Source organism: Phoenix dactylifera, chromosome 18 (assembly GCF_009389715.1).
Source record: "Phoenix dactylifera cultivar Barhee BC4 chromosome 18, palm_55x_up_171113_PBpolish2nd_filt_p, whole genome shotgun sequence".
In the NCBI taxonomy this organism is placed as follows: domain Eukaryota; kingdom Viridiplantae; phylum Streptophyta; class Magnoliopsida; order Arecales; family Arecaceae; genus Phoenix; species Phoenix dactylifera.
The window spans coordinates 2259717-2399991 of NC_052409.1; the positions used below are offsets into that span (position 1 = coordinate 2259717).

Below are 140275 nucleotides of genomic sequence, written 5' to 3' on the forward strand. Positions count from 1 at the left end.
TGGAGGTAAGGATGAACGCTACTTAGGTGTGGCTAGAATCTCTAGCCTTTGGGATTGTGATTGGAATTTTAGGATTTGAGTTCAAGGTAAGCCAAATGAAGATGCTGTTTGAAGTCAATTTAATTTGATCAATTAGGTAGAGTAATCGGGTGCCAAGTTCGAAAAATTCTATATAATTTGATTAATAAGTACCTCTAACTAGACTCCAAGCTTGCATGTGACTCCGTGATATAGCATATATTTATTCATATGGGCTTGGCAATTACGACCTCATCAATGCCTCGCTAATGGGAAGCCACTACGGGCGGTGTCAAGTTAAAAATGTAAGTAACGAGCATGTCTTCTTATGTGAGGGCTATAAAGTTTAGGATAGTAACATAAGACTAACAATCTTCTTAAACTATGAGTGAAATATATAGACATTAAAATATATACATAGATGTAATATAAAAATGGACACACATGTAAAAAATTTTTAAAAAAATATATTATTACGAAAGTTAAGGTTAATTTTGACTATTCATCTAGCAAAGACTAGAATACAATATTGGTGGCCTGCGTTAGTCTTCAGCGAAGTTCCACTAGAGGTGACTTTTTAAATTCTAAATGTTAAAGCATTAAAAAAAAAAATGTTTGCATCAACCTGTTTATTTTCCTATCATTGGACATGGTTATGTTGAGTGCCATGAAATTTGTACTTTTTGGACTTATATCACCTGGCTGATGCTACAAGCAATCATGCTGTCAGACAAACATTGAACCTAACAAGTTGTCCCTGTGAGAGAGTAGCCTAGGGGGATCTGAAACCCCACCCATTTTGATTTTTCAACCTTAGGGGTAAGGATCTAGCAGTTATGTTTTACCAATTGATCCATTCTCATACTCCTCGTCCAAAAAAAAACTAGCTAAAAAATACTATTTAAATTATTTATTTTTTCATAAATACTTAAAATCGGTCCAGCATATAGCTAATGTAAGACTAAATACATATCCGCATAGATATTCACACATTTTTCTAATTAGTTTTAAGCCCTGACATCTTTATCAAGCTAATAATTTAAATTTATGCAAATTTAATCACAAGTATCATAAATTCAATAACAAACACTACGATCTATACTGTAACATCTTCTAGTCCATATGAGCCATGGGCCAAATCTGTCCTAATACTATTCATAACAATCTAAAATATTACTAAAACAACTAGCCAGAAGATATTATTTCTTAATCTTGTATAAGCATCTAAGATCTATTCAATACAGAGCTGATGTGGGATTAGATTTATGCCGGTGCATGATTCTCATACCCTATTTGATGCATCAGTTCTTACTTTTTTTATTATATTATTTGATCGTGTGGTGCCTCAAAACACCTGCCGTGCGGTTCGAAAAAGATAAAATGCATGCTGTTCAATTTTGGAATCGCATCCACGGTAGATTGTGACTCCCTCTTCTTCTTCTTTTTTTTTGCTAAGGAATTGTGACTCCATTCCGTTGGTGAATTATGTCATTGCTTGACAAGATCCTGGAGACATGGTCCTAGCAAACAATGCGCCGCTGTTTCTGTCACGAGGCATATCCGCGGAATGGAACATATATGTATAGCTACTAATCAAATTATATTATGTTAAAATAATAATAGTAACTTTTTGATTTTTAAAAATCTATTTAACCAAGAACTAAATAAATCATCTTTATAATCAGTTGTTCTGAAGCACGTAAGTCACTAATTATTATTATTCAATTCAAAAGAAATATTCAAATCAAACTAGTCTAACTTAAATATCTTTAGAAGATTTAGTGCGCTTTCTTAAGTCTCGAGCAATTATGATTCGGATCTGAAAAATAGAGAAAAAGGATAATGAGTTACAGTAGCTTAGTATGCAACATAACATAATAAAGTAGGATCTAAGCATGCCAAATAAATAAATAGCATGATGTCGGCTGAAAATAAATCAAATTTTGAATCATACATATATCTCTTTTGAAATTTATTATTATTTTTATAAATTGATGCTATATCCAACATCAGACTATGGTCATGTAAACCAGTGGCATGGGTCAGATAATATATACAGGATGCACAAATTGCCAGATAATGGATAGTACTATTCTAATTACTTATGGCTCAGTGTCGAAACTATTTTCTTAAATTATAAGTCCACAGGGACAACAAATAATCTGTATTGACGGGGCTAGATCATAGCTGTGCTTAGAATATATACATATAAAATAAATTTCATTGCCCAGTCATATTTTTCAAATTTTATAATATAACACATAATATATTTTAAAATAATTACTATCATAACGATAGCATGTCCCACCCGTTTAACAGATATCATAATCAAAATTAATAAACTAATTATTATTTTATCAAAAAATTTGGAAAAACATTTTGAAGCATTAGGTTACTTACTCTTTTTCCTTCAAAATCCCACTTCAGTCGAGCCAGGTTTGTCTACTTTAATATTATTAAAATATAATTAATTTTTATCGTCATTTTAAAAGCCAAGCAAAGTCAAAAATTAAAATACTATTACGGACATAGCCTCATGCTTAAATTAAATCAGTCAGGTAGCAGTGTCGGACTATTTGAGACGGTCTAAATAAGGTAAACTAAACTGATCAAGATAAGCTATGATTTAGATGGCTCAATAAAGATTAATGGTAACCAAATTTTTGGGGTACCTGCTAAGGCCGGGGTGTTGGGTCGATATGCCACCTGAGTATCAAGATGGTGTAGGGTCTCCACCCTGTGTCAATTTAAATCTGAACAAAAAGAGTTATAGCTTTAAACTACAATCCCTGAGTCTTGCTTAAAGAGAAAAAGAGATACATGATCTAAGGTAAGTTAAGCTTTTGGACCTGATCCACTTTGTTTCTGTTCTGATCCACTTGGTTTAGGTCCAATCAGGGGCTTAGCCTATTCGGTCCGGTTTGACCAATATAGAAAAAGAGAGATTTGGCCAGAGTTACTTAGGGCTTTGGGTTTTGTATGTCGATACATGGATCAATCAATATATTCGGGAAAAAATAGAAGAAATAAAAAGAAGAAGAAGAACAGAGAGGGAAGATGAGGAAAAGAGGCTAGGAGGCAAGTGATGTCACTAGCCAGCCAAGGCATTGTGTTGGATCGAAAATTAGGGCACTGTGTTGGATCAAAAATTAGGGCTCGACTTAGGGAAGATTGAAGGAGGAAGGGGAAAGGAGCTCACTAGAGTGCTGCAAAGGTGGTGGATCTCGGCAACGATAGCGATTTCGATGTTTTTGTGGCGGTGACACTCGGAACAGGCAAAAGAAGAAACAAGGCAGTCAGGGAAACTAGATAGAGGAGGAAGAAATTTCAGCCACGGTGCTTGGCTGAGGTGGCAAACCGGTCACCAGAGAAGAAGGAGGAGAGGAGGTGTTCGGTGGTGGATCAATCGTAGAGGATGAGGGAGATTTAAAGTATTTTAGATGGGGGGTAGCTTGATGTTGTTGCACCCGCCTACTATTCTAGTGGCAATTGTGCGCCACCCAATGGCCAGCGGCCTTTCGAATGCCCCCCACAGAAGCCATACCGGCTATGGCTCTGTGTGGTTCTTCCCAACGGCGAGCGATTGGGTGAGAGATCGTGATCCTTTATTTATTTATTATTATTATTTTTAAGTCCTGAACTGAAATTGGGTGGTTCTCGCATGTTCAATTGCCGGATTTATTTTTTTTAGAATGAAAAGATGTGGCTTATCAAAAAGAAAAAAGAAAAAAGAAACGATGTGATGGAAATATAATGGTCAGTGTCACAAGAAATGCCCGGCCATGGCCCAGTGTTGCGTCATGGGGGCTGCAACATTCTCCCACCACCCGGCGTCCTTTCCCTGAAGTGTGGGTCAGTGCTCATTCGAAGTAAAAATTATCTCCAGAGTCATCTGGAGAGAGGGAGAGGCGCGCACCACGGGCCTTTGTTCCTTATGGAAGCTGGAGCATGGGAAAGGGGGATTCCACGGAGATGATTAGAGCCACAGCACCAAAGTGACATGGCCAGCCAAAAACATGATGATATACCGGTGACAGTGAGGAGTGAGAACCTTTTTGGAAGCATGCATGTTATCCCCCATAGAAAAGATGGCAGCTTTAGCCCAAGGGACTATTAATGTTCGTAGACCTCCATTTACGTGGCTTTTGTAGCCAGCAGAGACAAAGAGTCTTTGTTCTTTTTATATTTCATAAAATTAAATACCCAAATCACTGTGGTAATTCTATTAATATAAGTGAGGTAAGCAAGCACCCTTGCACCTAATTGTATTTGGTGATGTCGATAGCTAATCCTTCGGCCTATTTTCATATTTTGGTGGAGATTATTTGATCCAGTTTTGATTTGTATTCAATCTGCGGTTTTTGTTGGGCTGGATCAATAGAGTAATTGGTTGGCGTGGACCGAGCCTTAGTTCTAGCTGTTGGGCCTGGCTTTATGGGAGTACTGACAGTGAGCAATATCATCTAGAGATTGTAGAATAAAAAGAATTGCAATATTAAGATAACAAGATCCCCATGTTAATTCCTTACATCTTCTTAAGAAAATTTGATCTTACTTTCTTCTCAATCGACGGGCATAAGAAAGAGGCAAGATTTCTACAAGATTCATTAACTTCTACTTATTTCTCTTGATGTATTACAATTTGAGGAAGCATTGCCAAAATTGTCGTAGGAGAGGTGGTATAGGGGCTAAGTATCTAAGGCTCTGTGGTTACGCGGAAGGTGATATTTTCATGGTAGAGGGAAACGGATGTTAACATTCATAAAAATAAAAAGAGAATACTAAGTTAATGGAGAGAGGGGACTCCAATGGTAAGCCTTGAATGGCATTGATGCCTTCTTTCTCTATGACTTCTCTTTATGAAGAGGAGGCATGTATAGAATGAGGACTATAGATGAGTTAGCAGAAAGTTACTTAGGCTCATTCAAGAGATGAAATTAGAAGCAGGAGGGATGTAGGGATTACCATAGAATCTTGAAAAGTGAAAGGAAACAAAAGTATCTCGAGTAGACTCATTTTCTAATATCCAATTAATATAACATGAATTATGCTTGATCCAACTGAGTTTTAGGATGGGCTTAAATAGGAGTAGTGGATCAGGTTGTCTGAGGGTTATATTTTGATTAAGTAGAACTTAGGTTAGTTAGGCATTGGTTGTGAGAAAGGATGTATAAAACCAACTTCTCCAAACTAGGGACTAATCTTTATGATTGTATGCTATAAAAAGCTGCAAACACTACCGTCCAGAGACTTTTTGAGCACCGTCCAGATGCTACGTAAAGCCTAGAACCTTCTAAACTAAACTATTTTATACAGTACTGAAAAACTTTTCAATTGTGTAACCTCAGTTCCCTTGTAATTCCCCACTTCTTATGTAAATTGCTTTGTTTCTCTTAATAAAAAACTTGTGGAAGCCTGAGGCTTCTTCCATTTCCATCGGAAAGAAAAAACTGAACAGCATTCTACTCTAACAACTTTAGGAGGTTTATATTGTTGGAGTCTTAACTTTTTAAAAAAAAATAATTTAAAAAATAAATATACCAGCTTTATCTCCTAAATTTTTTATAGTTAAACTTTTTTAAAATCTTTGTCTTTTTCTTCATATTTTTTTTCCAGAAGAGTTACGACTCTTCTAAAAAGAACATTGGTTCTGATTTTCGTAGGGATATGATATTTCTAAAACATCACATCTTGCGGCATCACCGGGTAGATCTATAAATAGGCTCTAGGTTCAGTATTTTGGATAACTCAATCCACATTACTATTTTTCTGCTTTCTCAGATCACTTGCAGCATCATCGGACAGATTCTATAAATAGGTTTTGGGTTCAGTATTTTGAATAACTCAATCCATATTACTACTTCTCTGCTTTCTCAGATAAAATAAAGAATTCTTCTCTCCTTTTTCTTTTGCTCTTCTTCCAATTTTTTTTCAAGTTGTTCTTTTTATCTAGACATCTGAATGAGTCGGTCGGATCAAGCCTTCCCAACGATCTTGCTTTTCAGAAAAAGATCGAGCTGAACCGATCGGTTGTTGTACCTTGAGAACGAGATCACCGTAAACTTGCACATAGAGGGCGAATCATATTTTTATGGCAGTGTAAATCATACGCCTCAAAACAAGCAAATTCTTTTCAGCCTTTTGATTTTTTTCATAGATTATTTATTTATAATACCTTTATAAAATAAAAATATAGCAGTTTTTAGGCAAAATATTTTCAATATATATTTCAAAAAAAAATCAGTTTTGATATCCTCATTATTGGAAGGCTTTTGTAACTATCCAACTTTTTGCAAGGCGCACTCGTATATGCTATATGTTGTTGATGCAAGAATATAATAAAATTTTGATTATATGCTCATCTGCTTATGAAAGTGGGCTGCATTATTAGGTGCAAAGATGCAGAAAAAGTGATGAGAATCATTTTTTTCTTCGGTAAGAAAGTGATGAGAATCTTTTAACTAAAGGAAAAAGTCTCGATTCTATCGTTAGAAGTCCAAGCTTCCTTCTTTAACCCTCATGGATAAGGCTTGGAAGTGGTATATATAGTATAGGTACATGTACTTGAGATTGGATGAATATATTTAATCTCCCTGAAAGAAATAACAGTCATTTTAGTGTCTTCCTCTTGAGAATATATTTGGCTTATGTCATCCACTCAATGGATGACAGAAGCCAACAAACCCAGGTCCTGTCAGCTAGAACTCTGCCCACACAAACTACACAGCTGAAAACCACAGGACTTCGATTTCACTTTAAGGTCAAACAAACTCCATGCATGAACAAGCCTTGTCTAGTATCAATCTCTCATCTTTATTTTATCACATACACATACAAAAGTTGCTACCAACCTAGGTAAATCCAGGGTTCTTAAGGTCTAGCTTGTTCCTCTTCCTCTCTGTCAACCTTATTATATAGAATGAGAGGCAGAAATATGTAAGAGAATGAGGTGGTGGGGCTTATTTCAATCTCGACCAGCCATTTTTATACCTATAAAGTTTCCATTTTATTTTTTAAACTACTAGAAGTTGGCATCCCTCGCAAAAAAAACTCAACTGTCATTGACTTTTGGCATTCTCCTTTCCCTAGGCCAACTTCCTGGACTCAAGGAAGTTCTTGTGCTTGCTCTCGCAGGAGGACATGTAGTCGAGGAAGGCAGCGAAGTTGGTGTCCTTGTATAGCCTTGGGTTATTCTGGTTGACAAGCTCGGGTGAAGGGCTGACCATTCTGTCGGGTGGGAGGCTGTGGAGGGATGCGACCGACATCCGAGACTTTGAGGAGTTGACAAGCACCCGATGCAGCACGCTCTTGTACCTTCCATTGCTGAATATCTGAATCAATAAAGATTTAAATATAACCATTTACTTCGAAGGCGGAAGGTCTAAAGAACAAGAATTGGAAAAAGAAATAAGCCATGTTTTGAGAAACTAAAGAAACAGCTCAAGTTGAAGGGGAGAGTACCTAACAAATAGCTATTTGGCCCCATGCCTATAAAGTTTATACCGAATGAGCCATTCAATATGGTACCTCGTCACAGTGAAATTCTTAATTAGACCAAGTCCTTCGCTGAGCTGGTAGACCAGTCCATCCACAAAGCGACATGGCCTCCGGCTCCTTTTTCTTTTCTTTTTCTTTGTTGTCCGTGTTTGACCGTGTCGCTTTGTGGTTGGATTGATCCACCATTTTAGAGGTGGACCTCTCTAGGAGAGGAGAGGAATAAGGGAATATAGTTTATAAAATTCAAACAGATAACAAACCTAGTCGAGACACCGCTAGCCTCCCCTGATCACAAGAATAGGCTCCCTAACGTCCCTCAAATTTCTATGGTAGTATGTACATCAGATTATAAATATACAACCTCCTAGAATTCCAATAATTATGTCATGCCTAATGGAAATTTGAAAGGTTATGACAGTGACTATATTAACTTCTTATCTTGGTTGAAAGAACCAAAATTTTATAGGTATCGGCTTTTTTTTTCCGCTTCTTCTCAAGGAGCCTATCACTCAGATAATTTATTTCATGTGAAAGCAACATGAAATTAAAAAGTTTATAATGCATATCTGACCTACTACAGTATCCTGAAATAATTTTGCTTAAAAACCATAAAAAAAGAAAATTTAATCAATTGCCGACCTCCAAGTGATCGCCAATGTTCACGACAATGGAGTTGGGGACCGGGTCCACGGCGACCCATTCCCGCTTACATTGGACCTGGAGGCCCTCCACGTCATCTTGGAGGAGGAGAGTGAGGAAGCCATAGTCGGAATGGGGCGGCATTCCGAGTGTAAGATTGGGCTCCGGGCAGGCTGGATAGCAGTTTACGATCATTAGATGCGATCCATCGTCGTTGAATTCCCGGAGAATCCCGGTGTCTGCACCCAACGTTTCAAGGATGGCCCCCATGAGGACTAAGAACAGGGATTTGGTTTGCATGGCATACGACGTGGCCTCCTCCCTGCAAGGAAAAGGACAATAAAAGGATTAGCTATTAGAGTTCGAATAGAGATTAATTAATTAATTGGGCGTCCTATATACGTTCACTGCCATAGCTAGGCACACAGATATTGGTAGCCCACAAGCCTAATCCTGACGCGGGTGAAAGCATTTGGTGCAGCATCTTTATGGCTGCAGTTTCTACCCACAGAAGTGTTGCTTTCGAGATCTCTGTACCCGGATGAATGAATGAGTTCGGAGTGCAGGATGTCTTGTTTTAGAATATTTGTCGTGATATTGGACATTAATTAATATCGAACATCTTCCAACCGAACCATACAAAAATATATTTGTGTGTTACTGTGAAAGAGAGAGAGAAAAAGATGATGTTGGTTGGCACGTACGCCATCACTAAAGTTGATAGATATTCCACGCAGTTAGGACTTTAGGAAGGGAGTAGAGATAAGTTAAGCCCTCAGGCCTCACCTCAAGTCGCTTGGAGAGGAGGGCCAGTATGGAAGAACACTGTCCAAGGGGTGGCAGTTTAGCTTCAAAAAGTCCCTCCAACAGAACACATCATCCGTGTTCTGGTTGAAGCTGGTCCCATACCTCACCGGACTCCTTATGTCGGTAGACATGTACTTCACCCTCTCCTCGAAAGGCAGCTCGAAGAACCTCCTCCCAACATCAATCATTCTTCGTGTAGCATTGCAAGGAATATTGTGGTTCACAACCTACTCATATGTATACAAAACCGGGATCATCACGGAGTAATACAAATCATTCCCTAAAACGTTCTTAAAGGAAGAAAACGGACGCATTCAACTACCTGAAAGAAGCCATACAGCTTGCAAGCTTCCTCCAGGGACTCCAGAACTTGGGACCGGTCGGATGTATGCAAGCGGGCGAGATCGATGACCGGCAGCTTAAGGTTAAGATGAGAGGTGGTTTTTTGTTCTCCCATCACTTGGGGCCGTTCGGGGACCGCCAAGATGTATTTGTTAGGGACTCTTGTGATGCCACTCTCGCAAAGGTGTCTTACTCCCTTCATGTACTTGCTCTCTATTGGCCCCTTTTCCCTCTTACCTTCCATCACTAGGTCCATTACCATTTCCTTGGGATAGAAAAAGAGAAGGAAACAAGCGAGGGATGTGACAAAGAAACAACTTTGCCTACTAAAGAGAGAGATAGAGAGAGGAAATGATGTGGGTGAGGAGATGGCATGGGCAGGGAGTGGAGAAGGGGTGAGGTATATATAGGTAGAGGAGAGAAGAGAACTATTAGAAAACCGGACGAGGATTCTGGGAATGCAGCAGACGGTTTCCCCGGGTGTCGTAAATCCGTTGACCAGTATATATATTTTTTTATTTGGGTGATTATTGTCCAGTATTTTGGTCAGACCACGAGACCCCCTCCAAGCGATGACTTCGAAAATATTTATTACCAGGCTTAGCGGGGGCAGAAGATCTGCTGTTGAATACGAAACAGCTTTCTGTACTTTGATTTGATCCTGTGGTCGACACGTCATCTTTCTGCCAGATAGTGATAGATTCGGTGATATGGGTCGAAATACTCTGCATGGAATACGGTCCGTTGGGGAACTTTTAGCGGCTTTTTTTTTCTTTCTTTCTTTTTTCTTAAGGCTCTAATACTCATGCAAGTTTGTTCCTAGATCCAAGGTTCTTACGTAGGACGTAGGTAGAAGCAAGTTGACTTCGCTACTTGTTTTTAACAAAAGGAATTATTCACGTTGGTTATGTTTTATTCCTCCCGAGTGCTTGAATTGGATGGAGAATAGACCTAGGAATAATTCAGCCACCGCCGCAATGCTCGTCGGTAAATGAAGAAAAAAAATATATGGGTAACAGTAGAAGGATCCATCGTCAATTCAACTTTTCTTTTTTAAATATTTTTTGAAGAATAGCATAACTATTAATATATTGAATGGTTGAACTTGTGCCCCTTTCCCCCTCAAGCCTGTAGACGTGTCATGGATTCCATCCGCATCTGATCAAACTTCTGGGTAAGTTAGATGCTAGATTTGAAATTAACAGGTTAGCTATAACCTAAGCTCAGACTTCATTTGTTCATTAGTTGTTTTGACCTGATAATTTCTTCTCATACTGTAGAGCAAATTTAGACTAGATACCCATTTGCCCATCTTTGTTGGGCATTCCACCGTGCCAATCTTTCAAGACCATTTTAATATATATATATATATATATATATATATATATATATATATATATATATATATATATATATATATATATAGGTTTTGCTATATTCTTGGACTAGCTTAGAGCTATTTTTATCAATCAAAAGTCCGAACACATTTATAGTCTCAAGATATTTTGAAGATCTAGCTAGATATGGCAATTAACTAATTAACTTCCTCCTTGTCACATATATGCATGGTGAATGTTAATAATCAGATATGACATTGCCTGCTTGGACTTTTTTTGCTATGGAATTGACTTCCTAATTAATTCAAATCATACTCCTAAACTATATCGTATCCAAGTCGATGTCTAGATATAGTGAAAGCGGAGCCAACTCAAGAGAACGGATTCCAATAAAACCTCTTCATTTAAACGAGCTTAATTCAGATCTAAAGCCTAGAAACTCAAAGCTGGTTGGGTCATGTTCTTGGTCAAGCTCATCCAGATTTCAAGCCAACTCATTAGTCCTACTCCAATAACATTAGTTGGAATTAGCGAGAGCACGGACCACCTCTTAATCCAGGATATTGGGATGATGACGAGGGATGGGATGGCCTTCCAGGCCAAGCATGTATTTGATAGACCAATGGGGTGGCCGACTGGGTGGCTGTCTATGCGGCTCGCCACTTAGGATATACTCTATGGTCAAGAGAGGGGGAGCTGCCACGGGCGCTCTGTGAGCTTGTATTTTTTGATTTTATTGGGTGTATTCGTACACGCATTGTATAATGAACCCGCCAAAAAAAAAGAAAAAAAAAAAAAAAAGAAGAGGAGAGGGGAGAAAGGGAGGGAAGCTAGCTAGACAACCCAATCATGCTTCTGGATGCTAGCTAGCAAATAGATAATTAACTACTGGTTAGGTATGCAGATCTTCGCAAATTTTGAAGGGTTTGAACAACAAATTAATCCCTAAAAAAGCCTATATGTTTAGGATAATGACCCTCCTCTTCAACCAAGGCACTTATACCTTTGTGTGCCTGCAGCAACTAGCTTTGGTCTGCCACAACTGGCTCCCAAAAGTTTTCAAGGCACAGTGTCTGCAGCTCCCCCACCACCTCCTTCAAAGAAATTTAAGCCATGGTGTCCTCTTCCAACGGCCCATCGATCCTACTAGCCCACAGCGAATTAAGTAAAGAAGAACGGTCTCCACCGTCATGCAAGGTGATATCGGATCTTTGGGTACAAGAAGCCTATATACCTCAAAGATATGGGCATCAAGGAATTGTCACACTTTCACATCAGTGTTACTCTAGTGGAACAAAATCACTAGCTTTCATTATTTACCAAATTTTGTTGTCTGGCTTTTGCTTCGCAATCACAACGGACTTGGCCTTCTTTTTAACTATGATCTAGTGAGAGATACGGTGGGAGATGCGCCATATCGACGTAGCATTTTGTTGAGGGTGGTGAGGTGGTGGACCCCATGGATGTGGTGATCTTTTGGCATCTTTGAGCTAGGCTTGGGTGCAGTTACTGCTCGGTTTCTCTGGATTTGGCATTTTGGTGTGGTTATGGGAGATGAAATGAGGAACAGAACTTGGTCATGACATAGATTGGATCCCATCCTTTGAGATCGGTGGTTTTGGCTTCGAGGGATTTAGCGGGTTCTAAAGATAGCTCGTATTCCAGACCAATCGACAAGGATATTCCGTGACACTTGTCCTCTGTCCGTTCACCGGATTTATCCCACATTTGTCCTCTGTCCGACGCTATGTTGGTTCTTGAAGCGGACAAATAAGCTGGATTTTTGAAGATCATCATGCAACGAATGAGTGCAATGATAGACCATTTTAATGATATGTATGGTGCTATGCCATGATTTAATTATCAAACTCTATTAGATTCCACTTATACATGTCTTAAGATATTTAGATGATGATCTAGTGCATAGTTTTTAATTTAGCTATCGTGCACGCGTGCACGTCTTGCCGGAAAATTGCAAAAAAAAACATACACGTTAACAAACTAGTACAATTGATATGATCTATATTTGCAACTTACTAGATGCATGGATAGAAAATGACAAATTATATTATACATTGGATTTTTCTTAGTGTGGATCATTGTTAACGGTATGAGCTTTCAGTTCAGATGATCAGTTATTAATTTTGAATCGTCAAATATATTTTATCAAATATTTCACATTTAGCATACATTCTCTTGATTTGTACTTGTCAGTCTTGCATTTAGATTGCAATCTTTTATTGAAAGGAACAAAATAAGAGGATACAAAATAAAAACTTGATATCTTGAATTAAGAACTGAGGTGGTTATTCACCGCTGCTCAAGTTTAAATATGAGATCTTTTAGTTGTAAAGGAAGATACCAATCATTTGAGCTAGCAACTGTACGTTGTCCAAAAAATTCAACTATCCACCTCTTACCGAGTACAGTCGGCAATACATCTTAGAGAGAGATTTCAGGGTCAACCTAAAAGTTGCCATTCAATTTTCTATTTTTTTTCTTTATCTTCTCACATTTTTCCATTTTTTCAAAACATTGGCTTTCTACTAACCAAAAAAATCCTCAAACTTTTCATCCCTCAAATTTCAAAATTTTGATTTTAAATTTTAAAAATTAAAATACAGGCGCTTACGTTTTCCACTTTCTTTTGATAATTTACTTCTAAGCTAGAGACATTACTTCACATTGAAACTTTTGACTAGTGGTGACAAAAATTACTGATACTAGCCATTGCCATTTATTTGTTTAAATCAAATGTTCATGTATCTCTCTCCAGTCTCCGTAGCTATTTAGCATATCATTATCAAGTAACATGGTGAAATCTTCAAAGAGTGGTAGTTAAAAAAAGAGTTCATCACCATCCCTCATTGCATTTAGGACATCTTGGTGGAAGTACCTTGTCCCGAAAAACATTCGTCCCATGTTTAAGAAGCTCGCTGCCACTGTCATTTGATCATGTTGGAAAGAAAGGAATGCTTGTAGATGAGTGGACCAGTTATAGCTTTAATTATTCATCCCTGCTTATGGCTTTGTAGGCAAAGCATGTGTATAGAGATGCCAACGAGATTGCGAATTGGATGGTCTCATATGTAGCCAAATATTCTGAGGATATTTTTTGAGTGGAAGAGAGGAAGCTCCGGGACATATTATTTTTTGACCTTTTTGGCTATATCTCTATCTGTAGTATATGATACATCCATTTTAGCCAAAAAAAAAAAAAAAATCCTGCTCCACAATCACCATCAGCTACCATGTTTGTCCAAGTCATGGTGTGAAGAGTCCCCACCCTGCTGTAACTGTCTTTAATACGTTCTTGATGTGTTAGTTAGCTCTTGCTCTCTTATAGGACTCCTTTGTAAAATTTGCAGTCAGCTCTTGCTCTCTTACTGATGCACCGTTGGTTAATTATCCTGTCAAGGTGCAGTGGATCTATGATTAATTATCACAAATCCTTTGTGGTTTTCTGATGACCAACTTAACATCAGCTTTGAAGATATTTTAGAATATTTTATTTTTGGACTTTTTTGATGCATTCACGTCAGAATGATGTAAATTGTTGGTCCGTAAAAAAAAATGTTTTGTCTTTTTTTTTTTTGATGAAGTAAAACAATGTCTTGTCAAGACAAGTACAATGAACTTTTCAATAGTGATGGGCTTAAGACGCAATCCATAGCCTCAATGTCAAGCCTATGCATGGGCACGGGCTTGTCTTGTTGCTAGCTAAAAGACCTTGTGAACCGTGTCGTTTTGCTGAGAGAGGTGGGTTCTGGCTCCTTTGAAGTATTCCATGAAAAGACTGGAGTCAATACATCACGGGGCTGGGGCTGGGGCTGGTGAACAGTACCCTCCGTGGGATTCCTTTGTCCTTTGCTCCTCATTCGTTGCATGGTTAGTTCCTCTCTCTCATAGACTTTCGGTGCCACTCTCCCTTGGAAGAATCCGTCTTAATTTAATGCTAGAATCCTTTCCGTGGAACTTGGTGTTTTGATGGATTTTCTTGATGGTTCGTGGTGTATCTTTCACACGAAGGAATGATTCATTGGATCGCATAATAGCCACTGTAGGACTTATGCAGGCACATGAAAATGGGAGTTTGAAGTACTTAAGATATGTGTGAGATATGATCCAACAATTGATGTCGGTAAAGTCCGATCATTCTATCGCAAAACATAAAACCCTAATCCTTTTCCGACAAATTTCAAAGTCCCTCTCTCTTTCTCACTTGCTCATTTGTCTCAAAATCTTGGTCAATGGAACTGATAAGCAACTGTTAACCAAGCTGGTCGGCACGTCTCTGTTAAAGCCCTTGAAAAAGACTGAAATTTAAATTTTAGGTATTACTATAAAAATTAGAAAAATCAGCACAACTGTATAAGCACGGGTCGGTTGAAGCCCAACATTACTATCAGTCCACAAATCCAAAATCCATCAAATCATGAGAAAAATAACAGAAATAGTAATCAGCGACATGATCAGTCGTACATATATTAAAGCATACAATATAGATCAGCGATCATTCCACCTAGGCTTAGGCTCAAATTTGTGACAGATGGACTTGGAGGTACGCATTCCACCAGAAATGTTTCGCTCTAGATTGGGAATTAAAACACTTGTTGCTTTGAGTATCGAACACGAAGCTTTGATGTAACAGCTAGAGCGACGAGGTAACCGTCCCCTGCCGACATGATCGTGCAAATGCCCGGTCAGGCAATTGCTCAAACAAGTGGCGTGCGAGTTGGGGTAGCAAGGCGCGTACGACGGTCGCGGACAAAAGGAGGAGAAGCAAAGTCAACAAGTCGGTCGGATCCATCTCGATATGCGCTCCTTTGGACGTTGAGCTCGGGTCGGTTGGATTTGGAGAGATGCAGAAGAAGTTTGTTTCACGCGCTTACTCCATGCGTAGATTGCAGGCACGCGCTGGATTGACGATGTGCCCCCCTTTCCGGGTCAGCAACCTACAACGACAGGGTGGACTTCGGACCAGGAAATCCCAGACATATGGTTAATTGATGGACAAGTGCTAAATAATTCCATTTCAAGTAGATAAGAATCCAGTGTAGAAGAAGACCAACATCTAACAGACAAACTTGTGTTCGAATAGCAAAAATCCTCTCGTATCATGGCCGGCAAATCCATTCAAGCTGTGTTCCTTCTAGTTATGCAATTCACCTCTATCTTTGCTATGGTACGATGGGGATTCATCTTATTTCCATTTCCAGAAGTAGGAAAAAATACATATATATTTCTAGAATGGCGGCAACGATGGTGCACCGATGATGTAATGATGGCAGCCATGACGGTGCGGCAAAGGTGGTGGGAGGGGCAATACATGGTAGTAGTATTTGATGGCCATGGTAGTGACAGCAGTAGTAACGATGATGACCATAATATGGTAGTGATAGCCATCCTAATGGTGATAGAGATGGTATATGTGAGGACCGTGCATACGTGTGTTGAGTCCTATATTGATTATTTATTGGATAGATCTTGGATATTTATATAACATCAACGAATCTAAATAATATATTTCGATTAGCTATTTTAAATAGGGTTTTGAATTAAACAAATGGTATCAGAACGGATCCGATCCATAACATGTGTGGAATATGGGATACTGTAGCACGAATCTAGTGGAGATGACCATAGGCCGATTGCGGTGTTTGTGATTAGATTTGAACCCTTAGCCTGACGAGGACTAAGAAACCCAAAAAAAACCTTCCGGCTAGCTTTTTTAGGCGAGGTCCTGAGTTGTGACAATATTGATGGTAGTGATAGATAAAGAACTGAATTTTTTGCTTTTAAAAATGATGATTTTTAACTTCATGATGGATATAACTTTTCAAAAATCAAAAATCAAAAAATAATAACAATAGCACCAAATATTTTTGATTTAGTTTTTATGATTTATTTAAAAATAAAAAAATATTAAATAGATTTTTACTTTTTATTTTTAAAAATAAAAAACTTATCTTTTTACCGTCATCATTCACATCACCTTCACCATATCTCCCCAACCACCATTGTTATCATCACAATTGCCATCTTCTTTCATTATCATTATCGTTGCCATTGTTATCGCTGTCATCTCTATCATAACCACTCACACCATCTTCATTATTATATTGCGGTTATCATGATCTGTGGCTACCATCTATGCCCCACTACCATATAACCATTATCAATATTAGTTTATTGTCAATGCTCCAACGCTATCTTCGTCGATGCCATCACACTTTTGTTGCTATGGTATTATTATCTTCATCACTGTCGTTGACGCCCCCACTACCATTATTGCCTCCAACATTCTTATTTATTTACGCCGGTACTACCTCGACCATCATCGTCGTATTTATATCTTGAAAAATATAATAATATATTAAAATATATTTATATTTTAGCATTTTTAAATAAAAGGAGATAACATTTTTATTTTATTCCTCAAAAATAGGAAAAAACTCGTCAATTGATTCAGACCAGTAACGGATCGATCAAAGCAGCAACGAGGATCCGCCGCATTCAACGGCTAGAATCAACCGCATCTCGAGTCAGGAGCCAACGGATCAAGATCTCAGTCCCTCACCACACGTGTGAACATTCCTCTGGTTCCGTATGAAGACCCCCACAGCTCAACCTTTTTTCGTTACTACTGAGTGGCCAGCAGATCCAACGGCTCCCAGATAAGACGGCAAGAACCGGGCGTTGCGTGATGAACCTGAAAGGCCACGTGGCACTATCCAGCCCCTCAGTGGGGCTTCAATAAATTAACCGGTGGAGGCGCCCGCGCGGGGCAACGTCTAAAACTTCTTTCCGCTTCTCGAATCCAGTAGAGCCCTCTTATCCTCTTCTCCTCCGCCGCCTCCTCCCCCTCCCTTCGGAGAAGAGATCGGCGCGAGCGCAGAAGCCGGATCTTTGAGTCCGGTTTAGTTTTCTTGCGTTTTTTTTGCTCTTTTCCCTCTTTTCCCTACTCCTCTTCTTGAGTTTGTTCCTCGGCTTCAGCGGATTGGGGCTTCTTGGAGCTCTCCGAGAGCTCGAATGGGATCGGATCGGAGAAGCTTCGGGTCCCGTCTCGTATCAGGTTCTTGTAAGCTTTTCTTGGTGTTCGATTCTTGACCTATTGTCATCTCATTTCAAGCATCCGTTCTCGTGGGAAATTTTCCTGTTTATTTTTCTTTCTTTTCTCGTTTTCTCTTATCATTAATTTCTAGTTGGAGTTTGCAAAATGAAACTTCTGTGCGATTAAATGATGCATCGGTATCAGGTTCTTTGATCTTTTTCTTTTTTTATTTTTTTGGTCGTCGATTCTTGATCTAGTGTGATTTTCTTCGTGGAATCTGTTCTGTTGGTATATTTTCTTGTTTCCCCTTTCTTTCTTGTTTCGAGTTATCGTTAATTTCTTGTTAATTTCTTGTCGGAGTCCGCAATTAAATTCCGTGCGATCGCGTGCTGCACTGTTTTCAGATTCGTTGTTTTTTTTTTTTTTTTTTGCCTGTCAATTCTTGGCATTCAGTTTTCTTCTTTCAAGGAACCATTTTCTTGGCATTTTTCTTTTTCTTTCTTTTTCCTTGTTCCTTTGTTGCCTTGTTTTATCGTAATTTTGGCTATAGTTTTCGCAATTAAAATTTTGTGTGATTATATGCTGCATTAATGTTTTAGCTATGATGGGGATTCGTTGTTAAATACTTGTGGAATTTAGAAATGTGGGATGGATGATGGTTCTTGGAGGATTGAATAAATTTTATGGAGTTTTGATTTGTTATTTCGTCTTGTAGTTTCTTGAAGCATGTGAGTTGATTTAACTGCTTTCGGTAAAGATGATAGTGTTTTCTGATTATTTTTTTTTAAAGAAGAGAAATTTCTTGCATAATGTGTTTCTTGAACATTGTGCTGCTGAATTCTCAATGAAATTTAGTTATTTGTCATCCATGATTTGTTTGGTAGATTGAGCGAAGATAATATTGTCAAATAAATGATCCTCTCAACTTGTCCATGCAAAGATGAGATTATTTTTTTCTGGATGCACCTGTTTGTCTGTTATATGTCTTAAATCAGTTGCAAGATGACTTGATTGCAAGATCTTCTGGTAAGATGCTCTCACGCCCCAACTTGGAGTGGGGCACGTGATAGACGGCCTAACCACATAGGACATGCAAGACCTGCCTTTTGATACACGTCATTCCAACTCAGGCTGTAGTAAAAATAAATAATCTTATTTATTTATTCATTATAATAGTCCACAATCACTAATAATCAAATATATCAAATTATTCAAGAAACACTAATCAAATGCTTTCTAACCCTAAGATCCTCACTGCTCGGTCCTGAACCCCATCTATTCGATTGTATCTAAAAGAAAATAGAAGAGAGGTAATAAGTTTTACAGCCCAATAAGTTACAAAAACCTCTAGTTAGATCAAGTATTCTATAGTTTTGTAGTTTCATGATTTTTCATATAACCGTCGATCAGAGCTGATCACGGGCCTTCTGGCCCGCCCAGCTCGGCCCAAAATTTTTCGGGCTTGGGCATTAAAAAAAGGCCCATGGGTCGGGCCTGGGCAAGAAAAGCGGCCCGACCAAAAAAATCGGGTCGGGCCTGGTCAGGCCATTCTGGCCCATTTTTAGATTCCAAACAAAGAAAAAATCGGGCCTGTCGGGTTGGGCTAGACGGGCCTAGAACCAGATTTATAAAGTCGGGTCGGGCCTGGACAAAAATTTAAGCCCGACAGTCGTGCCGGGCCGGGCCGGGCCTGGGCATAGCCATCGGGCCTAATTTCTGCTGTAGAGCCCGGCAGAGCCCGGCCCGGCCCGGGTTTTGATCAGCTCTATTGTTGATATCCCAATCACCTAATTCATTCAAATGGAAACTGTTGCTGTTGATATATTTATGCTGAGGAGTCCCGGCACTGCCATCGCTATCGATTTCTCTTCGGGGCTGCCAATGAACATACCAATCACCCAATTCATTCAAAACATGCCAATGAACATATTAAGTCTATCCACATATATTAGAAGATATATAACATATTTGGCTAAAATAACTTTTCAAATCAACCATAGATGGACCATCCTCTCTCACTCTCCTAGTCTCAACGACTATGGCCACGGTTGGCTCGTGGCAAGCCCTGAAGAGACTAGATCTTGACTACAACATATCGTCTGTCGGTCATGCGCCAGTGATCGTCCTATTGTAGAGGCCAGAAACGAAACTAGCTCTAAAATTGCACGAAAAATATGCTTCCATCGGCATGTGCCAACGATCAGCTCCGACTGACTAGGCTCAAAAGAAAACTAGCTCATGAGTACAACACGCCATCAGCTAGCATGAGGTAGTGATCGCCCCACTGGAGATCCGGAAGAAGACTAGATCTTAAACCCATGTGATCATAGCTGAACTAGAGAGTGACAAAATCAAAATATAATGATACCAACACATTTATCAATGAAATAAAATGCAGGTTATGTCCAAGTAAAATAAAATATACTCGATTCAATCATCTTCATGCAGCATGCATATTATGCTTAATTTAAACAGAATATAATAGCAATAGAATAATTTTCAAATAATGCAGGTCAGATCGTGTGCATGATTGATCACCAGAGGTAGAGTTAACTTACTGTCTAAATTTAATCCGATTCAAAATCGTTCTAATCACAACTTCCGACATGCGGTCCAATCTTCTTTAGACCCGATGCTCCTCTAGAGTTGAAGGCTTTAATCAAAATAATTTTATCGTTAGCCTTCAATTTAGAGAAAGACAGAGATTAAAGCAAGGAGAGAGAAATTGGGTTTGGGTCTGAGCCTAATCACGGGCCTGGTTCAGGTGGTCCTGGTTGACCATTAAGAAAAAGTCAGATCAGGAAATGATTTTGTTTTGAAAAAAAATAAATGATGGAAAATAGGAAGAAATGAAATAAAAAATAGAAGAAGATGATGATGAAACAGAGAGAAGGAAGAGAGGAAAGAGAAGAAGGATAAAGAAGGAATAGAGGAGATCAGGGAAGGGTGGTGGCATTCAAATCGACTTTGAAATGCAAGAGCAAGAATGCCATGAGGGAGCCCTATCTCAGAAATGCAAGGACAGATCCCACTTTCTTTAATCGAGTGTCATGGGTGGTCAATGGCCAGCTGGCGGCGGCGACAACTGGCGGAAATGGATCGTGAACAACCAAAAACAAACAATGGAAGAGAAGAGGGGTAGCACCTCTAGCTGCCTTGATGGCAGCCCATTTTCTAATTGTATTTTATTTCATTGATAAATGTGTTGATATCATTATATTTTGATTTTCTCACTCTCTAGTCCGGCTTTGATCATGCAGGTTCAGGATCTAGTCTCCTTCCGGGCCTCCAGTCGGGTGATCACTAGCGCATGCTGGCGATGGCGTGTTGTACTCATGAGCTAGTTTTCTTCTAATCCTAGCTAGTCGGAGCTGATTGCTGGTACATGCCGATGGAAGCATATTTTTTGTGCGATTTTAGAGCTAGTTTCGTTTTGGGCCTCTAGTAGGGCGATCACTGGCGCATGACTGACAGACGGCATGTTGTAGTCAAGATCTAGTCTTTTTTGGAACTTGCCTCGGGCCAATCATGGCCATAGTCGTGGAGACTAGGAGAGTGAGAGAGGATTGTCCATCTATGGTTGATTTGAAAAGTTATTTTAGCCAAATACGTTATATATCTTCAAATATATGTGGATAGACTTAATATGTTCATTGGCATGTTTTGAAATTTGAAAAATCATGAAACTACAAAATTTATATTTCTTGCATAGAATACTTGATCTAACTAGAGGCTTTGGTAACTTATTGAGCTGTGAAACTCATTACCTCTCTTCTATTTTCATTTAGATACAATCGAGTAGACGGGGTTTGGGACCGAGCAGTGAGGATCTTAGAGTTAGAAAATATTTGGTTAGTGTTAATTTGATATATTTTATTATTAGTGATTGTGGACTATTGTATTGAATAAATAAATTAGATTATTTATTTTTACTACAACCTGAGTTGAAATGATATGTGTATGAATTCAAAAGGCAGGCCTTGCATCTCTTGTGGGATTAACCATAAGGATGTGTGGCAGTCTATCACGTGCTCGGCTCGGGCCATCCAGTCGGAGTGTGACAGATAAAGATGTGGGGAATTTTCTCTGAATTATCCAGCTTGTTGTGATAGGCAGATAGTTCTATAGTGTGTTCTTTGCATTATCTTTGATATGATTCCTGGTTGTTCTTTCAACTTGATGTGTATGAATGAATTGGTTAGACTCGAGGCATTTATTCACTTTGCCTACATGGATTCTGGCTAATCTGTGATACAAAATGATTGGGGATTTTTTTTTTTTCGGAGGATCAACAAAGGAAACAAGTAGCTTTCTTTTAATAGTATTAAATATAATGATTTACATAGATGTACAAGGATTTACAAATTGAGATGAAGAGAAAGTAAGAGTTACATATTTAAGTGGATGGAGTACAATAGAGAGGGGATAAGAGTGTATGTATTTTCTTATTGTTATCAATATCCTCGAGAGAACAAAGGTTGCCTCATAGCTTGAATGTCTGGAGAGTTTTACATAAAACCATTCTGACTGAAGATATCTTCCTCAGAAAAATTCTTAGAGCTTCTCTCAAACCAAGCAGAGGGCAATGATTTATTGATCCCATGTTGTTCTGAAAGATGCATGATTTTTCTTTTGTGTTTCTCCAAGAAATCTATACATCCTTAAAGTTAGAAGCATGGTATGCTGTACCGGTCGGTACTGATCGGTACCGAGCGTACCGTATCCGTACCGATGGGTACCGGTATCGGTACGCCAATATCGGTACGCCTGACGTACCGCATACCATACTGTACCGACACTCGGTACGCCTATACTAGTGCGGCACCGGTACGGGGTTCGGTACCGGTACGGTGAACCTTGGTTAGAAGGCATTGTTGAATTTTAAGGTAAAGCTTTAAAGCAAACAAAATACTCTTTGTGAAAGGGTATTTAATGAAAGATGGGAAACAATCTCTATGCTTGCTCAACATTAGAGGCAACTCGAACTTACCTCCCATCCTTTTTTTGCAGCAATTCCCTCTATACGAAGTCTGTTCTTTAATGCCAACCATAGAAAAATTTTATCTTTCTGATGTGTTGGAACTTTCCAAATAACTTTGTAGAAAGCAGAAAGAACACCACCGGGATTAATGAATTTGTAGAAGGTGAATAGAGAAGACACTATTTTTTGTTAGCTTCCACAGTGGTTCATCTGCATCTCTAGAGGGTCTGATATAAGAAAGAAAATCCAACAAAAGTTTCAATTGATTAGATTCATTAAGTGAGGGGATTTGAAACTTTATTGAGTACCCATTCCAGTAAGATGCAACCATAGTGTTTCTTTTAGCAGCTTTGATATACAGTTCTGCAAAGAGGGATGCCAATGGATTGGAATGAATCCATGAATCTTTCGAAAAACAAATGCTATTACCTTTCCTTGGCTTAAAAGGTGTGCAGATCCAAAAGGCACCATCATCTCTATTGATATCTTTCTAAGCAGGTGAAAGAGATATTAGACACCCTTTCTTTTACCAAAAAAAAGAGATATTAGAGATTAGAGATTTTCTAGTGCACATACCTAATCTCCTTCTAGTATCTTTGAATCAATACATGAAGAATAATCATTAGAAGTTAATGCCTCAATTCTATTATTGACAATATATATATATATATATATATATATATAAAATTGTGCAAATCTAGTTTTTTCTCCTTCTATAGTGAACCCATTCTGTAAAGGTTCTGGCCATGGATTCTAAAAACATACGGGCTTGTCTTGGTATTAATTTCACTATCGATTTTGGCACCTATCCAAAAACCCTGATACTTTCTGAACTTTGAATCTCTCTTTCCATTGCTATTATCCAAAAAAAGTGTTAAAAAAAGTAGGAGTCTTTTTGAGGACCGGTAGGCAAATTCTTCTCTACAATATAAAGTAAAAATAGGTCTGTATGTCCTATGCGATTTACGTGTATGCTCTGGTAATCCAAAATTTAATGGCTCTTTAAATACTCCTACAAAAAAAATATTGTGAGATTTTTTTCCATGTAATGTATCATCAACGAAAAAAATCATTAAAAAAAAGGCTTAACATAAAAATAACCTACCTGTATTTGTATGCAATGTTTTAGTGAGCTTTTGTGAAGGAAAAGATTGTTGATCGGTTGAGGTCGGAAAAAATACTGAATTTGAGCTATATTTTTTTCAGATAGAAGTAAATTTTAGTGTCAACCATACCCATAAAAATAAATTAACTAAATATTTATTTTTTTGAACAAAATCTATTTCTTTGTCCATTATGATGCAACATTTTCTTCAGAAAAAATGGTATTGATATCTATTCCTGAAGTATTTTCGATATCAAATAATTCTTGTTCGTTGTTATTTACTGAGTCCGGAATAGGATTATTATTTACATTTCCTTTGAAAATATATATACAGATTTCTGTTCTGTAACCATATTGGTTGAACGTCTCTTTTTTTCCTAATCTCTCAGCTATTCATTCAATGATGATAGTCACTTTCGCTATACTATTTTGTCTATTGCTTCTATTGGATCCATCCTATTTTTATGGAAAAAAAATCACATTAAAAGAAAGCAAGGAATTTTTTTTTAACGTATATCCAGATTTTAGTATAGAGGCTAATATTTCATCTTTTTTTACATTAAGTAGATCAAAATATTTTACAAAGTATTTACATATATATACATAATATGTTTTTTCCTACCTCTAGTAAAAAGAAAAAACAAACAACACCATAGCATGTAGGTGGAGGATTCGTGATATTATAGGTGAGGCTGGGAGAACTGGAGCATCCAAAAAGATCAGTAAAACATGTCTACACCAAGCTTTTTCCTATGGTGGTCTTGCCTTCAGGATTTAGCATTTTTTATATTTGCTAGTCTCCTATAGTTCATCAAACTCGGTCATTAAATTTTTGTGTCTTCAAAGTAAAACTTTATGATCCCATTTCAGACTGGTAAGCTACATTTCGAGATTTGTCTGATTATTATAAATCGTTTGCTACAAAAATATGTAATATTTTTTATTTTTAAAATTAAAATCCTCAATCTCGAATCCAAACTTTTCTTTCAATTTTTCAATGACTAGTAGTGTAGCATCTTCTTCAGATTCATGTTGGTCAGCAACTGTAACGTCCCTATGCCCCAATAACTTCAGAAACATCATCTCACTCTCCTAAAACAATGTCCACAAAAGATCTAAAGAATACACCATTGCTTCGATGCCGTAAATTGGTGAAGGTAGAGCTAACCTATGAACAGTCTCATCAAGATACTATATTGTGTCTTTATACAAAAAAATAAAACGATAATCCAAGCGGCACAGGGAAGAAATTTGATTATTGTTTTTTCAAATAAACTATATGCATATAGATGCAAAATAAATGCATAGCAAGGGTGTTTTTTAATGCTAGGAAGAGAGCCAGCTGAAGCAATGTACTCTAAAACCATGGAAGAACGAAGCTAAAATTTCAAGAAAAATTACCCTTTTACGCTAAAAAAAAATAAAGCTTTACCCTCATTACAACGTGCACCATGAAAGAAGCACAATTTTTTTTTTCCTTATAACATTTTTCAGCATAAGTTCGTACGCCGGAAAAAATGTATGGTCATCCAAATAAAAGGAAAAGCTGTCCATCAATTTAAATCCCATGAGAGCAGGCCCATAAAAAAAAAAAGAGGTCCGGCTAAAAATAATATGCGCCCACTAAGCATGAGAACAAGCACAGAGAAAAAGTATGTGGTTTGCCCGCATTAAAAAAAAAATGTACTCCTATGTTACATATGAGAGCAAGCGCATAAAAAAAAAAAAGTGGTTTGTCCGTTGGCCTTGTTTGCCACTCATTCTTGCCGTCTCCGGTCCTCCTCGTCGGCACTCGGCCGAAGAGAGTGACGAGGAAATCAAGGAGGTGGCGTCGCCGGCATGATGGCAGATGGCATCTCTTCTCCTTCTTGATTGACAGTCTAGCCCTCCGTCCTCGCTGGAGGTGAACTTTCGTTCCGCCTTTACTCTTTAGGGTGCTCAGCGTTTTGTTCTCTTTGTTAGGCAACTTGGGTTACTTGGGTAATAGATAACATGGGTAATGGGTTATTTATTTTTGTTATTATATACTCGATCAACCAAAAGATTTTCACTTTTAATTTATTCTGAATCTCTAATTCAATATATTGGTTTTGGTTTTTTTTCTCTGTTTTGTTTTGTAGCGGGAAGAAAAATTATGGAGGCTGGGGTTTATTTAATTATTTTTTACACATATCCAGCTTTTTTGTTGTTTCCCCTAAATGTTTTCAAAGTATGCTGGGCCAACTGAATGGTATTGGCTTCCTAGAAAAAAGAAAAACAACGGTATGGATTGTTGGACTCTTATCAAGTGCAGAAATGACTTCTTTTGGAGATTATATGTGATGCTTATTAAATAAACATGAAAGCATAAAACCATATTAGATGGATTTTTCTTTTTTTCTTTTCATCCCACTCTACAGCCTAATCTGAATAAAAACACACATTACAAACAACATTGGATACAAGAGTAGAAAAAACTTGACATGAACTCTAGTTATAAGCAAACAACTCTAGTTCTCTCCATTTCCCATTCAGGGGCGGCCCAATGCAATTGGAGGTCTAAAGCGAATTCACAAAGAGAGGCTTTTTGTTAAAAAATAATAAAAAATTTTAATAAGTGTAAAATAATTTTAATAAAATTTTTAACTCTGAAAACAGATTAAGACTATCAATATCAGGATATTTACCATGCTTTAAAAAGTTTTCAAGATTAAAACAATACTTTTTTAAATCCTCTTCATTCAAAGATTTTAACTTTGTAAAATTAAACAAAAAACCAAAAACATCTTCATATATGGTGAATTGTTTAAATCTATTTTGAATTGTAGAAATAGTTGAATCTATTATATATAAAAACTAATCAATTCTAAAAAATTCTTCGGTTGATCTTTCTATCTCATCATCACTATTTTCGTTAAAGTATTTTTTTTTACGGATCACAAGTTTTTCATGAAATGTAGATTCTATTATCATTTCAATTACAGTTTCTTTAGATGAAACCAAAGCAGTCATAAATCCATTTTTTCTATAACTTTTCAAATAAAAAAGAATATCTTTTAATTGATTTATAGCAACATCAATATGTATGTTTTCAGATTATAAGTTTTTACTAACTGAGTTAACAATAAACAATATATCATACTAAATATTCATATCCAATAAGAATTCAAAATTCTCAATCTCACCCTCCTTGCTCCAAAAATTATTTTTTTATTCCTTTTGTTTTTGGAAAAAAAGCTTAAAAAAAGAAATATTTGTTGCATCTATCACCCTTTTTATTTTACTTGCAAAAAAAAAAATTAACGGCCAAACAGAAATTCATTATAAAATTTTTGAGATAAAAAAGAGCCTCTTTCTCCTCTCAATCTTCTTCCATTATCCGTTTCCATCGCTGTTCATTCGAATTAGTATATTTTTATTTTTTTTATCATTTTTTTAAAAAAATAATCCCCAAAGAGAACGTTCTTCGCGGCTCATCACTCAGAAGGTTTTTTTTGAATAGACGAGGAGGCTGTGCTTATATCTTTGTGCAACATTTTATTTTAAGATTTTGTTGGCCGTCTTCACAATCGTCAGGTGTGAACCGCCGATTTACTTAAAAAAATAAAATAAAAAAGAAAGTTCTTCCCCTATGGCATTTTCTTTTACTTGGCAACAAATTTAAAATTTTCATTAATGTTACTCAAGAGTAATTTGCTGTATTTTTTTAAAAAAAATAAAGATAGGGCATGCCTCCTCTAGGGATGCGTGTTTACTCTACCCTTTTGGATGGGGGAGTGGGATGCCGAAGGCTACCACCTCCTCGTAGCAACCCCCCATGTGTAGCTATCAACAAGGATGCTAAATAGCTAATAAGGATGGTTGTTGGTGCATCTGATGATTAAAGATTATCCGGGCCTATCGGCCAAAGCTATAGACTCTTTGAATTCATCAATGTAGTCTGTGTGCAGCCCAGAATGCAGAGTTACCGTGTGTCGGTTTATGGCAGAGTGGCCTTGCTGCCGGACAAAAGAAATTCGACTGTTTAATTAAAACAAAGCATTGTGATGGTCTCCAAATCAGACGAATGATTTGCACGTCAGTATTGATTTGGGCCTTTTTTCAAGAGTTTTCTTTGCCTTCGCCTTGCTCAGGCCCAATCAGATGGTAAATTTCATCTAAGAATCGTTCTCTAACAGTAGGTAGGGCTACGAAATAAGGTAAATGGTTTGACCTTTATCCCCTTTTGTTCTCACTTGTGCAAGGCCACCTATTCCAATGATGGTGTAGGGCTAAAGTGAAGGTGTTGACTTTTCCCCTTTTCCTCGGGCCGGCAGCTTTTCCAGATATGTCCTATGGCTATAGATTATTAATTAAGAAAGGTAGAGATAAATCTTTTTTTTTAAAAAAAAATTATTACTTTTTTTTTCTTTTCTCTAAAAATCACATGTATGTACAGGAATAGGCGACGCTCAACCCCCTCAAAGGCATTGAAATAAGAGCGAGAGAACCGCTTGCACCCTAATTCCTTCTCCCCTTGTTTGTTTTGGTGCGATCTAACCCACCATACCAACTCCCCTTCTTTGTTCCCCGAGTCCAACAACCATCCCTCACTTTTGGCCCAGTCTGCACCCATCCGGCTCTCCTTTTTCAGGTTTGCCACCAAAAAATCCTCCTCTCACCAAGCCTTCGGACCTGGCATCGCACGGCTCTTTGCTCCTTGGCCAATTCCTTCTGGCTTCTCACATCTCGGTCTTTGATGGGTCCATGCAACCAAGCGGAGATCGCCGCTACCAACATTCTAAATTATGAGCTCCATGCAGCCACGCGGTTACCAGTTCTAGACCTCAATGCTGAGTTTGGATTGGTCTAGTTTTTGATGTTATAGTCTTCTCATTCTCCTTCTTCTGCTTCTCCTTCGCTTTCTCCTCCTCCTCCTCCTCCTCCTCCATGCAGCTAGGCGGTTACCAGTTCTGGATCTCCATGTTGAGTTTGGATTGGTGTAGTTTTTGACGTTATAGTCTTGATGTTATAGGTTCACACCTCAAAGCAAAATCTTACCAACCATGCTTGAAAATAATGGCTATTATAATATTGAAGGCGCGAGATGCCATTGCAGTGATTTTTTTTTTTTTTATGAGGATCTGATATATTTTATATGTTAACTAAAATTTGAATAATTATCACCAGTTAAAATATTTTTATTAAGATTTTATTACTCATCTAGGTGAAATAACATTTTCAACCACTTAAAAAAGATTTTTATCGTTCAAAAGATATTTTTTTATTAAACAAAGAATACATGATTTTTCTACCATCGACCTTGTCATGGGACAAATGATGCCAATTTTAGCGAATCATTGTCCCAACTAAAATAACCTGCTCAAATAAAGAATATTTTCTTCTTGCTGCTTTCAATTCTCCGCAGGAGGGGTTAATTTAGTAATTTCACGCAATAATATCGACAGTTCCACGTGGCACAGTGTCGCGTCTCGTCCGGATGTATGACGATGGTCAGCAAGGCAAATAGCCCCCGAGTCCCCGACGTCGCAAACCCGCCCCCCGACGTGGCAAGCCTGTGATATTCCTACCCCTCTATTTTCTAACATTACTCCACACATCCATCTACGGGTGCAAATGGGTCGGACCGGATTACCGATGATGGAGATCGAACTCGATTTCTTATTCGGATCCTAATGTTAGATGCAAATCCAATCCAATAGAAAGTTGGATCAGATCCACGGCTACAAATATTGACCCAATGAGTCATTTAGGTCGGGTCGGATTTATGCATAATCCGATTTCAACCTAAAAAATTGGAATCCGGATCGGATCTGGATTGGATCCGATTTGAGCCCACTTAACTTTTAAAAATTTTGCATGTTTGCTTCAACTGCGTAGAGTATCAATATGATCACCCGCAGGGAACTACCAAACTGCAATAAGAGGTAACACATTATTATGCTAAGGTTCTATTTCTTGCCTTCTTGTCTTCATGATTTCCACCGTGCATTTCTATCTAACTATGTAGCCTTCTCTTCAAATGCCTCCATTTTTTTTTTTTTCTTTTGCGCCTCGCATCTTTTTCCTTTTTTTTTTAATTTTTGTTTTGATGGGCCTGTGCTTCCATCCTTCAGAAGAAGTGGAAATGCCACCTTGTGGGCTTATACTACACCCAGAATCTCAAATGTCTCAATTTCCAACATTTTAAATATGATGTATAGCAGTTTTTGCGATCATCAAAATGCAAGGTCCATAAAAATCTTAAAAGTTTTTTATTAGTCAAAAAGAAGTTCAAAGATTCTAGTTTTGCATCACAAATAGCCCCTCACCTTTCTAGTCTTGACGGATCAACATTATCAGACTACTGAACATAACGGCTTATCAAGAATGTAATACCCACACGTTCTCCCTTCACGCTCCAACATTTGCAGTACATTAGCAAATAATGGTCAAGAAGAAAAAGGCAAGTAGGCAGTCTATTTACCATGCTTTTCTCATCCAAAGAAATAGGACATGTATTTACCATCAAACTGACACTCATGCTTTTCCCGAGTTAAAGCCGGGTCAGGTCTGATTGTAGGATTAGAAATCCAAAATTCTCTCTAAAATGAAACAGATCGGATCAAGCTAAGTTGGTTCGAATATAGCGAACCTAAACCCAGCCTAAAAAATGAAATGGGTCCAATGTTAGACCCCGGTTCAGCCCCATAGGTCTTTTAACATCGGTTGGTTTGGGTTTAAGCGGGTTAGAACCAGACCCATTTGCAGCCTTACATCCATCCCTTCTCATCCTTTAAATGATGAAAACTCCGTCCATATTCTGCACCCATCTGCCCTCCAGTCAAATATTTTGGCATTCGAGACTCCTCATAATCTTTTTATGTTCATCTACTAAACAACCATGATGGTACACGTGAACAACAAGATATAAATTCTTTGGTAAATTCCAGAAAATATTATTAATTGATCCTTCAGAAAACAAAATATTAATTTTTTAAATAAAGCTAAAATTAGATACTCATTTACAAATTTAAAAAGACATTGCTACTTCTGTTCACTCTAATATCTATAACGAAGCACTTAAATCAAAATTCTACATTGGTATCATATTATTTTTTAATTAAATATTTATAAGTATATATATATATATATTTTAATTTTTTGATTTTTTGATTTTTTAATGTAGAGATGTTTAATTATTTTATTTTTAAATTTAAACAGTCCATCATCGATTTTGAATTTTTAAGTTCTTTTGCTAAAAGTTAACATGAAATATGTAGGAAAACTGCCAATAATATTTTGCCCCTAAAATCCTGAAGTATAAGAGCTGTTGGAATAAAATTGTAACATGCCCCCTCAATTTTTAAAATTAATGAACAACCTAAATATCTTTTTGAATCTCTTAGCTGACATCCTTTCTCTCTAATGCATGCATGCATGCATGCATGAAGGAAAGTTCTCGATATAAATTTGATAAATAACATTTCTATTTTATTTTAATATTTTTTCAGCCGTTTGCACGTATATTTTTAGCATAATAAAGAGAGTATGCAAATGACAAAATATCGTGGTCTTTCTTCTCAAAAAATATGGAGGATATGCGGCATAATGAAGACATCTCAAAGCGTATGCAGCAAGACATTCATCTCAAAATATGGAGTGTGAAAATTCAAAACTTTTTTTTTTTCTTTTCAAAAATCCTACAGAAGAATCAAGAGTCAGAGGAAGGGAAAAGCAATAAAGAGAGGGGGGGAAATATCAGTCCATACGACTTCTCTCCCTTTCCCGTTGCCTCTCTCCTCTCTCCCTCCCTCCCTCTCTCTCAGTACCAAGCGCAAGGCAACGACAGCAGCAGTAGCAGCAGCGAATTCATCCATCCATTAAAGAATTCCCCTTCTATTTCTATATCTCTCTCCTTCTATTCTTCTTTCCTTCCGATTCTAGGGTTTCTTCTTCCTCTCGAACATCAAGAAATCGAACGCCACCATCAGTAAAGGGTTTCGAACCCTATTCTAGGATTTCGATCCGGAGATCGTTCAAGAAGCGGAAAAAAATGGCGGATTTCCGGCAGAAGGACGCCGATCTGGAGTTCCGGAGAGGCCTGGAGGAGCTGGTGCGCGGCCACCTCGACGGCTGCATGACCGCCTTCTCCTCCTCCCGCGGTGGTGTCGAGGAGGAAGGCGCCTCTGGCGACGGAGGACCAGACCAGCTCGTCCGTCGCCGCCGGCGATCGGATTTGGTGGGAGACGACCTCGCCGAGTCCTCTGCCGCCGCGCGGCGGCACTCCCGGATCCTCAGCCGCTGGGTCGCCCGCCAGGCTGAGGAGATGATCACCACCATCGAGCGGAGGAATCGGGAGTCCGAGCTCATGGCCCTCGCGGGGCTTCACACGGTTTCTATGCTTGATTCGTCCTTCCTCCGAGAGTCCCGGCTGTCGCCCTCGTCGGTGGAGCGGCCGGTGGCGGCGCGGGCGCCGTCGATCCTTCAGATGTGGAGGGAGCTCGAGGATATGTCAGCCCCCACGGAGCGGAGAAGCGCCGCCCCCGCCCTTGAGGCGGGCAGCCGAAACCGGGCTGAGAGCCGGGAGCGGGAACTCCGTGGCAGCTCGGAGGATGCGAGCGAGAGTGACTATACTGGCTACGATCGTTGGGCTCGTGGAACTATAGGTTCGACGGGAAGACCGGGCGAGGAGGAAGAGGAGGATCGGGGGTCTAGCAGGGAGCAGTCACCTGATATTGGGGATGGCGAGAGGGAGAGGGTGAGACAGATCGTTAGTGGGTGGATGACGGAGAACGGGATGGGAGAGGCAGAGTCGAGAGTTTCTCCGAGGAATGAAAGCCCGACGGATGAATGGCTTGGTGAGATCGAAAGGGAGAGAGTGAGGTTGGCGAGGGAGTGGGTGCAGATGGTGAGCCAGCAGAGGGATGCCCGGGATAGCAGGACGGTGGACAGGGATCGTGATGGGTCTGTCACGGATCTGGAGGAAGGGCAGCCGGAGCATCTGAGGAGGGATTTGCTGAGGCTTCGAGGCCGGCAAGCTCGCCTGGAACTGATCATGAGGGTGGCGAGGGAGAGGCAGAGGGAGCTTCAAAGCTTGTCAGAGCATCGGGTAGTTTCAGAATTTGCTCACCGCAATCGAATTCAGGTCAGCAGACGATCTTGTCGAATTGTTTGCTTTTGTAAATTTTAATTGTGCTTATAATATAGGAGCGGATCTGAAATTGTTACGTTGTACCATTGATTGGAAACACTCCACTTGTCCCGGAAGACCCAAACTTTGCATTTCTTGTTTGATAGACTAATTATAGGGCTACTTGTTCGGTGAATCATTGGTATGTGGGTTTGAGTGCTCAAGCTCCATTTGATGCATACATTTATTTGAGATAAGATACCAAAAGTGTATTTTATCCCAGAAATAGATCAATCGTGGCTAGAATTTTAAACTTTATGTACAGATCTAATTTTATATGACATTAAGGAAACCGAAACTCTATTATATACATCTAGTTATTTCCCAAATTTCTTGTGATGATCATATTAACATCAATATATGTATTTTTTAATGTTTTTGATATGTAAAAAGGGATAAAAATGTTACAACTATAGTAGCAATCTATGCAGAAGTGACTCCACTAAATGATTGGTTGAAATCTTATCTTTCATAAAATTTGAAATATGACTTGCTCTGTTTACACTGTTGAAGAAATATCAATAAAACCTACAACGGGTTTCTTGAACTAAGACATCTTGATGTAGCTGTTCTGTCAGGTTGAGCATGAACAACATGATGAAGTTTTCCAAGGCCTGATGCTTTCATTTAGTTCTAGTCAAGTGAATGATGTTGGGAATGCATTTGGAAGATGGGAAGTAAACCTCCTTTTTTAGTATCAGGGGTGAAGTCTTCTTTGGTGTAGGCTATACCTTTTTGCCAATGTAATGCTTGATGCTTTCTCCAAATTTGGATCATAAATTCACAGTAAACAAAAGAATCTTCTAAATTTTTTGCGTCTCCTTGGATATTGGGGATGTTCTGCTGCGGACCTAGATCTGTCTTGACACATCTCCTTGCTTTTTGATAATAAGCATCATCTTTTAATGAGATAAATTATGAAATTGCTATATTTTCTTTTGTTCGACTTTCAGTATTGTTGTAGTATGATATTATATTAACGTCTACCTCTATTTTATTTTCTAATGAGAAATACTTGGTTCTCAAGAATGGTGTATTAACATTTGTTTATTTCCACCCCATTAATCATTAGGGCATTTTTTTAAAAAAAAAATGAGTTTGCATCGGTTTATCATCATCTTATAAATCATGAGGCATATGTCTTTATGACCATGTTATTGCATTCTAATTTATTCATCACACAGTCGCTCCTCCGAGGTAGATTCTTAAGAAATGGAGGACCTAGTGAGGAGAGGCCACCTTCAGTGGCAGCACAAGAATTAGGTCAGCTAAGACAACGCCATCCTGTCTCTGGTTTGAGGTAAGCATATCTTATTTATTTATTTTTTACCGCAAGTTTATGGATACCCTGATGGTTGGCTATGTGAAGGTCAATTTCTTATGCTTGTTTTTGGTGGTCATAGCTTGGTCCCATAAAAACAAGGATTAACCAATTGACATTCTTGGCCATGTGAAAAATAGGTCAAGGTCATTTGCTAAGGAGCTGGTTTAGATTTAAGGGTCAAGGCAAGGGAGAGTGTGAGCCAAGTAGTCCATTTCAGATGACATGTTTGTTAAAATTGAGATGAAACCAAGAGGAGGGCGACATATCCTGATGATTTAATTCTGTTTGTTGGGTGTTTAAGAATCAAGAGAGATTGTTGTTCTCCTGATCTAGTAGCTGGACTTTAGGCATTATCTTAGTGCTCATGTTTTTTTTTAGTCTTTTCAACAATTGGGCACTTGCATTAAATGTGAGCCCATTTAGTGCAATATGTGCTAATGATGTATAACTAATCAACTTAGATTCTTAGTGTATGTGTCATTAGGTATATGTCTTTGGTGCACAAGAATTCTATTGTCATCTTCAAATTTTTGTCCATAGGTCTAGCACTTTTTGGTTTTGAAAGTCACCTATAAGTTTTATATTTTTAAATATCTAAATGAGTAATTTCATAGGATAATATGTGTAGGTGGTTGGTTTGAGTCGAAAATGTTGACAGAATTTTCTGATTTTAGGATAAGATAATAAAATTAATTATTTAAGAAGTGATGCAGATTTACTATAATTTATATGAATGTTTATATTTAACCTTGCAAATTGGTATAATTTAAAGGAAGGTGTGCTATTAGATGCTTACGGAAGTTACAGGACACTGGGGGTTTATACAAAATAATATATGATCCCACACAAGTCATGTTTAGCAGAGTTGTAACTTAATTAACAAATGAGATACCTGATCACTCCACGAAAAACATAAAGAAGAAGAAAAAATAGTTGCACAATATGTTGTTCGTTAGTCAGGTTAGTTGTTCTTATCTTCCTGAACCTGCACATATCTATGATTCAATCTACTTTCTTCTCAAAAATGATGAACATATGTGTGGTGGTCACTCTGCGGAAACCTACAAGGCATATTTTAGTGCCAACTTGTAGAAATACAGAGTGTCCCTCCATTCTTCACTTGTGAAATATAGATACAGTAGTATGTACGCTAATGAAATGAGGTGCAATTTGATGGCTTATTCTACATGATAGGTTGTTTTAACGATTCCATTGCATGTTGATAATGAAACATGAAATGCATCTGTAAATTACTTGTATCACTCCCATCTATTTGGCTGGCTGTATTCTTTTTTCGCCATTCATGCCAAGTGAGCATAATCCTTTTATTCTTCAAAGTATTGGAGAAATCTTGACAGTTTTTAAAATTTCTTCCTTTGCCAAGTAGTACCTTTTTCAAATAATTGAATAAATCATGAACTATTCAATTGTTCAAGACTAAGTCAAGAAATATTTTGAAGTTACAAACTAGTGATGCCACATGCTGGTGGTGTTCTTGCTGTTTTATATTGTTTTTGTCTCTTGCGTACTTGTTTTATCCTATATAAACATATCAATTATTTAGCATTCTTCATATCTGTTAAAAGTTAAAACTACTTCTTAGCTTTAGTCATCTGGATGCTTTCTGAACTTTTGATGGGTTGTCCAGATTTTTTTTTCCCCCCAGATTTCAGAACTTGGCCTCTTGTTGAATTTTTCCAGAATGCCAAACTTGACAACTTTCATCCCAATTTTGTTGTCTCCTCCTCTTCTCTCTACGTTCAGGATTAGTATACCCCTACTTTATTGAGGCTCCTGTAGATATCATTTAACGTGGTTGTGCCATCATAGTCAATTCTTTATTGCATTCCACTATTTGTGCAACTTATGAGCTTCATTTAATGTACTTATTTCTATTTCTACCCATCTTTGGTTTCCTACTAGTTCACATCTGTGTCCTTATCTTAGATGCACAAGCCTTACCAACACACTGACCTGAAATTCATTTTAGTCTAATACTACTTTGTTGAAAATATTCATAACCCTCATTGTAATGTGAGGATCGCATGAAACCATGATCTCATGTCATCAGTTCCGTTGTATTATATCGGACTTAATCTAGGAGTTAGGCACTTTAAACATAGCCAAAATAATAGGACTCAAACACAAATTTCGCGATTGACACTATAGATACTTTTTGCTCATTTAAACAATTGAGTATATTGTGATAGTGGGCTAAAAGCAATTCTTTAATATAAATTAACAAAGAGTAAGATGTGGATATTTTTGGAGTTCATTGTTCATCAGCTGAAGATAAAACACATTCTGCATGCAAATTGGCAAAAATGTCAGAATGAGATACATATCCATGTTTTTAATTTGGCAGGAGAAAATAAAAGAGATACTGAGATGCACTTGGGGGGATCAATTTTAACATTTACATTGTTTTTGTTGATTTTTGAAAATATCAGAAGATAACATCTATAACGTGTTTCAGCTTTCATATAAAATTGACAGAGTGCATTTGCGAAGTGCTAATGATTAACAATTGATTAATCCACTGTGTAAATATTTAAAATGTAATATGCGTATCTAACTTGTTGATATGTGTGGATGTGGATTTTTTTATCTGGATGCAAGAGTCTGGGTAACATTGTATGTTACAAATTAGCTAGTCTGTCATTGTTTTAGACACGCAAAATTGGATTATCCATGTGATTATTTCATCAGTCATTTCTTGAACTCGACTGTCCATACTTAATTAAACCCATATTATTTTTATTTTATCTAGTGTTAACACATGCTGCATCAATTGTTTTGGGTTTCACTAGTTCATGTAGTCATTGTTGTATTCTCTCTCTCTCTCACTCACACACGCACACACACACATTTTGAGTGGTGATTAACTTCGTTAAAATTAATTTCACATTTTTTCTTTGTGAACTGAAACTGGATTTGAAGAATACTTCTTATGAACCTCATAATCTTCCCTATTAGAGTGTGTTGTGCGTTTTTTGGATAGAAATATGTACGGAACTAGTTCAAGTAATAATTTACACTATTGCTTGTAACTAGAGAGGGATTTCACTTCGGGCTAGAGAATATTGTTCGTGGTCAAGCAATCAACCGGTCTGATACTTCAGCTACTCAAAACATGACTGTTTCTAGAAATAATCGATCTCAACTGAGCACTGGGGTGGAGCTACTGAATGATAACCATGAACAGTCCCAACTTAGGAGTGAGAATATTGATATTCATCAATCAACAGAGACACATGAAACAGCTGGGTTGGAAAACAGCATGCTTAATGAAATTGTGGACATGCAAGAATCAGCGAATCAAGTGGAGAATTGGCAGGAAGAAGATATAGAACATGAGAGAAGAGAATGGCAACAGTCTACTGAAGGTGGTTACAGTGATTGGCATGAAGAGACTGGCGAAGAATCTGATGAGAACTGGCATGAAAATATGGAACAAGAATGGTCGCGTGAATCACCAGAAGATGAAGATGGAGAAGACAGTCATCTCCTGGAAGTACACGAGGAGTGGCATGAGGATGAATCTCATGAAGATGATGAGCATTCAGATCCTCCAAGAGGTCAACGGCCCATTCCTATTAGAAGAGTCAATAGATTTAATCTGCCTGATGATGATAATGTGTACAGCATGGAACTAAGAGAACTCTTAAGCAGGTAGCTGCTTGTCTGCAAGATAGGGATTTTAATTTACTAGCATATGGTCACTTTGTTTATTTAGTTATATATGGGTTGAGATGCTTATGCTTGTTTTGCAGGAGAAGTGTTTCTAATCTTCTTCGCAGTGGGTTTCGTGAAAGTTTAGACCAGTTGATACAATCCTATGTTCAACAGCAGGCCCGTGCTCCCCTTGATTGGGACCTGCATAGAACTTTGCCTACCACCACTTTACCAGAGGAAAATCAGGACCAGCACAGGGATGATGCAGATCAGGATCTTCAGGATTCTGTTCCCAGGCCTCCTCCTGTGCTACTACCTCCACCTTTTCCACCTCGACAACCACTATGGCACTCAGCACTGCATCATAGTAATTGGACTAGACAGAGCCTGCATCGTTCAGAAATTGTGCGCCATCTTTCCGTTAATGTTTAAATTTGGCACCCGGAATTGCTTTATAATTTATTTCTTTCCTTTCTTGATTAATAATTTATAAAGCTTGATTCTGTAAAATATGAATAAGTAATTAATCCGATAATATTACACATGTTAGGCATGCCAGAATGGAAGTTGTTTTTCTTCCCTTTTTTTTTTCCTTTCAAGCTCTCTGTCTTCTATAGCTTTCAATGTCTGTCATAGTTTTGTTCTATTGGGTTTATTAGTAACCTAGAATGTGTTTCCAGTTTATGAACTGTTCCTTTATTTACCTGTGAAAGTTCACTTGCTCTCCTGTCTCAGTAATCAGAACCTTGGCACCTTTTGGTTTATGAATTCCATGCGTGATGAAGCTGCTGGGGCTGTTGTCAGAATTTTAGTTCATGTGCCATGAATCCATCTGTTGTTTTGGCATTTAAAACCGATATTGTTGTTTTGGTGCAGGAATGGGATATTATTAATGATTTGAGGGCGGACATGGCTAGGCTTCAGCAAGGGATGAGTCACATGCAGAGAATGTTCGAGGCTTGCATGGATATGCAACTAGAACTGCAACGTTCGATCAGGCAGGAAGTTTCTGCAGCTTTGAACTGCTCTGCTGGAGGACAAGGTAAGTAGTAGTTTGTCTTGGAATATATTATTCACATTTTAAGTAATAAAAAAATTATGATCATTAAGTGGAAATTGCAATGGATACTATTATATATTCTGGTTAGTTTTACATTTGCTGCAATAGCATTGCATGTCTGTTAATTATGACCTTGAACTTGTCTTTTCTGTTTTTATCTTTAAATGCTCTAATTTCTGTTAGGCCATGTTTGGACGGCGGATCAGCTTATACATATAGGTGGGAGGTTTGAAGCGCGATGGGATGGAATGATGAGAAAGTATGATAATAACCTTTTTTCAAGTGAACTCTGGTATACGAAAAACATGAGATTGTTGGAGCAATGTCCTCCACAGATTTCTCCCACCTCTTTCTTTCACCGCTTTCTCTATTGCAACTCCTTACGTGCATCGGAGATGCCTCGTGGATAGGGTGGGCATCCAAACAGTTCCAGCATGCCCTTTCACAGATTCTAGAAATGCTTGGCTGATTGAATGCATGAATAGAGCAATCTCAAATCTTCTAGGAAGGCATACCACTTTTTAAATATATGTTGCTTCCACTGGTTCACAAGAATAGACCAATTCTCAAAGGCCTGCTGCCCTGTAGTTATGCCATACCAATTTGCCCCTAAGGCCATAGTCACGCTTATCGTCTCAATGGTGAAAGAAGTGTCATATTTCCTAGCACACAATACACCACTTAACTCCATAATGAAGTCCTTTGTGGTACTGATATATGTTTTATCTATAGCTTGTCAGTTGATTAAAGGCCCCCTTTTTGTATTTTTGGGTTGTGAGGATCAAGGCAGCATACTTATCTATTCTGCTACTCTATTAAGGCATTATTTAATGATTATTGATGACATAAAGTAGCCTTTTCAGGTGAAGGCTACTTCACCTTGAAATGGTTAGTGGCCGCCCTTGATCTTTGCCAGTGTTTTACAGGTGGCTTTAACCTTTCAGCTGAGAGTTGAGACTGCTGAAACGTGTGCATCAGGTTAAAGTGTCGGTTCAAACATTTGCATTTCATAGTCATTAGGAAGGAAAGAACTCTTATCTTTCAATAACACAAAGTCTCCACATGTGCACACTGAAAAAAGGGGATTGCTTGGGGACCTCATTTCATGGGATTGTTTTCTTTTAGTGAGGACCAAGAACGAGACTTCATTTGCACACCTTTTTTGTTCTTTTTAATCATTGTTGCATGAGAAACTTCATGTAGCTCAAGATGAACGCCTGCTTGACTTTAACCCATCTAGCGCTTAGAAGTCAACGTCGCACTCTCTTGTTCTTTCCAGGGGTGAGCGAGGAATTATCTCAGGATGGATCCAAATGGAGCCAAGTGAGGAAAGGGACTTGTTGTGTCTGCTGCGACAGTCATATTGATTCCCTTCTGTACAGGTGTATTTCCTTGCTTGAGATGCATAACTAGGTTCACGTGTATTTTTGCTGGGATACTCATATATGCTCTTTTGCTGCCTCAGATGTGGGCACATGTGTACCTGTTCAAAATGTGCTAATGAGTTAGTTCGAGGTGGAGGCAAGTGCCCACTATGCCGTGCACCCATTGCCGAGGTGATCCGAGCCTATTCTATACTGTAAAATAATGCCAGACCCTCAAGTTTTCTCGGTGGGAACTACCTAATGGGTTCTTGCATCTTGCCTATATAATTGTTCTTTTTTTTTTGTTTCATTGCCTATATAACGTTTTTGGAACGTTGACATGTTTCGAGTGGAGTAACAAATGGCACCTTATGTATGTCACAAACAAATATCTAATGAAATTCTTTCGTTTTATGTATTTGGAGGATGATATGCTGAAAGCCACCCTGTGATTCTGATTGATTATTTGACATCATTAATGTTTAAGCCAACTGCAGAGGTACAACCCACATGCATGATCTATTGTTGCTCTAAGATGCATTTATCATTGTTGGATTTCTGACTTCTGCTGATCCTTAATTCATTTATAATGCTACAGTTTAGTTGAGGCCTCATTTTGGGTGCGAGTGGTTCGGGTTGGTGCAGGTTCGACTCATCCCTAATCCAAGCTGATCCGTCTGTTTAACAGGTTTGTAGTCATGTTAGGTCCAGCTTTGTTCGAGTTGGTTGGTTTCCTTCACGATACCCATTTCGTCCGTGTATGGGAACTAAATAGATTTAGAACAAGACCGTGGTATAGATTTCAAATCCAGGTAAATGTCGTTTAGATTGGGCTTTGTTCAGACCTGGGTTTTACACACCCAGACGATCTGATAGCGACCGCTGTTGTCATCATGGTAACAACCCGTCTTCCAAAGCTTGGCTAGGCTTCTTCCATTTGACTATTATATTGTGACAACTAAGCCTGGTGAAGTAGAGACCCATTTGGTAGTCCTAAGTTAGCTGAAGCCAGATTCATCCTGGGAATCATGTGGTCTGTTGTTGCAGTCTCTATTACGGTAAAGATATCTGGCTGCTGGCTACCAGCTGGTTAAGGGCAGGTTATCAGTTTAACTAGTCAAAAAGTGAGGATTGATTATTCGGTCGAAGTCTCAAACAGTCCCTTAATATGGTTAACTTTATTTCATGGCGAAGGATGGAATAAAGGAGTTACCGTCTAAAGCTCTCTGTTCTCTCTCTTTACCCTTTTTTTATATATATATATAATCCATGGATGTCCCTGGCTGGTTGGCCAGGGTTGGTTGTAAGTAGTGTGGACCATCTGTTTATTAAATGCGAGTACACAATGTGCATCTGGGAAGAATCTTGAGGAAACTACCGGCTAGTGGCAGGCACATTGATGACCTGTGGACCTACTGGAGGAAATCTACTAATTTAAAAAAAAACAAAGCTGGCATGGGATTGCTTCCATCCAGCTTCCCGTCGTAACCGCTGATTTAGATTACAATGCATCGAAGAATCCGGATCGTAACCTGTGGGATCCACGTAGATAACTTTTCAGTCGTTTGGATTAGCATTTTCTTGGCTAACAAGATAGGTCACTCTGCTAAAAGCCAATTGGCTAACGAAAGAACATATTTACAAGGCCATGGAACCGCAAATATTTTTTTGGCACGAACTTGTCGAGGCATGGGAAGGAATCAGGACAACAGGTTACGGAATTCCAAAAGCAGTACTATAGTGATAACCATTGGGACAATTAAAATATCCTCAGGACCTTTTGAAAGTAGAGTAAAATTCGAACGCAGGTAAAAGTGAAACCCAGGGCAGCCGGTGGGTTTTTAGAAGGGAGAAACTTGGTAAGGACGACTGTTTGCCAGAACATTAACGCGTTGTTGCTTGAATAGGCGGACTCCATCCATGGTAGGATGTGCTGGCATCCCTCTCTGCTACCAGGTAGGCTAGCGTCTAATGCTCCTACTTCTGATAAGGTGTAGTAGTATAGGGTTCTATTAGGCCTTTTGATATAGGCACTTTTACCTGCAATTTGACTCGAGCTCAGCAAGTATGTACTTAAAATCCTGACAAAATCAGAGAACGACAGCAACAAGAAATTGCATGCCCCCTCCGTCTCTCCTTTATTGAAAAAGGAAAAACAAAGGTCAAGCGATAGACAGCAAATATTTCTCCATTATTATCGAACCTTCAAGATATCGTACGTCCTATTCATATACAAGAACATTAATATTGTCCAATACTTGGAAACCATCTAAGCACTAGAACAATCTGATTTCGTAAACACACAGTAATTAAGAAGCCATGCACCAAGTGGTAGAGTCCTCGAAAGAAACCACCATGCATCTCAACTACCTACCAGACCCTTCTCTCTCCAACCTTGTATCTAACCATCAAGGTCCAACCTATCTCTCAAGATTCCTTGTTGAAGGACTTCATGGACTCCAGCTTGCCGTCATTGCCTCCAAGTTTTATGTACTTGTCCTTCCTCGTGAGCGTGGTGCGCTCGAACCCTAGCGCTCCGGCAATCACCTCCTGCACGTAGTTCGCCACCTCAATCGCGGTCTTGCCGCCCTTGCAGGTCTGCTCCTCCCTCAGCGGCTCCAAGAACGTCACCTCGTATGCAGGCCTCGGATTCATGAAGAAGAAGTAGGCATCAAAGAACTTCCACCCCCTCACCGTCGAGCCGTAGAACACGTTCTGCTTGGTGTTGATCGCCACCGGCACGATGCGGTCGCTGAGCTCGGCGAAGAGCGCGGAGAAGCGGAGGAGGAAGGGCTCGCGGCAGGTGGTGCCCTCGGGGCAGATGACGAGGTCGCCATGCTTGAGCAAGGCAGCGATGCGGGCGGCGTCGGCGTCGCGGTCGCGGGAGAGGGCGATGGCGGGGATGGGGGAGATGGAGGCAGACAGGCGGCTGACGCTGTAGGTGACGCAGGAAAGGGAGCGGCCCAGGGCGATGCTGACGAGGATGGGGTCGAGGGCCGTGCGGTGGTTGCAGACGAAGAGGGACCCAGGAGAGCCCGGCGAGGGTGGTGGAGGCGGGGAGCCGCGGATGGAGAGGCGGATGCCGGTGAGGGCGTAGGTGTAGCGGACGTAGGGGGCCGGGACGGGGAGGTTGAAGAAGACACGGAAGACGGAGAGGGCGAAGCCCAACGGGAGCCATAGAAGGGTGAGCAGGGCGGTGCCTGGGTCCGGCCGCTGGACCAGCCGGCCGTCGTGGAAGATGGTCCGGGCGTCCAGCTTCTCCGGCGGGACCCGGGCGGCCTTCGGGTCTGGATGGACCATGTACGATTCCTGCATGTATGACGGGATGATACATAGCACTTTCTGAGACATTGCACATGGTTTTTGGGCATTGCGTTGCCCGAAAGGAAAACAAAAGAGAAAGAGACAGAAATTGTCGATCCAGTTCAATCACATATATTGCAGTACATTGCACCTGATTAAAATTTTTTTTTTACTTGTTCTTGTTCTACTAATTATTGTTAAGTATTAAGTAAACTTATTTACATGTAAAATAGGCTGGTGTGCAGTACAACCAACTTATTAAGCCAAACGATCATGCTATATAAAGTGCAAGGCGCGTCGGTTGCATGCGATCTATTAAGTCAAAAGGAGTAATGGTTGTGGCCCCATCTATCTATCACGATCTTTTGAAATAAAATTCAAAGATACGCCACCGAATAAGTAGGTTAGTTTTAACAACTTTCCCTCTCACGTTGCATGGATGGATTTATTTCCAATAATAGTATGCCTCCAAATTAGAGGCGGCTCACCAGAATGTCCAATCAATTAAAATATGCCACTATGCCAATATGTGGTGGATCAAGAGCGGCACTAGGCTGGCCCAACGTCGCCCAGCTTGTATACCAAGAGTTTCCCACAGTTGGCTGTATCTTAACTAGAAGGCACAGTGATCATAGGAGATTCCACCGACATGACAGACAGAATATCATCGTGTGTGAAGTATTCACGTCCGATGTCTAGGCCGTACTCAAACTAGTCATTTTTTGTCGACCCACAAAACTCAATTCTTTGATGGTAGGTACGCTCCTCCATCGGACATACATATACAAAAAAAGAAGTAAAGGAGGTAAGCAAAGAAGAACACCCTAACAACTAAAAGACAACCTTCTCCTCTTCTTTGATTACCACACTTACTTAGGTATCGGAGAGTAATCCGTCGGATACATTCCGGCTAGAGAACTTCTTTGTTTTGTGGTGTTTCAGATCGAAGTGCTATCATTTGATGAGAATCTTAGCTATAACGATCGAGTACTGCTCGCTTTCTTCAATTTCGACCAGAGCAGCCGACCACCTGAGCTCACTAACAACGTCTCGCTTTTCATCACGATGCCTAGACTAGACACCAAATAATCCATTTGGACTCTACAAGAGTTTCATGGATGCCAAACACCATCTTGCCTTCACACGCATCCATTATGATAAATTTTTGAGAACAACAAGATTATAGATTGGCATCAGACAGTGAGATATCCACGTTTGCTCTTGACGTTTAGTGCAAGAACAAGAAACTCCACTGGCTAGGCGTCGCATATCATGCTGTTTTTTTTTTTTTTAATAGTTCCTAATTAATAATTGGATTTAAGAATTAAAAAATAAATAAAGAAGCAATTCCGTCCACATAAATTAATATCAAGAAAAGCCAGAGGAGTACGGACCTTGCAGAGCGCCAAAAAGTCGTGATCGGACTCCCGATCCCCGAGCCCCAGCTCCGGCAGCGCCGCCCCGAATTCCCTCTCCACAGCCTCCCGCTTCCGCCGACCCACCAGCACCCCGGGCGGCGCCACCCTTCCCGTCGCCCGCCCTGTCCTCCCGTCCACCTCCAGCTCCGTCCCCAGCACCGCGCTCGCCCCCAAATACTCCTTCGCAAACGCCTCCACCATCACCGTCGGGTTCGCCGTCACCACCACCCGCCGCCGCCCGCACGCGCGGAACGCTGCCCAGCTGTCCGCCCGCACGTCCGCCGCATAGAACCGCGGCAGCACCGCCCGCGCCGCCAGCTCCACGTCCCGCATCCGGAGTCCCGCCACCGCCACGTAGATCAAGATCTGGATCCCCGCCGCCTCCGAGACCAATTTATAGACGACGAGGATGAGCGGCGAGAGCACGAGGAGGGCGACGCCGCGGAGGAGGCTTCCAGCCTCGACAGCGAGGAGGAAGAAGTAAGGGAAGGAGCTCCGGGAGACGAGGAGGGTGCCGTCGAGGTCGGCGGCGGCTGAGTGGGACTCCCGGCCTGAAGGGTCGCACTCAGCGACGGACGGGAAGCTACGGTGCTCCGTCGGCGTGCCGGGAGCCATTTTTCTCTCCATTTGTCGATTCCCCTTGTGCCTCAGCCTTCTTGCGCTTTACCTTTCTTGAAGAGACTGGGTCTTCTGTGCGCCGATGGAGAGGTTCGGCGATTTATAAATGAGGCACGAGTGGTTTAGTCGTGAATAAACAAAATTACTTAATTGCCTTTGTACTAATTAATACTCTGCTATTCTATTCTCTGTTTTTAATTTAGTTTTTCATCCGATATTATGCATGCAGCCAATTATTGTGGGCCACGTAATAATGTGGCTACCAATATTAAATATAAGATTAAAAAGTTATTATATATATATATATATTATGTTGTTGGTTTTGGTTGGGATAATTGAATGCTTGGGAGGGTGAGTGAACATCACTAGTTTTTATTTGATGACTTCGTGAGGAGGAGAGATGGCGTGATGCGTGATATTATTTAATAAAGAGGTGGATATTCCAAGGAAATTAGTTGGAGTAGTTGAGTGGGTTTAATACATAGGTCCTGTTGGAAAGTGGTAGATGTGAAGGATCAACCGACGCTTGCTTCAGCTTATGCTTATCCTGCTTGCCGATCTCTAGCCCTTGCAGCCCTTCAACTTGGTCTTTCTGTTCACCAACCTCCTTTGGGTCCCAACTCCCAAAGTACGTATCTAAGGTTACTTGCTTCAATCACTCATATAAATATATCCAAAAAAATCAAAAAATACTAAATTTCAAAATGCCTTAGACAGCCTTTTTTTTTCAACCTAAATCTCCAGCATGATTAGTCATGTACGAAGCCATCCAATCCACGGCTCTGTTGGTTTTTTTTAGACATACTTGATCTCAAAAGAATGTTCTAACTCTTTAATTCTACTGGCACGCTTGATTTCATATTGTTATTTGGAATTTTGTATGCTACTAATATCCCCGCAAGGGGCCTTCCACTTCTTATTGATCCTTATTGAAATGTTGGGCTTGTTAGAGATAGTTGGTTGACCTAACTAGGTTTAAGACCAACAACCCAAGCCTCGGAATTTGATATCAGAAGAGGAATACGACATGCTGACTGGATTTTGGTTATAATCCATGCTTGTCGAGATCTCCACATCCTTGGTTATATCAGAAGAGGAATGCGACAGCCAATTAAGCCACTGTGGCACTCAAAAGAATAGAATTCGCACCTATCCTCTCTCTCTCTCTCTCTTTCCCTTGACCAACTCAATTTTCACATTGTAAGTCAAAATTAACCAAAATAATTAATCATGAAAAGCTACATGTTTCACCTATGTCAATATAAATCGCCTTTCATGATATGTTATAAGGATAGATATCTTGTATTTCAAGAAATAGGGCCTTGTCAATGTCTTATTTCCACTTGCATGAATTTGAAGAAAAATACTTTTCAGAGAAGAAATTGGTTTTGATAAGCACATATGTCAATGTTTTTAAGAAATTTCTTAAAAGGTATATTATGTCATGTTGCAGTACTCCATGATTTATCAAATCTTTCCCAATGGAGCCAAAAAATCATTACTTATCTAACAAGAAATAAACATTTTGATATTCAGTGCTACGTGGGCAAAACCAGGATACGCCGAGGTCGGGCCGGCCCCTAAACCGGGAGAAATCTGTCGGGCAGGGCCCACTTCGGCCCAATTGTGGGCACCCACAGTTTGGGCAGGGCCCAGTTCTCCATGTGGACACGAACCGGCATCCAGCCCTTTACATGAGTTGAGTTGGGCCGTTACTCAATGGTGGCCGCCATCTAACAGCCCAGTTTGCGAGCAGACTGTTAGGTCACACGTGGAGGGCAATCCATAATTTGTTGGTTTGTTTCTGCCCATCTTCTCAAAAAACTATTTTTTTGAAAGGAAAATGAATAATAAGAAAAATAAGCAACAATTAGTTATCGAATTCATTAATGACCTATCAAATTCATCCATGAATTAATAATTATATATAGCTCTTATCATCTACTGCATCGAATATTAGACATCTCTCTCATACATACAATTCCAATAAATGTTGGTTTTGATTGGAGACAGATTGGGAGGGTATGTTGCACACCATGAGACTCCTAAGATCAATCAATTGCAGCTCTAGAATAAGAAGTATACTCGGGCAGTCATCTGAGGCATTGCCTCCACGCCATCATCTTGGCACCCTGGAACAATCTTTTCTTTAGCTTTCGAAGTTTTTTTAGCACCAAATATTGAAAGAGGCTCTTCTCCCTTAATGGCACCACTCCTCTCTTTTCTATTCCTAGAAAATGAAAAACCCTTTTCTCAACCCGTAGGGCTTCGCCATGTAAGAGAAAGAGCTATAAAAGAGGAGAACTAAGGATAGCATAAATAGGCATCAGTACCTAATGGTTTAACTTGGAATATGAGTACAATTAGGTTTTACCGGGCGGATAAAAGTGTTAAAATATTTGCAGAAGGAAAGAAAAATAAAAGAAAAAGAGAGAGAAAAATAATTTTATTTCTCTATTCTATTATATTCAGTATATCTTAAGAAAAATAATATAGGTTGATATAGGATCACACTAACAATAGAAAATATTACTAGCTGATACAAGTTGTTACGTGATCCCTAAAATCACTCTAAAAAAATTATGCTAATAAAAAAATAATATATGTTGATATAGAATCACGCTAATAAAGAAAAATATTATGAGTGATATAAGTTGTTGTGAGATTTTTAAAATTATGGTAATTAAAAAAAAATCTTATGATTTTGTTCAAATATCTTTGAAAATAGATAACCTCATGGGACCAACCAATGGTAATGGCAGTCGCTTTATCATCGATGTTCTGACTTTTATGGTGCATGGACCCATGTGTCCGTGTATTCCGCTTTGTGTTCCTTGAAGTCCTTAAATTCAGTTCCTTTAATCAAACATATATCCACTTCCATCTTCTTTTCTTTTCTTTCTTTTTTTTGGTGAAAACAGTAATTCATATAGCTCTAACGTGAGTATATCCTGCCAAGTCATGAGAAAGTAAAAAATACAAGGGTTAGGGTATACCTCCATCCTTTCCATAGAAAAAATCATAATATATTATCTTTCACATAATGTTCGTACCCGTACGTGTTGATCCTGAGATACAAAAACCAGAGAAATATGAAGCTATTCCAAATCCAGCAGGACCTGAAAGGCATGCAACAGTGATTTTCCCTCCTAGTTTGGCTCTCAGAGCTCAACCAAAGCTTCCGAGCGATCCTGGAATTAATGGCGGATTGCACAATATTGGAAGCGATGGATGAAATGTTTTCCAAGGTGAACTCATGCTAGAGAACTATGTATCGGCGGACGGAAATATTCCACTGGAGGAGCAATGATGCTGATGAAGTGTCATTTTCATTTCGTCGAGGCGACTTAACAAAATAAAACTTTTCTCAAGGAGATAACCATCCATCATCCAACAATCAGAAGCGATATCGTTCTCTGAAGTCATCCTCTTCAGAAGAACAGTAGAAAACTGGAATTATCTACAGGTGCCTTTGATGTGAAACCAAGCTCCACCTTCTCTTTTAACCAACCAAATTCACATTTGGCCATATCTTAAGCCAAGTCGGCAAATTCTACCTTTCGCCTACTACCAACCTGCTCGTATCACCATCAGCCTTCTTAATTTACGTCCCTTTAGGCGAGAAGAACAGAAAAAAGGACGGCTAAATTCATGCACACATAGCTTGGAATAGAACCCATCGTACACAGAAGAGTTACAAACAAGAACCAAACTTTCAAAGCACAACATAAGAAGTGCAAAGCCAGCCTGCCATGCATCAGTCTCCTCCATGGGTTCCCACCGCCAACCACCCCACCCGAAAGCTCTGCCATCATTGTCCTCCCACTGCACCACCAGCTGCCTCCATCATCACCTTAATTATAAATAATCTTGATCATTGTAGTTTATTATCTTTCTTCAAGCTTACTTCTAGTTTAGTTTATCTCTATTATAGGATGATGATGTAAGAGGTGGATATGTTAATATATTGGAAGAAGATAGACGTGAGACTGAGGCATATACTAGTCCAGAAGCCGCACAATAGTTGACCATATGATGGCAACGTAGCATTTACTTAATTTACACACTTAACAAACAGCCAAAGTGATGGAAAACATAAGACAGGAGGGGGAATTGGCCAGAGACAAGATGGAGAGGCAGAAACTGCAAGCCACACGAAGAGAACTGAAGGTTGTTGATGAAGGCTCAAGGCCTGCTCTTGAATGGGATTGCCCTGATGACTATCTGGTGGTAAAACGCAGCAAGTGCAGCTCCAATGAATGGTCCCACCCAGAAAATCCACTGAGAAGAGAGAAAAAGCTATGTTAGATACTGTTATTATTGGTCGTCAAAGCTACCACGAGAAGTATACGTTGACTTATCATCGCCACTTAAAAGAGGCTTTACCTGGTCATCCCAAGCATGGTCCTTGTTGTAGATGATGGCAGCCCCAAGGCTCCTGGCGGGGTTGATACCAGTTCCAGTGATGGGGATGGTGGCCAGGTGAACAAGGAAAACAGCAAACCCAATAGGCAAGGGAGCAAGGAGCTGCACAAATTTCACCAGAGTTTATGAGCTTAAATTCAAGATTATATATAATCGATTCGAAAGTGAGCAGGGTCAGAAGCTATTGATTTACTCAGGATTACTCCAGATGTATAATTCTAGAGTTTAACAAAATCAGCGAGCTATAAAATTAGAGGACAGAAAAAAAAACTTTTTGGAAGTTGAGGTAGAAATCCAACTATAAATCATTTATAGATTATCAGAAACAGTCCCAAGGCTACAGAATCCCAGGAAACAAACAAGGAATACCACTTTTTAGCACTGTTCTGAGAAAGAATCAAAGATTAAACACTGGATGGGGAAATACATATAAGCAAAATTTGTCTATAAAAGCATGAAGAATCCTACAAATTAAGCTGAAGCTAATGCATGGATAAATTGATAACACTTCAAAAAAAAAAAAAAGGAAGGCCAATTCCATGTCTAGAGAAAGAATTACTTACAGGCACATGAGAGTCCCTGGCACTCCTCTTGGCATCGGTGGCAGAGAAGACAGTGTAGACAAGGACAAAGGTGCCAATGATCTCTGCACCCAAGCCATCACCCTTGGTGTAGCCAGGAGCCACAACATTGGCTCCTCCACCATTGCTCTCATAGATCCCCTTCTGAAACCCCTTGACCACACCAGCACCGCAGATGGCTCCCAGGCACTGCATCACCATGTATAACAGAGCCCTGGTCAGGGAAAGCTTCCTCGCCAACAGCAGCCCAAAGGTGACAGCCGGGTTGATGTGGCCACCTGCCCATTTAGAAAAAAGAGAGGAAATAATTAGATCGAAACCAGCGTTCCAACAATGGTGGGAAAGAATAATTTAAAAAAAATTAATCTTTGACAGAATAATAAATAATAGGAGTGAAAAGAAAAAAAAATAACTTAAAAATTAAGAAGCAGCTAGCGAGATGATTTTAGAGAAAAATTATCAAAGCCAAATATTTGCATTTTACATTTTATAAAAAAATATTTTGCATTTGTTGCTTGTAAAATGAAAATAAGAACCAAGTAAGGTACAAAATTGATTTCATCCATCCGATACCTGCACCAACTGTAGTAAAACTAGATAAAACCACAGAACGGAAAGAAGCACACCAAAGAAAATATAACTAAGAACATGTGTAGGCTATAAAGATGATACCAACTTAAATATAGGCAGCAAGACATGAAGAGGCCAAGATGAGAGCAAGAAAGCAGAGAAATTGCTAAAAAAAACTAGTTTCTTCACCAGAGATCCCAGCAGTACAGTAGACCAGGGCAAAGATCATGCCACCAAAGGCCCAAGCAATCCCTTGGATGCCCACAGTGGAGCACTTGCTTTTGGCCTGGACCACACCCATGACAGTAAGGATGGTGATGTAGAGGAAGAGGAAGGTGGCCATGAACTCTGCTATCCCAGCCCTGTAGAAGGACCACGACCAGAGCTCCTCCAGCTCAAACAAGGGAGCTGGTGGGGGCTCCTTGTAGTCCTTGTCCTGGGTCTGGGCTGCCGTCCCTATTGGCTGCCTCTCTGCGAACTTGTTGGCTCCCACCCTAACATCCTCCTCTTTCCCTTCCATCTCCCTCTCTCTCTCCCTCTAAGAACTCTGTTATCTTGAGATGTGAACAATGAAGGATGGAAGCAGAAGGCTGTGACTTGAGTGGAAGCATCCAAGGATAGGTGGGAGCTTTTATAAAGGTGGAGATGGAAAAAGAAAATGGGCACAAACTTTGTGATGTAATATTATTCATATTTTTTCTTTATAAGGACTTTAATAGATAGGATTTTATGTTAATATAAAATGCATGCTAGTTTCTGCCGGTGGTTTAGAGAGGGTTCTGGAAAGCGGGTATAGACTATAGCGTTGGTAAAGATGCGGACAGGGAGGTGGGTTGGCCTTATCTTTTCTCAGACCAGCTTGGGGTCCAGACTCCAGAGTTGCTTCCTATCCTTTTCTTAGGTATCTCATATCTGCTTGCTTTCTTCTTTTTTGTGTGTGTGTGTGTGTTTTTTTATTATAAACTCCTGATAACACTGTATTTACTGCATAAACTAAAAGGAGAGTAAGATCAAAAAAAAACCTTTTTTTTTCACTTGATGGCTCTCAGTTTTTGGATACGCATGCACATAGCACTTTCCATAGTGTACTTTCTTAGCGTACTAAACCCTTCCAACCCTAACGAAGAATTAATAAAAGACTTTACTCAGAAACTAGCTGTAACCTCAAACTTGTGCTTTTCAAATATGATCCGAATGATGCCGATTCGAAGGATAATGTATTACACAGGACCTTTATCGAATTTTATCTAGCTCCATGCTTTCATATGAAAATTAGTAAACATGATGCCAGCCTTGTAAACCGGCTTCAGGCTTGTTGGAGACCAAATAACATGGATCGATAACCAAACCTTGCGGTCTGGGGGTTTTATTTTTCATTCACCTTCTTTTGTGTAAATTCATCTTAGATCGCACAATAATCACTTCAAGATTCTATGCAGGTGGATGAATGGAGAAGTTTGAAGTACTCCAATGGTCAACGCTAAATAAGAATAGCAATCAGTCCTTCGTAACAATAAACCCCCTCTTTAACAAATATATGTCAAATAAATGGATTTACTTTGTGCTAAGGATGGTTAGTGAAAAAGTATTGTTTTGGACATCATGAAGTTTGATACGGTCTTATCTTGGCATACATTTTATCTAAATCTATAAAACATGCATATTGAATCACAATAATTAGAACATTTGTTCATCAAAGTCCTAATAAACTAGTTCAAAGTGACTTAATTGAGTGATAGCATCCAAGCAATCCTATCCTTAACATTAGTTGGATTAGATTGATCAATAATTGGATCTATAGCTCAAGAAATCAAGATCATTTGCGGGTCCAATCAGACAATATTTTAAGCAAGTTAGGTCGGCTACCGCACATTGCAACCAGACAAACAATGCCAATTAGATGTAAATTAACATGCTAAAAATCTAATGTCACTATATAGATCCAACCTAATATCAATTCAAGCATATCCTATTAAAGTCATCGGCATATTGAACTTGTCCCAGTCCAAATCAAGTAGCTAAGTGCAGCCAATACATCTTAGGTGTTGGCGTAGTCCTCTTTTTATCTAATTAATTGTATGCCATTCTTGTGCATATTTTGATGGCCAATGGCAATGGTCCTGCATATATGACCATTTTTAATGGCTTAAAACTGATTGGAAGGTGGTGAAAGACGAAGCCACTCTCTATTTTTTCGGGCCGTCCGCCGATGCGCTACTCGCCACATGGCCAAGCCAACATCAGGTGACGAAGAAAGAGACCCCAAAAATTTCCACCGACCGGACCAAGACAGCTACGCTCCAACGCCTCATTCTTCGCCGCGTGTAACCACTACATGTCAATGTGGCCGATCGGCCAATCAGTAGCTGACGCGTATTGCATGCCACTTCTTCTTCCTTTTTTTTTTTTTTTTTTTAAGTACATGAGCTTATTCTGTCTGTGAATAATTCATGCACCCATTCTCGTGATACCCAAACGACACCCATCTCATTCGGACCGCGAGAATGCGAGGGAGTGCATGTTGTCGGTTTTACTATATGGGTTTAAGTATTTTGCTATATGTCATCTTTCGTGAGACATTGAAGATTTTTTTTATGCCGACAAGTTGCGTCTATGTTGTTTTTGATTTCTGCGAGAATAAATATTTGGAGACTACATCAAGATTAAATAGTGGCTTGTTTTGTTTCTTGGCACAGTATGCAATCGGCGCACTGTTCCACTTCCTTTCAACTAAACAATCATTTGAAGATTTTAATGAAATAGAGCACCTTTCAGAAAGATTAAATTAATATCTTAAAAATAATATATTAGAAATTCTTTAGTTTTTCTTCTTCTAGCTCATCCATCCCATTTATAAACTAGCTCCTATAGTCCTATAAAAAATTAAAATAATTTAACTCATTCTTCCCTCTCGAAATTACTTCATTTAATCCGACTTCTCTGAATACTTTACTCCTCTTCCAAATGCAACCCAACAAAGGTGCTATATAAAAGAATTCGCCTTTTTAAAAGAAAGGCTGATAGCTTTTTTTTTAAAACTAACATGAACGCCAGTTGGACAACAAATAAATTTAAGCATTGTGTACAAAATAGAAATATTCGGTGGCTTAAAAATGTACAGCTTAGATAGGACCATCTCCGATTTATCTTTAATTATCTAGTAACTACATTCCCTATATAAGAATATTTGCAGGTAACTTAGCTGAGGGTTCAGAATTGCGCCTCACACCACCTAAGCTACAATTATTGGGGCTATATAGTACTTATCGTCGCAGTGATGTTTTCAATTGCTTGTAGAATAAAAAAAGTTAAAGGATACAATGCTCTCTCCACCTATCATTCAGATGTCATACAAACATGCATATCGATATTCCTTTCCTTTCATTTTGGGGAAGGGAGGCACTCACGCTATTAGCTACCAGGCAGAAATAATCAAATCCCCCAAAATGACCATCATGTCGAATTAAACCAATACAAATTTTCCAACTAAATTCTGGCACATCAAGTACCGGCCAACTTCGATTAACATCTGATTTATATCTAAGCTATATTATGTGGCAATTGAAGCAACCAAATTCAGAGTCCAAAGAAAACATGCTTTAAATATCAGCATGCATGCCAACAACTCCATTTTTCTTTTTCGTTTTCCTTTTCCTTTTTTCCTGGTCATAGAAAGTTAGAAACAACTCCACAACTTGTTAAATTTTGAAATTCGAGTCGTCGTAAAATACAACATTGAACAAAAGGTCAACACGAGAATCTTTGGAATACGAGAATCTTTTCCAAAGTCTCCACCAGTTCTGATCTATTACACATGTACCCTAATAGGTTGAACGCTATATATTCAGTGTTGCATATAAACAGAGAAATCTTTTTTTTTGCTGTCAAAATATAGATATCTATTGAACAGGTTGAATATGCGGACATATTCTCTTTGGTTCTCCTTTTGTCCATAAATTTCCGAGTTCACCTCTTTTTCGCCCCAGAGCCAAGAAGGTGCCTGCGAAGGATTAGGAAAGAAATCAACAGCCGATATCAGAAGCCAAAAGATGCATTCTGTAAGCAAAAGACTACTTCAACAAAATTTGCAAAGCTGCCATGGTTCAAATTCATGATAAACTCCGGTGCTAAATATGGGATAGGCTTATATGCTTGTGGACGATAAAAGCCATCTGCTCAGCCAAATTCTCTCCTTTTAAGGCAAGTTATTTACTCCTGTACAGTCTTTTTTTCTAATTTCCCCCCCATAGTCGTATATTCCTGTAAAGTCTTTCTCCCCTCCTCTTTTTGTGCATATGAGATCACCACTTACCCAGTGTGAAGGGGACGATGTAAAGAAGAGCTGGTTGGCCATGTCCATCCATTAGATTCAAAGCAACATATGTAATAAGAAGACCTGCAGAAACAAATTCAAGCACGATGCTAAGACATGATTGATAGCAGAAGAAAAATGTGAAGTTCTATTATCTATATATCCATCTTAGTGGTTGCATCATTCATGCTGGTGGATGAAAGTTGGGAAAGTTTTGATCATGGTAATCTGCACGAGATCTAGAAAGCATGTATGTTATGTCACTATAAAGTGTAGCTCTAGCTTTCAGAAGCCATACATTAAGTCATAATACTCTGTTAAAGTGAGCACTAACAACCATCCTTGCTGTTCTGTTGCACAAATGAATAATATGAAATTGTTATCTGCAAAGACCATCTCTCTTTATTCAAAGAGTTGAAGCAATAAAATCAGTTTATAAATGTGCAATGATTTTTATTATAGGTGCACATAGAAACAGAATGAATCAATAAATACCACTGCACAATTAAGCTACTGTTCCAACAATGAGATTCTTCTCTCGTTACTTCCATATTAGCTTTGACACTCCATGCTAATCTAAAGACCAGAATAAGATCTAATTTGTCTTACCAGAACCATAAGCCACCATGGCCCACAAGAAATAACCAGCTCGTAGAGTTTTCTTTGCAGCAAAGTCATATCTGCGAACATAGACAGTTTTATTAAACTATTTTGCACTTTTATGGAGCTTAACTTTCAACAAGAATCAAAAGGATATACTAAAATATGCATCAGCAGTAGCATAAATAGGGGAACAGATGGGATGACACCTAAATCCCACTTAAGCAGCAACCTGCTACTAGAGAACAACAGCATACAGGAACTGTTTGGATATGATTTTTACCAATGAGGTAGGAAAAGCCATGGAATCTCGATTATCATCCCATACAGTGAACCTGATACCTCATAGAGATGGTCCTATATAGTTGGACAACTAAACCAATAAATTAAAATATAATACTATAAAGGACTAATGAGAAGTTGCACTACATTTCGGAAGTCAAGATTAACATTAGAAACATATCTATCAGAATAGTACAAAAAAGAACTGAAGACCATGCAAGCCATGTTTGGATTAGAAGCTGATTATCCTTATAATGCCATATTAATAGAAAATTGGCAGCATTACAAGGGAACAGCAACCCCGTATCCTTCTTTGCTATTTTAAAATGGGATAGAGGACCACTCATCCTATTTATACTGAGTGCTACCCTTGTACATATCAGCAGAAGAACCATCACCTATTCAATAGTAGAATAGCCCTTAAGAAGCAATATCCATTCTATATAACTTTTCTTTATTTAATATCCATCATCGGGGGTGGTTTGCCGGCACATGCACACGAGCATGACACCCCTTCCCCCCACCCCTCCCCAACCAAATACACACACACAGAGAGAGAGAGAGAGAGATGACGGGTCATAGGTGATGGAAGAGTCATTGAGAGGCAAAGCATGCACTAAAAGCCTGTTTGAACAAAGGCTTGGTTTCAATGGAATGAAAAAAACACTGCTGGAGACCACTTTTTAATTTCCTACAGATTTGCTGCATTTTATATTTTCATCCCAAGCAATACAAGCCCAAACAGCTATTACTATGTTATAAAATCCCACGGGTTTTTAGCTGATCCTATGGTTACCACACTGGTCCTTAATTGGCAAGAGACACCTTAAGACATATATAACACAGACTGATCCAGTTACATAAGCTGTAGCCTTTTGAATTAGATCACTAATGTCACACGATCACCCCTCTTCAAAGAACAGGTCTTCAAAGATAGGACAGCAAGCACGCCGAATCAGTGCTCTTTAAAAGAAAATTTTGTATCCTAGAAAACATGGTAATCTACACATGCACAAGCAGAAGTCTCAGAATCATTCCCAACAATCTGTGAAAACTATTTTGCTATGACAAGAAGACCTTTCAAATTGATATATGCAACAAAGCTGCTGGACTACCAGAGGTAAAACACTACATACTCTGTTGGAAAAAGAGGGATAAAATGCTGTCCTACGAATATGGCCTGATTGTGACATACCTATGACAAAAATCTCCAAGCAACATTGTTTTAACATATGCATCAGAATATCAGGAAACAATTACAGTCTAGGCACATAAGATCAATTTAATATAGTTGAGAATGTTAAGGTCAACATATGGTAAAACCAAGGTGGATAGGGAAAGAAATGAGCATTAATGGGAGGCTTGCGAATCAAATGTATTGCGACAGAGAAACAGCACCATGAGGGATGGTGTAGGCATTGTAATGCGAAAATAGGATGGAATTCCAATAAAGAAGAGCACTTTGGTTTGTACCAGAGAATCAGGAAAGAGGATGAATACCCAGAATTAGTGGGAAATTGCATCGAGGAATTTTTAAACACTTAGTTTGCAACAGGATTTAGCAATGAATGCCAATAAGAATTCAAAAGGCTAACATCAACACACTTGTGGTTATAATTCATCCAGAAATCAATTGTGATATTATCAATATTTCCAATTGACTCACGCCTCTTATATCTTTATCCAACTGCATCATTTTCATATTTTAATCAAAAGATTATGCTTAATGAAGATCTTTATCGTTGGTTAAAAATATTAGAGTTTTGATGATGCTATGCACTCACAACAGAAAAGTATACCTACCAAAAACCTGAATAGAAAGTATAAAAGATAACCAAAGTCAGAATATAGAGGTTCTGACCTTAATGAAAATACAATTAGCAGCCCAGGCAGGATAATGTCACCAAAACCAATAATGCTGTAACCCCCCCATGGATCAAACATGCGTGGGATCTTAAGTAACATGGGTACACCATCATCACCAGTCCTATCACCACGTGCAACCTACGAAATAGAGCATGTGCAGTATGTTACCCTTCAAGTTGTTGTCACTATCCAACAAATATAAGGCCTCTTAATAATAATACTTACCACAATCATCACACTCTCATGAAACCACCTCTTTGAAGCAAAAACCCAAAAGATGTCATACAGGAACGCACAGCTGAGAAGCACAGTACCCACCTGATGCATCCAAGAAGTTAAAAATGTGAATGTAATTCTTGGAGCATTGGGACACGAAAATCTTACCTTAAGATTGGGTATTCGAACGATTTGGAGAACTGTAATAATCAAAGCAATACCCTGATTGAAAAGGCATGAAACAAGAAGAAAAAAATTAATGGTTAGCAAAACAAATTATAATAGGTAAAACTTAATCTATAGAAAAACCAGGATACAAGAATTGCATGTGCGGTTGACAATACCAAGACCAACAGAAAGAATGGAGTAATATCCACTCCAGCATGCTAGTTTATTTATGATGTTAACTGAATCATACTCCAGCTTTTTCTAATTTTGTCAAAGCAAAAGGGTGAAACAGATAAGCCAACATTTAGCTCAACTGAATCACGCAGAATAATCCATAATGCTCAAATTGTCTGATAGAAAGAAGTGATTTATAAGGCAGATAACAATGTCTTGCTTTAAGGAGAACATGATGCTAACTCAAGGCTCTTCAAAGGATACAATAATTGCTTAATTGAAACTACTTCTTTTACAATGAGGGATTTATTGCGGTCATTATCGGACATGGGTATCTCAACCGGGTTCTGAATTTTCAGACAGTGTTCCCAATTTCAAGGGGGCTCACATGGATAAGTCATCATTTTATTGCTAACAAGTATCCAGTACGTTGCAGATTTTAAGATTTGACACTTATAGATTATTATTCACAAGCCACATAAGTTGTCACTTCACAATTGATAGCATTTATCTTAACTGTGCAATTGAAGACTGTTGTGACACCTCATCTTGTTTTAGTGGAAAGATAACTCTTACATTTCCTGGCATAGTACACAAACATTAGTTTGCTTGTTTGCATTTTAGATGCATTTCCCTAAACACCACATTCCAATTGTTTTTTAGAAAAAGGTTGTGTTTTTGCACATGGATACCACATCCATCATATCCAATTTAAACATCACTTAAAATTGTCTTGGGGTGTCAAGACAAACTAATTTCTTATGTCTTACCAATAATAATTGGGAGAACTAAAGTATAGGCGCACGATAATTTTTGATTGAAAAAGTAAGATGTAATATATTCCAAGTTGAAGTGGACAATGATTTTTGATCAAGAAAGTAATACATAACTCCATGCTGCTTATCGAACCAAATTTTCAAAGATTTTTACTCAATTTAGTGGACTAAAATAACTCAAATATTGTCATTTACGTGCATAATTTTGGGGCTGAAAATTAGTTTCAAGTTTTCCTCTGCAAAAGTGATAGAGGACAATAGGTAGCATCTTCGCAACGCAGTTCAAGCACAATTTAGTTACAGCCCAAAAATATTTGTGCAAATTCTAAAAGGACATACCTAAAACATATGACGATTCTTGAATAGTATATAAAACAAAGAATATTATTTTTTCAGGACATATCCAGAACAAATGATGCTTCTTGAATAGTAGATAAAACATAAGAATATTATTTTTCTTACCAGGATATCTTGGCCAATCCAGGCATAGGACAAGGAGTGATAAACAGCCCATACAACAGCAAAAGCAATGCAGAATGGTGAGACTGCCAGTGTAAGGTATGAAACAGCTCCAAAGAAGGGAACTTTAATGAAAGATTCCCCAGCACGTTTAAACCATCTGCCAAAATTCATACATCAATAATTAGTAACAATCCAAAAGTATTATGCACCCTCAAGCTTTGTCAGATCAACTTTTTTCGGAGAGGAATGCATATAACAAGGAGGAAATTCATACACAATATAAATTGGAACATATTGAACTAACAGTTGTAATGATCTATTCAGTTTTCAGCATGGATTGTCCATGAAAAGCAGCAAACAAGAAGCAAGCTCCAAAAAATAGAACCAGAGTTAAAGGGGTAACAGATATTTAGTGGTAGTTTAAACTATCGCCGAACTCAACAGAACAACCAGGGATCATGAAGTGAAAATATCAGAGCATAGAAGAAGGCCCTGGCTGCCCAAGAGTTTGCCTCCCAAGTTGGAATAAGCGGCAGGAAGCAAGTAAACATAACTAACATCCATTGTTGCAAAGGCTCAAAATCAAGCTGAAAAGTCATGGATTACAAAAATCACCAAGCAGGGTAGAAGAGCAGGGATGCACTAATTGAACACATGGAAATTAGTAGAAGAGCACAGAAGCAGTGATAGAAGACATGGAAATTAGCAGGACATGGATAACAGTATCGATGCTAATCCATAATGCATATGACCAAGATGAACATTATTTGAGAGCCTCCAAATTTTAGCAGAAATAACATACTCAAATAAATGGACAAAGGAAGCTTTTGCTGGGTTGTGTATTATCATAGTTATCAGTGTGTTATCATTGTTATTAGCATCTGAACCCAGTTCACCTTCATGTTAAGCAATATATCTTGAACTAGAGGTCAAAGATGGGATCAAACATTTAGCCAATGCTCCCATACATCTTAAAAAAGTCTTTTATGTTTGTCAAAATGTACATCTCATAAATGTGGAATATTTTTTATTTTTAACTTGAAAAGGAAGCAGGCACAGGAGTGAATAATCAGAGATTCAAAACTATGAATTCGAACACCAACAAAGCATCTAAATATGAACATTCAAAAAAACAATGGGAAAAAGTTGACATTGTATATCTTATTTATATCCCCTGACTGCACATAAAATTAAAAGAAGGGCTTCATTCAACAGATGACTGCAACTGTTTATCAAAGCAGGTGCAGATGTGGGTGAGGGGGATTTAGAGTTACTACCACTCACAGATTGTTGGATCAACAAGTTTGTAACTGATGCAATAACGATCGGATCTTACATGATGGTCTCAAACAGTGCGAACAATTATCTAGTTACTTCCATTTTCTAAATTAAATAATGCAATCAATAATATGCATAACAGTGGAAAAATGAAACACTCGCCATACCGTGATAACAAAGCTACCAAGCATGTTTGTAGGCCCTGAAGGACAAGAAGAATGCACAATTAATAAAATTACTGAAAGAATAACTGTAGTATGAGTAGTCTAAACATTTGCTGAATTATTCAATAGTTAAGCATCAAAGAAACGCATCGCTGCAAAATCTTTTATACCACAAGCTATGGTTTATTTAAGTATCACTTAATAGACTTTTTCCATGAAAAAAGTAATAAATTCTTGTAGAAGCAAAATGGTTCCAAAGATGAGATTTATGCAAAGACTTTGAGCCTCAGCAACCCAATAGAATTTTAAGAACATGTGACTTAGACTTGTATTTTAAGAATATAGCAATAGAAACAATAATACACCAAACTGACATCATTTGACCAAGTTTTATGCGATCATTAAAACAAGTAAACAAATTTTACATATATATACATAAAGATGTATATATTGATTTAAAGAAAAATTATCAATATCATGCAACTAAGGAGTAATCTTACCACCATCAGAAGTCATAATAATATGGAAACATTGTCCATGCTAAGAAAAAGATAAAGACACAAGATTTTAGACATCAGCTTTTTTACTTCCACTTTAAGAATATATATTGCTAAAACTATTGCTTGCTAATTCGTCTAGCAAACCATATCAGCAAAATAGCTTATATCAAGTTCTTAACCGCTAGTAGAATGACATGCTTCAGCACCACTGTAACATGAGCATGTAACAAGACTTCCTAAGCTTCTCCTTGGTCAAAATCATAGCTCATCGCAACACTTGTAGATCTGTTGATACAATTTATAATTCACATATAATTTGAAATTAAGTAGTGCAATGTCAAGTGCAGTCATCATGAGAAATAAAGGTTAAAACTAATGAATTTGCACCTCTACTCCACCAATGCAAAATAGAACCACCAAAAGCTCCACAAACCAGTGGGACATAAATTTGTAAAGTAGGATCAAGAAGCATGATGCAAGCACAACAAACAAAACAGCTGATGTTGTGTTTATGTCCACCACACCACCGGCGCCTGTGGTTTCCATGTTGAGTATCTCATCCGGGGCATCCTATGAGCATCAATCCATGTGTCAGTTACAATAAAAAAGTTTGGTAATATTCCAATACTGCAAAGACGATGAAATCCCTTTTGTGCAAACTGATAATAAGGACCTTTAGTAACTTTTCATATTCAATGGATGCTTCTCTAGCACTCCATGCTGACCAATAAGATGCACATAAGATGGTACCAACTGCCATAAGCCATAGAAACACCTCTGCAGTATCAACAAGAGGACGATCTGGAGAGTACAACTGCACCGCAACTGAAGTTGCGAACTATTAGAAAATTATTAAAATGAGCAATCAAATCATCTTATTCACCATTAAATAAACCATGAGACAAGCCTAAGCACAGAATGACATTTTGGCTAGAAGAGAAGGGGATAAGCAGGCAGGTGGGCAGGCTTGCGGCCATGCATGCAGGCATGTGTGTGTGCCTGCGTTCGCGTGCTCGCATGTGTCTGTGTGTGTGAGAGAGAGAGAGGGAGAGGTCCTTCTTGTGGATTGAGTTAGGAGGTTAGTGGATGGATGCAGGTCTAAGAAATGCTATTGGTATGATTCTCCAGTTCTAAACTCCCCCTTTCTGTCTCAATAAGTCAGACAAAAAGGCAGCCCATCTACAAAGGAAGAAGAAACAGAGGGAGGCATCACTTGGGGAGATATCATGTCAGGTCTTGGGACCTCACCCATCCAAGAACCGAGTCGAGTCTAGGTCCAGGGAGATGAGATTTCAAAAGACCCATCAGTTTACAGGTTAGGTCTGGTATGTTGAGGATTAAGACTCATAATGTACCCACCATTTATTGGGTTTGGTCTGGAAAGACCAAATTCCTTCATGCCCTCAAACAATTAAGTATAACATATCTTCAAAACAAATTAATAAACATTATATGAATTGCGAACAAAATAAAGCTAAGCTTTACAAATATATTACAGTTATTGTTGTACATTTTGAGTAAACCATCAGGTCCTGGTTAGGCTCACAAAAGTCAGTCAAGTAACCTAATGTATGATATGATCAAGTGGGGTCGGTCCACGTCAAGTACACCTACAGTAAACTAGTGTGGGACCTAAAAATTTTACGGGTCTACCTTTTGTACCCATGCCCAATCCATAGGTCATGGGGTCCGCATAGAATCTAGGTCATGTCCATATCTGCATGTAAGTGTGATAGAGAAGCATTTTAAAGTCAAATTTCAACCCCCCTTGCCTAGGAAGAAGAATCTAGAGCAAACAGAAACATTTTGTTAATTTCTTTTGGAATAAAACTAATGAATTTTCCGAAAACCTGATTTGCACACGAGGTAGATCTTGGATTCACTAAATTTCATGTTGTGCATAGTAGATTTGTCGCAATGACATCATTTTGTAAGATAGATAAAAAATTAAATTACAAATTAAAAGTTCTACAGTAAAGGAACTTTAATGAAACTTTAATGCTCAAAGCTAAGGTGGCAAAAGGAGATATCGTGATTCATTCTTATCATCAAAATCCAATATAGCATTAGAACGCCATTGTAAGTACAAAATAACAGGAGCACAGAAAGACTATGTACATATGGAGTTAAACACTTCAAGCATATTCGAAAACATATGTTTGCTTGCATAGGGTAAGCTAGAATTCAATTAGACTTAAGCCAATTAAATATGACTATGTAGTTACCATTTGCGGTTAACAAAAACCTTTGACTAGGACACAAATCTAAAGCATGTTCAAAAGCCAAGGTTCTAGCATGACTGATACATTATTCATCCATTGTGTGTCTTAAAGCAACCACTAGTTGAAGGAAAGACCAAAGATCAAAAAGTTGACACACTAGTGTAAAGGCACTGCTTCGTAGAATGCAAAGATATAAACCATCAACACTTATTCATCAATTGTTGCATCCTATTATAAATCTGTTATCTTATTGTCACTCATTACTATGGGTTAAATAATCAATCAACAAAAACTTTATATTGTTAATCCCTTTCTCAAAATTTCCTTCCAAGATTTTTATCTCGCATGCCCTTCTTCTTCCCAATCTCCTAGGCTCCAAACCTTACTAGGTTGTCATCATGTCATCTCAACCAAATCTGAATCCCAAATCCATATCCCTTTGCTCCACATTGTTTCTACCTAGCGTACTCATTTTTAACTGCATAATTACCACTCTCTCACCTCAACACTTTCTTCCTGCTCTAACATGCATCATCTTTGTGTTGCTTAGCATTCTGATCTGTCAATGCAGATAGCCATACACATCCACCAATGTACATACATCTTTGTGTGTGTGTGTATATATCTACACAGTTTTTCCATTCTTTCTCTTTTTTTCAGGTTTCTTTTTGTTTTTGCTTTTGTTTTTGTTTTTTTTTTTTTTTTTTTTGGGGGGGGGGGGGGGGAGTGGTTATCTTGTACAGAGTTTTCAGTTTTGCAGTTTTGGCAGTTCTGATAGCTTCACTCCAAGTTTTGGCGCTGTGGGCAACAAAATTAAGAAAAATCAGGAAAAATATTTTGCATCATTTCATTAATATTATGAGTAATTTAGAATCATAATTTGCGTAAATTGGGTAGGTTCAGGTAGAACCTAAACTGTTTTAAAGCTTAATATATTAAATATACTATACTTTTACTAATTTAAAGTTATCCTTCATTTTTCCCTAATTTTTATAATTCCCCCCACTTTTCTCTATTTTTTATAATTTCCCATATTTGCTCTATTTTTTAAATTTAACTAAACCTTTTTCCTCTAAGCATATGTCATTTTATTTCATTTTAAAAACTCAACTAAGTAGATAAAAATGAGCATATTTTATTATATTCCACATTGACAGTCCATGTAAGAAAGAAAAGATCCATCTAAATGAAAACCAGTTTGAATTCATTATTCCATTATAATATATCATTTTATTCGAACAGAAAATACTAAAGACCCATAAGAACCTATAATACTTTCTAACATGGTCGGCAAAACCGTCCCAAACCGTCCGGTTCGAGGCGTCCCGAGCCGTACCGGTGATGGACCGAGACGGTTTCGGCAACGAAACCGAAGACGGAGGAGAAGAAAGAGAAGAAAAAAGAGAAAAAGAGAGAGAGAACGGGGCAAAGAGGGAGAGGGAGGCCAGCCGGAGCCGGCCGGCGGAAGCTGGGAGCCTCCGCACGGAGGAGGCAGAGGCCAGGGATTCGTGGAGGCGAGGTCCGCCTCTGGTCCCCTGTTTCGTAGAGGCCCATAGGGGGGTCCTTTTATTTTTGAGAATTTTAAGTGAAAGTCAGCAAACCCATTGCCAACTACTATAAACCATTGAGAATTTTGCAATGGGTTTGCCGACTTTAACTTAAAATTCTCAAAAATAAAAAAGGCCCCTCCAAGCCCCTGTTTCGAATGAAATAGGGGATCGGAGGCAATGCCCTGCCTTCGCGAATCCCCAGCCTCCCTCTCCTCTGCCTCTACTGTGTCGATACAGGGCCGGCACGGCTCGAGGCCGTACCGACCCATGCCGCCGGGCAACCGGTCTGGGGCCAATACCGGCACAGCGGACATTGCTTTCTAACTAGTAAAGATACACACCAAGATTACATCTTGCCCACTATAATAACAAAATTTAGCCAAAAATAACATAAATCCTATCATTGGAACCTTAGATTAATGTGATATTGAATAATATTATCAGATTCTAGAAAACATTAGAAAGTATTGTGAATTATACATGTTAAACAGCAAAATGGTCAACAATTATTACTTTCAGTTAGTTTCTGCCGAAACTGATGAAACTGACCAAAACCAAAAATTTCAGTCAGTTTTTAACCAGTCTTTAGCCAAAATGGACTGACTGGTTTCAGCCGAAACTTCAAACCTTGCTCTTTAACTTCTTTATTGCCTGCACTGTAGTCCATACCACACTGGCAGTCATGTTACTGTTTTGGACAATCCCTCCCCAGTAACCAGCATGAAAGAAATTCACGGAAGCACATGTAGTTCATCCACCCAACTTTTTTTCCCAAAAGATGTTTTTACCTAAATCTTGGAGAGCATAAACCATATCTAATAAAATGATTCCTGGAAACCTCTAGCCAAGACCTGATTAGAACCTACTATATATATTCTTTCAAGATAGGTGTGGGCAGGTGGAGAAGAGGGCAGGAAAAAGGTTAAGAGCCAACTGCAGAGATGACAGCAGGGTTAGAATGTATGTATAATGTTACAGTGAATTTTGTAAAGTTGCTTATATAATTTAAAAAGCAAGAGTTCTACAACTGTATAGCAAAAGACCAAGAAAAAATCTGGAACTGATTCAAATGATGCTAATCCTCATCAATTCTAGTAACGTTAAATAGCTTGTTTGTGAACAGTAGGCTCAGAAGGAGGCAACATCAGAGTGTTCCAAAATGTGCTTAGCACATAAGGACGGTTGTGAAGAACTTCATTTCACCAAGCGCTCCACAATTGCAAGTAACATATGGACTTCTTTACCATTATAGTCAACTTCACGCACCGGCAAGTATAAGAGATCCAAGAACTTGGCTCCCACAGTCTAACCTCAAATCAGATACTGACAACTGCTGGGGTGTCCAGCTATCAATGTCTCCAACTCACTTTGATCTGAGAACCTAAGAGGCAGCAATTTTCACTCAGATATTCCCTTCGCATCAACCACCAATTTGCACAATGACATGTTTACAACAAAGCAATGAATGCTGTCCTTTATTCAGTGTTTCTTATGTTTAAGAACTCTTCAAGGATATAGGAACTCAGCTAGAATGTTGTTGCTTTGATTTATTGAGGACAAGGTACGTCGTCCCGATACCAGGCCCTGTATTGGTGTCACCGTGTCGGTACGTCCAGTACGGAGGCCAGTTCAATGTACCGAGTGTCAGCACGCCCACCGCACCGTATACCGCTACCAAACCGGTATGGTACATCCCATGCCGCCTAGTTCAGTACGGTATGTCATACCATAGTTGAAGACCACTTCCCTCACCTAAATTTGGGGGTGAACCAACACAGGAATGGCTTTTGCTCCTATATGGATGCATAGAAGAAGCAAATGCTTCCATCATTCACTCTTCATGACTTGTGATGTCTTAAATATATCAAGCCCATTATTTGCATATAGAGATCTTAAGTTATGCATTTAAAGTAACTCCGATATGAACCCCGTTCCTACTAATCACAAAGTTATACGAAATCCTTTAAATGGAGAATGAGGTCAAGTCAGCAAATCCATATAAACAGGGAATGTGAAGGGAGTAAAACGTCCAATTTTACTTTATCATAGTACATGTAACAAGAGAATCTTGCACTCTAGTATAATTATATTACAAAGTTCATAGTTGTAAAATAAAATATGCACTTTAAATACTATGAATGACATAGAAAACTCACCTGAGGCACCACTTGTGATGCTGTTCTCTAAGCTTGCACCTGCATCCTGTGGCAGCATAACTGCTGATATGCTTATATTCAACTCTGTTTCATTGGGATCACAGACCATCTTGTATAATTCTGTTGGATAGAAACAGTTTAAAATAAAAAATAGTGGCAAAGTGAAGCAGAAAAACAACTCAAAGAATCAACATCCTACATGGGAAGATCAGAAATTGGGCCTCTATTAAGCAAGCTGGTTGAACTACACTCACTACACAGAGACAAAGAATAAGAGGTTTATTAAATCCATGGAATACGTCGACAAGTTATTAGAAACAAAGAAAGAAGATGCTTAATTAGCTGAATTTGAATGACATATAAATGCAGAATTTGGGAAGTCTAGGATAGCAATAACTTCAAGCAGAACAACTAAGGCATATGAGATAAAACAATCTTCGATAAAATGAGACGAGGTTGTAAGGTCACATGCAGTTAAAGAAGCAGAAAGCAAAACTTGTAATTGGAACCATGCAGTTCATAACCATCAGAAAGGATTAGCTAATCAATATTTTGACAGAATGGAGATTTCATATAGACAACCACATAGAAAATTATCCATATTTCAGAAAGGGGCAGCATGGAGACATCTATGGACGCCCTGATGAAAAAACCATTATATAGTGAGAAAGATGAATCCTTCAAGAAAGTCCCAATTACCTTGTTCTCATGGAAGTTCTTTTTTTTGTTAACTTTTAAAAGATGTGTTCTGAAAGATGGGGAAAATAATGAAAATATTCGATCAGTTTGACAAAAAGGTTACATAGATCAAGACTTCATTAAAATATAAATTTCAAGATTGAAATTTCAAAACAAGGAAAGAAAATAATGGGATTATCTAATAAGGTTTATGATGGAATGCTAAGAAAGAAGACAAGTTAACTGGATACAAAGCTGGAGCCAGTTGCCTGAGAAAGATGACATTAAAGTGTGTGTACATACTCTAATTTTGTAAAAAGAAATGATGGTCAGCCACTACAATCAATTAAAAAATGATGACATAAATCTACTGACATGTGATGAGTTTTTATCATATTTGCTAAAACGTTCAGCAAACATAAGGGATCAAAAGGAAGATGGAAAATGAGAAGAATACATCTATTAAAGCTCAATGAAAAGACAGTAAAAATGCAAGACCAAGACAGACAAAGAAGGGAATGAAAATAATTAATAGGACTATGACAGAAATCAAGGAATCATGACTGCTCGTGAGAAAAGGGTGACATAAGAAAGGATTTTGGGATTTAAGTCCTCTTGAAAGAAATGGGATACTGAATGTAGGATTGAAAGGGAATGGTAAAGAAAAAGAATGGCAGGAATCTAGTTGAAGATAATGCTTTAATCTGGCCATTCAAGAACTCCAATCCCATTTGAATTGTTGAGTAAAAGAGCAAAACATCACAAAAGAGAGAGAGATAACGGGTTTTGGATCAATATAACTTATTATCTTTGTAATTGACCATGTGAATAACACAATAAGTTAATGGCAAAATTTGCCTGATTACTGTAGAGAACCATTTTTCCTTCAGCGTATGCCATATTATGTTAAAAAGAACAAAAATTAGTGGACAGAATTTACAGCTGAAACATTTGAAAATACAAGACCAAGACAGACAAAGAAGGGAATGAAAATAATTAATAGGACTATGACAGAAATCAAGGAATCATGATTGCTCGTGAGAAAGGGATGAAATAAGAAGGGATTTTGGGATTGAAGTCCTCTTGAAAGAAAAGGGATACTGAATCTAGGATTAAAATGGGAAACATTTGAATCCCAACTTTTAGTACATACATTTATACATGTATGCTGGTATGCCTGTATGCATAGAATTTATAGTTGAAACATTTGAATCCCAACTATTTAATATGTACATATATACTTATGTGCAAGCATGCATGTATGCCTGTATACATGTAAGCCTGTATGCATGCCTGCCTGTATGAACATATGCATGCCTGCCTGCATGCGTCCATGTAGGTAGATAGGTATATAGGTGGTTCAGTAACCAACTCTTACTCTAATATTGTTGGCCTAGCAGGTTTAAATTTCAAATAGGATCATATAACCACAAGCTACTGAGCAGGAAAAGTCCATACCTTTACGATTATTTATAATAAGGATGGCAGAAGCACCAGCTGCTTCTGCAACCTTTGCCTTGGTCGTAAATCTGCAGTTTCCTCGTTGCACTAATAGGACATCTCCAGCAAGCTAACAAAAGGAACAAATTTCAAGTTTCAAACACCTGAAGTGCCCGTTAAAAAGTACTGAAAGAAAGGAGTATAGAAAATAACCTTTTTCTTAAGTGTAGTACAGCAATCAAAAGGATCTGACGCAGAAAGCCGAGTTCGGTTAGCATGCTTTTCTTTTGATTCAATTGTAGTGCCAAATCGAGCACCAACCCCAACAAACTCAGCATCTTCTCTGTTGTTAACCCAGGTTTGCACTTTTACCTGACAAGAAGCATACATGATATGAAGCCTCATCAAAGAGAAAAAACACAAATGCTGCTAGAGTACCTCTGACTACAAAGACAAACATACTGCAGTTATGAAGATTTATTGCATCTAACAACTGGCAAGTATTTTGTAGCAGAATGATGGTGCTCAGGGTTTCAACAAAATCTTGTGAGGGAAAAAGATGAATAAACCAGTTCCAAAGACAAAGTAACCTTAGAGAACATTTTATGACCTAACGGGTAGAAAGGAGCAACAAACAAAGATGACCTCCCTGGATGCTAGTAATTCAGGAACCTTTTTGAAGCTTACTGCATTATGGCACAGGTTCTTGATATGCTAAAACCTACATGGTATAATCGGTATTTCCCTTCAAGCTGGACATGCTTTAATGTGTTTGATATACAGAATATGTAACCAACCAACCTATTCAGACATCAGGAATCCATATGAAGGCAGACCATGAATTGACACCACATTTGAAAGAAAAATGGATGGAATACTATTTTCTCTCAACTAATTACCATTAAAACCCTAGTTTGTGCAAATCTACTAGAACTACCCCAGGAACATTGGTTAACAGAGAAATAAATATTCCCTGCAAAGGGACTCAACTATAGATACACTTTAACATAATAACTTGGTACAAGAAACTATTATGAAATGAAATGATGCCAAGGGTTCATGTGGAGATCGATCTCCATCAACCCTATGAACCAAGCACTAAGGTCAAGACCATGAATAGAATCCTAGCAAATTTACACTTCAAATATTTACTATCCCCGTACCTTGAATATTCCAAAAATTCTAACAATGAAAAAGAAAATTGGGACTAGCCACAATTCACCATCATCAATAATGATGTGGAGTGAAACAACAAACCATGAAACTCCCAGGTTTCTCTGATAAGATAAAACATGGAGCCAAGATCAGGAGTAACTAACAAACATTTATATGGGCCACTGCCGCTGCCACCACCACAAAATGAAGAAAGTTGACAAAGGGGAACACATTAGGTTAAGCAGAGAGATGAATATACAAACTAGACATAAGATCATTCTCAAAACCACTCTGCTCATGGCAAAGATGGTGATCAAAGAGGAACCAGTTCAAGATTCTAACACCTAGTGATAAAGGATCCGCTAAAGATGTCAAAACGTATCATCCTGAGTTGAGATGAGCAAAATCATTAAAGCTGAACCAACGAGAAAATGAAGAAGGAAAATAAAACACAGACCCTCTCTGTTCCCGTCCTTTTATTTGCTCGAGGGACTTCTCACCAAACATGCAAATTACTTAAACTGATAACAAGATTAAAAAGGCCTCAGAATGAAAAAATTTTCATGATTACTTGTATACGGATGATTACCAATTGATGGAATTTTCTACCAAATTTTGCTTTGAACTGAAAGCCGCCATGAAAATCGCTATCTTAGGAAAGTCCACGAATATGTCCGTGGAAGAAGTCCATAAGCATCCTAAAACTCCAGTCAAGCTAAATTGTTCCTTGACTTACTCATGTTATTTGAAGGTTTTTTCATGTGAATCTCACCGAAATTCAATACCTCTGCAATAAAGTTGTCAGCTTGAAACTATACTTTCTATAGCAAGCAGGCAACATGCTTCTCAACAATGAATAATTCAATAGTTCAAAGACATTCAGTACCTCTGGAGTTCCTCATTCACACACGATAGACTACACAATATTCAACAAAGGATATCTTTAACTAGAAACATGCTCGTACCTAGAATGACTAATGGAGACAGAAAGCCTGAATTTCATACAATAACCTCATTTCATGGCCAAAAAATCAAATATTCATGTCAAGCAAAATTTAAGAGGAAGAAAGAAATTGCAAATTAGCACAACTTTATGCATGTAGAATAACCGACCCAATCTAATCAAAGTCCCAAGAATCTTATGCTTCAAGTGAAGCAATTCATTTTTTTTTTCATTTTCCCATCAGGGACAGTGGCAGTTGTCATGCTAAATATGGTCAAGATTGTACATCGAATTCCAGAGTTCATCCCACCATAGCAATCAATCAGGCACCACTAAATCGGAAAAAAAAGGAAACAAGGGTTAATTTTGTTCAACGCTAACCTCCAAAAAAGATTTAACGTTTCATACTAAAGATAACCCTCTCTCTCGATTTCCACGACTACCGTCCCCACCGACCTAAAAATAGAAACTTTTCAGGACAGAAATACCAAGCGTCAAAAAGAATCAGAAACCCTTCACGCCTAGCGCAGTTCATAGCCCCTACGAGTCGAGAACTTCTCAGAGCAACAAAAATCCAACCAGGGAAACTGAACGATTTCAAGAAACGAGGCGAATCGAAGAAGAAATTCACCAGAACGAAGTTGTTAGAGCATCCTGGCAGCTTCGGGGCCTTGTCGTCCTCGTGGACTATATCCCCTCCAAGAACCAAGCCGGGAAGAACCGATATCACGAGCAGCGCCCACAGCACCCCCCACCACCTTCCCAAATCCATCAAAAATCCAACTATTCCCAGCAGAATTAGAGTATAATAGGAAGAAGAACAAAAACTAGAAACTAGGAATTTCTGCTTTTTCTTCTTCACATAATAGAGGAAGAGGGAAAGGGGAAAGAGGGGGAGAGGGAGGGGAATGAAGAATAGGAATAGATCTGGCTGCTGCTATATAACTGGGTTCTTGAAGTCCCGTTCCCCACTTTTCTTCCCTTCTCACTGTTTCGGTCGCTGCCGCCCGGATTTACTTATTTTATTTATTCATTTGTATACTTATCGATTTATCTCGCTTTCCCTCTCTTGGGTTGCTTGTTTGATTGGTTTTGTTTTTTTTTATAGAGTTTTTTTTAACGTACATACCCACTTAAATATTAAAATTTATGGAAATATTTTTTTAAAATTAATATTTACATATATATATATATATATATATATATATATATATTCTCATCAAATATTTGTTTTGTATGCATATCCATGCGACCTAACATCGTAAGGAGTTAGCAATTTAAAATTAAAATAACAAAAATATCATTAATGGATAAACATGCAAAAGAAAACGTTTATAAAGTTATATATGAAAATAGCAATTTTGAGAGCTATTCATGCAATTTCATATATTTAGGATGGTATGCATCAAAAAAAATTCTTATATTTTTGCATAAATACCCTTCTAAATATTAAAATTTGAACGAATGCCCTCCAAATATTTCTTTTTTATATCTACCTATTAAGAATATTTCAGTTATTTTTAATTTTAAACCGCTAATTTCTTAACGGCATTAAATGGGATGGGCATATATGCAAGAAAAAAGAATGGAGGGTATACACGCAAAACAAGTATTTTATAAGGGTATACATGCAAATATCATTTTTAGAAGGATATTCATGCAAATTTTAATATTGAGAAGGATATGTACGTAAAAAACTCTTTTTTTTATAAAATAAACGAATTATGAAATACTAACACGAATACATAAAAAAATCAAAAATAAAAAATCACAAAGTGTGACCGGAATATATGACATAGCATTCCACAAAAAAAAGCAACTCAATCTACTGTTACATTCACCTCACGATAAATATGCTTAGCTACGAAGAATGTGCACCTTTTTGAGCTCTTCTGAATGTTATACAAGAGGGGTGAGGGACCACTGCCCTTGCTTGGACCTGGAGCCAACTAATCACCATGGCCAAGTTACCCTCAACTATAATGCCATCAACCCTCAAAACCCTCCTAGCATAGGTGATGCTTGCCCAAGCCTCTCTTACTTCTACCTGAGGGATCAACATATCAAAAACCATAGTTCCGCGAGCTACCAACAACCTTGAATCCGAGCCTCGGATCATAAAGCTGACTCCTCCTCTACTACCGCCATCGAATATGCTATCATCAAAGTTGACCTTAAGAAAATTCAGAGGTGGGGACTCTCGGGTAAATATAATTAACCAGGTCGCTGCATGAGTGGAGTAGGAGACCTAGGTATCCCAAGTTATTGCAATCACTCCAACAAAGACGAGATGAATGATGGTCGCCTGAGTCATAGTCCTCTCTAACACGAACTTCTTACTACCCTCAAAGATGCAGGCATTCCTGACAAGGCAAATGTGGTAGGCAATGTAAGTAGCCCTAATACCCCAATGTCTGGACAGCTCATTGCTAACACTACCCTGTAGAGATTCAAGGGAAGCCAAGACTAGCATTATACCACCAGAGAAAATCCATAGGCTGGCTAGTGAGTCTTCACATATGTAGAGCCCTCTAACATCAGAAAAGAACATGATCCGCAATCTCAACCTCCACCTCACAAAAAGGGCAGGTTGGAGGGATGTTCATCCCCCGATCTCTCAACATCCCGTGGTGGGGAGGTGATTGCCAATTTCTTAGGCTCGTGGGTCGGATAGTGTGACATGCAAAACAGTGAGTCTTGCTATATATCATCGAATCTTCACCACTCTAATTACCATCCAATGCAGCAATCAATGGCTGGTCCAACATAATTTTGCAAATTAATGATTTCCATGTAGGCATATGAAAGGAGACATATTGGGTAGATGATCTTTCGATGATTAGGTTGAAATCCTATAATATTCGTAGGTTAGGCCAATATAATTAGCAAAATCATAGGATTATAGGCTAGATTTGGCCTTTATTCATAAATACCCAAAAATAGCTTCGGAGTGAGCTGATCCGAATCCCATAAGCTGAGCTAGATCTATATTTATAAATACCTAGTTTTTTTTTCTCTTCCTATAAGATTCAGGTTGACTCACTCTAAAATTATTCCTAAGTATCTTTAAATATAGTTCTAGGACAATCTATAATCCTATAATTTTAGTAATTATACTGGCTCAACCTACGAATTCTATAGACTTTTCAGCTCAACCATCCACATAAGCCCTAGAATATTTTGTGATCGGTTGCAGAGGCTGGCCGAATGCATGCGGGAGCTTCAACATAGAGCCTTCAGAAAGATTAGAATGGATTGGACCAGAACAAATGGACTCAAAATACCATATTCGAGTATCATTTGGACGAATGGGCGTGCATTTTGGTGGCTGTAGATGTCCTTATCATTTCTCTGAACTGGATCACAGTTGTGCAAACGGTATCACAAATGATACTCCATGATCCAATGTAATTGTCTGAAATTGGTTGCATCCGAATTTAAGAACTATCTATAAGATGGAGTTTGGATCCTGCTACTTTTTATCTGGTTCCTTGTGTGTCGGGTTTGAGTTTCTTGGAAAATTTAATCGCCCATGACAATTTCGTGTATTGGCAAGAAATGTTTATATACGCCAAGTATTATACAAACTGGAGTTGCAACCTGACTACGAGGATTTGAACGCAAATCCTGTGAATAGAGAAGTTATGATGAATAATTTAAATTTAGAATATTATGTTGTTGCCTGCGTCTTATTACACCCAACAAGTCTGAAGATCAAATAATTCATATACGGAACTAGAGGTGTCAACTATTTGGGTTAGTAAACCGGCCATCAAGCCAATCTTAAGTTATTAAAAAAGAAATCCATGTATGCAAGCATGCGAATATATGGGCGTGCCTCTGATAGAACAGCATGTATTCAGTAAACTACAGGGGATAGCTGTCCTCCAGCAACCTCTAGTTCTCATAATCCTAATGGAGAGGTTAAATTTTCTTCATGTAATAATGTGATGCTATATCTTCAACAAACTCTGAGCATGTAATAAATTGAATTAACAAGTGAAATCACAAACCTAAACACGATCATCAATTTTCTGATATATAGAAATTAATCCAAGTCATATAAATGCAATAAATATTAATGATTGCATAGACAAATGCAGATTTAAGAAATTGATAGCGGTATCACTAAAGCTTCTCTTTCTCAAACGTGATGCTGAACACGAACTTGGAATCAAATTTCAGTAGTTCGCAAGTATTAGTTCAGGCCTCCACTGCGAAAAATACCATAGCCAGATTGGATGCAGCTTCTTTTCACCATAAAAATATAAGGGTCCTCCTGAGAGGGAGTGGAAGATTCAGGGATTTTAAATGGTGAGTTCAGATTATCCATAGCCTCCATTCTGGAAAATGACGATAGAGGTCCTTGTAAATGAAGATTGACATGCTAATTTGGCCTCAAGACAGCTTCCATGCAAATCCTCACAAAGTTCTGTGCTTCGTCTGGTATAATACATCCACACCTCATATCCAAATTTGTATAGCTGCAGAAACCAGTAAAGCTTGAAAAATGAACCCAAGACTGACCTTGTGACAAGGTCTAAGATTCTTTCAAGTCATGATAGCAGGAAAATCTCAAAAAAAAAAAAAAGAAGAAAGAAATAGCGCCACAAACCAGAAAAAAGGTATACATATAATTTCCAGGCCATGAGAGATGATAGAATTTCTGATAAAATAAGAGACAAAAGGGAGAAATGCATAAAAAGCAATAGCAATGACACCAGAAAACAAATTATTACAGATAAAATTTAAGGAGACTGATTGCGAGGTCTAAGCAGGAAAAAAAGGAGAAATCAAATAAATTCTACCAAAAAAGGGCAGTTTTATGGTCACAGAAGACCTCTCAATAAAACTGGAACCTCTGCTGGAAACTCAAAAGCATTGAATCTACTCTCCTAAAGCATTATTCCTCTGCTTGGGAACATACTGCAACTTGCAGTTCCTTTCTGGCTTTGGTCTGAATTTGGGCTTGGAAGCACCAAATGCCGGCTTGGTTGAGCCCGTCGTGTTCTCTGCACGACCAAGAATGCTCCATCCAATGGAATTGGTAGACTGCATTGGTGCCTCCGTGCAATTACCCTTGGGGTTTCTGAAATTATCCAATGCTTCAGTTTTGGGGGGTAGAACTAGCTGGACATGATCAGATGCAATGGCCTCCCTCCACCCTGCACAACATGAAAGTTCTGTCAGATTCGCATTTCACAGTAGAGTATTAAGCTTTGAATGACATCATAACAGCTTGCAACTTCCTTTTTGGCCATCCAATCAACAGCGAACAACCTAGTCACTCACACAGGTTACACCATCCTTGTAGCACCTATTAATATCTCTATCAGTCTGAACCATATGATGTTTCAGCCACCTGATGAACAGACGAGAGCTGAAAACCAATTGAACATGGTATCTGCAGTCATAAGAGTGCAAGTTAATGATTCCGACCGCTTCACTCACCAAGTTGGCATGATAATCCAATTAAACTGAGATATTCATGTTAGAGCTCTCATCAGGTGACCAACAGACCAAAGGGTTCAGATTGATAAGCCGTTACTGGTAGTGGCAATAGAACACCTAGGGGAAGAGTTACCACATACTTAAGAAAGGGAAACATCAATGAGAGAGATCCTTACTCTGAGCAAGGAAAGCCTCCGCATCTTTGACTGAGAATAGCAAAGGTCCTGACAAGTTTGCACTTCTGTGCAGTGCCAACAAATCCTTGCACCTCTCAGAACCAGCACCATCCATTCCACCAGAAGCAAGACAGCTCTGATCAGGTGAAATAGCAGTTCCAGTAGCGTGTCTGTCCATTTTGTTCTCTCTCTTATCACTTCTTATGATGGCATAATCACAGTTATCTTGACAAGCCACTGGTTTCCACAGCCTTGCTCCGGAGCAGTTGACATCGTTCATACTGGAATCAGGCTTAACCAACTTCTCTTGATAATGACTACAGCAGGGGGAGCTCGAGTCCTGGCAACAATCATTTGATTGTCCAAGTGTGACACTGATAGAACCTATTAAAACTTCAGAGTTATCAATGATAACTGGCTGATCTCTATGTTCTCTGTCTACTCTGTCAGACGAACCCGCTTCTTCACTATCAGGTCTGAATTTCCGTGTCCAAATTTTATTCCAATTGGCTGATGTAGCAGCCTTTGGATCCTTGTGAGTGCCATGTTTCATCGAAATGGAAGACTTTGCCACTGGAACCTGACCCGAGTAGAAACCACTCCGAAAATTTCTAGAAGGTTTTGATAGTAGATAGCAGGTCACAGTTGGCTGTCTTCTGCAATTCTCCATTTGCTTTAGGTGATCCATATTTTGATCAGCATCCTCAGTGTGCACGTGCAATCTGAAGTTTGTATCTGCAACGGGATCTGGTGATCCAGTGGGCTCTAAAGATTGTGGGTCTTGATCAATTGATGCCTCTTGAGCGTACAAGTCAGATTCGGATGGAGCCCTTGGACTTGGTGTTCCTGTGGAACCGGATGTATACTCCATGGTACCAGGTGAATGAACCCTATTGTCCGCATCAGTAAAGTCCTTTGCCTTTTGCTCTTTCTGCCTAAGTTTCTTCGTCCTTTTCCTTTCCAGGAGACCAGCTTGTCTTCAATGACAGAGATCAAATTAAATACGATTTTGTATTAAACTCAGGGATTTGAAAAAAAAAACCTAGGTCTATGTTCTTATATGCAAACCCACCCATCCTCCCCCCGCCCCGCAGAAAAAAAGGAAAAGGGAAAAAAAACAAAAATTAAGATAATCTAGGTTCAATTGAAAGTACGACATAATAAGTCGAGATGCAACTCAGACGAAATAGATGCCATAACAGATAGCCACTGAACTAATCATTACTGAAAAATGTTAGAATCAACCTGAGGAGTCAGCATCATACTCGAACTCAACTTCACCAACCATCAACTGTTATCCCATCTAATCTGGATTTGTTCAAGCATCTAAAGGGAGGAAGAACACTAACTATACATGAAATAAAGCTTAAGAAAACAAGAGGCACAATTTCACTCAAATCATAAAATAATCAAGGAACAAATTTTAGATAAGTAATTAAATATGATTTGGGATATCATTAGAAGTATTTTGCATACAGAAACACCAATACTGAGATCATGTTCAAGCCAAACATTACATAAAATCATAAGTGATCTGGATCAGCTTTTCTTAAACTGCTACCAGCCGGTCAGAAATTTTGCTTGTATTACCTGAACTCTAGAAGTCAACGTCTTTACAGATAACCCAAGCCAAACTTGTTAAATCAAAAGTAAATTTAGTTTTCAAATATCAACCAACCATAAAATTCAAGGCTGGTTGATATTGAAGCTTGACTATCAAGGATATGTCAGAAGTATCAAAAGGAGGAGAGCATGTCTAGCATATGTGGAAAACTAATAATATAGAACATCAACCAAAATCATGTCAGTAACATCTCTGCTGTGTCTTCGAATTCGTTCATCATTAGTTGGAACAGCGCATATCAAATGAAAGAAGGTTTTATGATTAATAGAACCATTGAAATGCTGAGCAAAAAGAACCAGGCATCAAGTGCAGAACATGAAATGCAAGAAACCAGTCTCACAGGTTATTGGTTTAACAGTTTGTATGAGGTGCCATATGAAGGAGAGGGGTGCTTCGAGCCTCCAAACAGGATAGAACAGGTAGAATCCCCTTTTATTTGTAACATGAGCTAAAAAAATAATAAACAAAAGAAAAACATGCCTTTTTGAAAGGTCACCATTGCATGGTGAATTATAAAAACAGAAACAACAACTTAAAAAAGGCATCAACATGTTTGTGCATCCATTATAAATGTTCATTCTGATGAGAAACCAAAACAAAGTATGTTAGTCCAGAAAATGCAAGTAACTGATGTTCCCTTTATTGTTGAATTGATAGTTAATATAAATCAACTCTTCTGGTGTTTGTTAGACCATAAGAGTACCTTTTCCGAGCAGCTTCCTCTTCCTCCACAAGCAACTTCTGGCACCTCAAAGCTTCAGCATCCTTGTCAGCGAGCCATGCTTTGACCTATACAAAAATTGTCATGGTGACATATCTTATCAACAACCAGATGATTTAGATCCAACATGCAACTAAGGAGAATTTTAACCATACCAGTTTCTGTTCAAGCAGAAAACTAGTGCATGCAACTAGATTTTTCATCTCCAAGGCAATCTTCCCAGCTTCTCCATTTAAGACAAACTTTTGCAATGACATAGCTGTGCCAGCACGCAAAAAGGTTTTTTCACTTGCCTCATCAAGCACATCAAATAGTTCCTTTGATGACATAAGGAACCTGGAAGGCTTAGATTGGACAACATCCTGCATTATAAAACAAAATTTTCATGATTCCTATACTATATACATCAGGAAAGATTTAAAGTAACACAGTTATACATAAATGCCCCCTTACCAAAAGAGTGGCACCAGCCTTGACGTACTTTTGTGGTAGATATGAAAACCCTGGCTTTCGAATCCATGATGACAACGCTCTTATGATTGCAGAACCAGCAACTTCCTGAAAATGTGCTGCTTATTAGTATCCACTTCCCAGACAGCAAATGCAATATAGTACTATTCTTTTTCCATTGTTTCACGTGTTTAGATTGACAGGATACTGAAATCGGTCAAAAGGTGGTCCTTCCATGACAGTGCAACCCAACATTCAATAATTATGGGTTTTCAAAATCCTTTGTTTCGCATGCTATTGAGCCTATGAAACCCATAACCTGGAAAGGTTAAAAAAATGTGGTTAACTTGGGAACTATATTTATAGATAATAAGGGTTTCACCAACACTTTTAGGAAAGCAGTAAAACTGCTCTACCAAAGAAATAAGGACCGGGGAACATTATGGCCTTGGCAAGATCAAAACTCATTTTATTCCTTTATCATTTTCTTTTACGGCACAATTACTACTACCACCAAAATGCCTTCAACCAATACAGACCTGGCACATATGTAGAAATTTCCAAGTTTAGATGCAAGATGTTTCTAGCATGTGTAATCTTGTTCCTTCCTACTTTAGCAGCAACAAATATCAAGAAAATAGTCTTAATTGATACAGTAGGATTTTCACTTCTACAAACACATAACTAGAAGAGATAACATACAAGGAGAAATTCAAAAGGCAACGTCTCTTGGAGATAACCATGAACCGTTAGATAACTAGCATCGATATTAAAGATTGCACAATTAAATGACTGGATTCAAAAGTTATAGAAGAATAGCATTTCAATTAATCCATCACCTCTATAGCCACATCTGTGAGGGACATGATTTCTTTTGCCTCATCCAAACATAGCTGAAATAATAAAAAAGGAAAACAAAAGTTAAGCTATTGTCTGTTAAAAAGAAAAAAATATATAACAGCTGCAAATGAGATGGGTGGAATCCAGTTTAGGAATGGCCCAAGCCTTGACCAACTTAGATCTTCGCAAGCAAATTCAACTGATGCCTAAATCCTGTCTAATAGGTCTATTATTTTTAAGCTTAGCTGATGTGTTGATTTTGCTGCGCTCAATACCAGTTTCAACCAAATACATCATTCATTAGTTGTATTTTAGGCAAAGCATTACCTTGTCCCAAAATGCAGCCAAGAATTCCCGATTACTAGAAGAGTCCTACAAATTGTCAGCCAAGCATCAGCAATTTATGAAGAGCAGAACAACGTGTAACAGAAAAGGAGGAGAATTAAACAAAGTATGATCTCAGAATAATGAATCATCAAATAATCAGGATTTAACAAATTTTCTATTAAAGAAAAGCCAATGCCCATCAGCTGTTCTAAACCATCTTAAACTCAAAACTGCATCTTTTTATCCAAGTAGTTAGAAACTTGAACAGAAAATGTATAAGTGAAATGTAGCTCTTTGCTGAAGGGAGAAAAAACAGCAAAGATAAAAAAGGAAAAGGAAACTCGCACAACAAATTAGGTAATCAGGATCACCACACACCTGCCAGGTTATTTTGCCAGTTTCTTTAAACGAAAAAGCTCTAAGGTTAGATTTACATTTAGACAACCTAATACTCCTTAAAATGTGCACATTGTAATTTATTCAAAAATTAGTGGAAAAAAAAACATAAAACAAGCTGAATGAATTGTAAGTCAGCATTGTAAAATAATCATGAGTTCCATCTGATACACTGGTTAGGAAATATTAGATGCACGGAGTGATGATTGTATTGAATATTTAATAATACATCCGCTTTTCCTAAAAAGCAATTAAACATACCATCTCCTCATCAGAAAAAGCATACAATAAAGAATAAATCTGCAAAAATAAAACTTGTTAGCCCGTCAAACATGAAGAAAAGAAGGAACATAAAAAGACCTTGTCATTGTTCAGAGACCGGCGATGCACACGCACATGCCGTCGATAGTTTATTGACGAACAAAATTCTCGAGAGCACTTGTCACATTTAAGCAATTGCACCTTAGATGGTGACACCAAGGGCCATCTGGGGAGATCTGCCAAAAGATACAAGTTTGTTTATGAACCCAAACACCCCTTTTGTTTCAGCAACAATCAAAACCTATCACTAGTTACGACCCAAACTACCTGCTTTTGACACTAGAAATATATTTTTCAGGCTCACCATTTGCCTTTGCAGCAGCCTGAGCAAAGGCAACAACAGCTTCAGGAAGTTTGAGTGTTTGCAATTGTTCAGATGTGCTCTTTTTCTCCTTTGGAGGGGCTCCAGCATCCTTTCGAGGGTGAACAAATTCCTTAACCCCGTTGATTTCAGAGCTCAAACAATTGCAAAGTTCAAGAGAGTGCTCCCTTCCTCCAACACCATTGTCTGCCTTTGAACATTTAGAAACTTTGCTGCTTCCCTGCTGGTCCAGTGCGTGGAGCAGTTGTATCCATTGAACAGGGTTATCACCCACTCCAGAGAATGAAAGGAATGGCTCTTTTCCTATTGCCTGCTTGATGAAATTGTCAAGGGGATCTTGTCCAACCTTCTCTGGTTTCACAGTCTTCTGCTCGGGCATCATTGCATCAGGGCTGCTACAAGCTCTTACCTTAGCGACTGACATCTAAAATCTCTCAAATTTATGCACCAACCCTGATTTTTTAAAAAGAAAATCATAGTAAAACTATTTAAGGAGATTTTTTCTGCGCCAAGCATTAAAGAAGTTTTGATACTCATATGCTAAGCCATTTGTCATGTTAAATGTAACATGATAAACCAGTTTAGGGCATGTAAGTTATTTTCCATCACTAATAAAAGAAAATCCATGCAGAGTGTCCTTACTTATCAACAATTTTCTTATCTGAATGTGAAAGTACAATCGATTTCTAATGGTGCCAATATTCTTAAACAAGAAAAGGTGACAAGTTGGAGAGAAGGAGAAGGATCATCTAGTGAAACTTTCCTTAAAAAAAAAAAAACATTTAGCAAGGGAAGCAAGTATCAGCACCAAATAACAAAAAAAAAAAAAACACTTTTGTAAGGGTCTAAATAGCAAGCAAAGAAAAGGAAAGTCTCCAATAAACAAATCCAGATGCGTCTATAAAAAAAATAAATGGCAACTAGATCAGTACCAGTATAAATAATCAGTGACGAGAAACCAAAGGATGATAATGACAGAAAATACCTTTTTAGTCTGTTTTCAGTACAAAGTTTCCTAAGAATCAAGATCGAGGCAAGTTAATAATCTCAACAGAATCAATATCTAGGTCCCGGGAGATTTTTCTTGATCCATTCACATCTCGTAATTTAGATCTATGACCATGAAGCTAATCAAATCCCTCAAACTTCTTTTGAGCGAAGGCTATTCAAATCCCTCAAACTTCTTTTGAGCGAAGGCTAATCAAATCCCTCAAACTTCTTTTGAGCGAAAGGATTGGACAAAGTCCAATACGTTTAAATCCCTCAAAGGTTATAGAGAGGAAATATAAGCTCTATTTTTTTATGATGGAAAAGAGGAAACATGAGCTAACATCAAGAACCCGTCCAAACAAAGATTTTTCCATAGGAGATAAGAAATCATGACATAAAAGCCCTAACCCGCATGAAAATGAATGAATTTAAGATCAAAGAACACAACAACCATCAAGAAGTAAACTTTTTCACGTCCTACAACTGACTGACCGCTCTTGATTCAACTCCAATGCCGATTTCTCGAGAAAAAACCCACAACAAATAAAATTCCAATAAATACGAAAGCCGGAGAAATTCGAAAACAAATCAAAAACTAAAGGGCGGAGACTTACTGACCGCAGCCAAAACCGAACCAAATATGAGCGGAGAGGATCGAGAACGGCCCGGCGAGCAAGAGAATTCCTAGCGATATCCCACTCTCGGGATCTGGGATCGCCGCACGTGGGATCTATCGCGAGCGGAGGCCGGCGCGCCGAACTCCGCCGGCGACGGTACGGATTAAAGAGATCGTCCGCAGAAGATGAGACGTGCCGAAGGGGATCGCGACGACCGAGACGAATAGTCGAGGAGGGAAGACGGGAGGCAGCGGAAACCCTAGAAGCGTAGGAACCGAGAGAAACGTCGAAGGAGACGAATGAGAAAGCGGAAGCTGAAGCTTGCATACAACGGAGGCGAAAAGTTGCAGGACGAGGAGAAATAGAAGCTTCCACATACCGGGGACCGGGAAAAAAACTTATTGATTCACTTAATATTAATACAAATTTAATGATACCATCAGAGAAGATTAGTTATTTGACTAGATAACTCCATATATTATATTTATATATATTAAAGAAATTTTCATTTCGGACATTTTGTCTTTTATTTGGACAAAAATCCAATTCCTTTATTCCAAATTAAAAGACAATTCTCTTTTCACTTTTTTTTTTTCCTTTTTTTTTCCAACTTGGGTAAACCCAAGTTTCTCATTCCATAAACTTTTGGGATTCTTTTTCTCCCATTGGTCTTCCTTTTTTTTTTCTTTTATCTGCACAATTCCATCCTTGAATCCAAACAAATAGACTACTCTACAACTTTGTGGATATCCAAAGTCCAGACTTGCCATCATGCTGAGCTAGAGATACCATGTTTGCCCTGGTGAATTTCCACTACCTACTCGTCTAATTTCTCATCTATATTCAATAGCTGTCCTCCTGTTCATGTTTTATGCCTAGGATGAAAGTTTTTACCATGAAAGCACTCACTCACAAGGGACTAACAGTGTTCGATAAATTGTTGATATACATTCCCAAGGATAGCATTTCCATTTCTCCTATGTATTTATTCTTCATCTTGATCAGATGAATGCAATCTAGCCATCTTGTCTTCAGGATAATTTTGAGTTCTGACGGTTTGCATATTCAAAGATCCGACAGTATACAAGAAATAGTGATGTTTGTTTCTACACCAACCTGAAATCTAAGATTTCGAGTGAAAGATCCAAACTTGGTCACTCAAATGATGCTGTGTATCCCTGAGATTCAATTGATTCCGTCACCAAAGCTGATGGTGATTCTTGGCTTGCTTTGAGCTCTGCATTCATCTCACTATGCTGGGTAGGAGTTTCGCTGCAGCATGCATGCTTTGGTGTTGGTTTACCGTATGAATGAGAGGGTATCAAAATTTGAAGTTTAACATCATAACAGGGTTTTAATTAATAGTGTTAAAACCATAATAGTAACACCATGTATATATAATAACCAAGGAAAAAATAGAATTATAATGGTTTTTTACAATGTAAATTACGGCTGCCATTTTCAGTTGTACCTTGCATTAAATAAAATCATATTTTCATATTTTAAATGTTTTCATCTAATTTTCTTCCAAAAAGGAGTGTACCATCCTAAAAGTAATATTTCTATTCAATGAAAAGTAAACGAAAAAAATAATGATGTTTTTTTCTTGTCCACTGTCCATTATTCTCCATTATAATATCATGATAGCAAAGATGATAGGTGATATTTTTATATAAAAACTTAAATTATTATTTTCTAAGGTAAATAATGAAGGCTATAACTGTTATGAACTTATAATTACCAACTAGATGAGATAAAATTAATTGGTTCAATAATACGAAAATGTGCAAAAGCTTTATTTACCTCTTTCATTCCACTTCATTTTTGCATAAAGTACCACCTCTTTTTTTGACAGTATCTACCAATTTGGAACTTAACTTGAAAACCACATTTAGATCTGAATCTACGTCGAGGTATTGATGGTGATTCTCAAATATCGTAGGACAAAATATGATATGATGAGATAGAATGCAATAAAAACAAAGATAGAGAATAGGTTGCCTACTCCTAAGGGTCAATATGACCCCTTTAATTCAATTCGTCATTCTTTAATTAAGCATTAATCAAATCTTTCCAAGTAGGATTCCAACCTATGACTTGTCAACTAACAATCAACTATCTTTGAGCTGCTGAGAAACAACCGAAGATTCAACCTCATAAAGTTTAACTCTCGTTCTCAACCTAGGAGCAATATGAGTCCGAAACTTCCTCCGTAGCTCCCAAAAACTATTCTTTGCAATTAAGACCTTGATCGGATGCCAGAAGGTTTTATTGATCTGATTAGATCTTCTAGCTTCCAGTGGGACATGACTATTGAATTTGCAAAAGAAAAAGGGTGTTAGAAGGTGCTTGGGGCAGTTGGAGGAGTATCAAATGCTTGAAGGACATGGAAACGTTACTACGGCAATCCAATCACTTTTTGCTACAGTTTCAGTGGTGTGTTTTCAGATAAGTATGCTTCGTTAGAAGATCATATCAAACAGACAAGATCTTCCAACATCCAAACAAACCCTAAATATTCGTAAACACCTCTAATGCTTCATCGAGGAGCAATGATGACCAGGAAGAATTGCATCAAAGAATTCTCTGTTAGAATTTCTCACGGTCCTCATATAACCCATACCTCTTGCTATGAATTCTCCACAGGCCATGGAGAAATACCTGCCAATTTGGAAGCAAACGTCATTATGTTGAAGGAATGCAAAATATCACAAATAATAGACATATTTTCAGAGAAGAGAATCTATTGCAGTTTATATGGAAGCGTACAAGGAAAAAAAAAGAACTATTTTTTCTCACAAAAAAGAAAGAACTATTTTATGAACCTGAAACGCGAAATAAACTCATCCCATATCTTTTCAATATATAGACAACAACATGCAACCCTCTCTACTTTCACTAAAAAATGTTTTCGACAAACAGATGGGGAAAAAAAAGATGCTTGTGAGCACCAATTATATCACCAAAAAACATGACCGAAGAGCTTAGGACCTCTCTGATGTGGAGTGGGGTGCGAACAAGTATGGTTGGTTATGCAACCAAAGTAAGTGAAATGGAAATCATTTCACTGCTGCAACCATTGTTGAATCACAGAACGAAGGGCACGATTGGGAACAAGTCCGCGGTGAGGAAGCTTGAGGTTGGTCATGGGTGATGTCTCATGACCGCTATCAAGCCAACCTTTTATTGCCTCAGCCTCATATGAGAAGCCATCTGCTGCAACGTGTGGATCCTTCAAGATCTCCTGCAACATCATTCAAGAATATGAACAGGGAGTTTTGCTAAAGAGAAAGCCAGTAAGGAGAAAATAAGTTATACACAAATGTGTCGGATGCCCACGACTGTGAATAAATAAGATTAGGGTAGATGAACTGGGACCTTTGGGAAGTTGCATAATTGATACATGCCATTGAGTCTCAATGGAAAATTTTATAAAAAAAGCATAAGGCCTATGATTTTTATATGGCTAGCAATATAAACAAATGATGGACATGACAATACACAAACAATAAGGTGGACGTATGTTAAAACATGAAAGATGGAGCTAAGAATGAATATAACAGAGTGTTGGAGGGCTGAGAATGAAGTGGCAGAGAATCACTTGATATGGTATTGGCCTGTACCATGAAGTTGGAACAAGTCCTCGTTCTTATACTCAATTCATAACCTTCATGAAATCTGAGGTGACTTTCCCCACCGTTTCCTCCGAAAGATGATTGAAACAAGTCCAGGCAAGTAAAGGGGCTCCAGATTATTGTCAATTGTTGGGACAACAAGGACCTAACGTAATATATTCGGAGGCCATTAGAAGGATTTCAAAGAACTTGCAATAAGAATAGCTGGAGCCCTTCCAACAATTAGAGAAAAGGAGGATATAGAAAGCCAACACCATCTATTTGGACTATTCTTGTGGGTTAATATGCATAAGAAATCAAGTAGTTCAAAACTGAAAGACTGGATTGTGAAGAACTAAAATCATGCACAGTAAATACCAAATAATTCTAACCTGAGATATTGGGCAGATAAAGAAGGATGGGATGCAGTTATTGTCCTCTAAAGCTGACCTCAGCGATAAACAAGACAGCCCCTTGGAAGAGACAGCCTTCATCATGGGCTCAAGCACCTTCCAAGCCTCCCCTGTGAGATCCGGACGTCTCTTTCTTTTAGCCTCACAGCATTTCAAACCTAGATGAGCCAACTGCTTGGCCTGCGCATAAGGCCAGCCCCCTGCAGAAGCATCGAGTATCTCATCCAAGCATCCTTTTCCCAATGCCTCCCGCACCTTATTGATAACACCCAATGCTGGTCTTCCTGTCAAAAGGCGTAGGATTATGACGCCAAAGGAATACACATCAGAGTGTGGTGTGAGCTCGCCAGAGGTAAGAAATTCGGGGTCCATGTAGGCAAAGGTGCCCTTAGGATGGGTGTGGCAGTAGAGGGTGGTGCTGGTGTTGGACTGGACAAGGAAGCGGCAGATGCCAAAATCACCAAGCTTGCTAGTGAAGTTTGCATCAAGGAGAATGTTGGCTGGCTTGAGATCACCATGGACCACACCGCGGGGTTTGTTGGAGTGGAGGAAGATCAGCGCAGAGCAGATCTCTGCAGTAATGCGGGTACGAATCTGCCAAGAGAGAGCCGGGGTGTTGTCTCTGCAAATCAGGCGGTCTTCCAAGCTTCCATTTGGAAGAAACTCATAAATGAGAGCCCCGGCTTCTGGGCATGCTCCTATGAGGGTGACAAGATTTGGATGCCTCACTCTACCCAGAACAGCCACCTGCAATGGTATCCAAAGAAGAAAAATTTCAGATCAATGTCAAAGCACATGGTTTTTAGAATCAAAAATATCTATAATCCGTCACCATCGTGTTAATAGCCAAATTCACATCAAGATAATCTCAAATGAAAGGTAAATAAAATAACCTTTTGAGATTTGATCTGTTATAGATTTTACCTCTTGATGAAATTCTGACTGTCCTTGCATGCTTTGAGGATTCAACATCTTTATAGCCACTGTTGTGTGGCGAAGGAAACCGTTATATACACTTCCATATCCGCCTTCTCCAATCTTTAACGAATCATCAAAGTCAAGAGTTGCTTGTTTCAATTCCGCGTAAGAGAACTCTGAGAAGTTTGTTGTTCCATGAGTGCTACTAGTCATCTCTGCTTTCGTTTGATGCTGCGTTTCAACTTCTCTAACTGTATTATCTCGCTCACTCCGCAACTTTTCATGTTCTAGTCGGAGTAAATTGAGGAGATCATGGGTTTCTGATAGTTTTTCTTCAAAATTCTTGACAGTGCAATCAGAATCAGTAATTTGGATTTCCAATGCCACTCTCTTCTCACAAGCCTTTTTGAGTTCTTCAAAGATATCATCTCGTTGTTTTTTGAGCTTCTCCAATTCCATCCTTTCTCTGGCCAATGTTTCCTCAATTTTTTTCCTCTCTTTCATCTCTTTGGTGTATAAATTCTCTGCTGCTTTGACCTGAAGAAGCGAGCTGGTAATGATAAGATGCAGGAATGAAGTGAAAAGATTGTTTTCCTGATATTTTTCTCCTTAATCTCAACTTAGATGACTGCAATATTTAATTAGATGAAAATTTGGCCAATGACATTGTAGTCCAATTCTAATGCATGGTTGTCATTTTTCCGGGAAATCGGAACTCCACATTTATCTAATGATCAGGGTAGGCATGATTGAATAAGGAAGACAAGTAACGAAATCATAAAGTCAAAACTACAAAAATTTACAATAGGATCTTACTCTTCGGGTAGCCTCAAATAAATCTCTTTCAGCTTTCTGACGCTTCCAATACTCTTCATAAGCTTCACATTTCAAATTCTCTGCTTCCATGAGGGCAAGCTGCAGTTTTTCATATGCTTCGTCATGTGTCCCAACATCATCCTGCAGATGACCATGAAGTTCATTGTATCTAAGTTTTCTTTTATCCCTTAAACATGAAAACAAGATAGGAATGTCATCTTGATTCATAGCTTACTAGGGCACTAGTGAGAAATTACATTTTCATCATGATTGTAATTAATCCCTAACAGCTATATGTGACTCATTTAACAATGCGATCCTGACACAGATTTGATCGTTTGAATTTTGGTGGACTTTTTTTTCTTTCTCTCAAAATATTGGACTGTTAGGGTAACTGTGATCCTGCATACTGAAGACTATAAAGAACTTTGACTAACAATTCTAAAATTAATAACAATGTTGTCTTCCTCATCATTGAATACCAGAGCATTTTTTTAACTGATAAAATGTACCCACCAAACCATGATGTAAAGATGAAAACTGAAGATCCTCAGACTCATAAACTGATGGTAAACTCAAAGATCCCTCTTCTCTCCCCTCGTCCTTAAGAGCTGGTGTCAATCCCACACTGCTGAGCCCTTCTTCACTCACAGAACACAATGAACGGTCTGAACACTGTAAGCTCCTTGTGATCCCCTCCCAGGGATCAGTAACACTCGGCTTACTGCTACCTGGACTAGTGAGGCCCTCATGAGGTAAAGCTGTGGACATTGCCCCTCCATGTGAATTGAAATCGACAGATCTTGATCTATGCCTGAAATCTTTGTGCCTAGGGTTGGCAAGCAAGTTCCATAACTCGGACTGCCCTTGAGGTAAGGATTCCGATCTCAGTTGTTCAGATTGGCTGGACATGGAACTTGAGCTGGCTGTTGGTGACTGCACCATTCCAGATCCATCTTGATCAGCATCCCTGTTGAAAATAAGAACCCAAAGCATACAGAAATGAGAGGTAAGCAAGCATCTAAAAGCTTATCAAAGATCACAGTTACATGAGTAAAGTACGACCAAATCTAGTACTATCCATGCTGGCTCACTGTACAAAAGACACCAGATGCAGAATAGCACAATATTATGTAGGAGGACCATCCGATGCCTAGGATCCAAAAGAACAAGCACCAAACACAGAAGCAAACTTGCAAGAAGATATTATATGCAGAGAGAAATAAATTTCAAGAGAGAACTAAAAATTTTATTAATAATAACAAAACTCACAGCTAGAAGCCGAGTCAATTCTGTCCCATAAGAGGATGCCCAACCTCTCTCCATGATGTGACGCTCCAATAGCAGAGCACAACCATATTATTCTATCTTGATGAGACTTCACAAGAATGCTATGATACTTGGTGCTCGCCACAACTGTCTCTTCCCAAGATACGAGGGATGAGGCACTAGATATGGTCCTTTGGCAAGTCCTTCCCGTACAAGAGCTATACTCCTCAAACTCAAAAAAGAACTCTTGGTATGAGGTGTTCTAATTTAATGAAATTTTAACTTCCTAACCATTGACTTAGGAACAATCAAGTAAAGCACCAATAATGCCACGCCCTCACTCGTGGACCAAAGTGGAATTCCTATACTAAAGACCAGCACCCATTGCTCTAGCAAGAGCAATCCCGAACAGCTCCTAATATTAATAGGACTCATCTAATACAAACTAGAACTCAAACAATAAATAAATAATAATCTATTTATAAAAATCCTCCTAGATGGTTATGGTGGTTTTGGCCTATCGGGATGACTGAAGCACTAGAAGCTTCACTTTTTTTTCTTCTAAGAATAGGAACCAGTCCCAACTGTTATTACAAATGCCCGGGGTGTCTTACTTAAGTCGAGATCTTGAAGAGATACCACCCAAGATTTGAACCCAGGACCTCCCATTTTTAAATGGAAGGGTATGACCGCTGAGGTAACACTCAGGTCATCACTACAAACTTCTGAATACAGTAGGATTTCTAGCTGAAAATAAATGAGTAGGTAAATATCCTACGTTTTGAAGAGACATAACTGAATGTTGCAGAATAAGCAAAATAGGCTTGGAATATAAATAACAAGTTTGCATCATATAATAAGGTAGGCAGTGGACATACGACAACAATTCCACAGCAGAAGTACCTACTTTTGAAGTCAGTGCACTAAATAACTCATCACTGACTTGCTATATTTTATACTTAAAGACTGTTAAACTCCTGGCAAAATATGGATTTCCACAAAATATGCACATGATATTTCCACAAAATAATGCACATGATGAGGTTTATAATTGGCAATTAAGTTTGATGTCTCAATGACAAAAAATTTCCTTTGAGAGCCTCGCAGAGGTATCTGTGCTGGAAGAAAGAATATTGCAAAGTATACAAAAGAATTTACCCCTGAATGGACTAATTTCATCAGAATAAATCTGAAATACCAAAAAAAAATTAGTTATGGAATTCTAGGGTGTCTCTAATTCTCAGAAAAGAATCAATCAGCATCTAACTTCAGGGGTAAATTTATGAATATCATTAAAAGATATAGAGCAAATACTCAAAATAAGGATATACATTTAAGTGATATGTCCATTCAATGGGAAGTAGGATTACAGTAATGCAGGTAAAACAGTAATTTTGGGTCTTATTCACAAATTCAACCTACAAATGTCTCATGGAGAATAAACAAAATCAATGAACAAATAATGACTTCAGTAGCTGTATGTAAATCAAACGCAATGCATAACAATTTATTTTATGTATCTAGGTTGGATACGTAAAATAAAAGCATACCTCATGTAGATCAGGTTCCCTCTGCAAACAAACCAAATCTTGCATGATGGATCAGCCTGCTGCTGCACACTGAGCGCTGTCTTGGACCTCAGCTCCTTCATCTTCCTGTGTTCACAAGGCCTCGAATTAATTTTGGAAGCCAACAATAATAGTCACCTAACATTAAGAAAAAAGAAAGGCATTTTTTTATGTTTATTTATCCTCTGGTGGTCAGCTGGGTGTTCATGGACAGCCTATCAAAGTCATAAAATATCTTATATGAACTCACATGAAAATTAGATTCATGCATGGAAAAAAGAAAAAAATCAGTTTGAACAAATTACGTAGTACAAGACATGCAAAAAATTTCAATATTTAGTTTCCTCAAAAATTATAAAATAAACAACTGAATTTATGAAATTCAGCAAATAAGAGATGTAGCTGGGCTACAAATTTATGAAGAGTACAGATATTTTATGACTCTTCTCTTCCCCAAATTTTTACCTGAAAATGTAACACATACTATTATGCACTAAATTAACATGGTAGATAAGACAATTAGATCTTTGTAAGTACTGAAGAATCTGATATTTATGTTCACAATGAAATAACAAATGAGAGCATGCAATGCATACCTTGAATAATGTTTGTCTGCTGCTGCTCCCATGACCAGTTTGGTGATCCCATGCTGCGCTATGAGCTCCACCAGCCCTTTGCTAACATCATCTGTCTCAAACACCAGTTTCTCAGCTTGTACCTGTAGGACAAAAATTTTGTTTAAGGCATGACTTAAAACATCACTACTTTTTCTCCTCTCTCATTATTATTTTCTTTTTTTAATGAAATTCTCTCATTATTATTTTCAATCCTCAAACTTTTGGCTTAAGAGTGATTTTGCCTTTTATTTGTTAAGAACAGAAGCCTTGATAAAAAGAATATATCATTTGTTGCTCTTGCATTAAGTTGTTCAGAAGCTAGCAAACCCTGATGGCAGCAACATTCTACAGTGAGAAGGAAAACTGAGGGAAAGGGAATTCCGGGAAGTGGCAAATTCACCTTGAAACATGCACATATGTCCAGGTATTCATCTAAACTTTTGTTCATTTTCTCCCTCTCAAGCTGCCAATATGCTTCGACCTCACGTTCTTTTAGCTGGTTAACAGGGAACCAGGCTCCCACTGGAATCAAAATTGTAGCAAAAAAACGTAACGACAAAATAAAATACAGAGAAACATATGGAAGTCAAGTTCGTGAAAAATGGAAAAATAAATGCAAAAAGATGCACGCGTGTTTCATATGAAATAATTTCTTTCTCAACTCTCTCAACTCTCAAGTTCACAAGTTAGTTCTTTGTAGATTTTTAAAACCCCACTGTGACACAAGGAAACAAACATCTTTGACAACAACAAGGAAAATTATTGTTTATTTTAATATGTTTTGGGTAGGCCCAGTAACAAATTTCTAACTTATCTTCCAGAATTATCCTGGACGGTGACTTTTACCTTCATTTTTTCAGAATCTTAATTCCTCCACCTTCATTAAAAAGTCCAGGCCTCCATTAATCAGCACCATAACTTTTCAAGAAAATTAACGAAAAAAAAAGTTTTTTTTTTTCTCCCTTCCCTGCCTAGCTCAACTCCGAATCATTACAGAACCACAAACTTAAACCAATTTTGGAAAAAAGAAGGGAAAAACCCTAAGAAAAGGTTTCCTTTTTTGTATCAGCAATCAATAATTAAGTTCAACTGAATCGAGTGACAAGTGACGGTTCTCAGTTCCCACCAAATCAAATGGAAAATGAAAACGAAATCTAAGAGAACGAAGAAAAGAACAAAAAAGAAAAAACGAATTTTTCCCTTCTTTCCTAATCTCTGGAGTTGTTAGAAGACAAATGAGAAACTTACTCATTGGAATCTTTTGCGCTGGTCGATGGACATGGAGAATAACGATCTTCTTCTCCCTGGAGGTCTTCTCAAGAACCCAAAGAAGATTCGCCTTCCCTTCCTTCACCTCCTTCCCCAGTGCTACGTACACCTTAACATCTTCCGCCGCCTCCTCTGCCACCGCCGGCTCCTCCTCGATCTCCGTCAGCCCACTTCTCGCGCTCCCCCAGGACCGCACGCTCGCGGGGCTCCCATAGCCCCGCCTCTCCATCTGCGGCTCCTGCTGCCGGAGAAATCCCGACACCCACGAGCTCACCAACTCCTTCGCTTCCTTCGAGTAATCCAGTCCAAGGAGAAGCAGAAGGACCAAGAAGAATGAAGAGCTCTTCCGTTCCACTGCTACTCCCTTCTCAAAAACCGAGCTTACCTTCCCTAACTCGCCCACGTTCTTCCTTTTATAATCTCTCTTTCCCCGCTTTTGGAGTGTCTGAAAGGGGAATCTTGTCTCTCTTCACCTTTACTACTCTGGGGATCGTTGCGAGAAATTTCGGGGTACACCTAGAGTCAAATTATATTATTATAATCATATTATTATTTAATTATAACTTTAAAGTATAATAGACATATATTGTTATGCTTTATATTTATATTATAAAATTATTTAATATATTATTTCTATCTAACTTATTTTTCAAATCAGAATAAAATAATAATATATTATAAGCATAAATAAACATATTTTTATAGAATAAACTAATAGTCAATATATTGATAACTTATTATAATAGTTTATATAATTAATAATTATATTTTATGCAATATATTATGATATGATATGTCCGACCACTTTGAATTTTTATAGCATACCAAACCAATTATTCATAAATATTTAAAATTATTTAATTATTAAAATATAGTATATCATAGTAATTTTAGTTCATCAGAATCAGATTATTGGTGGTTTAAGACCATCTTTATGATTTCATTTATATCACCAAACGTCATCTTAATCTATCATCTATCGTCAGCTCCACTGTCCCTTCCTTATTCTATCATACAACACTCATTAATGATGGACATTTAATAGGGTAGGAAGTAAGTTTCAACCAAGGTAGATGTTTACTGAGTCGGATGAACCCTGTTGCTTTTTTTTAAGACTACCATTTTATTTTTTACAGTTTTAGCATTTCTCAATTTATGATGTAGTATTTAAATACATTAAATAGCTTTTAAAACAAGGTCTAATTTGATGACTCTCCGATTCTCAGCTGAAACAGAATCCAGCTACTAATCTTTTTGGGTATAAATTTTTAATTTGTATTTGGTTTTGAATTTGGATCTCGCTTTTTGGAAGAAAAACTTATAGCATTAGAATTTAGAAAGGCGCGACATAGGGTTCAACCATATCACTATCTTCACCATATAAATAGACCCTGGTCTAGCTGACCAGCACATTCACATGCATTCCACGTGTTACATGCTGATGATAAATAAATGAAGTTAGTAATTTCTTTTCTGTTTGACCAATCAACCTTCCTCCTTTTTTTTTTTTTTTTTTACAATTACTCTTATAGATGACAATTAAACCGAATTGAATACCGATTGGATCAAAAAATTTATTAATTTAAATCCAATCTACCTACTAAATATATCAAAAATTTTAGATGAGAATCTCAACTATTTATTAAACAGATAAACTGATCCGATGTACTAACTTATTTATTAAACAGGCTAAATCAGATTAAATGGATTGCATAGATTTTTAATGAATTTAAATAAATTTAAACAGGTTAAATATGTTAAGTGGATTGGATTAAATAGGTCAGAAAAAAATTTTAAATAGATTAAATGGGTCAGTTATAATACAATTTAATTATTAAATGTGTTAAAAAAATTAAATGAATCAAAGATTTAATGAATAGATTTGAATGAGCTAATTATTTATAATCAAAATTTGTTTATGTCAAATTAAAATCTAGTTAAAACAGATCCTGAACTGCGACTCTTAATTGCTAACCTTCTGCCCGCCAATCACCGCAAGGACCTTGCAAACTAAACCACCATGCCGGACCTTTAATAGCCCCATGCTCCTTTCTCGCCATGGCCCCATGCAATGGCTCCAGAGGACGAGGGGTCGGATTCACCATTTTTAACAGCTGTTGTCGTACGTCTCCATTAGATGAATTCTAGTTCTACACGGAAGCTATCCCTGGCAGGCTGGCACACATCCTAAACATTACTTGTGAGAGCCATACTTGAGAAGATCTTGACAAATTAGAACCAGAAGAATGGTTTGCCAGATGATCAAAGGCATTGTAAGAGCCTTTGGGTCCCTTGCACCATACAATGACAGCATTTTCATATACAAATTGGTTGCTGTGAAATTTGCTACATGCAAAAGCAATATTACTTCTTTTGCCGAGCTTGGAGCAGTCTGAGAGAATATCTGCTATGCGAGGCAGGTACTGGATGCGGACTATATCATTCTTGATAGAGATTCGGTCACGGTGTATGAATGGATCCAGGGTCGAAGATGCATAGCTGAGAACCGGCTGTTGATCCATGAGATTCACCGATTGCTGAAGGAGTGCCACTTTTATTAGGCTTCACACGTCTACAGGGAGACAAACGGGGCTACTGATTGGATTGCATTCTTTGCATCTCGTCACTCTAGTGGGTTTGTCTGGTTGGACAGTAAATCCGCGTCAGGACCTTTATGTAGCCTTTTATTTTCTGACTTTATTGGCCGCATCCACATCCGTTATATGTGAGCCGTCGTTGCATCAAAAAAAAAAATGCAGAATTACTTGAGAGAGAAAGAGCAAGAAAAGAAAAAAAAAAGGCCTTGTATACCGATAATCTCTAAAACAATCTTATTCTGCATTCTCAAAAAAGAGGCAAATAATATGTGGGAATAATATTAGTTAAAGTAAGTGATAGAGAGCAAATAATATTAAAACAATCTTGATCTTTGAACTTTGGTATATTGGATGATAATATATCAGCCATCAAGCAATGCCAACTGCTAGTGCCATTTGCATGTCATGACTTTTCATGCATCGATCCATGGCAAGGTTATTGATTCAGATATAAAAATTTGATTGTATATATATTTCTTTATGCCCTGTAAGCATCATCACAGCTTTGCAGGGCCCACCGAGGCATCTCAAGGACGGTGCTGTCGCCATAACGTAAGACTCTGCAAATGCGCAGTGGAAAATTTCTTGCATAACTCTGGACTGTCACCATTGCCCATTTGCCATCAGAAGAACAAGAAAAAAAAAAATAGATTCTTCATAGTATCTATCACATTTCTTTAGTATTTTTTTTTTATACTTGATGCTGCTCTGTGCTTTTTTTCCATTTATCAGCAGAACATCCGTTCTTGAAAACAGGAGAAGATTCCTCTAATGATCATATTAGAAGCTTTTCCATAGGGCTCAGTAAACTTGATGATTCAGAGGCATTCAGAGCAAAAGGCTTCCTTTTCACCTTTTCGTACGTGCAATTGCTGTCATCGATTTGCGGTCATTTTAATTCGAGTTACCATCAAAAGGAACATCAGAAAGGATCAAAACAATGACATTCTCAAGACCTTGGTGTGCTTGTTCCAAAAGTCTTTAGATCATCGTGAAAGGCATGAGGTGGTTCGCTGACGTTACAGCTTTCGTTATGGCAAGTGCAGTCTCTTTCACGGTTGTTAATGACAAACCATGGCACAGCACCTTGTGACTTGTGTGAGAACCCTATGAGCATATGTTTAGCCTCACATTGGTTGTTCGCCAAAGAGATTTTGGATATTTATACAGGATTACGGAACTCAAATAATACCTTCTGGCTAGCCATTCCGGATGAAATTTTGGGTTGTGAGAAATGGTATCAGAGTGAATTCGGTCCATAGCCTATATGGACTAGGGAACACTGCAACCGGAAGGCTGACCACGGGCCTATCGTGATATTTGTGATTAAATTTGAATAAATTTAAACTCTTAGCCTGACGAGAACATCAGGGCTTGAACGGGGAGAGTATGTGAAGACCTGTGCGGGTGCGTGTGTTGAGTCTCACATTGGTTATTCGCCGAAGAAATCTTGGGTAATTACACAGGATTAAGAAACTCAAATAATACCTTCCAACTAGCCATTTTGAATGAGGTCTTGAGTCGTGACATCTTGTTCTCTTTTTTTTTTCAATTTATTTGTGTCTCGTAGCATTGAAAAAGAATAAAAGAAAAAGAAAAGACCAGGAAATTCTTTGACGGATCCAATCAAATGGCCCATCTCTCCGTTAAGTATGAATCCTTTTTAGACCCGGCGAACATCTTACAATGCTAGTTGAAAACTTAAGGAAAAAGCCAAAAGGTTGGTCGGTTTCATCTAGAGAAGCATATAAGACATTCGTTTATGTCGGCCGAGACTGGTAATCAAAACCAACGAAGCTTGTGAAACTATCATCTAATTTTCTTTCTTTCTTTCTTTTCTTGTTTTGTTTTTTGTGTGTGGGGATCAGTCTTGCTCTTCTATACAATTTTTTAGTCGTCCGTTGACTATTTTTTTTCCTAATTCTATTTTTTTTTCCATTTGTTCTTTTTTTAATGTGCGTGCAGATGACTCTTGGTCTTCAACGCAATTTTTTTAGTCTTGCTCAAACCAAAGTTACTGGCGTACACCATTTGCTTTCTCATTACTAATGCATAACACAATTCCTCGTGATCATGAATCACATCTAGACTCATGCTGTAGTGTCCTAGTCTGTGTAGGCTATGAGCCAGATTCATTCTGATACCATTTATAACAATTCAGGATCTTGCTCAAAAAAGATAATCATAAGATGTTATTTAATTTTTTTAAGTTCTGTATAAGTACTCAAGATCTACGTAATACATAGCCAATGTGGGACTAAACAGACGCCCGCACGGATCCTCATAGTATGTAATGGGTCATCGCATGTATGCTTTTTGTGGTGTCATGCCGATATAAAGGTGCATTGTACACCAGCAAGTTCGCATGGTTTAGGCTTCCAAGTTCTATTAAACTCATTTCATGAGACTTTTGAGGCCTGAGGACCAACTCCTTTCAGCATCAATTGCTACAGCTGGGCCACTAATTTGTAGAAATTAAGAAGAATATATATCCATAACACGTGAGAACTGGGACTCTTGTCAAGTTTACCTAACATGACCAACCATACTTGGCCTTCAAGGCTGGATTTCCACTACTTCCATCCATGAGAAAACTCCTAGTACTTAATTTCACTGCTGTAAGATTATCAAGGAAACCTCCCAGTCTATGGTTCCAGGAAAATCACAGCATATGGACTTGTGGATGGTCTCTATATGTGGAAGGAGCATTCCAGTTGACAGGTATCTTATTAAGTTCGTTCTAAAAAGGATAGCCCTAAGATAGAAGATGGAAAGAGCTGTACAGGTTAACAAATATACTTGTATCATGTACCAGCAGGAGTTTGAATGGTATTTGATCCCAAGGGACAAAGATTACAATTGTGTTAGTATAGCTTGGAGTGCCGTCTTTCTTCATGAGCTTATCTCGAACCTGTTTCCAAGAATAGATTCTGTCTGAATGAAGGAAGCATTAGAAAAATAAAGACAAATTATAAAGACTACTGAATTCACTTTCATGGATCATATCCTCTTTTATCGACAATTTCTGACCAAATCCTTCATGAAGATTCAGAGTGACAGATTAGTTATGAGACAAAAATTGTTACAGAATCGACCTTCTGTCATCATTGTGATATGTAGACAAATATAGCATTTACAGAACAAAGACTAGTTGTTCACAGTAAGCATTGGCATTCACAGTGGACCAAGAAGAGCAGCATGCCGATCTAATCAGGCTCGATCTGCATAAGCTAACTGAAAATATAGAAAAAGAATCAAACCAACAGCAAGAGATAAATCAGATAACTGAACATAGAATTTGAGCCAAACCAACAGCAAGGGATAAAAGACTCAAGGAGAGTACTTTTCGGTTAAAAGTTCATGCATTTAGATAGCTTGCCCAAACTACTTCACAAGCATTGAAGAAAGAGAGATGAAAATATGCCAAAAAAGCTAAATATTTTAAGTCTAAAACTACAATTAAACAATTAAAGTTTGGCAAAATATGTCCTGTTTTTATTTCACATAAGCTTCGAAGCTGAAATGCCTAAGGTATCAAGATTAAAGTTGTTCTCAATAAGTATTTTGAATACACAGTAAACTTGACATGAAGTCTTTGTCAAGGTTCAAATGAGAAAATAGGCAATAATCTTAGCCATTGCAAGGAATCCTGAAAGCTCCAATCATTGGTCACCTCTCCTTTTTTTCATGCAGACCAGAGAAAGAAGCAGATGCAGATCAGCCTTACAGTATGATCTACAATAACTTCAGATGAGCTAATGGATCAGAGATGGCATCCAGGGCAACAAAACCAAAATGTTGGTCCTGGGAATTCCTTTGAAGCATGCAAATGAAACCGGACAATGTGTGGGACTTGTTTGAAGGCAATCGGGTAGCCTTGCCGGGGGCTAGTCAGGATGAGACTGAGCCTGATCATTGTCAGGGGTAGGGGATTAAGTTACTGCTAGGATTCGCAGTCATGAATTTGGTCCGAGCTAGAATGGTGGCAGACCAAGCCTTAAAATAAATGACTGATGGATCCCAATCTAAGAATTGGGTTAATGTTTGTCTAAACATTTGACCAAAAAAATTTAGTATTCATCTATAAGTTCACTTGCTGAGAAAATTAGGATTCGAGGTGAGTGCAAACCTGGTAGTACTCCAGCATGGGAGCACAGTATGAACTTTATACAAAATACCAACTCTTTTGTTGCTTCTTAACATAACTTTTTGTTATTGTTTCTATCTTGATGGATGGTGGTATTTGTTCTTTATTGCAGCACAAACAGTGAGATACATGGCTTCCAAGTGTCACTCTGGATCTGTTAGTTTATACTGAGCTTCGATCTCTTTTGAAGAAAATATCAATGCTGCATGCCTCAGTAACCTGTTACAGATATGAGATGTAAAAGAGGAGGACCTGACATTATCAGCCAAAATTATAAACAGCTAACTCACAACAGTCATTTGCAACTAATTTTATCTTTATTTTAATTGATTTAAACCTGTGAAGATTTGTAACTTCTAGTATCATGGTTGTTTCGACAAACTATCATGAGGACATTTAAAGACTTCAAGTTGTTTGGGCTTGGGATCTTTAAAAAAGAATGCAAGGACAACATCTCCCATTGGTAGAGTTTGCAAAGATATCTATAAATAAATACTAGTGTTGGCAGAACTGAAGAGATATTGCACAAATATCCAACATGACCAAATAATCTTCTCCTTACACCCATGGGAGTTCGCTGATGTCTATCCCTGCTTGATGCAGCTCATGTACATAATGCAATGCTTCTCTGCACTCTTCCCTATCATCAAAAAATTTCTTCTTATCACCTTCAATTTGATATGTTTCATGGCCTTTACCTGCAACAACCTACAGCAAACAAGATTACAAGATTTTTAGGTTAGCAAACAAGCAGCAGCAGCAACTATAAGAAATGGCATAGGTTAGGTATAGTGATTTCCTGTGATGCTTGGAAAGGAAAATGCTTCTGGGCACCAATCTTGTGCACATAAAAAATTCATCAATTTGGAAACTCCATATTCGACCAAACTTCAGTATTTCACAACAAATCTTGCGACTTGCACCAATTCTCTCTCGACACATGGCAAAAGAATTGTTTGTATGCACATAACAATAGTCATATAACAATACTCCTTGGAAAATATGGACACTCTTAACTTCATATAATATGTTCCCGAAAAAAGCGTGACAAATAATGATGAAGTAAAAACTCATACTGCAAGATGGTAAATGGAATGGCGATCTAAGAGGCCAAATATATTTGAACTTAATGCATGGCAAAGCACTTCAACTATCCTAGTTCTCAAATGTCTTTCACAAAGTTGAAAAACTGAAACAGTTTCCATGTCATGCTCAATCACTAAAACAAGCATGTGGCCAGCTTAAATATAACTAACAGCTTAAGTGTGAATAAGTGGCTGAACATAACTTAGCCATAAATAGGAACTTTCAGAATGAGGTATGCTAGAGTAAAAGATATGAAGAAAATTATGTAAAAAATGGCCAGAATAAGTAAGTTACAATGATATCTCCTTCCTCTCCCATGGCAGCTGCTGCTTGCAGAGCTACTCTTCTGATGTCATGAACGAAAAGCTTGTGACCATTTGGAAGCATTGGGTGGCCATTATTTCCACCATGTTGTAAATAATCTTGCATGGTCCATCCAACTCCCATCAACATGTCATCCAAGATATCCACTAATTAAATGCAAGGAGAGGAGGACCTTTACCAAGTTAGTAATTGCATTCTACTCAGTAGCCTAGTCAAAATTCAACTCAAAAAAGTTTCAAATAATTCATCAATTTCAAAGAAGTAAGAAATAGTATGAAAGCTCAAGAGGATTCATACTGAAGACGAGGATACATACATGGATCTTCGTTCCTTGGATTATCGGATGTCAAGATAACCACATCGCTTTTGTCGCATGCAATTTTTGTCATCAAAGGTCTCTTTCCCATATCTCTTTCTCCACCGCATCCGAAGACTGAATACAAAACATTAGCAAGTAAACAAGTTTCTGTCCAGTTAGTGTTATTGGTTTCATTAAAAAGTTAGCCATGAAAGTTTAACCTAAATTAATGTTATTGGTTCCAGTCCTTTCACTACCAAAATTTATTTCAACATTCCTTTATTCCTTGGCCTTTGTCTTTGTTTTTGGCTTAGTCTCCAACAGCACATGGACATGTGCAGGTGCAAAAGGTTCCATTAATTTCAGGCCCAGAGGGTAACTTAGACACCAAAAGTAGATATGCCAAAAAGGTGCATAGAGGAGCCAGAAGCAGAGCTGGATTCCAACAAAGAGGAGTTGTATGCAGTCAAGTAAGGTCAAATTATCTCAAACTTTTCTCTTTAGACTTCTAGCTGTAGCAATGAGCAGGGCTAATCTTCAAACGCATGGAAATAGCTGATATAATCAAAATGGTATAAAAAAGATGAGATAATTTCAAATTAATATGCTAATAGATCATAGTTCGGCTAGATTAGGAGTTCTAAAAATCTCTCTCACACGCAAACACACTCTTTTAAAGGACTAGGAGTTCCAAAAGTCAAACATTGTGTCTTCTTCTCTTGTTCAAAATTTTAAGGTCTAGTCGCCTAGTCCGGGCATCATTAAGTAACTGTATACCACCAATCTTTAAGGTTCTTATCTTCTGTTTCAAAGTGAAGTTTGAAGATTGAATGCATCTTATAGCTCCGCAAAACTAGAGAAGATACATTTTCGCTAATTATTATGTGTTTCTTTGGTATATAATGTGAGGACCTGCGAGGTTATTTGCTGGGTAGATATTCGGTACTTATACATGATCAAGGAACCTAAATAATATCTTCCGACTAGCCATTTTGGGTAAGATCCTGAATTATTATATATAAAATAAACCAAGTCAAAGTTTTTTCTATGTCTACCCAGTACCCATAACTCTCCCCCTTAACCAAAAAGACAGTCGTTTGAAGATAATAAGATGGTTTAACAAATCTACCAAGGACTTCAATCAGACTTACTGCAAACTCCCATTCATTACCAAAGCTGAAATATAGAAGCTAAATTTGAAAGAGACGAGTAAAAACTACGCTGAGAAGCAGCACACATACCAGTGATAATTCTCCGTGGACCAAGCTCTCTCATGGCATCCAGAAGTCTGGACAAAGCATCCGGGGTGTGAGCATAGTCCACTACCACCGCAAATGATTGCCCCTCGTCAATTAGCTCGCACCTCCCTGGAACGCCCTTCACCCCCTCAATGCCCTTCGCTATGTCCTCCAATGGCGCTCCCACCGCAATCCCGACGGAAACAGCTGCAAGAATGTTGTAGACATTGTACCTCCCCACCATCCCAGAACCAATCTCCAGCATCCCCTGCGGCGTGCCGATCATGGCCCGTGTCGCGAACAGCGAAAGCTCCAACTCCAAAGGCTTCACATCGGCATTCTCGTCCTCCATGGCAAAGGTGACAACAGGGACATCTGCATTCCCTTGCGCTATGAAGTAAGAAGCACTTGGATCATCGATGTTCGCAACTTTCCGATGCCTCCTGGGATCGACCATCCTCGCAAACAGCTTCCCCTTGCTCTTCCTGTACTCCTCCTCAGTCCCATGGAAGTCAAGGTGGTCTCTTGTCAAGTTCGTAAAGACTGCGACGTCGAAGTCTATTTCATCACACCTTCCCATCTCCAGCCCATGAGAGGAAGCCTCCATAACGAGCGCGTCAGTCCCATTGCCCACCATCTCAGCCATCAGTCTCTGTACTGTTGCAGCACCAGGGGTTGTGTTGGGAGCTTCCAATTTGTTGTCGCCATGGATGTAGTACCCCAGGGTGCCCAACATCCCAGTCCTCGACCCAGCTGCCTCGAGGACGGACTTGACCAAACTGGCCGTCGTCGTCTTGCCATTCGTTCCTGTGATCCCAACTACAGAGAGGCTCCTCGAAGGATGCCCGTAGAAGGATGCAGCAAGAACAGGAAGCAACGAATTGGTGTCCTCCACTACGACAAGAGCCTCGCAATAACCCAAGATCTCGTCTTTACCGATTTCTTTGTCCGCCAACACCGCCGCAGCTCCTCGGTCGCGAGCCTCGGAAAGATACAGGTGGCCGTCGGTCTTCGACCCGGCACAGCAGACAAAGAGGTCTCCGACAGTGATCTCCCTCGAATCATGCTGAATTCCGGCGACGGATACATCCAAATTGCCGTAAACGGACACGGGCAGGACTCCGCTCCTGTCCAAGAGTTCGGCGAGGGTCATTCGGTGCTTGTGTTCTGTTTTATAAGCAGAGGACCTCTCAGAGCAAAGGGCTGGGCTTGAATTCTCGGCTTCTGCTCTTTTATGGAGCAATGTGGTTGGAGTCTCTTCATGGGTCCGGTCGTCGGAGGTCAGGGCGAGGCCGTGAGGCCGGGAAGGCTGGAACTTGGTGTGTTTCTCGGGAGAAGCGGGGTGGAAGTTGGAGTCTCGTGTGGTGGCAGAGGGAGTGGGAAGGCTTCGGCGAAGGGAGAGGACGGAATGGTAGAGTTTGGAGAGGGAAGGCGGGAGGAGAGAAGGAGAGCAGAAGAGAAGAGGTGGGGAGGGAGAGCACTGAGGGAAGGAGAAGGGAGCAACGAAAGCCATTGATTAGGAGATTGGATGTCAGCTGAAGCCGTGCCACCGTTCCCTCCGCGTACTTCATTTATAGACAGAGAACGGAACTGGGTGGGACGCCCTGCGTCCAACGTTCGAAGCTTCTTTTTATTTCAGTGGGCCCGCAGAGGTAAGAGATCCAGATAACAGAACAGAGCTTAAATAAAAAAAATCGAGAGCCACCTCTTGGTTTGACATGAGGATTTGCCCTGTAATAATTTTAATTCCATCCCTTGATTTCTATGACAACTTATTTTTGATCTATAATCCATTTGCAGCGTTGTATATAAGGAGGCATCAATGTGTCAAAATAAAACAGAACTTTGCATAAAAGATTGGTTGCTAAATTATAAGCAATCAATGGCTAAATATAAAACGGCAGCATAATAAATAGCTTGAATGCAGCACAAAATCTAATTCAGATTGTATCTTTTTATAAAAAAAATAATAATTATTTTTTTACGATATCAACCATAGATCATTTTTCGCAACACACTTCGAACTCTCTTTCATCTATCTATATAGATCTCTGCAAAGAGCAAGTTGCAAGATGATTCTTTTTTTCGCATCAAAGATGCAATCCGACCTTTATCTTGAGAGTTTATGTTGTTCGGGCTAAGATAACCATCATGTAGTAATATAATAGAAAGTTCGGTGAAATGGCCATCGTCTTCTCTTTCACTGTCAAAGAAGTCCGGGCGTTCTTCCTTTCTCGTGATAGAAATTTCTTTTCCTCGATTAGAATAAAAATAGCAAGAAAATGTAGCACGTGTTGGAGTGCGACTTCACACGTGTGGGCCAAGTGGGTGGTACCAGGAACCGGGCTGGGAGAGTATATACTCACTCACCGGACACAAACTGATAAATGCTACGGCTAGTTCCCGTTTAGAGAACTAAGTTTACCACCTTGCTATTCCCTCACCATCCTATCACTTTGGGATGACAACATTATAATTGAGCTGTGGTTGGCCAAGCTATGGCTGTTTGGTTCCTGGACATTATGTTGGGTTGGGAGAAAGTTAATAATGAGACATAATGAAGAAATTAGTTATCATAATAGAGGAAATAATTGTAAAATAAAAGAAAAGGGATGCATATAATTTTTGAACATGATAGATCACTATGATGAAATTATGATTGAGTTTGCACTATTCTTGGACTATGTCGAAACTGCTAGCATAATTTCATTTGTGCCTATACAAAGCATTAGTTTGAGGGGTCTCGAGCAATAGGTTATTGTATTTCTGCATATAGCATGGTATCTTTACTTGATAATAATTGGTAATTTAGCATCTCTAATTCTCTGCTACTTGCCCCCACCATTTGACTAAAATAAATAAATATTTTTTTAAGAAAATCAATACTAGCTCGTGCTATATTCTATTCCAATCCATCTTCTTTCGAACGCTGATGTGATAGTGACAAAAATTCTTGAAGATGAAGCATTTGGACTCATACTGCTCTTATATCCTCTCTTCGATCATCTTTTTTTAAGCTGATCTAATGCCGGCTTGACCGTGCATGTATCTACTCTGTCATTAGACTTGTCACCCTTTCTACTATCAAGCAAGTTTTCTAGTGCGCCTAGAGAGCCGATAATTGATCTGAGAATAGCTCAGGATATAGCCGTTCAGCTCGAGCCTATACAAGACATGTCTCCTCCTCGTTTGCAAGGAAAAGGTTCCTCGAACCTTCTCCTTGCTTCAAGGGCTGCACCACCCTGTGTCCTATTCTGAAAATTAGCTGATCACATGTAGAGAAAATAATTGCAAACAAGGAGAAAACAAATGTAAAATAATTGTGACAAATAATTGATACGCCTAACATCTATGTATGGTCCAACTTGCACAGTGTACCCAATGGTTAGACGAGGGGTTGCTACCACCGCAGTTGATTTGATATGGTTCATTGTGGTGACAGTTCATTGTAGTCTTAGATGGCCCAAACATGACCAATCTCTATAGTTTATGGGTCTTTGGTAAGTGCATTTGCTGCATCTAGAATTAATATATAACAAAATACTTAAGGCTTGTTTGGCTATTTCTATATTGAAGCATGACCCTGTATCAACTAAACTCCACTCAACCCTGATCCTACTCAACCCTGATCCTATGAGGGAAAAAAAAAAGACCTCTCCTTTTTTTAAAGAAATTGTCGTTCCTACTCTCTTCTGTTGCCTGACTTTTAAAAATATTTGGCAGCAGTGATCTAAAGATTTGCAGATACCTTACTTATCCTGCATCTTATAATGCTGAAAAAGTGACAAGCAAAGAAGGCGTCATCTAGTTTCCTTGCTATGGATGATCTGGAATGACAGAAATCCGAACCTTTTCCAGGCATTAGACAACAGCCTGCAAAGATCATTTGGATGGCAACCATGCCTTGTGAAGAATATATGGCTATTTGTCTCAATAGCAAACACAAATTTTCAAGCCTATATAAAGCTAATTTTGCTAGTTTTGTAAGAGAGAGCATAAATGCTAGAAGGGGATTCATCTATGGTTATATCTTGGCTTGCTCAGAGGAAATCAAGTTCCTACCATCCATATCTGCTTGATCCTTGGAAGCTTATGGACATGATCAAATTCAAATGAAAAATGGTTCTTGAGATGTTGCCTCCATGAAAGTGACCAAATTCACCTTCCACAAATTTGCTTTTAGCGGCCTAAGTTATACGAACATTCACAGAACAAGCATTACTATATTCCGAGACAAATTACTAATTTCTCTCAAAATGCAAAACCGATATTTCTGCATCAAACAATTTCTTTCTCATATATCTAAAAGTTTTATAGATTTTCTATTTTTTTATAATGTCTATTTTTTTTATTTTGCTGTCCAAGAATTTTCGCATTGTTTATATTTTCTTCAAGTTATTTTTCTTTCTTTTCCTCGAAATATCACAAAAGATATTTGGGGGGTGCAATGTGACTGCTCTATGTAATATAAGATGTTTTTTTGGTTCTCTGTATTTGGTTAGATTTATCTATTAGAAAATTTTGTTAGCATAGTCAAAAGCATACCCCTTTTTTTTGTGAGAAAAAGGTACTCCTACAATCTATATAAATGAGTTGAAAAGTAAAATTGATTATTAGGTTACTTCATTTATGTTTCAAGTAAAATCAAAAGTTGAAAAGTAAAATTGATTATTAGGTTACTTCATTTTTTGTTTCAAGTAAAATCAAAAAAAAATAAACAATATTAAATCCTACTAGTAGGATTTATATTGATATCATGCTGAGGCCAAATATTGGTTCACTCTCTTTTGGTGCTATCAAGATCAAGTCTAAAATGTTGTATTACTAATGAAGCCAAAAAAAAAAAGCACAGCTACATTCATTCAATCAATAAACAAGTACTCGAGGTATTGGTGATAATTTAAGCAGCACATAGCATTTAGAAAATGCAAGGCTTCTTATAGAAAGCCAGTTACCAGATTGATTTAGGTAGAATAATCAATACGATGATATGTACTAATATTGTAAAAATTTCAAGCTGTATTGCTACTTCTCAATAAATTTTGTCTTTTTAGATTCAATATAAATAGTTCGCTTAAGTTTGGCTCATACGTTCTTATTCAGAAAGGTAACTCCAAAACATAATTTTTTGATCATTTTCATCCTCTCTCAGACGTGCATTTACACACGAAGGAGTATTTGTTTACAACTCTTAATGTCAGTTTCGGTCCAAAAGAGTTTGTGAATTGCGAGGGAGCAAGACCCCGGAAGTTTTCAAATGGCAGGAGTATGGCATTGAGAAAAGTTCCATCGCCTGTGAGTTACTCGGAACCGGCTAGAGATAGAAAAGACTTGATCCATTGAGAGCAGAAAAGTATTTTAAGATTAAAAAGTTCTCATATAACACATTGGCACGGTTTTAAAAATTCTGAAAGACTGTTTAATGTTCTTTTTGTCCTGAATTGACATACAATGCACATCCAAATAACTTAAAATCCTGAAAGTTCTTTTACAGTCAAAAGCAAATAGACTAAGCTACCAAAGTCCACCTACGCAGAAAAATTTGGTCCCAGCATTTAGTTTGCTCGAGGATTAACAGAGAAGTCAGACAGGACGTACATCTTAAAGAATCGCAGCACGAGCACCGATGGTAAACATCCATATATCATCACAAATTGGCGGTCTCGGTATTTCTTATTCATCTGTAACGCATCCTCTTGAAGCAGGTTGCACATTCTTGATGTACTGAAAGGGATAGGAAAGATTCTTCTTCAGAAATGAAGGAAAAGATAGGGAAGAGAAAAAAGAAAAAATGTTTATTACTCAGTACCAGAAATTCAATTAAGCATACCTTGTACAGCACTCCTCGGGTGGATTTGTAAGCTGGTGGACTCCATTTTTTCCTCCTCTCAGCCAACTGTTCCTCGGTCAATTCAACATCCATTCTTCTCTTTACAACATCAATGGTGATTATATCTCCATTTTGAATTAGGCCGATTGGGCCACCTTCCTGGAATGGTAGTTTTAATATTAGAACATATATGACAGATATTGTGCTGTAAAAGAGACTTCATGATGGGAAAAAAAGGTAGGTAATCCTACGAAGTGAAACTAATCCTTGATATGGATAATGATTTTTTTCCCCTGCAACAAAGGACTCACTCTGCTCCAAAACAACTAACATTGCCAGTCAAACAAATTATGTCTAGAGGAAATCAATCAGTCATCCTGTTTCGGGAAGTTTAAACTTCGAACTTTGACACCAGCGCCTTCACAGATCCTTGTTCTAACAAAAAGAAAGAAATAAAAGAACTCCTTGAGAAGCACGGTGATTATCATTAGAGAGTGCACGACTCAAATTCCATGATTATTAAGCTCTTCTTTCTGTACCAGATGATGTTATATATTCTTGTCGGACTAATGTCCCTTCTGTATGGCTTGTGGATTTATTACAAAATCATTGGGCCAAGATCATAAGCTAAAAGATGAAAAATAATGATGAAAAAAATTGACATCTTGCAGATAATGTCAAATAATGGCTGGCTTTCCAGCAATCTTTGGGTCACCTCTCCTAACTTTGGGATGCCACTGTGATGATCAGAAACTTTTCTAACATAGATGCCCTGTAGGTCAAATCCTCCCATTGCTGAGGAGATGCCAGCATGAAAATGTAAAGAGCTATCTTCCATTATTAAGTTCCATTGTTCATTAAAGGAGCTCTGGAACTGCTCCTTTCCTATGTAGGGCCTCTTTCAACTGGTAACTTTCCCTCATTCTGTGCTGATTCTACATAATATAGCTCCCTAGCTATAATTTGCTTCTCATTTCTGCTAGTGCTTTTCCTACCAATATAAAATTTCACAATTTTTTGAAGTTGAAACAAATTGACAAGTCTAAATAACGATATCATTTGTCTTCAAAAGCTCTTCCTATATTGGTACACCCAATACCCCATCACATACGTTCTACTATTTTGTATCATTTTCAGCAAGCATTGACTCAAAGGAAAGAAAAATAGAAATATGAGATGGGTGGAAGACAAATCAAGGAAGCTTTTAAGTACCTGTGCTTCAGGGCATATATGGCCAACAACATAACCATGTGACCCCCCAGAAAACCTACCATCCGTAAGCAAGGCACATTCCTACAGAATTTAACAAATTATATTAACAAAAACAGGGGAAAATGGAATCAAAAGTTTCTAGCTAAACCAAAGCATCTAAACAAAACAAGGAGTTTTAGTTATGTGATTTAGAGAACTACTTGCAATCGGTTCCTCGAGTATTTATTAAACAAAATTAAAAGGAAAAATAAAAAAAATATCATAAAAATACATGACTTTGTTTGCTTTTTTTTGGTGGTGAAAAATATATGAGCAGTAATTAGCAGACAATCAATCCCAGCTTTAAAGAAAGGTACATCTGCTAGTAATGGCCATATCAGATAGAGAATCTGTAAACCCAACTACAACGCATTGTATACTAAAGAGCAACTAATTTCACATTACTATTGAGAAATTATCGATATGTTAATAAACTAGCATACATGCAAGAAAATATCACCCATGAACTTACCATTCAGAACTGGCTTTAGCATGTGGCCTGGGGTATCTTAAGCAAATCATGAAGATGTTTCAGTTATGACAGTCTGGTAGCTCCAGCTTGTCATTCTTCTTTCCAGATTCTTCGGTTGCATTTGGTTCGGGATAAGAAAAATCGGGATACGAAAAGTTATGCCTATTGGAATAGTTGCCCCAAGTTATTCCCATTCTTGTGTAGGTACGATTTTGGGAATAACTTTTGGTCGAGTTTTTTTTGCCAAAAGAGAAAAAAGGGCAGGGGGTTTAGGCATAAATGATGGCCTTATCCTAGGAAACACTTATGACAACTTTTCCCTACAATAGTATGCCTGGCGTAAGCAAATTTTGACCAGCATAACTATTCCTTATGCCTGTTTTTTAATGGCTGCTTGGCAGGCATAAGGCTCATCCCAACACTTACAACTCAACCACAAATTGTCATCTAAGTCAACAAGAAGATACCTTTCCAAGACCAGCACCCATTATTGCGCTTGTTGGTGTTAGCATTTCAGGCATGCCTGGTCCACCCTTCGGTCCCTCTCCTCTGATAACGACGACCTTGCGCTGCAAACATAGTATGTAAGGTCATTGTGCATTGATCCCTCCTGTCAGCTTTTTTAACAATGTTTGTAAGTCACAATACAATGAGCAATGTTTTTTTTTTTTTTTGAGTGCCGATACAATGAGCAATGTTAGTATACAGCTTTGCAAATTAGGGGAAAGAAAAAAAGGAACAGAAAAAAAAAAAAGAAAGAGCTTCCCAGAATATCAAAAAGAAATTACCATGTGCAAAAATAAAATATTAGTATATTACAAATAATGTATAGTTACTGTGTCAAAAATCATCTATAAATATACATGTAACAAGAAAAAATTGTGTTCTTGTCTGTGTAATAGAGATAACATTCTAATGGCAAAGGAAGCAACATGTGTCATTCAACTAAGCAAAGGACACACAATGAAAGACAAAAATATACCAATGAAAAGGGACTTATCTCCAGAAGCTACAGTATTATTTATTAACTGAAAAGCAATGGGAGAGTTCAAATTTCACGATTATCAAACAAATGAGTAACGCAACAATCGTCATAGCAAGCTGAATGCTCTTCCCTCTCTAATGCCAACTTCTTTCAAATGACAGGAGTGAAAAATGAAAAAACAGGAAGAAATTATTGAAGAAAAGAAACATGAGTGAATAATAAAGGTTGTATGAGAATACATTACCTTAAAGCTCACAGGATTTTCTGAAATTGCCGCAATCATAGACTCCTCACCATCAAAAACAAGTGCAGGACCTGGCGAGCAATCTCCATGAATAATACTGTGGCATTGTATAACTATTGCTAAGTTGAAAAATTATAAACTTTAAAAGATAACGGGAAAAACAATCAGTACTAAATGCAATACCAGAGAAAAATAACCCTTCTTTGCCTGTTATTTTTGCTACAGAACCCTCTGGAGCAAGATTCCCATAAAGTATCTGAATGTGTCCTGTTGATTTGATGGGGTTCTCGAGTGGTCGTATTATTTGCTGAAAAGGCATGAAAAGGCATTTTTGTTAATGGGCAGAAAATAAAACTTAATTAATAAAAATCTACCATCTTACCTGTCCTTCAGTTAAAGCAGGAAAATGTTTGGCATTTTCTGCAAGAGTTTTCCCTGTGACTGTAATGAAAGTATATATGTTAGCAGCAAAGCAAGAAAAACTTAATCAACTAGATAGGTTACCTCACATACCAGTCATACAGTCTCCATCCAAAAGCTCATTCTCCAAAAGATAGCGAATCACTGCAGGCGTTCCTCCAATCTGTAACCATGATTGTCAAATGGTTCACGGAAATGGCACGCTTCTAAATAACGGAAAATAACAAGGCATCATAATTAATAACTATTCATAACAAAGTTTGAACAAGGACACATAATGCATACCTTGTGCAAGTCTTCCATGACATATTTACCACTGGGCTTGAGATCCGCAAGGAAAGGGACCTTGTCACTAACCTTCTGAAAATCATCAAGAGTCAGTCGCAAACCTACAGACCTGAAAGGAGAAAAAATCATTAATTATTTAAAAAAATGACGACCAGCTCTATTCCACATGGAAAGTAACCAGTGCACCCACCTAGATATAGCAATCAAATGCAGCACAGCATTAGTAGACCCACCTAGTGCCATAACAATGACCATGGCATTTCGTAATGATTTCTCAGTGATAATGTCTCGAGGCTTCAAATCCATTTTTAACAATTCCAAGAGATACTTCCCAGCTAAGCGGCACTCATCTAACTTTAATGGGTCTTCAGCCGGGGTTGAAGAGCTGTCTCAAATGCATGAAACAAATAAAAACAAATTCCGGAAGATGAAAATGAAGGAAAAAAAAACCCTAAAAGCACTTAGCAGAAGTCCCAAACTATGCAAATTCAGAATGTTATGATGATAAAATATTAAATTCTACCTCCTATGCATTTAAAGCATGCTTTGATGTTGAGCCTATGATTTGTACCTGTAAGGAAGTGACATGCCCATTGTTTCAATAGCAGATGCCATGGTGTTTGCAGTATACATGCCACCACAAGCCCCTGCTCCAGGACAAGAATTGCGCACCACATTCATTCTTTGATCATCACTGATTGACCCGCTTACAAATTCTCCGTAACACTTGAAAGCATACCAACAGAATGATGAAAGGTTATCAGACATGCTTCAGTTTAAAGATTCATATATAAAAATACAGAACAAGTTATTATCATTAAGTCCCCTAAAGCAGGAGTACATGTTTTCAACTGAATTGATCTTTCTATGAAAGACAAGAAGTGACTTAAGCAAAGAGTTAAAATATGTTGAAGAAAGATTTAAAACAATATAAGAAGCTAAACCCTCCAATAACAATTTTCTGAAATAACAAATTGAATATGTACCTGAAATGCAGATATTATATCATAAGAATGGCCCTGGAAGTGACCAGGCTGCACAAAATGGAACACAATTAGTACATTTCAAAAAAAAAGCCAATTATACATGAAGGAAGAACTGAAAGAGCAGCAGATAGACTAAGATTTCCATGCACCAGAACTTAAAAGGAATCTAAACACCTAATCGAATTATATTAGCAATAACGTATGATATTTCATTATAAAATGCAGAGTAAATCCCAGGCACTGGGTTGTAAAATACTTTAGTTTTATCATTTATGAGAGATATTTCACTTACCATGACTAATTGAAAAGGGGAAAGAATCAATTTTCTTCATAAAATATGTTGATTTTTGTGTATCTGGGGCCCTCTTCTCCAGTTTAAACCATTTCCTCGCACCAAACAGCAATTTATTGTGCTTGTGAAATGAATTCCTAATTATGCTATTGAATACTCAGCTATGAATGACACAGTCCACCGGGCATGATGCATGTTCAGGCCACTATTTCGAACAATTGGTATTTCCACAAATGCAAGTTAAATGATATTGAAAAGATCAAAGGTAAATGTTTTCCAAAGAGTAGAACGAATTCTGGACTTCTGTAGGATCTCTTCAAACAAAAATCAAGGTCAAGTAATTTGTAGGATCTCTTCAAACAAAAATCAAGGTCAAGTAATTTGAAAGGCAAAATACCTCTACATCTTCAAGATGGAAAGTTGTGGAACTAGATTGGCTATAGAACTGGAAGAAAAATGATTTGCTAATATGATGATGATATAGAATAAAGATAGTTGACAACTACAAGCATATATATATATAAGCTAGGGTTGGCTTCCATTAGAAAGCAACTCTACTTTGATCCACTTAAAGTAACATAGAATAAAAGAAAATCAAGAGGATAGTTCATAGATTAGATAAAAAAGCTTGAGTTTTGCCTTCAAGAATGCTTGTTAGGATGACTGGATGGAGTCAAAAAACTGAGAAGAAGTGCCTGTTGGTAAAGGGGTAAACACAACATTGAAAATGAGCAAAAAAAAATCATTAGGAACTTAACCAAACTGAAGCTATATTACCTTAATGGTTCCACCATAGACCATTATACTCGGTCGATTAAGCCGTCCCATTGCCATAATTGTACCTGGCATCTGTAAAGAAACAGGGTGACAGAAAGAATAAGCAGATAATTAAAAACTCGCAGTTAGTTGCATCAGTGATTCAAGCTAAAGCATTAAAAAATGAAAAGAGATGAACTTGAACAGCACTGAATTCCTTCAAGATTCAAATCACTCGTTATTATTGAATCAATAAAAGGTACAAAAGACATCTTTCAAAACCACAGAGCAAACTAAAATACCCAAGAAAATAAAATGAATCCAGACATCTCTGCATCCATTCTTTTCCGGTCATTAATCCAAGGAAAACAGAAATATCTTTCCATCACATTACAGACTCTTGAAACTGCCAAGAAAGGAGGGGTGGAGGGATGAATTTAAATAGCTCCAACGCATCCTCGCTCATGATTTTCGGTTCTTTCATGATCACCGATCCAGGGGGATTATCCTTCCATCCGCATAAGAGATAAAACTAATCAAAAATTGAAATTACATTCAAAAAGCAGCACATACACACGATTTTCAATTCTTCGATGACCACTAATCAAGCAAAAGAAAAAAAAAAGGAGAAGTCCTTGCATCCGCATTACAAAATAAAACGCCCAAGAAGAACAAACACATTAATGTCAAGTACACAAGCATAGGTCATCACGGAAAAACAAGAAAACAATAGAAGCAGATGAAGGAGAGCTAGCGAGACAGAGAAAGAGGGAAAGCTCACATTTTTGTCACACCCAGGGATAGAAATGTTGGCATCGTACCACTGGCCGCCCATGACGGTCTCAATACTATCGGCGATGAGATCCCTCGACTGCAGGCTATAGCACATGCCTCGCGTGCCCATGGAGATAGCATCACTAACCCCAATGGTATTGAAGCGGAACCCCACCATGCCGGCCTCGCGGACGCCCTCCCGGACAGCCTCGGCGAGCCGGAGGAGGTGCATGTTGCACGTGTTACCCTCGTACCACACTGACGAGATCCCCACCTGGGGCTTCTTCATGTCGTCGTCGGAGAGGCCGACGCCGTATAGGACGGCCTGCGATCCGCCCTGGGACTTGGGCTCCGTGATTCGGGAGCTGTACTTGTTGAGCTTGTAGGGGGCGGGAGGGACCGTAGGCGGCGGAGGTGGAGGGCTCTCGACGACCTGGCCATGCTCGGCCGAGGAGGAGGCGCGGAGGGGAAAGATGGGAGGCCGGAGGTGTAGAAGGCGGCGGGGGCTCGGGGTTTCGATGGGACAAGGGGAGAGGTTGAGGAAGGGTGAGGAGATAGCGAGCGATTGCATGGTGGCGGGGGCGGCAGACCTCCAGCGACGACGGCGGCGTGGCGGAGAGCAGGGTAAGTTGAGGGTTTAAGGGATTTGGGGAATCGGAGTGCGACCGACGGAGTATCTGGAGGGGTGAAATGGACCGTCGGATGTGATCGGGCAGATCTATCTCAACGGGAGCTTCTGACGACAGATATCTACGGCCGGATCTCCGAATCGTATTGTTTGTTATTTTGTGTCCTTCGGCGCCGGCCGCGGCAATTCATAAATTGAGCTCGATCTGCCGAGAATAGGAGGTTGTCGAGATTGGGACGGCAACATATGAAGGATAAGACTTGACCCATGATGGGATGCGATGAGCGGCTACATTCAAACCACGGTCTCATGTCTCTTCTTTCTTCTCCTTCCTCCTCCTCCTCCTCCTCCTCCTCCTTCTTCTTCTTCTTCTTCTTCTTCTTCTTCTTCTTCTTTTTTTTTTTTTTTTTTTTTTTTTTTTTAGATGAGTGGGCCATAGAGACAAGTATGAATGTACCCAATAAAATTAAAAAATAAAATATTTCAAAATGTCAGAGGTAATTTTCCATCTTTAGTCCACAGAATATTATCCAAATGACTGACTATATAAGCAGACACCCAATCTGCAGCTTCATTGGCTTCACGAAAAACATGCTTGACCTAAAAGGCCCTCTATCCATCACCATTGTTCGGATATCTCGGAGCAAAAGATGGACGCAACCGTTACCCCTTAGACCTCCCTTTCGGTCTCATAACTCTTTTGGAATTAAAGTGGAATTGCCACCATTTAAGACAAATCTTGAGTTCTACATTAACCATGAGCTGACCTAAGAATTGCACCTATTTTTACATGCCAGCTCCAACTACCAATTGAGATCATTATAACATGTACATTTTATTTGACTAGCAACCAAGCATGCACAATACGTGCTTGGAAAAGATGAAAGTAAAAATTCAATTTGCCGCAGAACAGAAGAAGTGAGGGAGAGAAAAAAATAATAATAACTTAATATTCTCAAATTTCAAATCTAAATAATATAAATTGTCTCTCCAAATATAGCAATAGATTTATATATATAGCCCAAAATTCTAATAAGAGCCTATATAGGAATAAAATTCTAGAGTCCTAATAAAATTCTAATCTCAAAAAATACATAAAAATAAATTTTTTTATTCTTAAAAATAAATTTTTTAATTTCCATATTTGTGCCTAGTAAAAATATTTTTATAGAACTATCCTTCATCACAAATTCTATATTTATAAATTACCAACATATTATTTAAATAAAAATTATATCATGTTTAAAAATAATTATTAAAATGTAAAATTAAATATAGAGAACTAGTAATTGGATTCGTGCAATCGATGGATATAAAATTTTAAACTATATTATATATAAATTATAAATAGAATAGTAGGTTCTCTCTCATGTTTTTTATTCTATCATTATCCTCGAAGATAGCGACTATGACCTAATTATTTATTTTTAAAAGCCAAAAGTTTGATCTTTCTAGGAAAACAATCATATGGTCTAAATAAGGGTTCATTATGTAGGAAAAATAACAAATATAATCAAAATAGGATATTCTTAAAATTTAAAACTATTATTTTATATATAGTATACTATAAATTATGAACATAATGTTAGGATCTCCATATTTTTTTTTGTATTATCATCTTTGGAAATAGCAATTAAAACTAGAGACAGCAATAGGTTGAGTGTGGGGTGGGTCGAGCATTATCCACACCTGTTTCGTACTTGCCTATAATAGGACGGAGCTGGTATAGTTAGACGAGATAGGTTAAACAAGTCAGGTAAAGATACACACACAAAAATAAATTGTACACAAAATATAAATTTCTTGTCTCGTGGAGAAAATTTATGAAGACTTATATATATCTGAATCAAGTTTGAGGCGAGTTTTACCATCACCCGTACTAATCACGAATGTGCTATGGGTCAAGTAAAATCTGCACCGCTAGAATCAAGTCAGATCGGATACACAATGAGGTGGAGTAAATTACCGTTTCTAATTAAAAATTAATTATTTATTTAGAAACTAATTGTTTGATTAAAAGGAGTACTGAGTAGGATCTCCGATTCCTCCAGCAGTAACCTATTCTAGCCGAGTGCTAGACTCTGATCAATGAAGGGTCGGGATGGGTATGGGTCAGGAGTAGAGATGCAAATGAGTAGCTTATCTCATAAGCTACTCAAGCTCTAACTCTAGTCCAAACTTAAAAGTATCAAGTTACTGTCGACCTTAAGTAGCTAAAATAGCCTTTGAAATTAATCTTAAGTAGCAAAATACTCGGCTCAAAGACTCACATGCCTGATAAAATATATATATGTATATATTTAATAATATTATTTTTTAATTCTAAGTGAGGTTCGAATTTTAGTTCAAATTCGAGTACAAATATGGCTTAGTTGATGTTCGAGTTAAACTCAAGTAGTGTACTCTTTTTTTTTTCTTTCTTTTTTTTTTGGTTGGTTTTGTCGAACCCCAGCCCCTTACTCCTCGTCGGTTCGATCGCACCTGTTATGGGTGAGAAGTATCCTTTTTCAGTTTTTATTAAAAAACGAGTCAACGTTCTTGGACAATCGCGGCAATCCAATAAATTTACAGATGGGTCCCAAAAATTCCCGAGATATACGATCGCGCCGTCCATCAAGGGCGTGAAAAACTGAGCGGGAGCGATAATGTCGGAGAAGTCAGCACATTGGGCCATAAACCGAGGTCAATTTCCAATCAGCGGATGGTCGCCGTCGGACTTCGCTCGCGGCCCTCTGAGACCCTTTACCGGGGAAGAAATCCGGAAAAGCCATTGCTCGTAGGTCCACATACCGCCTTATCAAAACCCCTCCGCCGGGCCTCGTAAACCCCCCTTCCCTCCCCTCTCCTTCGCGAAACCTAATCCAAAAAATCCTTTTCCTCCCTCGATTGCTAGCTGTTCCAGTCAAAAAATATTCTTCTCTTAATGTTGTTGGAAGTGATCGTTTTCTCGATTCGCAGGGCTACAGGTAGATATCTGTTTAAAATTCCCTCTTCTTCCCTGTTACTTTCAGTAGAAAATGGACTTCCATGGTTCTCAATTTATTGTTTTTCTCTTGAATTCAATTAGTTTATTCAATACTTTAAGTTTTATTAATCATGAACCCTAAAAGCAAGCTTCTTTGTTGAGATCTCGAAGTTTTTATGCTCAATTATGTCTTAAATTTCTGCCCTACTGTGGCTGCAGATAAATTTTGGAGCTTTCAGTAACAGAAATATTGTCAGCTAGGGTTTCATCTCCAGTGGAACGCAAACTAATAGACAACGCTACGAGGAAATTATATCGACATAACTAGAGTGCTGAAGGGGAGAGCTAAAAAAAAGGGTGTTTTTGGTGTGCTTGTGCTACTATGGAGTCGCTATGGAGGCTTACATACTTGCTGGATCCTGCATCCCTCGCTCTCATGCTGACAGCAATTTTTGTGACCTTTGCATCGGCTTCCCGAGCTCTGGATCATGGCAAGGAGATGGAGAGGAATCTAGACTTCTCAGAGGCATCCATCACATTAGACCGGTCCCAAGCACTCATGATCCCTCTAGCGAGCTCTTGCAGCCTTCTGTTAATGTTCTATCTTTTCTCGTCGGTGTCCCACCTTGTCACTGCCTTTACAGCCATTGCCTCAGCCTCTGCGCTCTTCTTTTGTCTCTCCCCTTATGCTGCCTACATCATTTCCCAGTTCAATTTAATGGACCCATATGTCTCCAGATGCTGCTCCAAGTCTTGTACACGCAGCCAAGGAATTCTATTGCTGTTATGTATAGGAACTGTGGTGGCTTGGCTCGTTTCCGGGCATTGGGTTCTGAACAATTTATTGGGCATTGCCATATGTATGACATTTGTTAGCCATGTACGGCTGCCAAACATTAAGATCTGCGCATTGCTTCTTGTCTGCTTATTTGTGTATGATATTTTCTGGGTCTTCTTCTCGGAGAGGCTTTTTGGAGCGAATGTTATGGTCTCGGTTGCAACACAGAAGGCTTCTAACCCAATCCACACTGTGGCCAATAGCTTGAGCCTTCCGGGGTTGCAATTGATAGCAAAGAAGCTAGAGCTGCCTGTTAAGCTTGTCTTTCCGAGAAATTTGATGGGTGGGCTGATTCCTGGGAGCACTGCTGGCGAGTACATAATGCTGGGCCTTGGAGACATGGTATGAAATTCTCTTAACCTGCATTTACCATTGTTCTTATGATATTATGGGATTCGTTTCTTGGTCAACTTGAAAGTGGAATTTGTTAGTTGATGTATCCACAATTTGAGCTAAGTCCACCTGCAGTATTATCTCAGTGTGCACCACAAAAACATTTGTGGCTTGTATGTTTCTGTCCTTTGCACTACACAACATGTTGACTGCAATAGTATTCCAGTCTGATTTGACTGCTATATATTGTTGTTTTGCAGTCTTCATGCATTTGTATATGTTTTTCATGCACCCAAATTTCAAACGTACTCAATCCAAGTCTGATGGGCTTACAGTCTTCATCAATGAGACCTGACAATTCTTGGCCTCCATTGAGACTCCTCTAAAACTGTAGCAAGGTTAGGTCTTGTGATAATATTATTGTAAATTTCTACAAGTTTGATAAATATGTGATCTCCATCTGTTGCAAAAGACAACTAACAGTGTGATGACTATTCATGCAATCTCTTTCCTTATGCCATAGAACTTACATAGGCAGCAAAATTGTTTGAGTCCCACATGCAACATTGTAATCATGATGGCATAGACCACGCAACAATAAAAATTTTTGACCCCTGCCAATTCGAGTACTTGGATGAGGCCAACAGAGAGATGGAACTGAAGTAGGAAGGATATCTTATTGGAGTGCTTGCTTCAATAAGGATATCTAACCTATTCCTTTCTCTCTTTCTAGTTATGGTCATGTTTGGCTTTCAAGGAGGTGGAAATGAAGACCCTTGAGTTAATACTATGGTATGTGGTCATCAAGGCCCATGTGTATGGATGGTGACGGCATTGGTAGACACCCATGATGATGTCTTAGGTGGCATCACTTGCCATGAAGACATTGTCCTTCTGGTGCATTAGTATCCTCTCCCATACTTATTTAGTGGGGCATTGTTGTAGCTTTGGCTTGGCTGGTAGCTACTCGGGGCCATGATCAGGGTGCGATATGGCATGTGGTGGGAATGGAGGTTTGAGAGGGGATTGTATGGCTAGGGTAGAGTGGAGAAGGGACCAAGACTTCAGGAGAAAGGGCTAAGGGCTTAGTTGCTCATGAGAAGTTCATGGGGTTTTCTTATTCTCTTATTTACCTTAGATATAATAAAATATTCAGACCCGAGAAAAATTGCATATGCCTTTTTGGATCCAGACCTGGAATTTTGTGTGCATACTGTAGCTGTCCTAGTTCAGATATGTTTTGGATAAAACCAATCTACTTTTAGCTCTTCCGATCCTTGAATGTTCTCAATCTTATCATTTCTGATTTAGATCTTGCAGGTTTGTCCGAGTTATAGCCCAACTGTAACACCCTTTTCTCTCCAACTCTGGTGGTGCCCCCCACCCTCTTTTTATAAATCAAAAGGTGGACATATTCCCTTGCTTCTGCCTGTTAATGCATCATGTGGAATGCAATAACAAGAAACAGGAGAAATGAGCAAATGCACAAGTGGAAAGAAAAGTTACTTCTTTTGCCAATATGGGAAGTTATTATTATCTGTAAATATTGTGTCTATATTTACAGAGATCAAAATAATGCGGAAGTCGACTCATTTCGCCTAAGCAAACTTTTCCTTTACAGATGTAGCAAATTCTCAGGATTATCTGGTCAATGCAACTAATAGCAGCTTGTTCGCAATTCTCTCATCTTTTATGAACTAAAACTAGCTAATTCGTATGGATAAAATCTGCACTCAGTGTTGCCCACCATAATGGGAGGCTGAAATTGTTGTACTTATGTCTTAACTTTTTTGGCTGGATGTAGTCTATAAAGCAATGCCTCTTTTAACTGTATGTGAAGACATTATTGGCGTGATGTTTCATTGTTGTTTTTACTTCTATATTTTGTCACCATATCTTTCATTGAGTAATAGTTTTATTCTATTAATGTTGAACTCAAATCATTGTGTGCTGTCTACAAATAATAATGTAGAACACTTTGAATTTATTTTAAGCTTGTTTATTTGATCTTTCCTAATCTCGATGCTGGTTCTATGACATGTCTATTTATCTACAGCTGCAATAGCTCTGCCTGTTTCATTAAGTTGCCAATTGAATTACGATAACAAAGGGGATGTTGATTCTGCAGGCCATTCCTGGAATGCTTCTTGCTTTGGTCCTCTGTTTTGACCATCAGAAGCATAGAGAAATGGATATTTCATCAGGCACATCTTCCTCAAAACGGCATAAATACATATGGTATGCACTTTCTGGTTATGCAGTTGGGCTGATCACTGCCTTGGCTGCTGGGATCTTGAGTCAGTCTCCTCAACCTGCTCTTCTTTATCTGGTGAGTTCTATTCACCTGAGGTATCAGTTGTTTTCATCTGTGTTAATGTTAGTTTTGTTGTCACAAGTATTATCTGTATAGGAATAGCAAACATTTGCCTTTTATGAAACATCATTCTTACTCCCCTCTCTTACATTATTCTTCATCAATCTATTTGAAGTCACGCCATAAATCATTTTTTTTCCCCTTTTATTCTTGTTATTATTCTGCATATCAAAAAACCCCTTTTGAATCATTGAATCAAACCATGGCAAGATTTGTACTCTGGGATTATAAGTAATACTAAAAAAGCATTCATCGAAGGTCTTTGTTAGGAGTATATTTATAAAATTGCGTAAATTATTAAAATTTTTCATCAGATTGGAAGATCACAGCCATGTGTAGTATCTCTCATGTGCATCGTATGTGCCAAACTCTAGTAAACAAACAGCTGCATTCTTGTTGTTTGTATCACTGCAGGTTCCATCAACTTTGGGGCCTGTTATTTTCCTGTCATGGTTAAGAAATGAACTAAGGGAGCTGTGGGAAGGAGCCAGACCAATTTCAAATGACAAGGCTCATTCAATGGAGGTTTGAACTGCATCGCCGTTCTCATACTGCTGACCTCTTCTTCCATATAATTTTATTTAAACAGATGTAACATTCATGCTCAAGAGCTATTTATGAAGGTCATCAATCTTCATTGCCATTTCTGCATGCAAGAATGATGAATCAATGCCTAGTAATGAACCTTCATTTTATCAGAACTTGCTGTGGTTGAAAAAAGCATTTTGTAGGCACATTCTATCGACGTCCTTGACTGTGATAGTATCTTAATTAGTTGGTAATTAGTCTTCCAGGCAGACATCCTTTGATAGGGAAGCCACCTCGCCGACCTTTTGCTAGAGGTGAACCATTGCTTAGCGGTCGGCGCTGCCTTTTTTGTGATAAAGAGTGATAACCACATCCCAGAATGCTTTGCAAATGGTAATAGCAGTTAGCTAATGGTGAGAATGATCAACAACTCAGTGGAAGATGTTGGAGTTTGTGGAGAGAACCTAGAAGTCATTCTGTCATACGGATTTTTCGGTCGGTTCCTTCATCATCCACAATGCCCACTTTATCGCTTTCTATAGTCTTTTCATCGGATGTGGCTCTTTTTTTGGCTGGAGCTGGCCCTACGACCACTCGAGGCTCAGACCCTTTTCATCATATGCTGCGCATAGGAACTAATCTTTGCGAATGCGGGATTTTCTCACCATATGATATTTCCAGGGCTGAAAGAGGTATGCCATGATAGGTCATTGCTGCTTGTTTTTGGTTGGTATTAATGCAGGCAGCAGAAGAAGTTGGAAAACATCAAGAAAATTACCACCTAAAGCTTCAATCCACAGATTAAATATTCATTATTTATAGTAAAATGATCCATTTCAGTGAAGAGCATCATGTGCTTGTTCCGGTCTTGGACTGGTGATGCGAAGTGCTTCCAGGCTTGGACAAATTTCTCTCTTATCTGCTGAATGTTGTTCGAGCATTATCAACATGGAATAGGACCTGATGTTTATTTTAGGTTTTATGTACTCAGGATATTTAGTTAGCATGACATAGCTGTGCTGTGGTTCATTAGAAATTCCCTGTAAGATGCCTGATTAAAGCCTAGCATTCAGGGACAAGCTGGTCCTTGTCTCATGTTTATTGTTTTTTATCAGAACATTGAGGACTCGAAACAGCTGAAGTACGGCGGCAGCGTGTGCTTTTTTTTTTTTTAATCTTTCCCTTTCTTTTTTTCGTTCCCTGGACACAGCAATTAGGTTTCAATGATAGCTTAGAGACGTGAAGCAGCCATGGAAATGTGTGGCCCCTCCTGTAGTTATGATTTGTCCAATTAACGCATCCAGTTTAATGGAGCATCCTGTGGACTTGTGGAGAGTGGTTACTGGAATTTGGTTGAGCGGGCTGCTGATTGCTTGACAGTTTTCCACAGGGTCCTCTTTTTATTCCACAGCACTCCTGATAGCCATGAAAGCAAGTTGGTTGAGTGGCTTTGAGCCAGTTTTCCAGTCTGACCATTCTACTGGTTTAATACCAGTGTCAGAAGATAATGTTGTTTCATATGGCATTCTACCAATTCCAATCATACTCATTGGACATCGTATGCTTAAAAAATGCAAGCGAACTAAAATCAATATATGATTACTTGAAAGCTTGAAGAGAGAACTAACAAAAATCAATATATGATTCCTTTCGACGGGGGCATCGAGTACTTTGATTAAGCTTCAGCCTACGATTAGCATTCACCTGTTCAAATGAGTTCGGACCCCCCTCCTCTAATTGGAGGTTAAGTACCCTCTTGAAAATTCTAATCCTCAGTATCAAGTTACGTATATATTCGACAGGTATTGTCATGCTAGTAGAAATCTAAAAGCTGGTTGGTGGTTTCACTCTACCATTCTAATCAAACATGACATGATCTTGGGGTTCCCACTAGGGCTGCAAATGGGTCGGGTTGGGTCGGGTCCTAGGTGACCCCGATCCGACCCGGTTGCATGTTCGGGTCCTAATTTTGGACCCAGACCTGACCCGGTTGAAAAACGGATCGGGTCGGGTCGGGTCCATACCTACCCCAATGGGTCATTCGGGTCGGGTCGGGTCCGGATCTGGTCGGGTCCGGGTCGGGTCCGGATCGGGTCCGGGTCGGGTCCGGGTCAGATTTGCATTTTTAATTCAATATTTTGTCAACTCCAATACTCCATCACCGATTCACCAATTCACCATCAGGTGAAGCCTTTTGCAAGCTCAACAATTCCTCCTGAAAGGCTGGAAGCGTGAAAATAAAGACTTCACCAACATCAACATGACCATTTTTATCACAACCACTTATCTTTGTATGTTGAATGACATCCATTATCCAATTTTGAAGTCTATAGTGTTTTGATCAAGACCTTGTGACCCATCAATGGCAGGCTCATATTGCACACATTGGATTATTACATCAGTCCATGATTCAAGCGTTCTGTGATTAAATCTCAAAAAAATTGTGCAAACTAGGTTAGATCTCACAGATTGGTAGAAAATAAAACAAGTAGGCCGAAATGATGCTCCCCAAGTGTGGCACGCCCCTCCTCCAAATCTTCCGACTATCCCCGAGGACCCCGACGACCCCCACCTCTCCCTCTCCCTCTCCCTCAAGTCCGGCGTCGTTGCCCTGTTACAATGTAAGCCCCCTTCGCCGGAACCATCTCCCGGCCTATGCTAAAAAAAATACGGAGGACTGGAGGAGGGACATACCTTGGGACGCCGAAGAATGGGAAGAGGGAGATCCGCGGAATGGGGAGTCGGAAGTCGAAAGATCTAGGGCACCGAGCACGGAAGCGGGCTACTCTTCTCCAAATGATCCTCCGCCGCAGCTCAAGATCTAGGGCACAGCCGCACGGGAGATCTAGGGCACCGAGCACGGAAGCGGTCTACTCCTCGACGTCCTCGTCTCCTCCAGATGATCCTCCGTCGCACGGGACTCGGGAGATCTAGGGCTAGGGCACAGCCGCTGCGCCGCACGGGAGAGAAAAAGGGAGGAACGGACCGTCCAAGTTCCAACAGGTGAAGCGGTCCAGCGGATGATTTATATATCATCCGTTGGACCGTTGCGGGCTGCGGGCAAAGCACAGAGGCCAGAGCACACCTGTGACCTGTTGTAGCACTGCGGGCCTGCGGCCCAATGGGCTGCATGTCTTAAAAAAATGATCCAAAAAATTGGGTCGGGTCGGGTCGGGGTGCGGGTCGAAATTGGACAGACCCGACCCGATCCGAAAAATAGAACGGGTCCAAATTTAGGACCCGACCCGGCCCCGCGGGTCCTAAAATGCGGGTCGGGTCGGGTCTTAAGCGGGTTGGGTCGGGTCGGGTCACGGGTCGACCCAACCCATTTGCAGCCCTAGTTCCCACTCTAAATTGGTCTCCTTCCTCTTGCATCCGATTGCCGAACCCTCCGTGAGTCAAAGCATCTTGCTAAGGTCTTGGGCCATGTATTAGCAGGTGGAACAATGAATATATATATATATATATATATATATATATATATATATATATATATATATATATATATATATATATATATATATATATATATATATATATATATATATATATATATATATATATATTAAATTATCTAATACATTCCAATTCATAATGGATGTGTTTATCTTGTTTCATCTATTGGGAATATAAACTGAACTAAAAAAGGCTAAATTAAAAATGAAAATAGCTATAGAAGTTTGGAGAGTTAGACTTCAATAACATAATTCTCCCATGACATGGTCCACACTGAAACTATACATTATTATTTGGGCTTAAATGTTAAAAAGAAACTAAAGAAAGATTAAAGAGAAACTAAAGTAGTATTAAAAAGGGGTATCTCTTTGAAGTAGGTGATTATGGAGGAAATTCGCTCAATCCGGTGGTCAAGGGGAGATGATCGGCGCTCCCAATCGACATCCTCTTCCCTTTCATCTCTTGGATCCATATCAAGTGCTCATAATACTCGGAGAGGCAGCGCATACGCTCAGAACATATATCCCATTGATTGGTATGGGGACTTTCAAGCATAATTTAGGAGACATGGAGGATATAGCCAAGATACTTGGTATAGTGGCACAGCTTCACATTTATTTATTTTCCTCATACCTTAACAAGAACCAAAGTACTGCTCTTATGATGATCACATCCGATCTGGTAAAATCTCTACATGAGGGACTACTATGGTCATTATTATGAGTAATATTGACATTGGAGCAATACCAGGTTTATCTGCAACAAATATAAAGCATGGAGCTAGTGATCAACCAGAATGTCTACAAGCTTGGCAGGCACTTGTGTTGGCGATAAGATAGGGGACTTTATGAAGTTTTAAAAAATATGATTTTATTATTGAATGCGATTACAGATATATCTTTATTTATTGTTTTCTCTATTGAATGGTTTTATTTTTAGTCTTCTTCAGTGCCTAATGGACCTGTTAGTTGTAGTTGTTGGTATGCTCCTATATGAATTCCTGTATATTATATATAATTTAGAGTATATATTATATTATTTATATGATAAATATGCATGTTTCTATGTTCAACACGTACATGAAACCATAGGAATGATGGTCAACTCGATAGCCACATCTTTTCTTCCATGCAAAAATATAGCATTTTAGGCAATCAAACATTAATTTGGAGGCTATCAAAGGGTTTTTGGGCACTACCTATGTGTACCATGTGGACCCAACAGTTCCATTCATCGGTTCAATCCTTGGTTTGGTATTGGCACGGGCTTGATGTTAGATTTTCAGAACCTTGACTATCAGTAAATTCTACCTGGTATAAAGCTATTATTTATATCTACTTTTTATCTTTTCCTAGACTACAAATATTTATCCAATTTTTTTTTCAAAAATAGTAACCGAAGAAAGATTAAAATAATTTATGGCATATTTATTCCCCATTTGCGTTCCCAATGTGTTACCAAGACATTGGAGTTTCCTTCTCCCTGCATTGACATAGACCAGGTTGGCTTTGCAGACCAGGGAAGGTATAAACATTTGATGAGCCGTGGGTGGTGTTGTGCAATTTTGATATCAGAAATAAGAACTATCAATGCACATAAACTCGAAATTTTAATACACAGAAAGGAGATAGGTGGGACGGGAAATGCAAGTGATGCTGTCAAGCAAATTTACTTTTATATGTCTGAAATGATGCATCTGATTAGATCCAATATCCATGCAATTTCTTACAGAGGATTGATGCATAGATTCGTCATTCGGTCCATTCAAATCCTTGTGGAAGATATGTTCACAGATACTATGACAAATGAAATAGACTGCAGTAAATGTATCCAGAATCAAACATTTCAGATGGTGATGGTCTTGCAGCTAATGACGGAGTGATTTGCACAATCAAAATTAGGAACAAAAGAAGAGCATACCAACATCCCTCCAACCTTTGCTGCCTTATCCACATCGATGACCACCGTACTCAATCCTTGCCCGATCACACAAATACTCCTTCCAATGCCAAGAAGCTTACAGGGTGGCCTTGTGAGCTCATGTGACAACCTACCAAGGGCCACCCAATCCTCGCTCTCCTTCTGCCACATCATAAGCTTTGTCCCTTTAGTCTCATCCAACATGTAGAGGGTGCCATCTACAACTACTGTGGGCCCGCATGAGCATAGGGCAATTTCATTTTTCATACCCTGCCACCTACTGCATGATGGATCATACACACCAGCAAATAGCAGACCATTCCAGGTCCTGTGGATTGTATACAACTTTCCATCTAAGGCAATGAACTTCACAATGTCAGGAGTCAGCATTGGATTCTTGAGTGAGCTCCAGCAGCTTGAACTAGAGTCGTAGATATTCCATGAATTTGGAGAATCTGAGTTCGACCCATGTCCACTGGTAACATAAAGTTTGTTGTTCAAAGATGCTGACACAAAATAGCACCTGAAAGACATAGAAGTGACAATTCCTCAGCTAAATGACAGCTTCCATGGATGTAAGCAGGCACACCATAGTGGAATCCCATGGATAATGTCCAAAATGAGAATGAAATCAGAATGCAGGACATTAGGGGAAGATTTAGGTTCTGAAATTAACATGCATTGAAACAACAGGCCTCCTGGATCTAAAAGGAAAGGCAAACATTATAGTGAACAATTTTTAAGCAAACTGATCGAAAGAAGTAACAGAAACAAATAAATATTTTTTTTTGAAAAAGTAGTAAAAATAGTACCTAGCCGTCGGCATTGAAGCTGCTATCTCCCACTTATTTTTGGAAGCATCGTAACAATGCACTTCATCCATGGCATCTATTTGCCAGGTACAGCCACCCAACACATATAATTTCTTTCCCAAAGCTTCAACGCAAAAACCATGCTTAGCTAAACATGGAGATCGGATGACTTGGAGGATTTTCCAACATCGCCTTGCAGGATCCAGATCCAATACAAAACAGCAGTTTCCATTTGACTTGTCTCTGGCAACAACATAAATCCAAGTTTCCTCCAGATTATTTTTTCGGCGGCAGGAAAGCCACTCTTCACTGCATAACAAATCTCTCCATCTCTTTGAGACACATCTAAGGACATGGTGATACCGTCGGGGAACCCTTGCTAAGCAAAGAAGAGCAATGTCATCTGGAAGACCACATATTAGTGGTGCAACTGACACCTCGATTTGCACACATTTCTCAGATACACTTTCCATAGAAGCTGTAGTCATCGACCAATTACAGCAGCAAAGTTCAGGCTTAGAGTGGGCAAGGTTCCACAGATTCGTGGATGCCTGATCAGATTAAATTTTTAAACCTGCAAATGGTACTCAATGCATAAAATATTTGATTCACTAAAAGTATCCTATCAATCAAAGAAATAATAATGTTATGCCAAAAAATAATGTATAAAATTATCGAACATTTCATGGTATGAAATTCAAAAGTTTTGATCCATGCTAAACTTCGTCCAGATTATTAACAAAACATCAATGCCATCTTAGTCAAATCACCAGGAATAGAGGTTCCTCCAAGTCAAGCTCTTGATAGTGAAAAACTAACACTTTTTTGATTAAGTAAAAATTTAGGGTTAAAGTTAACATTTTAGTGGTCGCTGTACGAACTCAAAAAATTTCCAACAACCACATTGAATAGCCAAGATTAAGAACAAAAAAGAGAGAAAAAGTATATCTCGATAGCTTAAAATACAGATCAACACCACATAGAAAAGCACAAAAGAGTGCTTTTGTAGACCTAACAGTTTAATCTTCTACCGCAGGTCGATACCTTGTAATTGCTTCTAGATTAACAGAAAGATCCATCTACAAATATATACAAGGTAGAAACATGATATAACTTAACCAAAAATTTATATAACCCCTTTGTCCATGGATGTTAAATTTCTCTAACCATTTCTCAGAAATTCCATCTGTTTTTCATGCATCCCCGTTTTCCTGATGTTTTAACACAAATCTAAGACCCTATCATTACCAGAATTTTCTCAAATCTGCATCACACAAGCCACTACCAACTCTATTCATTTTCCACCATTTTGCAGTCAATTGCTGCAACTACTATACTCAGTTTTAGATGTACAAAATTTTAAACCTATACGTGTTTTGCTGCACATTCAGCTTGTCTCTCCTATCATTGTGGTGCTAATCTCACGGTAAGCCATTGCAATGGATACACAAAATGCGGAAGAAATAAAATACCAAAGGGAAACAAGATTGAAATATAATATATATACCTTGAGACCCTGTTAGGTTTCTATTAATGAATGCCATCGATTCCATAGCCATTTAGAAAAATACTCTCTAGTTTAAAAATTTAAACTTGTAGATTACCTAATCACAAGAACCTGCCCATCTGAAGCTAGAACAAGTCCCGTCAAAGAGATTATTTTCAGTAAAATAAATAGAATCGAAGAGTCTCCAAGATTCGAACGAAGGAAGAAAAATTCAAAGAAACGCTCCGTCCCAAATTAATAATAATTCAATAAAAAAATACAACAATACGAATCGATAAAACCCCTTCGTGGAAAAACACGCTTCTCTTCTCCCACGTAAACGATAACCCTAATTTCGGATCTTGGCGTCGAAAGTGGGAACAATGGAGATGTGAATCAAAGAGCAAAAGAACGGCACATACCAGGAATCGAGAGAAAACGGAAGATCGGCTCAAGAATCGATTCGCAATGCTAAAAATTCGCAAGAAATTAGACTAAAAAAGGGATCTCAGAACACTAACCCTTGTCTCGTGCTCTCCCGTTCCATCGTGGTTTGTTGTCTATCCATTTCTACCTTCTTCCCGTCGGTGACGTTTTGATGCTGGTTGGGGAGTTGAGATGCGGACAAGTGGAGCGAAATTAACCCGGTCTAACCGGAACACCGAGTTGGCGGACCCGACCCGAGCAAGATGCCGCCGGTCAGCACTAACCAGGTCGGATGCTGACTCGACCTGACCCGCTGCCATTCAAATCCGCCTACGGTGTCTCAACTTGAGGGCAAATTATACTTTACACCGCATACACCAATATAATTGGGCACCGTATTACTCATCTCGTATATTTTTTAAAGGTCAAACACCATAGGAAACGCTTGATAAATAAAATCCACATAAAAAAGATGAGGTGATTGACGTAGTACACACGTTGCGAGATCAAACACTATTGCAAACGCACAGTGAATAAAATTCATAAAAAAAAGATGAGACAAAGTACACACGGTGCAAGTATACTTAGTTTAAGAATTGTTACTTACCAATGACTACGCTATCTTTAAACAGAATGGATGGCGGATAGCTTAGATTTGACACCGAGGTGGTAGCACGTTGGGAATGAGGCTTTGATTCCACCAGAGTAGCCCAGGTTCGAAATGCACGGGCATCGATTAAATGTGAAAACTAGATGCCCTCCGCCTGGTTTGCCCTAGTGGAGTCGCTATCTGGCCTGCCGAATGCTTAGATGGTATTAGTGTAACGTACTCACACGTAGGTTTCTCACGAATCGGAGAGGGTATGATAAAATTTGTCTACCTGTATCGAACATTCTTCAACAGAGAGGAGCCCAGTGGAGGTTGCTACGCGGGTGAAGTTCTCCTCATCCCCTCTTTTCTTTCCTTAAGCCAAAAAAAAAAAAAAGAGGAAAAGAAAAAAAAACAAAGACATTATACCATCCACGCACTTGCACGGGGCTGCTCTGATCTTTGCAAGGGCATCCACCAAGGTGAGAAAGCGCATCAAGGTAGTAGATTGATTTGCTTTACAATGTATGGCACCGACCAAGGTGGAAAAACTGCATCGAGAGAGTCGATTGATTTGCTTAACAATGTCATGTTTTGGACTAACATGCACAGTTTAACATCTTCATGAAGGAGGAGAGAGCACGCCAACTTGCTCGACAATGTGACCTTCCAGAAATGCATTTAGATTCCTAGGATATTCGCAGGGGCAATTTCTTGCGTTCTTTTAAATGTCACACAGGATTTCGCAGATTACTGTAGTCAGGGATTTGCATAAAATGTTTGCAATGATCTTGCCAGGACAAGGAGAACTATGCATGGGAACCAGTCTGGTTAGCATAAAGTCTATTACGTGAGGCCCAGAATTTTATGATAACAGATAAGTTATGTGCATGCTAATGCAAAACATGAGTCCTTACAATCAGCATTTATGTAATATAACGAGCCAGAAATCTATCTACAAAGTAAGAGACTACACAATCACACAGTGAAGAAAATATAGTACAGATAGAAAACTTTTAAGTCAGAGATTCCTAGAGACACCCTTCTTCGGACGTTTAGAGGGCTTCATCACCACCTGCTTTCTAGCATCCTCGGAAGTTTTTCTTTCAATATACTGTTGCTGGCGAAGGAAGAAAGAAAAAAAGAGGACTGATTAGAAGTGCTAAGAGAGGACAAGGAATTCAAAATGCAGTGTCAATGGTAGGTAATTTGACAGTAGATCTAAAATACTTTAATATTCTAAAAGCCATATACAGGAACTTCTTGTGCTAAATATAGATAAATACCAGCAATAGACTGGAAATTATGTGTCAAATGTAAATCAGTTACTGGCCTTCCAGAGGTGAAGTACAGACAACTAGAAATCTGCATTATATATCCAACATCTCAAAAAGCAAACAGGAATCTTTTTTATATAAATAAAAACATGATTTTAATACTCAGAACGGATGACAAGAGTATATGGAAATTTATGGCGATAGGAAAAAAGATCATTTTTTCATTAAAAAAAGAAGGAAAATGTGCTGCTTTAGATAAAGAGGTCACTTAGCAAAACAGGGAAGAGGAAAACACTGCCTGCCAGTCATTAGAAGAACTCAAAAGATGAAATGAATCCTAATTCACGACAAAATAATGCATGAGGCATTATCTCATCATCTTTTCTAGAATAACAGTGAGGTTCCATGTTACTTCGTACACTTTGTTCCAACAACACAACCAATCAATCAGGAGAGATGGCAAGTGGTCACTCAAGCCCCAGGAGCCAAAGGTCAAGATTATGAATTCCCAGCAACATTCCAGTCAGCCTTTAAAGACTCAAAGTCAACAAAGAAAATTTACTATGTGCCATATCTTTGCTAGCCAGTTTTTATCCAACAAGATCTTGGATATACGCATCAACCCTTTAATCACACCATTCTTATATAACCAGAAAATGTCATGCCTTGTATATACGACCCAGTTCAGTTCAGTACGATACCGGTACCGTACTGGTACCGGTGCCCACTGGTACGTTGGTACGGTCGGTAAGGCGGATCTTGCTTCATTGTTATTAGAAACACTAGCATACCTTTGTCAGAAATAATTATGAAACTAGATTAGCTTGACCATCACACGGAGTGGGTCTCTTACAAAAATGAAGATACCACTACCAAGGTTACAAAGATCAGGCTGCTAGTCCAACTTACCGGCTTTTGATAAACCTCTTCGCAAATGGGACCTGATCAAGCACTCTTGGTCAGGGGACAGCTATATATCTGACTAATGAGCAACCTATTTGCCTCGCAATTAAAAACAATTCAGCTTCTGCCATCGCAGCTGATTTACATGAATCCAGATGAAATTCTCTTCCAGATATTAACCCTCAAACCAAACACCCACAGGAAGCACAAAAAAAACCCAAAGGTTATCTGTTATTAAAAGAAGTGTATCATCTGCACACTGGACACTGCTGACCAAAATTCTTTGCAACCAGAGCTTTCTGCAAGCCCCTAACATGTAAACCACCAAAAGTTTCCATCACCAATACAAAAAGAAGAGGGCATTAGTGCCCCTTGTACCTCAACAATACTCGCTAAGAAGCTCTAGGGGACCACTGACCAACAAGCAAGGAAAAGAAAAAAGATAAAATTTGTCAGTGAGCTAACCGATGCTCACTAAGGCGCAACAAAAACCAAAGCCATGCAGAAAAATCATGATATATCCTACTAAAGGTCAGTTTTGAACCTGAAACCTAACTAACTTTTTTCTAGGTAAAATATCAAACATTTATAAGCACTAAGGCGGTTTATTTGATATATAAGGGCATTGTATTTTAACAAGTTAATATTCTTGCTTATTGTATTGTTCTACAATTACCACCAATCATTTTGCAAACAGAAACTAGTATACAGAGGAACCTGATCCACTATAGCAATGCATAGATGAGACATACACAACCTATATACTAGTTCCATACAAGTTCAAATATACACTATAACACTTTAGCAGATTCCATATAAGATGATAAAAGGTAATTCATAGCATATGATGAATGCAGCACCTCTAAAGGAACAATTAACGTTATTATTACATATTTGAGAATGTTAATATTAAGCAAGATAGGTAGCACAGTTACAATTTAAGTTTTAAAAGCTAAACGTAAAATTGATACCAACCTCTTCCCACTTTCTTTGAAGTTGCAGAAGCTCCTGGCAATAGGCAAGACACTCATTATGGTAAGAAGAAGCAAGTTCTTTTATCAAAGCCTTCCTTTTGATGATGCCAATCACTTCAAAATAAAAAAGCAAGCTTAAGCTAGAGAGTCTTCAAAAAAAGTTATGATCAAGGGAGAACTTTGACTGGATATTGCAAGATAGTAAGACTGTCTTGGAGGATTGGTTGGAACATTTTTTCACAGCAGAAGGCATCAACTATGACTATTTATACTTAAAAAGAATAAAGTCTTTTTCAATTCATAATGACTAAGCCAAATCATACAAGCTCCTTTTTCCTCATATCAGCATATAGATTCATAAATGCATGGCAGCAAACTATCGGTAAGGTACCCATCAACATTTCAAAATTCAACAATCTTCCTGGAAAATCAGAGCACAGATGAAGCTATTCCAAAATACACTACTTACGTCTCTCAGAAGCTTTGAACACAGAAATCCAATTAGACTAATAAAAGCCTAATGGCCAAGATCACAACCTTATCAATCCTGAAGCCTTTACTTTGGATATATCACAACCATCAAAACAAGTCCTCATTTGAAAAACCAGGGTTGATAAATTAGCTTATGCTGGTAAAAAGGTAAACAAGACTCGACTTAAAACAAAGTATTCAAGCTAACATCAATAGTGTTAGCATAAAAATGTGTTCTATTTATCCTTTTTCTTTTGAATGTTTGGAGCCAAATTGATGTATCCCCTATTCATCTGTAAATAACTGACATTATGAACCCAATTGCTTATAAGCAGGTATAGCTAATTCTTCTCCAGTTGATCATACAATCAAATCTACACCTATCTAGAATGCCCATGCGAGTCAGTTGTCCCAACACTCTACAATCTCTGCTCTCTACTTGGTCATCAACCTTAGTTAAGATTCACACAATATTCAAGAAATCAAATTTGGCTACAAGTCAGCAAAGTTCTCAAATGATCAGTTCATGCAGCACATATATGAAAAAGAAGTTCGTTCGTCAGAGATATCTAATTTCTGAAATCATCATATATTCAAAGCATGACTGGTTGAAGCAAAAGAACGAACTAAGAATAAAACATAAGCAGAACTGACAGACCTTTATACACTTGACATAACAAGAATAAATGCAGGGATGGAATATTTACTTCGGCTTGGATCAAACTGAACAGGTTCATCTTTGGAAGCTGTTGTTGGTTCCTCGGGAGGATCCTTCGCATCCATCATCGAACAGCTTTAACACAGCATGCAGCACAAAACAAATAACCTAGAATGTCCACATCCAAGAGACCAATTTGAGTACATCTAAACAGGATCAAAGAATCTCCAAGACCCAATGCTTAAAATCTATAAAAATAAAATTCAGAAATCCTAAGCTAATCACTGTTCAGTAAAAAAAAATGCAAAAATATGGATCAATCAAACCGTTTCTAGCAATACAATATAACTTTTTAACCAAAAAAAGAACGAAAAGCCTAGTTTCGGATCGCATCGTAATTGGAGAAATCTAAATCAAGAAAGCGAAAGATATCCCCCAGGAATCAAAAGAAAAGATAACATCGAATCAAGAATTATATTTTAATTCTAAAAATTTCGAGAAATCATATCGACCTCAAAACCAGTACTTCTTTCCCGTTCTTCCCTCCTGTCGTCTCCGTCCGATATTTTCTTCTCGCCTCTTTTCGGCCAGCCGCACCGGTCTGGATTTGGGAGGAGGGATGCAGATAAACCGGATCGAGTATAACCCGGTTCAACCCCGCCATATCCGGACCGACCGGTTCCCTAGTGGGCCCGACCGCCTCCAAAGTTAAATTTCCGTTAAAGGTTGCCGACTTTACATGGCTGCTCCTCTTTCTTTTTTTTTTTTTTTTTTTTTTTGGCTATGAAAAAGGAGGGGGGAGGGAAATTTAACCCCATCCGCGTAGCAGCCCCCACTGGGCTCTCCTTCCACCAGAGAATGTTCAATGCAGGTAGAAAGTTTCTCATACTCTCTCCACCAACACGGATGAATCCGCGTGTGAGTACATCACCTCAGCACCACCTCAATACCCAGGGATTAGTAGCGCTTCCAATGGACAAACCAGGCAGGCAGTATCTGGCCTCCGCATTTAATCGACGTCTACGTGTTTCGAATCTGAGTCACTCCGTTGGAAACAAAGTTCCGATCCAACTGTGCTACCACCTCAGTGGTACATGACGGCTCCTTGCTTTATAAATTCACAGCTTCAATTCATCTTTTATTTTATTTTATTTATTTACATGAATGCATTTCTAAATATCAAATTTTATATAAATATTTTTTCAAAATTAATATTTACATGTATATTCTAATAAAATTCTTATTTTTATTATTTTATAATTTTTTATTCTTATTTTTATCCGTGTTAAAAAATTAACAATTTTAAATTAAAATAAATAAAATATTTTTAATAGGTAGATATATAAAAAAAATATTTATAAGATGATTACGATAAAAAAAAATTAAAAATTTTATTTATTTTTAATTAAAATAAATATATTTTTATAAAAATACTATATTAGAAATATTTATGAAAAAGAGTGTTTTACGAGAATAAAAAAATAAATATAAACTTTAAGAAAGTATCCCCACAAAATTCTATTTTGAGAAGCGGATTCTTGAAAAACCTTTTTTTATTTCAGGTTAGGAAGCAAGATTAGGCAAACAGCTAAAAAATCGGAGTATATCCATCTAGCTGCAGAGGGATCTTTAAATCAGACGGGATCACAGCCGTCTATTCGGCCTATGACGTACATAGTACGCGCCACAGGCCAGTACCACCGTTGGTTGGGCTCACACGGGATCTCCCGGTCTGCGAGCGCTTTATATTAGAGACCTCCTCAAAACCCTATCTTGGCCCCTCCCATCTCTCTCGCTCTCATGGGGATCCAGGTGACTCACTGTGTATGGCGAGAACCTGCTCTGCTATCTTCTCTCCATCGATGGCTTCAACTTTCTCACGGACTTCGGCTGGAACGATCTATTCGATGTATATCTCCTCAAATCCTTCAATGCTCGTTCCTTTCCTCTTCTTCTCTTCGCCCTTTTTTTTCGTTTGTGTTCTTTGGATTAGTCCGCATTTCTTTTCCTTTCTTTCTTTTTTTTTCCGTTTCGAATGAAGATTGTGGTCTTGTTTTGAAACCCTTCGTTCAATCGGTCAAATAAGTGGATTTTTTTTTTTATCCTAGCGAAACACAGCCTTTAACAATCCTTTTGAATTCTTTAACAGTTGAAAGAAACGATTTTTCCACCAAATTGATTTCTTGAACCTCTATAGTCATCCTCGAGTTTCTTTTGTCTTTCTTCTTTTCTTTTCTTGAATGAGGCCTACAGTACGGTCTGAAAACTCTTTGATCGATATGTAAAAAGAAGTGGAGAATTTTCATGCCAAGTTGAAAAAAGTAACCTATCTGGATTCTTTTGAATTCTTTGCTAGTTTGAAGGAACGGTTTTTTACGCCAATATAATTTCTTGAAGACCAATGGATTGCCAAATTTTAATGGGATAAGAATGGAGTAACCAGCAAAACAATTAAAGTAACAAAAAACATCCTGTAATCTGAGAGGTTAAGAGCCAAGATTTCACCTTGTGACAGAAGGTAACGGAGTGTGCTGGAGTAAAAACTCAGTCTGCCTTTGGCAGGGACTTATAACAACCGACCAATATTGAAAAAGAAAGATGACCATGGATTTTTTTCTTAGATTAAGAGAAACAAATTGACTTGTACAATCCCTAAGAGAGAAAGATTCGAAAAAAAGGATACAGTTTTATGGCCAGAAGGTCCATGACACATATACGG

General features: G+C 38.5%; 12 protein-coding genes and 2 long non-coding RNA genes across 24 annotated transcripts; 3 read left to right on the forward strand and 11 right to left on the reverse strand.

The window, feature by feature from the left end:
• Positions 1 to 6812: 6812 nt before the first annotated feature.
• LOC103698666 (protein DMR6-LIKE OXYGENASE 2-like) lies at positions 6813 to 9662 on the reverse strand. The gene is made up of 4 exons (XM_008780708.4): positions 9284 to 9662; positions 8941 to 9188; positions 8155 to 8476; positions 6813 to 7349 (listed from the first exon to the last, which is right to left on the reverse strand). Exons 1-4 carry the CDS (start codon positions 9563 to 9565, stop codon positions 7104 to 7106), a joined length of 1098 nt encoding a protein of 365 aa, XP_008778930.2. The 5' UTR covers positions 9566 to 9662; the 3' UTR covers positions 6813 to 7103.
• A 5346-nt stretch (positions 9663 to 15008) lies between these two features.
• LOC120104442 lies at positions 15009 to 16068 on the reverse strand. Its single transcript, XR_005506870.1, has 2 exons — positions 15713 to 16068; positions 15009 to 15613 (listed from the first exon to the last, which is right to left on the reverse strand). It is a non-coding gene; the product is annotated as an uncharacterized LOC120104442 (long non-coding RNA).
• Positions 16069 to 17419: 1351 nt separating this feature from the next.
• LOC103698674 lies at positions 17420 to 21408 on the forward strand. Its single transcript, XR_602746.4, has 2 exons — positions 17420 to 17715; positions 20955 to 21408. It is a non-coding gene; the product is annotated as an uncharacterized LOC103698674 (long non-coding RNA).
• A 10099-nt stretch (positions 21409 to 31507) lies between these two features.
• Positions 31508 to 40784, forward strand: LOC103698680 (zinc finger CCCH domain-containing protein 13-like). Of its 2 annotated transcripts, XM_008780728.4 has the most exons (8): positions 31508 to 32886; positions 34116 to 34231; positions 37310 to 37927; positions 38029 to 38335; positions 38807 to 38972; positions 39174 to 39249; positions 40270 to 40372; positions 40456 to 40784. In XM_008780728.4, the coding sequence occupies exons 1-7, from the start codon at positions 31795 to 31797 to the stop codon at positions 40355 to 40357; spliced, it is 2463 nt and encodes an 820-aa protein (XP_008778950.2). In that variant the 5' UTR covers positions 31508 to 31794; the 3' UTR covers positions 40358 to 40372; positions 40456 to 40784. The 2 variants fall into 2 exon arrangements, with proteins under 2 accessions (XP_008778950.2, XP_008778944.2); XM_008780722.4 differs by lacking the exon at positions 39174 to 39249.
• Positions 40785 to 42524: 1740 nt separating this feature from the next.
• Positions 42525 to 45773, reverse strand: LOC103698694 (glycerol-3-phosphate 2-O-acyltransferase 4-like). The gene is made up of 2 exons (XM_008780737.4): positions 45052 to 45773; positions 42525 to 43663 (listed from the first exon to the last, which is right to left on the reverse strand). The coding sequence occupies exons 1-2, from the start codon at positions 45700 to 45702 to the stop codon at positions 42782 to 42784; spliced, it is 1533 nt and encodes a 510-aa protein (XP_008778959.1). The 5' UTR covers positions 45703 to 45773; the 3' UTR covers positions 42525 to 42781.
• Positions 45774 to 49673: 3900 nt separating this feature from the next.
• Positions 49674 to 51889, reverse strand: LOC103698653 (probable aquaporin PIP1-2). Its single transcript, XM_008780694.4, has 4 exons — positions 51459 to 51889; positions 50682 to 50977; positions 50080 to 50220; positions 49674 to 49974 (listed from the first exon to the last, which is right to left on the reverse strand). Exons 1-4 carry the CDS (start codon positions 51787 to 51789, stop codon positions 49879 to 49881), a joined length of 864 nt encoding a protein of 287 aa, XP_008778916.1. The 5' UTR covers positions 51790 to 51889; the 3' UTR covers positions 49674 to 49878.
• Positions 51890 to 54940: 3051 nt separating this feature from the next.
• On the reverse strand, positions 54941 to 73192 carry LOC103698645 (signal peptide peptidase-like 4). Of its 2 annotated transcripts, XM_008780685.4 has the most exons (14): positions 72843 to 73187; positions 70327 to 70485; positions 70132 to 70243; positions 67996 to 68115; positions 62741 to 62892; positions 62455 to 62637; positions 61571 to 61605; positions 60126 to 60282; positions 58714 to 58767; positions 58555 to 58647; positions 58325 to 58467; positions 56191 to 56261; positions 55582 to 55665; positions 54941 to 55269 (listed from the first exon to the last, which is right to left on the reverse strand). In XM_008780685.4, the coding sequence occupies exons 1-14, from the start codon at positions 72981 to 72983 to the stop codon at positions 55169 to 55171; spliced, it is 1605 nt and encodes a 534-aa protein (XP_008778907.2). In that variant the 5' UTR covers positions 72984 to 73187; the 3' UTR covers positions 54941 to 55168. The 2 variants fall into 2 exon arrangements, with proteins under 2 accessions (XP_008778907.2, XP_017696598.2); XM_017841109.3 differs by having other exon boundaries at positions 58555 to 58767; positions 72843 to 73192.
• Positions 73193 to 76827: 3635 nt separating this feature from the next.
• Positions 76828 to 84827, reverse strand: LOC103698622. 4 transcript variants are annotated; one of them, XM_039115367.1, is made up of 10 exons: positions 84448 to 84827; positions 82822 to 83292; positions 82557 to 82693; positions 81801 to 81845; positions 81473 to 81526; positions 80637 to 80741; positions 80339 to 80545; positions 80166 to 80251; positions 77839 to 78815; positions 76828 to 77376 (listed from the first exon to the last, which is right to left on the reverse strand). In XM_039115367.1, exons 2-10 carry the CDS (start codon positions 83261 to 83263, stop codon positions 77099 to 77101), a joined length of 2331 nt encoding a protein of 776 aa, XP_038971295.1. In that variant the 5' UTR covers positions 83264 to 83292; positions 84448 to 84827; the 3' UTR covers positions 76828 to 77098. The 4 variants fall into 4 exon arrangements, with proteins under 4 accessions (XP_038971295.1, XP_038971296.1, XP_008778885.2 ...); XM_039115368.1 differs by having other exon boundaries at positions 76828 to 77615; XM_008780663.3 differs by having other exon boundaries at positions 84444 to 84827.
• A 2325-nt stretch (positions 84828 to 87152) lies between these two features.
• On the reverse strand, positions 87153 to 95368 carry LOC120103911 (U-box domain-containing protein 33-like). 2 transcript variants are annotated; one of them, XM_039115370.1, is made up of 9 exons: positions 94910 to 95368; positions 94062 to 94183; positions 93641 to 93762; positions 93027 to 93131; positions 90724 to 91177; positions 90208 to 90348; positions 89398 to 89928; positions 88453 to 89220; positions 87153 to 87690 (listed from the first exon to the last, which is right to left on the reverse strand). In XM_039115370.1, the coding sequence occupies exons 1-9, from the start codon at positions 95157 to 95159 to the stop codon at positions 87511 to 87513; spliced, it is 2673 nt and encodes an 890-aa protein (XP_038971298.1). In that variant the 5' UTR covers positions 95160 to 95368; the 3' UTR covers positions 87153 to 87510. The 2 variants fall into 2 exon arrangements, with proteins under 2 accessions (XP_038971298.1, XP_038971297.1); XM_039115369.1 differs by having other exon boundaries at positions 94062 to 94157; positions 94910 to 94996.
• Positions 95369 to 100540: 5172 nt separating this feature from the next.
• On the reverse strand, positions 100541 to 107104 carry LOC120104388 (UDP-N-acetylmuramoyl-L-alanyl-D-glutamate--2,6-diaminopimelate ligase MurE homolog, chloroplastic-like). 2 transcript variants are annotated; one of them, XR_005506801.1, is made up of 6 exons: positions 104624 to 107104; positions 103401 to 103517; positions 103055 to 103230; positions 102237 to 102382; positions 101657 to 101893; positions 100541 to 100761 (listed from the first exon to the last, which is right to left on the reverse strand). XR_005506801.1 is itself a non-coding variant. In XM_039115371.1 (5 exons), the coding sequence occupies exons 1-5, from the start codon at positions 106131 to 106133 to the stop codon at positions 101818 to 101820; spliced, it is 2025 nt and encodes a 674-aa protein (XP_038971299.1). In that variant the 5' UTR covers positions 106134 to 107104; the 3' UTR covers positions 100541 to 101817. The 2 variants fall into 2 exon arrangements, 1 of the variants encoding a protein (XP_038971299.1); XM_039115371.1 differs by having other exon boundaries at positions 100541 to 101893.
• Positions 107105 to 109969: 2865 nt separating this feature from the next.
• On the reverse strand, positions 109970 to 117701 carry LOC103698595 (dihydroxy-acid dehydratase, chloroplastic). Its single transcript, XM_008780630.4, has 14 exons — positions 116926 to 117701; positions 116166 to 116237; positions 115097 to 115144; positions 114682 to 114836; positions 114301 to 114495; positions 114108 to 114219; positions 113916 to 113985; positions 113785 to 113843; positions 113586 to 113709; positions 113403 to 113473; positions 112641 to 112742; positions 111663 to 111743; positions 110451 to 110609; positions 109970 to 110344 (listed from the first exon to the last, which is right to left on the reverse strand). Exons 1-14 carry the CDS (start codon positions 117487 to 117489, stop codon positions 110294 to 110296), a joined length of 1863 nt encoding a protein of 620 aa, XP_008778852.2. The 5' UTR covers positions 117490 to 117701; the 3' UTR covers positions 109970 to 110293.
• A 2493-nt stretch (positions 117702 to 120194) lies between these two features.
• On the forward strand, positions 120195 to 124801 carry LOC103698580 (signal peptide peptidase-like 1). 2 transcript variants are annotated; one of them, XM_008780623.4, is made up of 4 exons: positions 120195 to 120512; positions 120731 to 121691; positions 121943 to 122080; positions 123811 to 123927. In XM_008780623.4, the coding sequence occupies exons 2-3, from the start codon at positions 120894 to 120896 to the stop codon at positions 122066 to 122068; spliced, it is 924 nt and encodes a 307-aa protein (XP_008778845.1). In that variant the 5' UTR covers positions 120195 to 120512; positions 120731 to 120893; the 3' UTR covers positions 122069 to 122080; positions 123811 to 123927. The 2 variants fall into 2 exon arrangements, with proteins under 2 accessions (XP_008778845.1, XP_008778838.1); XM_008780616.3 differs by lacking the exon at positions 121943 to 122080 and adding an exon at positions 124471 to 124801 and having other exon boundaries at positions 120196 to 120512; positions 123811 to 124011.
• Positions 124802 to 129684: 4883 nt separating this feature from the next.
• On the reverse strand, positions 129685 to 132881 carry LOC103699234 (F-box/kelch-repeat protein SKIP4). Of its 2 annotated transcripts, none has more exons than XM_039115372.1 (3): positions 132780 to 132881; positions 130773 to 131346; positions 129685 to 130483 (listed from the first exon to the last, which is right to left on the reverse strand). In XM_039115372.1, exons 2-3 carry the CDS (start codon positions 131258 to 131260, stop codon positions 129886 to 129888), a joined length of 1086 nt encoding a protein of 361 aa, XP_038971300.1. In that variant the 5' UTR covers positions 131261 to 131346; positions 132780 to 132881; the 3' UTR covers positions 129685 to 129885. The 2 variants fall into 2 exon arrangements, with proteins under 2 accessions (XP_038971300.1, XP_038971301.1); XM_039115373.1 differs by having other exon boundaries at positions 132681 to 132789.
• A 1223-nt stretch (positions 132882 to 134104) lies between these two features.
• LOC103698568 lies at positions 134105 to 138146 on the reverse strand. Of its 2 annotated transcripts, XR_001879046.3 has the most exons (4): positions 138069 to 138146; positions 137606 to 137724; positions 136429 to 136541; positions 134120 to 134393 (listed from the first exon to the last, which is right to left on the reverse strand). XR_001879046.3 is itself a non-coding variant. In XM_026801691.1 (3 exons), the coding sequence occupies exons 1-3, from the start codon at positions 137682 to 137684 to the stop codon at positions 134295 to 134297; spliced, it is 291 nt and encodes a 96-aa protein (XP_026657492.1). In that variant the 5' UTR covers positions 137685 to 137724; the 3' UTR covers positions 134105 to 134294. The 2 variants fall into 2 exon arrangements, 1 of the variants encoding a protein (XP_026657492.1); XM_026801691.1 differs by lacking the exon at positions 138069 to 138146 and having other exon boundaries at positions 134105 to 134393.
• Positions 138147 to 140275: the final 2129 nt, after the last annotated feature.

Excerpts from the sequence above, each read along its gene's own strand:
- LOC103698666 (XM_008780708.4), bottom strand. The coding sequence starts at position 9,565 with ATGGTAATGGACCTAGTGATGGAAGGTAAGAGGGAAAAGGGGCCAATA. Across the intron at positions 8,477-8,940 it reads TCCTCTCCAAGCGACTTGAG|GGAGGAGGCCACGTCGTATG; the intron begins GTGAGGCCTGAG and ends TTTTCCTTGCAG. Across the intron at positions 7,350-8,154 it reads ACATTGGCGATCACTTGGAG|ATATTCAGCAATGGAAGGTA; the intron begins GTCGGCAATTGA and ends TTATTGATTCAG.
- LOC103698680 (XM_008780722.4), top strand. The coding sequence starts at position 31,795 with ATGGCGGATTTCCGGCAGAAGGACGCCGATCTGGAGTTCCGGAGAGGC. Across the intron at positions 38,336-38,806 it reads GCCTGCATCGTTCAGAAATT|GAATGGGATATTATTAATGA; the intron begins GTGCGCCATCTT and ends GTTTTGGTGCAG. Across the intron at positions 40,373-40,455 it reads ATTGATTCCCTTCTGTACAG|ATGTGGGCACATGTGTACCT; the intron begins GTGTATTTCCTT and ends TTGCTGCCTCAG.
- LOC103698694 (XM_008780737.4), bottom strand. The coding sequence starts at position 45,702 with ATGGAGAGAAAAATGGCTCCCGGCACGCCGACGGAGCACCGTAGCTTC. Across the intron at positions 43,664-45,051 it reads ACTTTTTGGCGCTCTGCAAG|GAATCGTACATGGTCCATCC; the intron begins GTCCGTACTCCT and ends TCATACATGCAG.
- LOC103698653 (XM_008780694.4), bottom strand. The coding sequence starts at position 51,789 with ATGGAAGGGAAAGAGGAGGATGTTAGGGTGGGAGCCAACAAGTTCGCA. Across the intron at positions 50,978-51,458 it reads CTGTACTGCTGGGATCTCTG|GTGGCCACATCAACCCGGCT; the intron begins GTGAAGAAACTA and ends CTAAATGGGCAG. Across the intron at positions 49,975-50,079 it reads ACCATGCTTGGGATGACCAG|TGGATTTTCTGGGTGGGACC; the intron begins GTAAAGCCTCTT and ends CTCTCTTCTCAG.
- LOC103698645 (XM_017841109.3), bottom strand. The coding sequence starts at position 72,983 with ATGGATTTGGGAAGGTGGTGGGGGGTGCTGTGGGCGCTGCTCGTGATA. Across the intron at positions 62,893-67,995 it reads CATCACAAGTGGTGCCTCAG|TTGCGGTGCAGTTGTACTCT; the intron begins GTGAGTTTTCTA and ends TCGCAACTTCAG. Across the intron at positions 60,283-61,570 it reads TTGGTAGCTTTGTTATCACG|ATGGTTTAAACGTGCTGGGG; the intron begins GTATGGCGAGTG and ends GAATTTTGGCAG.
- LOC103698622 (XM_039115367.1), bottom strand. The coding sequence starts at position 83,263 with ATGTCAGTCGCTAAGGTAAGAGCTTGTAGCAGCCCTGATGCAATGATG. Across the intron at positions 80,546-80,636 it reads AGGCTGGTGCCACTCTTTTG|GATGTTGTCCAATCTAAGCC; the intron begins GTAAGGGGGCAT and ends TTTATAATGCAG. Across the intron at positions 80,252-80,338 it reads TTCTGCTTGAACAGAAACTG|GTCAAAGCATGGCTCGCTGA; the intron begins GTATGGTTAAAA and ends ATTTTTGTATAG.
- LOC120103911 (XM_039115370.1), bottom strand. The coding sequence starts at position 95,159 with ATGGAGAGGCGGGGCTATGGGAGCCCCGCGAGCGTGCGGTCCTGGGGG. Across the intron at positions 94,184-94,909 it reads AGCGCAAAAGATTCCAATGA|TGGGAGCCTGGTTCCCTGTT; the intron begins GTAAGTTTCTCA and ends TTTTGATTCCAG. Across the intron at positions 91,178-93,026 it reads GGGAACCTGATCTACATGAG|GGATGCTGATCAAGATGGAT; the intron begins GTATGCTTTTAT and ends TATTTTCAACAG.
- LOC120104388 (XM_039115371.1), bottom strand. The coding sequence starts at position 106,133 with ATGGCTTTCGTTGCTCCCTTCTCCTTCCCTCAGTGCTCTCCCTCCCCA. Across the intron at positions 103,518-104,623 it reads TCCACGGAGAATTATCACTG|TCTTCGGATGCGGTGGAGAA; the intron begins GTATGTGTGCTG and ends TTTTGTATTCAG. Across the intron at positions 102,383-103,054 it reads GAGAGGAAGGAGATATCATT|GTTGTTGCAGGTAAAGGCCA; the intron begins GTAACTTACTTA and ends TGTTTGCTGTAG.
- LOC103698595 (XM_008780630.4), bottom strand. The coding sequence starts at position 117,489 with ATGCAATCGCTCGCTATCTCCTCACCCTTCCTCAACCTCTCCCCTTGT. Across the intron at positions 113,844-113,915 it reads GGATGGAGACTGTATGACTG|TCACAGGGAAAACTCTTGCA; the intron begins GTATGTGAGGTA and ends CTTTCATTACAG. Across the intron at positions 113,710-113,784 it reads CTGCTTTAACTGAAGGACAG|CAAATAATACGACCACTCGA; the intron begins GTAAGATGGTAG and ends ATGCCTTTTCAG.
- LOC103698580 (XM_008780616.3), top strand. The coding sequence starts at position 120,894 with ATGGAGTCGCTATGGAGGCTTACATACTTGCTGGATCCTGCATCCCTC. Across the intron at positions 121,692-123,810 it reads TGCTGGGCCTTGGAGACATG|GCCATTCCTGGAATGCTTCT; the intron begins GTATGAAATTCT and ends TTGATTCTGCAG. Across the intron at positions 124,012-124,470 it reads AACCTGCTCTTCTTTATCTG|GTTCCATCAACTTTGGGGCC; the intron begins GTGAGTTCTATT and ends GTATCACTGCAG.
- LOC103699234 (XM_039115372.1), bottom strand. The coding sequence starts at position 131,260 with ATGACTACAGCTTCTATGGAAAGTGTATCTGAGAAATGTGTGCAAATC. Across the intron at positions 130,484-130,772 it reads GCTTCAATGCCGACGGCTAG|GTGCTATTTTGTGTCAGCAT; the intron begins GTACTATTTTTA and ends TATGTCTTTCAG.
- LOC103698568 (XM_026801691.1), bottom strand. The coding sequence starts at position 137,684 with ATGATGGATGCGAAGGATCCTCCCGAGGAACCAACAACAGCTTCCAAA. Across the intron at positions 136,542-137,605 it reads TCAGTTTGATCCAAGCCGAA|TGATTGGCATCATCAAAAGG; the intron begins GTAAATATTCCA and ends TTTATTTTGAAG. Across the intron at positions 134,394-136,428 it reads TTCAAAGAAAGTGGGAAGAG|CAACAGTATATTGAAAGAAA; the intron begins GTTGGTATCAAT and ends TTCCTTCGCCAG.